This window comes from Gossypium hirsutum, chromosome A08 (assembly GCF_007990345.1).
Source record: "Gossypium hirsutum isolate 1008001.06 chromosome A08, Gossypium_hirsutum_v2.1, whole genome shotgun sequence".
NCBI lineage: Eukaryota > Viridiplantae > Streptophyta > Magnoliopsida > Malvales > Malvaceae > Gossypium > Gossypium hirsutum.
The window spans coordinates 125,317,363-125,460,283 of record NC_053431.1 but is presented as its reverse complement, the minus strand read 5'-3'; the positions used below and the strand labels follow the sequence as shown (position 1 = coordinate 125,460,283).

At 31.0% G+C, this 142,921-nt stretch overlaps 13 protein-coding genes and 1 long non-coding RNA gene across 21 annotated transcripts; 7 read left to right on the top strand and 7 right to left on the bottom strand.

Moving 5' to 3' along the window:
• Nucleotides 1–503: 503 nt before the first annotated feature.
• On the top strand, nt 504–2,417 carry LOC107908202 (protein SOMBRERO). Its single transcript, XM_016835446.2, has 4 exons — nt 504–672; nt 1,008–1,187; nt 1,268–1,539; nt 1,630–2,417. The coding sequence occupies exons 2-4, from the start codon at nt 1,019–1,021 to the stop codon at nt 2,206–2,208; spliced, it is 1,020 nt and encodes a 339-aa protein (XP_016690935.2). The 5' UTR covers nt 504–672; nt 1,008–1,018; the 3' UTR covers nt 2,209–2,417.
• Nucleotides 2,418–17,358: 14,941 nt separating this feature from the next.
• Nucleotides 17,359–21,076, top strand: LOC107909146 (NAC domain-containing protein 86). Its single transcript, XM_016836587.2, has 4 exons — nt 17,359–17,793; nt 17,903–18,162; nt 18,653–18,988; nt 20,590–21,076. The coding sequence occupies exons 1-4, from the start codon at nt 17,637–17,639 to the stop codon at nt 20,806–20,808; spliced, it is 972 nt and encodes a 323-aa protein (XP_016692076.1). The 5' UTR covers nt 17,359–17,636; the 3' UTR covers nt 20,809–21,076.
• A 1,532-nt stretch (nt 21,077–22,608) lies between these two features.
• Nucleotides 22,609–24,723, bottom strand: LOC107908201 (myb-related protein 308). The gene is made up of 3 exons (XM_016835445.2): nt 24,529–24,723; nt 24,312–24,441; nt 22,609–23,629 (listed from the first exon to the last, which is right to left on the bottom strand). Exons 1-3 carry the CDS (start codon nt 24,656–24,658, stop codon nt 22,990–22,992), a joined length of 900 nt encoding a protein of 299 aa, XP_016690934.2. The 5' UTR covers nt 24,659–24,723; the 3' UTR covers nt 22,609–22,989.
• Nucleotides 24,724–41,420: 16,697 nt separating this feature from the next.
• On the top strand, nt 41,421–47,903 carry LOC107908200 (probable beta-1,3-galactosyltransferase 8). The gene is made up of 9 exons (XM_016835444.2): nt 41,421–41,580; nt 41,727–41,955; nt 42,877–42,941; nt 43,029–43,231; nt 44,213–44,470; nt 45,343–45,430; nt 45,525–45,650; nt 46,902–47,011; nt 47,607–47,903. Exons 2-9 carry the CDS (start codon nt 41,779–41,781, stop codon nt 47,753–47,755), a joined length of 1,176 nt encoding a protein of 391 aa, XP_016690933.2. The 5' UTR covers nt 41,421–41,580; nt 41,727–41,778; the 3' UTR covers nt 47,756–47,903.
• Nucleotides 47,904–50,061: 2,158 nt separating this feature from the next.
• On the top strand, nt 50,062–54,467 carry LOC107909144 (PHD finger protein At1g33420). Its single transcript, XM_016836584.2, has 5 exons — nt 50,062–50,651; nt 51,076–51,178; nt 51,299–51,517; nt 52,781–53,389; nt 53,493–54,467. Exons 1-5 carry the CDS (start codon nt 50,291–50,293, stop codon nt 54,316–54,318), a joined length of 2,118 nt encoding a protein of 705 aa, XP_016692073.2. The 5' UTR covers nt 50,062–50,290; the 3' UTR covers nt 54,319–54,467.
• Nucleotides 51,877–52,258, top strand: LOC121204750 (uncharacterized). Its single transcript, XR_005899944.1, has 2 exons — nt 51,877–52,092; nt 52,124–52,258. It is a non-coding gene; the product is annotated as an uncharacterized lncRNA (long non-coding RNA).
• LOC107909145 (vacuolar protein sorting-associated protein 9A) lies at nt 52,492–58,299 on the bottom strand. 2 transcript variants are annotated; one of them, XR_001687176.2, is made up of 7 exons: nt 58,006–58,299; nt 57,484–57,631; nt 57,213–57,383; nt 55,893–56,072; nt 54,856–55,165; nt 54,535–54,752; nt 52,492–52,692 (listed from the first exon to the last, which is right to left on the bottom strand). XR_001687176.2 is itself a non-coding variant. In XM_016836586.2 (6 exons), exons 1-6 carry the CDS (start codon nt 58,095–58,097, stop codon nt 54,598–54,600), a joined length of 1,056 nt encoding a protein of 351 aa, XP_016692075.1. In that variant the 5' UTR covers nt 58,098–58,281; the 3' UTR covers nt 54,440–54,597. The 2 variants fall into 2 exon arrangements, 1 of the variants encoding a protein (XP_016692075.1); XM_016836586.2 differs by lacking the exon at nt 52,492–52,692 and having other exon boundaries at nt 54,440–54,752; nt 58,006–58,281.
• Nucleotides 58,300–59,775: 1,476 nt separating this feature from the next.
• LOC107909143 (receptor-like protein 38) lies at nt 59,776–61,476 on the bottom strand. The gene has a single exon (XM_016836583.2). The coding sequence runs from the start codon at nt 61,430–61,432 to the stop codon at nt 59,975–59,977; it is 1,458 nt and encodes a 485-aa protein (XP_016692072.2). The 5' UTR covers nt 61,433–61,476; the 3' UTR covers nt 59,776–59,974.
• A 6,354-nt stretch (nt 61,477–67,830) lies between these two features.
• On the top strand, nt 67,831–72,146 carry LOC107909142 (vesicle transport protein GOT1). Its single transcript, XM_016836582.2, has 7 exons — nt 67,831–68,045; nt 68,213–68,270; nt 69,301–69,392; nt 69,506–69,586; nt 69,676–69,773; nt 69,880–69,961; nt 71,759–72,146. The coding sequence occupies exons 2-7, from the start codon at nt 68,240–68,242 to the stop codon at nt 71,795–71,797; spliced, it is 423 nt and encodes a 140-aa protein (XP_016692071.1). The 5' UTR covers nt 67,831–68,045; nt 68,213–68,239; the 3' UTR covers nt 71,798–72,146.
• A 3,073-nt stretch (nt 72,147–75,219) lies between these two features.
• Nucleotides 75,220–93,121, top strand: LOC107907761 (SCY1-like protein 2). 4 transcript variants are annotated; one of them, XM_041075237.1, is made up of 15 exons: nt 75,726–75,962; nt 76,076–76,148; nt 77,791–77,895; nt 78,296–78,406; nt 79,173–79,355; nt 80,990–81,116; nt 81,531–81,592; nt 81,718–81,804; nt 82,157–82,243; nt 88,717–88,830; nt 89,874–90,002; nt 90,478–90,540; nt 90,835–90,996; nt 91,090–91,208; nt 91,355–93,121. In XM_041075237.1, exons 2-15 carry the CDS (start codon nt 76,146–76,148, stop codon nt 92,880–92,882), a joined length of 2,880 nt encoding a protein of 959 aa, XP_040931171.1. In that variant the 5' UTR covers nt 75,726–75,962; nt 76,076–76,145; the 3' UTR covers nt 92,883–93,121. The 4 variants fall into 4 exon arrangements, with proteins under 4 accessions (XP_040931169.1, XP_040931171.1, XP_040931170.1 ...); XM_041075236.1 differs by having other exon boundaries at nt 76,076–76,256; XM_041075238.1 differs by having other exon boundaries at nt 76,076–76,260.
• Nucleotides 93,122–93,505: 384 nt separating this feature from the next.
• Nucleotides 93,506–100,409, bottom strand: LOC107909141 (eukaryotic translation initiation factor 2D). 2 transcript variants are annotated; one of them, XM_016836580.2, is made up of 9 exons: nt 100,161–100,409; nt 99,961–100,072; nt 99,184–99,374; nt 98,983–99,077; nt 98,482–98,904; nt 97,953–98,061; nt 96,449–97,094; nt 95,999–96,133; nt 93,506–93,964 (listed from the first exon to the last, which is right to left on the bottom strand). In XM_016836580.2, the coding sequence occupies exons 1-8, from the start codon at nt 100,293–100,295 to the stop codon at nt 96,012–96,014; spliced, it is 1,833 nt and encodes a 610-aa protein (XP_016692069.2). In that variant the 5' UTR covers nt 100,296–100,409; the 3' UTR covers nt 93,506–93,964; nt 95,999–96,011. The 2 variants fall into 2 exon arrangements, with proteins under 2 accessions (XP_016692069.2, XP_016692070.2); XM_016836581.2 differs by having other exon boundaries at nt 93,506–93,955.
• Nucleotides 100,410–102,179: 1,770 nt separating this feature from the next.
• Nucleotides 102,180–112,896, bottom strand: LOC107909140 (dynamin-2A). The gene is made up of 22 exons (XM_041075234.1): nt 112,481–112,896; nt 111,842–111,892; nt 111,607–111,727; nt 111,086–111,178; nt 110,314–110,375; nt 110,018–110,135; nt 109,508–109,841; nt 108,282–108,429; nt 107,696–107,797; nt 107,471–107,590; nt 106,956–107,039; nt 106,661–106,788; nt 106,490–106,574; nt 106,059–106,197; nt 105,259–105,335; nt 105,015–105,071; nt 104,074–104,215; nt 103,799–103,953; nt 103,461–103,574; nt 103,306–103,373; nt 103,009–103,184; nt 102,180–102,813 (listed from the first exon to the last, which is right to left on the bottom strand). Exons 1-22 carry the CDS (start codon nt 112,619–112,621, stop codon nt 102,596–102,598), a joined length of 2,733 nt encoding a protein of 910 aa, XP_040931168.1. The 5' UTR covers nt 112,622–112,896; the 3' UTR covers nt 102,180–102,595.
• Nucleotides 112,897–121,844: 8,948 nt separating this feature from the next.
• LOC107909139 (SUN domain-containing protein 3) lies at nt 121,845–127,550 on the bottom strand. 3 transcript variants are annotated; one of them, XM_016836577.2, is made up of 5 exons: nt 127,335–127,550; nt 126,531–126,717; nt 123,892–125,165; nt 123,717–123,802; nt 121,845–122,114 (listed from the first exon to the last, which is right to left on the bottom strand). In XM_016836577.2, the coding sequence occupies exons 2-5, from the start codon at nt 126,688–126,690 to the stop codon at nt 121,865–121,867; spliced, it is 1,770 nt and encodes a 589-aa protein (XP_016692066.2). In that variant the 5' UTR covers nt 126,691–126,717; nt 127,335–127,550; the 3' UTR covers nt 121,845–121,864. The 3 variants fall into 3 exon arrangements, with proteins under 3 accessions (XP_016692066.2, XP_016692067.2, XP_016692068.2); XM_016836578.2 differs by having other exon boundaries at nt 126,531–126,684; nt 127,335–127,548; XM_016836579.2 differs by lacking the exon at nt 121,845–122,114 and adding an exon at nt 122,126–123,141.
• A 5,661-nt stretch (nt 127,551–133,211) lies between these two features.
• Nucleotides 133,212–137,812, bottom strand: LOC107909138 (protein BEARSKIN2). The gene is made up of 3 exons (XM_016836576.2): nt 137,458–137,812; nt 134,929–135,206; nt 133,212–134,048 (listed from the first exon to the last, which is right to left on the bottom strand). Exons 1-3 carry the CDS (start codon nt 137,618–137,620, stop codon nt 133,323–133,325), a joined length of 1,167 nt encoding a protein of 388 aa, XP_016692065.2. The 5' UTR covers nt 137,621–137,812; the 3' UTR covers nt 133,212–133,322.
• Nucleotides 137,813–142,921: the final 5,109 nt, after the last annotated feature.

The window sequence follows — 142,921 nt, the reverse complement described above, 5'->3', positions numbered from 1 at the left end:
ATAGCCTCACTCAGTCGTATTTACAGAATGGGAAACCAATGTGCGGATATTTGCTCGATTAGGGCACAATTTTCAATAGTGGTATTCAGGCTTTGTCCAAGGCTAATGCCTATGGACCAAATTTGTATTCTACTATTTTGATCACAAAAAATGTTGAATATGGGATTGTAAGATTTTCATTTCTGAATCTTAGATTGTAATATTTCAACATTATTTAAAAAAAAACATAGTGAAAGTCTTGCGTGACTATAAATTAGCTATGTTAATCCATGTAGAATGACTAAATTCCAAACATTGGAAAAAGGAAAACACCCAAATTTAAATTAAACCCAAAAGTCTTGGTAACACATTCTTAATTAATTGAAGTATAAAAGATGTATATATTATTTATTTCAGGACCCCCAGCCAGCCCATCCTCGGTTGTCTCATATATATCCACATTCTCCATCTCTCTCTATCTTAATAAAAACCCTAAACATCGTGCCCTTCAAGCTAAGATATCTACAATTAATTTCTCTCTCTCTCTCTCTCTCTCTCTCTCTCTCTCTCTCTCTCTCTCTCTTACAATCTCATCTCTCTTTTTGTTCATCATAACCCAGTTTTATTTGTCTTGTTTCATTTGTACTGTTCTTTATCACGTTCATTCACACCCTTCCAACAAAAAAAAAAAAGGTTTGCTTTTTAGTTCCCTTTTCCTGTACTTTTTTTTTCTTTTATCTCTTTGTGTCACTATAAACTATATAGCTTTTCATGTTGAAACTGGATTTTTATTTCATATCTGCATGCATGCATGCTGTCATGTAGGGTTTTGTTTGTTGTTGTTCTTTTTCAGCTTCTTCATATTAATTCAATCATATATGAAGTAAAAAAAAAAAGAACACAAAAGAACAGTTATTTTCATTGTCAATGGACAACAAATATGTCTATTTTTTTTTCTCTTGTCAGCAGTTTAAACCCTTACAATAGATATATTAGTTAAGAGTATGTGTAAAATATTGTTGTTGCAGATATCAATAAAATGATGGCTGGAAATGGGCAGCTTTCAGTTCCACCAGGTTTTAGATTTCACCCAACAGATGAGGAGCTTCTCTACTATTACTTAAGGAAGAAAGTTTCGTATGAAGCGATCGACCTCGATGTTATTCGAGAGGTCGATCTTAATAAACTCGAACCGTGGGATCTCAAAGGTTAGTTCATCACATGTGATAAACCTCTTAAAAACCCCAATTAATTTTATTTACTAATGCTGATGATTAATGAATCACAGATAAATGTCGAATCGGATCGGGTCCTCAAAACGAATGGTATTTTTTCAGCCACAAGGATAAAAAGTACCCGACCGGAACTCGAACTAATCGAGCAACCACGGCCGGGTTTTGGAAAGCTACCGGAAGGGACAAAGCCATCCATCTTAGTAACTCCAAGAAAATCGGCATGAGGAAAACCCTAGTTTTCTACACCGGACGTGCACCTCATGGCCAAAAAACCGATTGGATCATGCATGAATATCGTCTAGACGATGACGATTCCGATGTTCAGGTAATAAAAAAAGACTCGATTTAACGATGAAAAATTGCCTGTAAAACAATAATTTAACATAAGATTTTGTGGCTTTTTTGCTATATGCAGGAAGATGGATGGGTTGTCTGTAGGGTTTTCAAGAAGAAGAATCTTATTAGGGGTAACTTTCAAGCAGATTTTAATCAAGAAGATAATAATTATAATCACATGAAGAATATTGCTTCATCATCAGCTCATCAAATGGAACCAAGGCCTAATAATAATCATTTACATACATTGTATGATTATTCCTTCGATGGATCCATGCAGTTACCACAGTTATTCAGCCCTGAATCATCAGCTGTTGCTGCTTCTTCTTTTATATCCCCACTCTCTTTGAACTCCATGGATGTAGAATGCTCTCAAAACTTATTGAGGCTAACCTCGAGCAGCGGTGGCGGCGGAGGCGGTGGTGGCGGTGGACTGATGCAGCAAGATCAGATGAGATACAATGGTGAATGGTCGTTCTTGGATAAGCTTTTAACGAATCATCCTATGAGCTTGGACCATCATCATCATCATCATCATCAATCTCAAGCTAAATATATCCCTTCGTTGCAACTTGATCATGTGGGAAGTTCTTCACAAAAATTCCCATTTCAATACCCAGGTTGTGAGACAGCTGAGGGTCTGAAATTTTCAAAGTAGCTTAGAATTTTAGATCTATTTTCACATACAATGTTGCTTTTAAAAAAAAAAATTATCTTACGAAGTGGCAAAAGACACTCTTTTCAAATCTCTGTTTAGTAGTTGAATTTGTATTTTTTTTTGTCATCAATCTGACTTTGAATTGTACTGTGCCAAGCGCCAATTTTTTTTCCTTTTTAAGTAAGAAAAAACAAATTATATACAAGCATGTTCATGCAAACTAAAGGCAATTGTTGTGGGGTGTACTTTGTGGTTTTGTATCCTAGATGGTTGGATAGGTGAGATCATCAAAACAGAAGAGTTTGTATATGACTGGATTTGACCTCGACCTTATGACTTATGCTATATAAGTGAGGGAGATTGCTACTATTTGAATTAGTTTAGAGTCACCTCGACCTTATGACTTTTGGTATATAAGTGAGGGAGAATGCTACTATTTGAACTAATTTCTAAGTCACGTTCACTCTGTAAACCTACTAAGGTTTTTGCCAGAATTAAGAGACAAATCTCCGATCAGGAACAATATTAAACTTGTTGATGGTTTGACCAGTGATTACTTGAAAGCTTTCTCTCCTATTGTTAAACACACTACTATTGCTTACAGCAAGCTTCGAGGGCATGGTATAATGAATTTCAAGTAAGATTTCTTTTACTTGATTTTTTTCAATTCCTCATCACTTATGCTAAAATTAATTGAGTGATTATATATTTTCGTGGTGTAACGATACTATAGTCATAAAGAACAATATACAAATGAAGTCGACCCTGTTATAGTTTCGGTGCTAATTTTGCTATAGTCATATTATATTTAAATCTGAGATTTAATCTTTCTGCTTTAAATTGATTTAATTTGTCTTTTATTTTTATAATATTTTTCATAGATCCAAATTTATGACATTGTTAACAATTTGGACTTACTTATTGGATTATAAAAATAAATGAATCAAATTATGAGGAACTAAAATGAAGAGAATATTAAATCCTAAATTCAACTCTATAAAGGGACTAAAACTATAATTAGATGTTTTTATTTCAAATGGTTCCCTTACAAATCCCAATTACCACATTGGAAAAAGGTTTGCAATTTTCAATTACAATCTGGTCCATCATGTCTGCTCATCACATTCACATTTTATCTTTTAGTGTGTACAACTTCTTACTAGTCTAAACGATTACAAATGTTTTCGGTAAAGGTTGTTAGTGAATTATTTTAAGACTACATTATTAATAAATTAAGTAATAGTTTACAGAAATATAAATTCAACTTATTTGTATTTTTTTTGAATTTTATACTATTTTAGTGCTCAATTATCTCATTGGTTTAGGTTAAGAATGGAAAAACCCGAACCTTTTGATAGATTTGGAATCGATCCGTTTCGAATGAAATAGAATTTTTAAAAGAATGAATGCAGGGTGGGTGAAATTTTTTCCTTTAGAAAGTGATATGAAGCGATTATGGTAATTATTCGCCCCGCCCCGCCTCACCCCACCCCACCCCACCCCGCTCCACTAAATGAAATTATCATTTCATCCTTTTACATATATAACTATTAAAAAGGTAAAAAAAAATAATAACGGAATGAACTGGGATGAGGATGAATGCATCCAATATCCATAAAGATGGTAATAGTTTACAGAATTATAGATTCACAGTGGAGTAAAGCGTGCTCACTATGGTACAATAGTGGAGGATTTAACAATATCCACCCTTGTCCTACTTTGTTGTCATCCCTAATGTAGGTGGAAGAGTTGGAGCAAGAGCAAAAGTAGCATGAAGAATATTTTTGACAAATTTTATTATTTGGATTCCTTTAAATATCTTGATTTGACATTGTTATATTGAGTTATAGAACTTCACTTTGGACACAAAATATATCATTTAAAAATAATTAAAAGATTTTGCTGAGCTATTTTAGCACTTGAAGTCTAAAAGAATTTAGTCATCGTCCTTGTATTGTCCACACATTTAAAATTTTCTTCCACTATTTTTAATTTCAGGATTTTAGTCTCTTTATTCTTTTGATGTAAGAATTGAAGTTCAATTGATAAGACTATTAATTTTTTTTATTAAATTGAATTATGTGGTATTTTTAAAATAAAAAAAGTTGCTCACTTGGCCAATTTAAAACTTAAATGGAAGCCATGTAAATAAATAAAAAAAAATATGGACATTTAATATTCTTCTCTAAAACAAAGCTAAAAAGCCCTATAACACTAAGTCTAGAATCGAAAACTTTACAATCCCACATTCAAATAATTTTATTTTCCGCATGCGTAACATTAACCGTGTGAGTAAAATTTCTTATTTTAAAAGTATCTCATTATTTAATATAACGAAATTCTTTGATGATGCTATCAATTGGACTTCAATTATTAAATCACAAAAATAGAAGGATTAAAATTTAAATGCATGAAGAATATAGAAGCTGGGAGCATAATTGAACCTTTCTTGTAATTATTTTTGGATGTATATATATGCGCTCCACAAACTTTCTTTGAAGACTGTTTAACTTTCATCGTAATTATTCCTTCATGTGCTTGGACTTAAAATAATCTTTAAGATTGGGTTATTCTTAATTAGGCTGTTTCTGTTAATTTATTTAATTAAATTAACCAAACCCTATTTTAATTATTTACTATTATTGGGCTGAATTTCTTTGGATTTATAGCTAAGTCCCTTGGCCCAAGATAAAAAAAATTCTGTTAGGTCTCAAATAAAAATAAAACTCTTTAATTAATAGAAGTTTGCTAAGTTGTAGTGGGCCATGTGAGAATCAGCTATCTTAATGGGCAAGTGAATATAGGCACTTGAGCTAGGTGCACAAAACTAATTTTTAATTTAAGTCTATATTTTTAAAATTTTAAATTAAAAATTAAATAAAATAATTTGAGAAAGGTCATATATTAATTGATTATTATTTATTGACTAATAAATGGTTCATATATAAGTTATTGATACACTGATAAGTGTATAATGGTACATCATTAATTTATTTTTAAAAATAAATCCACTTAATTTAATGTTTAATAATGTGCCATACTTTAATTTGTATAATTTTATATATTTTTTGTGCGTCAAAATCGGGGAGGCCAAAAATAAAAGTATTAGTGGCAGCTCCATCTTAAAACAATTTATCTTACAAATTTAATCCCATAATTAATCCTAAATTTCATAATGTTTTAATTGCATTTCAAACTATATATTTTACTTAATGTATCAATTAATAAATTTTTAAAATTTATATAGATTATTAAAACTTATATACATACAAAAATATAATAATAATAATAATAATAACTAGAAGAGCTAAGAGAAGAAATAACTTTTTGTTTTTGGGATAAACTACACTAGTAGTTACAAACTATTTAGTATATTTTATTTTGATCATTTAATTATAAAAAATTAAAAAATGGTTACTTAACTATTCAATTTTGACTTTTTTGGTCACTAGTAAGCTAATGGTGGTAGTTTTTAAAATTGACATAATAGAAACTTTAACCCTCAACATTTACACATTGTGTAATTTTTTTTTTGTTTTTTAGTTTTGTTTTTCTTTGTGACATTGAGAGTTAATTTTAAAAGAATGAGAGAAGATAAAAATTATTATCTTGAATTTTTTAGTGCTTTTATTTTTTATTTTTTTGTATATTTTCAACCAAAATTAGCTAATAAGTTTGTTTTTTTGAATTTTTTAGGTGAAAGGGTCATACGTAAAAGTAAAATTATAAAAAAAGATCAAATTACACTATGCGTAAATATTGAGGGTTAGATTTTTTAGAATCAAGATAAAATTGACACAATGTATAAATATTGAGGGTTAAAGTTACTATTATATCAATTTAAAAACAGTCACCATTAGCCAACTAGTGACCAAAAAAGAAATTTACTAATAATTGGGTAATTATTTTGTAATTTTTTATAGTTGAGTGATCAAAAAAAATTTACTAATAGTAGAGTGAATGTTAGTATAGTTTACTTCTTTTTTTTTATTAATGTTCATTTTATAGTTCATAATCGAAGTTTATGTTTACCTCTCCATCAGTGTTGTATCTAACCATCGCATACAATACTTGACGAGAAGAAACAACTTTTTATATATGAAATGCAGAGGAGACATGGATGGGGGCAAAACCAGCATGAAAGCAACATATCATCCAACAAATACTAAGCAATAAGAATCTCCACATTGTCCTTTTCTTTTTCTAATAAATCTTTTGTGTGTATAATAAACAGAAATGGAAGTTAATGAAGCCGACATTTTGGAACAAAAAATGGTGCTGAGAGCCTGAGACAACTGCCAGTCTACAATATCTCCTATGATGCCTTTTTCTTTCCTCTTTGCTGGGTTTTGTCTTTGCTTTTATCATCACAACTCTTATGATCGTGTGAAAGGTTTCATGGCTTTACAACTCTCTCTATGTGTATTTAACACCAAAATAAGTTGAAATTAATGATTGCAGTCCGTCGGATATATATTTTTTTAATTATTTGAATTTGAATTCATAAATATATTTAAATATTTAATTATGTTTATAAATTATGTGAGTGTTACTGTTTAAATCCAAATTAAATACTATTATTCGTTGGATATTTAAATCTGAAAAAAGAAATTTAAAATTTTTAATCATTTTTCAGATATCCTAGTCCATAAAAATCTGAATTTGAAATTATTAAAATTCTATTTATATATATAAAATAAAATAAAAAACATTTTTGTAATCAATAAGTTTGGATATCTAAACTCGAATCTATAATCATTATAGTCATTCTAATAAGCAATGCGAATTTAATAATAGATATTCGAGATATTCGCATCTGCATTGAGTCTACAACAAGTGATAATTTTAAAATCTAAACCTTTAATGATTGAATCTTTAATTCAAATTATCATATATTTAACTATCGTCGTTATTTTTTATTGATTATTATTTAATATAAATTTACCAAACCGAGTATTTAAAATTTAAACTTGAAACTTCACTTATCCAAAATCTCATCGCTCAATTTAATTAAAAAATATATGAATGTGCGTATCCCTCCATAGTTTACTTTTTCTAAAAAAATAAATACATAATTTTGGAGCGGCTGCCATTTTGGATTCGATTGGAGAAAAAGAAGAGATAGCTAGGCTCCGAATCTCTTTATGCAAAATCGAAAGCCCCTTCTTCACTATTCAATTAAGCCTAATAATTTTATTCAATTAAGCCATGGGCCCCTTATTAAATAGGAAAATTTCTCTAGAGTCCCTCTAATTAATTATTCAGAAAATAAATTAATAATAAAATTTAATCCATTTTAATTTTGGCCCTCCAAAATTTTTAACTTTGTTCTCTAAAAGAACTTATAATTTTATCTTATGTAATCAAAAGGGGCAAGCAAGGGCCTTGCCTCCCTTAAAAAAATTACTTTATAGTCCCTTTTCAAATTTTAATTTTTTAACCTTTGATTAAATAAAAAAAATTTAATACAAAATTTTATAACCATTTTTTGGACGTCTCAGATAAAATTATTAACTTCGCCCCTGAATGTTAATATATATGGGTTGATATTTATTTTTTAAGACCCCTAGAAATTATATATGTGTGCGTGCATGCATGCAAGAGGGGTGGTGAAGAAATGTTTAAAATAGAAAGGAAAATAAAGCCTTCAAACTCACAAAAACAACAAAGTAAATGGCAAATACTGCAAAAACTCAGCCTCATGTGTCATAGTTGAGGTGTAAAAACTGCAAAAAGCCATTATTATATATGTAAAAGCAATCGATTTAATAAAAAAGAAGAAGAAACCTATTGTTGAATATACTGCTTGTCGCGGTGACATCAAATCAAAACTATATATTTTTTGAATAAATCTGCACTCACTTTTAGGCTTTACCCGTCCTATTCTTCCTCAATCCTTGTAATTTTTCATATTCTATTAAGTTGTTTTGTTGGTTATCAGTGAATTTTCTTTCTTTTTTTTAATCCCTAAATAGGGTTAAAAAATTGTTTTTTTAACAGGCAATATCCATATATTACTCTTATAATTTTACTTGTCAATAGAGAAAAAAAAATCAAAAATGTAATTTTATTATTTTAGTAATATATAATCTTAAATTTTCTAAAGAGATTATAAAGTAATTTTATCATTTTTCCCTTGGAGGGGCTAAGGCCATTAGGCTGTGGGCTTTGGCTTAGATTGGAGTGGTCTTGAATTCCTATCAGAGTTGATATTAAAAATTATATAATGAAAAATTCAAGATAAAATTAAAAAATTAGATGTCTAAAATTAAAATTTTGTTTTAAAAAATAACTTAAATTTAATTTTTAACTTTTGAAAGGGTCAAAATTACAATTTTTTATTTAAACAACTAAAAAAATTAAATTAAACCACTTACATTAGTTAAGCACTAAAAGCGAAATTATACCATCCTATAACGGGGGCCAAAGCGCTTGCCCTTCCCTACCCTTAATCGGATCAGAATAGGTAGAATTTGGGTTTTAAATCATGTTAATTTTGAGTTTAAATTTTCTTAAATTTGATTTTTTTTTTATTTTTTTAAAACTTAAAATTAATTTAAATCGAATTCGAGTTTAAATAAAATGAGTCAACTCTACCGATCCGACGTGTAAGAGAGAGAAAGGGCAGTCAAAGATTTTAGGTTTGTAATGATTTAAAGAGGTTGGAATGTCTTTTACCCAAATGAAAATGATATTTAAGAAAAAGAAATAAAGGCTCCACTAACATATACTCTACACAACACAACTAAAATAAAATTTTAAAAAATAACAATAAAGAAAAGTTTTTTTTTTTGCCACATAAACTAAAGTAGTTTAACAAATATTAATTTAATAATATAACAAGAAAATAATTAAAAGTAGAAAAATAATAATAAATACAAAAAAGAGAAAGCAAAATGTGATGGTGTGTCAGTTCCAGGTAGATTTCTTCATATAGATGGTGGGTCCATACATTGAATCCTCACCTATTGAATGATAAAAGTGTTCTTTTTTCTTTTTAGAAAAGAAAAAGCAAAGAATACAAAAAAACTTAAAGAAATATATATAAATTCATTAAAATATCTTCCTAATGTTTCTTGCTTATTTATGCATAATAAGTTTTTTAAAATAAGAAAAAAATTCTAAAAAATAAATCTGGAATTAATATTAATTAAAAATTTAAATATAATTTTTTTTAATTTTGAATTGAAGGTAAAAGATTATGTATAGTATTTAAGTTTGCATAAATTTGGGTGATCTTTTCAAATTTTGAATCTTTACAATGATGAGCTTAAAAAGTATCAAAACCCTTCTTTTAATCATATATAAGACAATTTATATCATCTTTTTTTAGCATGCTTTTATTTGTTTAGTCATAAATTTGGGAATTCTACAGTAAGTTGGCTATGAAATCCCCCCTAAAAGTAAGTTTAGAAATGTTGAAATTTACAGGGTTGAATTGTTTTTTAAAATTGGAATTAAAGAGAATTTAGATAAAAATTTTATATGAAAAAAATAAAAAAAATAGTCTCACTTAAAATATGAATTAAATTCTTTGCTGTAAAGTTTAAGTCTAATTTATTTTATGAAATATATTATTTTATTTTGTTTATTTTTATTTATTAAGTAATTTATATCGTATGTATATTAAATCTATAATTGTATATAATATTAAATTTTAAATATTAAAAACTATATTAAAATATTAAATTAAATTGAAAAATAGCATAAATTTTTGTAAAAAAAAAATAATATGAGTGGGTTTAATACTGGTTTAAGTTAGATTTGAGCAAAATTTAATGTTCATATTTTGTCTCAGACTTTGACAAATATAAAATATATCAATACTATATTAAGCATAACTCGAACCCAATCCAACTCAGTCCACTTGAAAAATTGAAATTAATAAAATTTGTTAAAAAAAAGGTTAAAACTAATTAGTAGATAAAGCTAAAAAATAAGTAAATATAATTTTAATTGTTTAATTTATCCAATAAAGAAAGCAATGGTTATTATTCGTTCAACTTGTCATAATAAAAAATTTGAACACACAATAGAAGATGCAGCTCGACGAAGTCACAGCTAAAGTGATCATATTGTTGTTCGTTGATCTTATATATCAATTTAAATTTTATATCACTCATATTCTTTATATATGTAATGATGAACATATATATAAGATTAAATTATGGACCACTAGATTATCAAACTATAAATATTTTATATATTTAAAAGAAAAGAAAAGGTTTTGGTCCCCAAGCAAAATCCAAGTGTTATAATGTACGTAGAGAAGGATAGTAGGAGAGGCACATGCTATATGCCACCGTCATGCAAAAGCAATAAAAGTATCAATCCATATTGTTTAGGTCATGAAAGATTATGATACTCATTCTAACAATTGAATAATATTTTGTTTTTTTTTTGTCTTAATTTAATTGTGTCTCCAATGCTTTATCATTCTTTACACTTCCATTGTTAATATATTTTTGCTATCCTTCAACTACAAGTTTGTTTTTTTTTATTGGTAACCACGACATAAAAAGGTTTATATTAAGACATATGTATATAATATATATTTCTAGATCTTATAGTTAGAAGAGGGATAATTTTGAGACTTTGAAAATAATATTTGGATAAAAATAATGTTTTGAGTTTTGAATTTTATTAGAATTGAAATAAGGGGTGGCTGTTTGATAGAATCGAGTTAAATTGTTTAAAATTATTTTGGATTAGTCAAGTCGATGAGTCTTATTATATTAAAAAACAATATAAGAGGCTGAAGAAACATAATGCTTACAAGGCTCGAGTTGTTTGCTTCGTTAGCTAGTAATGAAATGTTAGTGTAACTCCTACAAGTCAATCATGATTAGCTTGTAATCTCTATTTAGAATTTTGAGTTAACATTTTTTTTTGTAAAGTATAAATTTGAGACATTTATTTATCCATGAGTAAATTGTTAAAGTTAGTGATGTTTGGAACTTGTTTAGATAAAATCCTAGAACACATATGATATTAATAAGGAGTTACAATTATGAGATTTTTATGCATCAAAGTTGTGATTCTTAAAATGTTCTTGATCATCGTATTATCAAGATAAGACATCGATAATGCTCAGAGGTCGACATTTGTTAACCCTCCATACATGGGGATGTATACAACTGATCTTATAAGTTGAAATATGGGATACTTAAGCATAACATGTTGGTCTTTGTTACGAGAATAAGCACGCTAAACATGACCTGTTATAAGAGATCCATTTGATATTTCACTCTAGTGTTTATGAAAAACTCTCATGTGTTAGAAATCTTATACTTTGATTCATCACGAAACGGGCCTATAATAACAAATGCTTAAGGTAGGATGTTTTGGGTATAATATAAGGCATATAAAGGTGGCGGAGTGATCCAAAGGTATCTGTTAAGAAATGGCTTAAAATTGGTAGTGGATTGTTGTTGTTGGTAGTGGGTTGTTGGTGGTAGTGGATTAGTGGATGGTTGTTGGTGTCCATTTTCAACCACAAATCTTTGCCAAAGTTTTGGACAATTATGTCCTTGAACTCTCTTATAAATAGAGAGGTTCATTAGCCATATTCATCATCCCAAACCAAGAGAGAGCAAAGCTTGTTCTTTGAAAGCTAGGATTTTAGCTTTCGGGTTTTCTATAGGGGTTGAGAGTTGTGAGGTTCTCGGGTTGTGTCTTGAGTGTAAAACACTTGTAATCTTCATATTGTTATAGTGAAATTTCTTTTCGCCTCTGCCCGTGGACGTAGGCATTAAAGCCGAACCACGTAAATCCTTGTGTTCACTTTATTTTTCGTTCCGGTCAATTTACTTGTAGTCATATCGGAGTTCTCGAATCGATCCTTTCCGCAACAAATTGGTATCAGAGCGTAGTTGAAGGAGTGATAATATTTTCTGAATTGCCCTGTGACTGCAGCTTTGTCTGATCTTTCACATCAGGAAGAAAATATTATCATTCATTCAAAGGTTCCAAATTATGGCTACAAGTGTTTCATCGACTAAGTATGATGTCGAGAAATTTACCGGGAAAAATAGTTTCAGTTTATGGCGCATCAAGATGCGGGCAGTGCTGGTTCAACAAGGATTGCTAAAAGCATTGTCTGGTAAAGATAAATTACCAAGCACGCTTTCGGAAGAGCAAAAGGATGACATGCTAGAAAGAGCACATAGTGCTATTCTGCTATGTCTAGGAGATGAAGTGCTACGAGAAGTAGCGGATGAGAAAACCGCGTCCGGTTTGTGGCTCCGGTTAGAGAGCAAGTACATGACGAAGTCATTGACGAACCGGCTCTACCTCAAGCAAAGACTCTATGCCCTGAAGATGGAGGAAGGTACACCTGTTTCCCAGCACCTGGATAAATTCAATTCCATTATCATGGATTTGAATAATATCGATAACAAAATCGATGATGAGGACCAAGCAATAATTGTTTTGTGTTCTTTGCCTCCCTCGTATGAGAATTTTGTTGATACAATGATGTACGGTCGTGATGACCTGACTCTAGAGGAGGTGAAAAATGCCTTAAGTTCCAGTGAGTTGAGGAAGAAAATCACTGGTAAGGTGGTCGAAAACAATGAAGGCGAAGGCTTGGTTGCTCGAGGAAGATCCAAGGCAAAGGGTGGAAGTTCAAGTAAAAGCCATCCTAGATCGCAGTCCAAGAAGAGAATACAGTGCTACTACTGTAAGAAGTACGGGCACATGAAGGTAGATTGTCCGAAAAGGAAGGAGAAATCAGAATCACAGGAGCAACAAAATGATCGTGCGAATGTAGCTGATGCAGATTCTTCAAGTGATGCCGAGATCGTTCTTGCAGTATCCGACTCTTACGCTGGTGGGAGATGGATTCTTGATACGGGAGCTACATTTCATATAAGTACTTCGAAAGATGCATTCTCAACATACGAGAAGCATTCTGGTTCAGTACTAATGGGAAATGACCACGCATGTCAAGTCATGGGGATTGGCACAGTTCGTATAAAGATGTTTGACGGTATTGTTAGAACTCTAACTGATGTTCGGCACATTCCAGAAATGAAGAAAAATTTGATCTCTTTGAGTACGTTGGACAAGAAAGGCTTTCGGTACTCTGCTGAAGGTGGAGTTCTCAAGGTATTCTCGGGTGCTTTGACTGTGATACGTGGTAATTTGGAGCGGGGCCTTTACTTCCTCGATGGTTCCTCGGTTACAGGTGTTGCGGGAGTGTCATCATCAGATGATCTAGATTCTGACACCACGAAGTTATGGCATATGCGGCTCGGGCATATGAGCGAGAGAGGCTTATCGGTGCTAAGCAAACGAGGATTATTGTCTGGGCAGTGTACAGGAAAGTTGAATTTCTGTGAGCACTGCGTCTTCGGTAAGCAGACTCGGGTAAAGTTCAGCACTGGGATTCACAAGACAAAAGGCACAGTGGATTACTTCCATTCTGACCTTTGGGGGCCTTCTCCGACAATTTCTAAAGGTGGTTACAGATATCTGCTTACCTTTATCGATGATTACTCGAGAAAGGTTTGGGTGTATTTTCTGAAGAGCAAGTATGAGGTTCTCATCAACTTCAAGCAATTTAAAGCTTTGATCGAAAATCAAACAGGAAAGAAGATCAAGCGATTCCGGACGGATAATGGCTTGGAGTTTTGCTCAGGTGAATTCAATGAGTTCTGCAAAAATGAAGGAATAGTGAGACACCGCACTATTCGTCGAACACCACAACAAAATGGAGTTGCAGAACGCATGAATAGAACTCTCTTGGAGCGAGCTCGTTGCATGCGATCAAATGCTGGGCTCGGTGAAGAATTTTGGGCTGAAGCTGTTAATACTGCTTGTTATTTGGTTAACAGATCTCCGTCAACAGCTATTGAGCTGAAGACTCCTGAGGAAGTATGGTCTGGTTCTCCTGCTGATTACTCTGGTTTAAGAGTGTTTGGCTGCCCTGCGTATGCTCATGTAAATGAGGGAAAACTCAAACCGAGGGCGAAGAAATGCATATTTCTTGGATACGGCCAAGGGGTGAAAGGATACAGGTTGTGGTGTCCTGATCCGGTTTCGTCCAAGTTCATCATCAGCAGAGATGTGACTTTTGATGAGTCATCCATGCTTCGATCCACCACAAATTCCCGGGAAAAGGAGGTGTCAGATAGAATGGGAGATCACGGTGTTGAGAAGCAGGTGGAGTGTCAGGTGGACGCTCCAATTCCTACGGAAGGTACTTCAGTCCAGGATGATCAAGTTGAGGTGCAAGATTCCGATGAAGATGAGTCACCTCAAGAAAAACCATATAGCATTGCCACTGGAAGAACGAAGAGACAAATCAAACCAAATCCGCGTTACGCTAATCTGGTGTCTTTCGCGCTCAGTGTGGCGGAGTCCATTGGTATAGAACCTTCCAGTTATAATGAGGCTGTCACGTGTGATGAGTCGGCACAGTGGGCAATTGCTATGAGTGAGGAGATAGAATCTCTTCACAAGAACCATACTTGGGAGTTGGTTAAGCCGCCAAGTAACCAGAAGATAGTTGGTTGCAAATGGGTCTTCAAGAAAAAGGAAGGCATCCTAGGGGTTGAAGCAACTAGATTCAAGGCACGATTGGTTGCTAAAGGCTTCACTCAGAAAGAGGGGATTGACTACAATGAAGTTTTCTCCCCAGTCGTAAAGCATTCTTCCATTCGTGTATTACTTGCCATGGTGGCCAAGTCTGATCTAGAACTTGAGCAGCTTGACGTAAAAACGGCGTTCTTGCATGGTGAGCTCGAGGAAACAATCTACATGCGTCAACCAGAGGGTTTTACAGTTCCTGGTAAAGAAGACCATGTCTGTCTATTAAAGAAGTCTTTATATGGATTGAAACAATCCCCAAGGCAGTGGTACAAGCGGTTTGATAGCTTCATGATTCAGCATGGTTACACAAGATGTGACTATGATGCTTGTGTCTATCATCGGAAGCTCTCAGATGGTTCGCACATTTATTTGTTGCTGTATGTTGATGACATGTTAATTGCTTCCAAAAACATGTCGGAAATCAACAAGTTAAAGTCGCAGTTGAGTGGTGAGTTCGAGATGAAGGATCTGGGTGCTGCCAAGAAAATTTTGGGCATGGATATTCACAGAGATCGCAAGGCGGGCAAGCTTCGTGTGTCGCAGAAGAACTACATTGAAAAGGTTCTTCAACGCTTCGGCATGGATAAAGCGAAAACTGTGAGTACTCCGTTGGCACCACATTTCAAACTCTCTGCAGAGTTGTCACCACAATCTGATGAAGAAAAGCAGCAAATGTCTCACATTCCATACTCGAGTGCAGTTGGAAGCGTGATGTATGCAATGGTTTGCACTCGTCCAGACATTTCACATGCAGTTAGTGTGGTCAGCAGATACATGAGTTGTCCTGGCAAGGAACACTGGCAGGCCGTGAAATGGATTCTCAGGTACTTGAGAGGTTCTGCAGATTTATGCTTGGTATATGATCAGAGTGACTGCACTAGCAGTGTCACGGGCTATGTGGACTCTGATTATGCTGGAGATCTGGACAAAAGAAGATCTCTGACGGGTTATGTTTTCACTTATTCTGGAGGAGCCATTAGTTGGAAAGCTGTGTTACAGTCTACCGTAGCCTTATCTACGACTGAGGCGGAATATATGGCGTTAGCAGAAGCAGTGAAAGAAGCATTGTGGATGAAAGGTCTAGTAAGCAGTTTGGGTTTACAACAGGATTTCACTGTTGTATTTTGCGATAGCCAGAGTGCCATACATCTGACTAAAAATCAGATGTTTCATGAACGGACCAAACACATTGATGTCAGATATCATTTTGTTCGGGAACATGTTACGCAAGGTGACATTGTTATCAGCAAGGTTGCTACCGAGAAGAATCCTGCAGATATGTTAACTAAGGTGATCCCTGCATATAAGTTCAAGCATTGCTTGGACTTGATAGGTATTCGGGATTGATTAGCGCCAGAGAGGCGTTTGGAAGAGGTGATCCAGTTCGAGGAATTCACTATGATGTTCAGCTTGGTAAATTTCAAGCCAAGGTGGAGATTTGTTAAGAAATGGCTTAAAATTGGTAGTGGATTGTTGTTGTTGGTAGTGGGTTGTTGGTGGTAGTGGATTAGTGGATGGTTGTTGGTGTCCATTTTCAACCACAAATCTTTGCCAAAGTTTTGGACAATTATGTCCTTGAACTCTCTTATAAATAGAGAGGTTCATTAGCCATATTCATCATCCCAAACCAAGAGAGAGCAAAGCTTGTTCTTTGAAAGCTAGGATTTTAGCTTTCGGGTTTTCTATAGGGGTTGAGAGTTGTGAGGTTCTCGGGTTGTGTCTTGAGTGTAAAACACTTGTAATCTTCATATTGTTATAGTGAAATTTCTTTTCGCCTCTGCCCGTGGACGTAGGCATTAAAGCCGAACCACGTAAATCCTTGTGTTCACTTTATTTTTCGTTCCGGTCAATTTACTTGTAGTCATATCGGAGTTCTCGAATCGATCCTTTCCGCAACAGTATCCATCACCACAAGTGATATGAAAGGACATATCATAAATGTTCTTAACTCATATTAACCACAAGTCCTTGCTCGAGACAACTAGTCTAAGTTAATATAAGGAGATTCAAGACCAAAATGTATAAGCAAATGTAGGTACTGTGCCACACCTTTTAGCTTATTTGAGATGTTTTGATGAAAGGATCAAATTACCTATGAGTATCAAACATAAAAGGTTATCTCCAAAATTAATTAATTTAGTTTTCGAAGACAATTTAAAATACAGGATAAGGATAATAACAAATTCATTTGAATCTTTCATATCCTAAGACTATTATTATGCACATACAAAATTGATAATCGGTAGAACAATAATCTTAGATTGACGATGACAAAAAAAAAATGTGGATAAGTGATGGGGAAAAAGGGTGTAAGTTGCGACTAATAGCACTATGATGGTGGGCTCTTATTGTGAGTTACGACTGCAAAGAGTTGAATGGGGAATATTGTGAGTTTGGAGACTATGTAGATTGCTGAAGCCACACGAAGGTACAAGGATAAACACATGTCATTGGCATAACCTTAAGAATAGATCACTGTTTAACCATCTTGAAATACTGGTATAATCTTTGTATTGATATTGAAGAAAAAATAAAGTATGGACGGCTTGGCTAAGTGTCCCCACCCTACCTTTTGAGAGGGACATATGATTTCTTTTTTTTTTTGTTAGTTTGTGAGCTCTTACAGAAAGCAAAAGAAACTTCTTATCCTTTCCAAAGGTTTTCACACAAGTCGTTACACTTGGAATCTACAAAAGCCAAATTCCCCCAATTATCATTCCATTATTTTATTCTCTTTATAATTTTAACCCCCTCAAACCATATTCTCATTCACTTACATCCTAATTCTCCCCCCACCCCCCTCTCTATCTCTCTTTCTTAACAAAGCATCTTCAATGGCTCCAATGAGTCTCCCTCCCGGTTTTAGGTTCCATCCAACTGATGAAGAACTTGTTGCTTACTATCTCCACAACAAAATTACCGGTCGCCCCATCGAGCTCGAAGTTATCCCCGAAGTTGATCTCTACAAATTCGAGCCTTGGGATTTGCCAGGTAATATAAAATTCAGGATCAGTGTCAACTGGAGACTTGAACACGGGACTTTTTATTATGTATTTGATAGGATAGTTAATGGTAATGTAATGGTTTGTTGTTGTTGCAGATAAGTCATATCTACCTAGCAAAGACATGGAATGGTATTTTTACAGTCCAAGGGATAAGAAGTACCCGAACGGGTCGAGAACGAACCGGGCGACACGCGGCGGGTATTGGAAAGCCACCGGAAAAGATAGGACCGTACAGTCTCAAAAGAGAGCTGTTGGCATTAAAAAAACACTGGTTTACTATAGAGGAAGAGCTCCCCATGGCATTAGAACCAATTGGGTCATGCATGAATATCGCTTGCTCAACTCTACTTTAAAGGTAATTTTATTTTATGTTTATTTATGAATTTCTTTTAATTTTACGAGTATACCATATAATTATTTATGACTGATTATTAGGTGAAATGTAAGTACCAAAAAAGGGTTAATTTCATAAAAAATCCTTAAATTATGAGCCCAATTTTAAATTAGTCCTTAAACTTCAAAGCATTCCTATTTGTTTGAATCTAACATGTTCAAAATGATCTATTAGTTCATATGTGTTTAAAATTGAAACCATGTCAAATACAAGTTGACATTTTAAATTGACTGAAGGACTTGATTGAAACGATACTTTAGTTTGAGAATTCAATACCAACATTCTGAAATTTAAGATCAAATTAAAATTTGATCCATAGTATAATGACATATTATTATATTAACCCTTTAATTCATCTTTTTTATTCCAATTTCCCCACTTCTTTTACACACTTTGCATGATGGTCCTTCTTTTTTATGAAGAAATTGATTTCAAAATTTTGGTTAAACAGGATTGTTATGCATTATGTCGTGTGTTCAAGAAAAACATACAAATCCTTAAACCAAAAGAAGAAGAAGCTGTTGGAAATAACAACAATGTAGACAAGGAAAAACAATTACATGGTGAGGAAACAAGTGGAAATGAAATCCCTAAAGGCAGACAAGTTGAAATTGAAGATGAGAATTTAATTACCTCCTCTTCAGATTTGACTCAAGGAACATCTTATGAAACTGGTATGGCCATGGCAGATGATAATCAACCTCCATTTACCTCTGATGAAGCTAACAGTTCAGCTAATAATATATCATCATCTCTTGCCATGGATTTCTCTCCCAACTTAATCCAGGTAACTAATTTATTATTATTTTGGTTTTTTTTAATAATGGAAGAGGGATTGGGTTGTTAGGATTTCGAATTCTCAACTTAATATCAATTTCGATTTTAAATTTAGAGAAGATTTTGTCACTGAACCAATAACTTAATCGATGTTAATATTTTGAGTTAAATAATATTAAAGTCGTAGATTAAGTCTTAATTTAATTAATACCGCTATTATTATAAGTTTAAACACGTAATATCTTCAAATTTAAAAGTTTATAACGGTTGAAATATAATTTTTTTTGGTAGGTCCAAACATAATTGATTAAGACTTTAGATGACATTGTAACTATGAATATTGAAGATGATGTAAGATGAATCAATAATGATTAGCATGGCTCTTAGGTCATTGCAATGGCCCATCCCAAAATAGTACATAATTTGCTTTAGATCACTTTTTGTTAAATTTTGATTTTAGTTTCATTGTGATGAAACTTAATTTTATATTTTAATTTGATATAGCTTGATTTTTTTAGCTAATTTAAATAATTAACATTATTGATAATTTTAATTAAAATATTGACAGGTTATTTTTTAAAATTACCTATTTCAATTTTTTTATTGTTGGAAAACATTTTTTTTTTAAAAAATTTATATCACTATTTTAACCATAATAATTCACGATGTTAATTATTTGAATTAATTAATAACATTATGAAATTAAAAAAATTAAATAATGTCAAATTAAAATGCATAGACTAGTTTCTAAATGTAAGGATAATAAGGGGACCAAAATCATAATTTAGTATTTAAAATTTTTTTTGAAACTTTTGATTATCTCCTTTGCCAACCCTAGATTTCTAAGGCAAAAATATACTATTTGCTTTATCACTAAAGGCTTCAAAGTCACTCTCCAAGTCTTCCCTTCTCAACACAAACACATGGAAGTACTATGATCATTTGATAAAAATGTGGGTTGGAATTTTAACTTTTTGATGTTAAGGCAATTAGCATAAGTACATCACTCACTTTTCCTAAAGCTCTCTACCCAATACATCTCACTCAAATCATGCCCCTTTCTTTCTTTTGACTCACCTAAAACTTCTTTTCTCCCTCATTTTCCACAAAGCTAACATCTCTCATGTCTAGTGGACTGAGTAGCAAAGTTCAATATTCCTAAGTAAATCCTAGATTTAGAAGTGAAGTCAATTTTTTTTATAGGGTGGAATTTGAATTATAACTTTTTTAAAAGAGAATTAAAAATGTAATTTTGTCATTGTATTAAGATAAATTTTACAATTTTTAAGGGATTAAACTATAATTTTTTTGTTCTTAGAGAGAGCATAATTAAATTTTGAATTTTAAGAAGAGTTGAAGTACAATTTTACCATTAAATTAACTTAAAACTTTACAAACACTCAAAAAATTAAAGGGGCAATTTTTCATTTTTAGGGGATTAGGGCTTTGGCTACCCCTCTAGTTTGTCCTCTAGATTTAATCAAAGTCTAATATGATTACACACTAAAACCTTTAGAGATCAAAAGAGAAACTCCAATATCACTTAGTAAAGAAAGTCCATTTTAATGATATTGTTGTTTCTTATTTGTACGCATATGGATGGAAATGCAGGCAGAAGGGTACACAAATGTTGAATATCAAGTTCCATATCCACCATTAGAGCTTGAAGACTTCCCACAAATAAATATATCAGAGACAAAGGCAGAAATGATGGATGAATACATGGTGTATGACAAGTATAAGGACTACATGAATGGATCTTTAGAAGAGATTTTCTCTCTTTGTTCCTCTCAAGATATTTCCATGCCTCTCTACATGCACCAAGATTAATCCAAAATACTAACAATTTTCTTTCTTTCTTTTTCCTTTTCTTTTTAACCAAAGTTACGAATTATTTTGTCAAGCACAACATGATAAGGCCACAAGTATTCTTGCGTTTCCTTGTAGAAAAAATAGTTTTTTTTTTAATTTATTGATTGTGGTTCAAAAGTTCTACTTCAATTTTGAAAGGGAAATGGATAAGTTCATTTTACATCTTCTCAACTAATGTATCATGTATATTTATATTCACAATATAGTAAACTTGAATTTGATTTTAGCCACATTTTCATTAGTTTTTATATGGTTTATATATATATATTAGTCTTTATCAACGGCGGAGCATGAAATTTTTTGGGGAGTTAAAATTAAATTGTATATTTTTATGATAGTAAAAATGTAATTTCATCATTTTAATAGCCTATATCTTTATAATTTTTTAAAGATTAAATCAAATTCTTATCATTTTTTGAGAAAACCAAAATGCAATTTTATCATTATTAATTTATAATTTTATAAATTATAAAAGGATTAAATTAAAATTTTACTATTTTATGTTCAATGTCTAATAATTTGTTTATTATAAAAACTTTCAACCATTAAGTATATAAAAAATTGAAAAAAATATTTTAGTATAAGATTAATATAAATTTTAAAATTTTAACTATAATAATTTGTAAATGTAACAACCAATTTCTTCAAAAAAAGATAATGACATGAATGGCACTTGAGTTTTTACAGATTATTCAATGTGATACATATCAGTTTTTGTACCTAAAATTTCATTCCTCTACTAATGTGGTACTTACCCCTAACTCCGTTAATGGCGTTGTGTCTGACCAATATAAGCGTGACAGGTGACTTTTTTTTTCCACATCATGTGACATGTCATCATCATCCTATTCAGTCACTATAAGTGACGAAGAACAGTTATTCCTAGCTTTTATTTACCCTTTCCATGGCAAGAATCCAATCAAAACCTTTTGCCAAGAATGATGAACCACTCGCAGCCCATAAGCTCTCAAAACTATTACAGTCCCACAGCAGCCTCAAGTATCAACAGCTACTAAAGATCCAATGCTAATCTCTTGGCCGAATTTTGATTTTGCATCTTGGATGAATAAAAATCTTAATTATTGTTAAAATATTGTGTTAATAAAGCGTATTTTTTTTTTGTTGTTGTTGTTAAAGAACGGCATATTTTCAAGATTTTGTTCCTTAACTCTAAATAGGGTTTAGGGGCGCCTCTTAGTATATAAATAAGGCATCATGATGGCGCATTGACCTTCTATACGCTAGAAATCATGGATTCAAACATATAACCTTTGCTTCTTTCAAAAAAAAACATATAACCTTTGCATTATTAGCATGATTAGAAAATATTCAGATTATGCATGTTATGATCCCTTACAAACGTTACGTATATTTAAATATTTAATTTTAATCCTTTCAAGAAATTTCATATTAACACAATGAATTCAAGATGCTATTTTTTAAACACTTTCCAAAAAAAAATTTAAATTAAATTTTGGTTGATAAATGGCAATGAAAAAGAAACCATTTCCTTACCAATTTGATTAGCCCTCTGTAACCTTACTTGTTACAACATAAATCATTAAATACAATTAATTGTTTCATTATTATCATGTAAAAGAAAAAAAATTGTCTAGATGTCTTTGTACAAACAATATATTCTTACAACCTAACTTAAATGAAAAGCAAATATAGTAATCATAAATTTCATAAAACTTAAATATTGTAAAACTATCCCACTAAAAATATTTGGATCATGCATTCTAAAGATGTAAAGGTAACTTAATTTATATACGCACAAAGTAGGTACCTTAAAGTTCAATAAAAGTATCATAGAGATTTTTGTATTAAAAGTCGGATGTATTTTATTTTTTTAGTTAAAAAATGAGCAAACTAGTTTCTGTACATTAGAATAAAGAGCAAAGTGATCCTTCTACTAAAAATTGATCTCTGTACGTCAACATTAGGTATATGGGGCACGTTATGTATAACTATATGATTATTCCATCAACATTAGTTTTTAACTATAGAAATGGATGAAATTTTGAACTGAAAGAACCAGTTTGCTCTTTGATCTAATCTACATTAACTAATTTGCTCATTTTTTGAGTAAAGAGAGTAAAACACAATCTCACTTGTAGTACAAGAGCCTCCATACCCTTAAAAGTTCCATCCAAAATCATCCATTGCTGCAGACAGAAGTGTGGACTCAAGTAAGCCAAGGTCAAAGCTACCAGCACCACCCTCCATTAATGAACAATCCATATCAATTTTATCATCATTCTCTTGCTGTTGTGGTTGTGGCATTGGTGGCAAGCTATCCACTCTTGGTTCTTCAAATGTTTCAACCACAGCATTAGCATCATCCCAAATGCAAGGATCACTTTCATACAACATGTTACCAAAGCAAGATGATGAAGAAACAAATGGGGTATCCATTGATGAACCGTAAAGGTTTTGAGCATAAGTAGTGTTAGGGTTTGGGCTTTGATGAGGGAATGTAACAACAGGTGGCGGTGGGTTCATCATCATTGTGTTGTTGTTGTTGTTGTTGTTGGTATCTTTAGCATGTGAAGTGATGTTGAAAACAGTGAAGGAACCATGTTGTGATTGTGATGATGGTGATGATGATGAATATTTGCATGCAAGTTTATTAGAAGCTCTTTGACGTGAAGAAAGGAGGTTGTGCGTTTTGGGGTCAAGGCCTTGGGAGAGTAGCTTTTTCTTAATGCAAGAGTTCCAAAAGTTCTTCACTTCATTGTCGGTTCTCCCGGGAAGATGCTTGGCTATTTGAGCCCATCTGTTAAATGATAATAAAAACACATTATTCAATGATATGTACAAATGTTAACCAAGGGTCAAATTCCATAAAAAGTCCCTTTACTATGTGTTTTATATTATATATATATTTATATATATATATATATTCCCAATTCACACACTACAGTGTGATAGTGAAGCAAATCACTGCCAACACACCCCACAGCAGCCGACACACCTACTATTCGAGCCCAAGCAACTTTTAAGGAAGGTGAATACCCAGTCAATGGACCACAACTCAAGATTCATATTTTTGATAGATTTAGTTCATATGTGTATTTCAATCCTAATGGTAGTTTTTTTCGTCAATTCTATCAAATAATCTGACTTATTTTTATAAACATGTAATGATCTAACATATACACCTTGACATTTTTTTTATGATTAGACATATAGTTGTTTAACTGTACAAACATGCCTAGGTGGGCAATTCATCACATATATTAAAAATAAATCACGTAAAATTATTTGACAAAATTAATGGAAAAATATTTCCTCAAGACTCGAAAATACACATTTCAAAAAAATAAAGAAACTAGAAATGATCAAACTATAGTGGAAGGACTAAATCCGCTAAAAACACATAATACATGGACTTTCTATAGAATTTGACCTTTTTCAAAGATATAAATGGAATCCTTTAATATAATCCATATAGCTACCTGTTGCCTAAAATTCTATGAACATCAATGATTATCTGTTCTTCCTCAGCTGTGAAAGAACCCCTCTTCAAGTCTGGTCGTAAGTAGTTTATCCATCTCAACCTACAGCTCTTCCCGCACCTCTGCAAGCCTGCCACATCAAAAATAACTATCATCTAAAAACTTGCATGACAACCCATTTTCACATGTTAATTTCAATGAGATTATGATATAATACCAGCAAGTTTAGGGACAGAGCTCCAGCTTCCATGGCCATGGGTAGTGATATGTTTGACGAGCTTGTCATCTTCTTCGGGTGACCATAACCCTCTTTTAACCTTCTGTTTGCTGCAGCAACGATGGCCCATCCCTAAACACTCAGCTCATCAGCCTTTGTTTTATCACCACAGCCCTTCCATTCCCATTAAGAGGAGTTCACTCTTTCCAATTACTATTTAGAAGGAGACCTTGTCTCATATATATATATATATAGAGAGAGAGAGAGAGAGATTTGTCATTGAAATAAGACATGTCAAAGTATTGGCGGTACATGTAAATTTACAAGTACATCCCAATGGAAGTTTGTGAAACACACATTGCATGCCTTGGACTAGGGTTAAGTGATTATAAATTTTGATATGAGCCAATGTATTTTAGAGGATTAAATTAAAATTTTATAATTTTAGACTATAATTTTATCATTGTTTATAATTTTATACATTTTAAAAAAAAAATTATAAGTTTTGATTTTTGGAGAGGCCAGAACTTCTATCTATCCTTGCCACTGCTTTTGTTAAGTGGTAAAGAATTTGACAGATTTAAATTTTATAGATGCAAAAAAAAAAAATTACCATGTCTAAAGGTCTCATTTAACTCAATTTTAAATTGAGTCAAGATATTATTATCAAGATATCTTTTTTGTTGTACATTTCCAATTGACTCAAATATCTTTTGTAAGAGAAAATTATTGTCAATTCCCATGCCACAAATAAGAGATTTTGAAATGAACATTTAATGCTACTAAATCAAAAGTTGTGGTTTGCTATCGGAATATCGAAGAGTCTTGAATGAAATAATTTCTTTTTGTAAAAAAAGAAAAAAAATATTAAACATAAGGGTCCCATCCCATTGATAAAATGAAGGTGAAACAATATTTTGTCAATTGGAGTATGGAATTGGGTCACTTGTAGCTCACTTTTTCTTTTGGCGAGAGTGACACTCGTTACTTCACTTCTTTCTCACTCCTTGTATTTGTATTCTACAAAACACAATCAAGTTAAAGCCTTCGCATTCAATTAAATGTATTTATATAATTATTTTTTTAAAAGAGCAACTTAATTAGCTTTTTAGTGCTGATTAGCCTGTCTTTTCTTTTCTTTTTTTCCAATATGTTTTTTACTTATGCTGTGTGTATTGGATCATCCATCGGAATGGGTCAAACAACAAAAGGCCGACAGAGAATATTGGTCCCTTAAAACCAATTATGTCAGAAAATAAATGTGCTGGAATTTTAACTTAAGGCGCACTCATCTAGGACTAGATAGCGCCATCAAAATAGTTATAAGAATGGGATGAGTAGTCTATAAATTTAATCTTAATGTTTATCTCTTTTATCATTTTGGTACTAATTTTTGGGATGCATCGTTTTAATCCTCAACTTTCAAAGTTTAGTTAAATTAATTTTTATTAAAAGAAACAGCCGCTCAATTATTAAATTTTCTACAATTCTAACGTTGTAATTGAAGTGACAGTTTACATATACTTTATTATTGACGTAGATATTTTTTAAAAATTATTTTTTTAAAATAATTATATTTTTTATTTTTTATAAACTTAAAATTTTAATAATTCAATTATTTTTTTTATAAAAAAGATGAACTTAACTAAATTTTAAATTTTGATTAAATGATTATTTGTTTTTGATCAAAGGTCTTGTGGATTAAGTATGACTAGTTCAAACTCAATTCATCTTTTAAAAAATCAATCTATGTTAGTTGGATAGTTGGAATTAATTATGAGTTAATTTGGGATTTTAAATTTTTGAAAAATTAATTTTAATTTAAGTCGTTAATATTAGACTTGAATAATTTAGGATTCAAGATGTTTTCAACTTGGGTCATTTCAGCTTGAGTCTCTGATTTTTCTTTTTTAGTTAGTTCATTGCAAGTCCAAATTATTTCAAATTCTAACTTATCCATGTTAGAGTTATTTCGGATCATTTGAGATTAAATTGTTTAGATTTTAAATTATTCTGGGTTTAGATTATTTCGAATACAAATTTATTTAGATTTGAGTAAATTTATATTCAAATTGGACAAATTTAAGTTATAAACTTTTTTATATTCAAATTGAAATTCAATTAATTAAATCAAAACATTTTGGTTCGAGCATATCTAAAGTTCAACTCAAGTAACATCTATAATTGAATTTTTGACAAGAATGAGGAGAGTACTTAAGAAGATGAAGGAAAATTACAGAAACAAGTGCAAGAGTTGTTGGTGTTTTTGTCCTTAATTTCAGCTCTCAACTAACGACATGATGTTTTCCAATTATATGTAATATTGAATCAATTAATTTTATATTTTTTTAAAATTTTGTTTGTGGCATTTGATAGTCCATTTTTAGGATAATAGATGGGGTGGGGCAATTGCTTATGCTAATTATTTTCTTTTAAGTTTAGATAACTTAAGACAACATTATTGACAATTAGTTAAAGATAAATAAGAAGAAAGAAACTCTTAGTATTAAGAAAATCCATAAAATAAAATAAAATAAACTTGTTTCATATTTCTCAATTCTTAAATTTGTCAAATCGAAGACACTAAAAAAGTTGTCTTTATTTGTTTAATAGTAATGAAATTGACCAACCAATCATTCATTTTGCTTACTTGTCTTATTTGTTTTTAAATTGGACCTTTGAAATGTTTTAATTGTACTTTTATTAATCAAATATTTAATATATTCAGTTGTTAATTTAAGTTTTAAATGTCAGCTCGGATTTAATATAGTTCATTTTTTTTTGAAAAAACATGAACAAAAATACAACTCAAAAGATACTAAGAGACACTAAAAGCTTTATCATGCTGGATAGTCGTAACCACCATATTCGAAGAAACTTTGAATATCTAGAGGGAAGTCTGCCGAGAAAGACTGATTTTTGCCAAATGGTCAGCAATTAAATTACACTATCTAGGAAACATACATGAATCATATTTATAACGTGTGGTTTAGATTGTAAACCGTTATGTGCCGACAAGTTGAATTTTTTGTGGTAAGAACAAAGTGTAAATAAAAATCTAGAATGTTATTTTTTGTAATGCATGAAATCTAAGATGTTCATGTAATAGATATACATGCGTTTATAATTTGATTTGCATGTTTTAAACATGCTCCATGTCATATTTAAATTGGTATTTAATGCTCAATCTAATCACGTCTAAGCTGATAAAAGGGCATGATAGATTTGATAATGTTATTCAAGAACTCAATTAAAATATTTTTATGTTCAGGGACTATTTTAAAATCTAGATCATAAATTTAATGACTTCTGCTGAAATTAATCCAGAAAAACAATGCACCGGTTCAATTCGACAATATTTTATAAAGTTAAACCAACCAAATTCCAGTACAATGTGACCAGAAGTTGAATGTTCAGAGATCATAAAATTCTCTTTTTGTTGTTAAATAATTTAGGGCTAAAATTTTAGTATATGCCCAAATTTTTAAATTTTAGTACAATGGCGAATTTGGGAATTAAATTTTGAGGGAGTTAAAGAAATTTTTTTAAAAAAAATTGGGTCTAATTAAAACTTTTATTTTTTAGGAAACTAATAATTTAAAAAAATCTTAAGCAACTTAATTAAAATTTTAAAAAAAAATGTATAATGGGAAATTTTAAAATTTTGGGAACCTAATTAAAATTATTTTTAGAGAAAAATGGAATTTTCCAGCCAAAGCCATTATGATCTGCCTCTGCTTACGCCTAAATGTAAATAATACAAATATATATAAATAAATAAAATTATGTTAATAATTATATAATTATTGTAAATAATAATGGTTTTGCCACTTACTGTTTCTATCTAATATCTATTGGCTAGTGAACATAAATCAATTTGTGATTATCAACATCAATGACAGACAAAATATAGTTGTCATTAACATTCATCAGTTATAGCAACAATCATAATAACATTAATATTTCACCCCTTAAATACTTTATTATTTCGATTTAATATTAGTTTAATTGACACCTAAAATAAAAGATAAGTCCGGTTTTATTTTTTTATATGGTGCAATTCCATAATTATTTAATTTAAAATATAAAATTTTTAATTTTGACCTCTCAATTATTTATAAATAATTTTTCTCGAACCTCTTTTAAAAATTTATTGGTTGTGCCCCTATTCACACTATTATGATATAGACTTCCATAGCCTTAAGCGGGGAGAGATGTTCATGGGTAGGGTTTAAATTTATATTTTTCAATATTGAAATAGTTTTAGACGTATATTTACATTTTTATAATTAAATTAAAATAAAATTCTTTCTATTTATTTTTGAACAGTAAAACAGACCTTTTGAGTGAATTTAGGTAGCCAAGTTCGAGTTTGGACTTAAAAATAATCCGACCCGATTTATGAGTAGCCCTAAAATAGAATAATATCCTCTAAAAATGAATTTAATTTTTTAGGGGTTAAAAGATAAATTAAGAATTTAGTATATATTTATATATTAACTCAAAACCAATGAAGAAAGCATGGGATATAATATTTTATATAATATCTTACATAGAGAAATATTTTTGACCTAAATCAAATGGAAAAGCATCCTTCTAGTAACTCATCGAATATATATAATATATATAATAATGCTGTATATATCTTATTTTGTTTATAATAATTAATTCCTACACTTTACTTCCTCAAATATTTTCTTGTACTAATAATTTACCTATGTTCCAAGAAAACTTCAAAATGGAAGTTCAATAATATAAAGAAAAAAATATTTTATTCACTATTAATATATGTCAAATTTAATTTCACTTGTAAATTAAAAATAAATAAAAAAGACTTGGACCACTGATGTATAAAAAATGAAATTATAATATTATATCTTTTAAAGATAATATTATAAATCCCAATCTCTTGAGGAAACATGTATTAGAATGTGACGTATGAATTGAGATTAAATTAATTAATTAATTAATGAAAATAATGGTGAATTAATTAATTTAAGTTTATCCAGCAAGACTGAATAACAGATTTTCAACCCTCGTGGTGAAGGAAACATAATTAACACGTAATAAAAGTGGATAATCAAAGTCTGTACTTTAACCAAAACCACTTATCTTTACAAGGTTGACTTATTTGCTTATCTTGTGGTTAAATTTTGACATGTCTAATTAAAACAAATATTTTAAAGTATTTAATGATTCTTTTAAAAAAAAATTTCAAAGGATTGGATATACTTTTTAATAGTTTTCAAATTTTTGAAATTTTTAGAACAAAAAACTTTAAAAGTTGGAGGACCAGAAAAGACATTTAAACATAGTCGAGTGACCTGTAATATAGTTTACCTTAATAATTAAAGTATTTTTAACATATTGAATTTACAGTATAGTTTTATTTTATGTAATTAATGCAAAATAACGCTGTTCAAAATAATAACTAATTACCATAATGAATCCCAATATTAATTAAGTAGTAATTAAGATGCTTAGAATTTTATTATGATAATAAAATTAGCACAATTTTTGTTTACGTCAAATTTTTTTAACTAATAATTGTAAATTATAATTATAACTCTAATATTAAATTAGTACACTTTTTTAATTAATAATTGTAATTTAAATTCTAATTATTTTTAAATATGTAATATCACAACTGCTGTTAAATTATAGGGTTTTTACTCAAATAATATAAAAATAATAATTAATTACGAAAAAAGTATGAAAAACATATTAATAACAAAAATAGGCATTTGCTACAGTGTTCTAATGGTACTGCATGACATATTGGTGACACCAAACTAAAATGTGATGACCTAAAATATTTAGGGATTTGATATGAATTTTACCCTTTTTATTGGCAGCTGCAAAACAGCTATAAGGTGCCACCTGACACTGCCGGAGCACCAAACATTAGAAAGGGTAAATTGCATCATAAACCTCTTTTTTATTATTTTATTTTATTCTCCATTTAAACATCAAAATTAAAGAGGCCTCTTATCAATTAGTTCAAAAAAAAATTTCTACCAAAAAATATTTTTGTAAAAAAATTTATTCCAATTGAAAATAAATTTTATTTATTTCTCAAAAATATTTTTTATTCAAATAACGTCTAATATAACAGTTAACGGTATTCATAATAGTTTTCTTTCACTTACATTATATTATAATTGATAATAAAATTATAATTATTTTTTGAAAAATAAATAAAATTTATTTCTAGTTGAAAATTTGACTTTTTTATAAAAATAATTTTTGGTAGAAAATTGTTTTTGGACTAATTAGTAAGAGGCCTCTCTATTTTTTTATGTTAAAAGGGAATAAAATAAAATAATAAATAAGGAGGATTTACCAGAAAAATTACCATTTTGAAAGCTTGGTGCCTCCACACTGTCAAGCGCCCGCTTTTTCAGCTTCCAGTAAAAATGGTAAATTTTATATCAGGTCCCTAAAGATTTTAGGCCATCACAATTTAATCTGGTGTTGCCAATATATTAGGCAGCACCATCAAAACACTGCAGCAAATGCCTATTCTCCTAATTAATTTGTTTCTCATACTTTTTGTAATTAATTATTATTTTATATTATTTAGGTAAAAAAACCCTAAATTATAATTATTTTTAAACATAAGTAGATACTTGACATGTCCCCCCACCCGTCACAAGGAAAACGAAAATCAAAATTTGCTTTATCTGATATCAAATGCAAACTACGAGCAAATATAACACCCTTCAAGAGTATCAATATTGTCACATGAATCGTAAATGCATGAATGTGATGGACCAAAAAATATGCAGTCCCTAATGGAATAGGTAACAAAGCAACTTTGCCACCTATTGCCACTAAATCATTGCCTCCCCAGATCAATTTGGTGCTCGTTGTTGCATCAAGTGCTAAAGTATGGGTGCTTTGTATCCATTAAGCAAAGACGGGTTGTAATTGTATAGTGGTATCTAAAAACATATCTTACAGACGCCTAAAGCGCCCATGGTATCATTATAAATATACAAACCAAAACTAACTTTTTTAACTTATAATTCTAAATTAAATATTATAATTTTTTTTAAATGTGAATTTAGTAATATGATGGAAAATAAAAGGTATTCATGTCAATTCAAAAGTGTATTTGAGCTTTTATATATACTTTATAGATTTATATATTTTTAAAGATTTTTTAGTTTTTTATTTATTTTTGTCACATAACATATTAAGAGGTTGCTATGTGGTACTACCAGATTAGCTATCAGTGTCATATCAATACAAATTAAAAGTGTTAGTGTGAAGATACCAACTTAATTAACGGGTTACAAGTTTAAGTATTAAGTACTATAAAAAAATTTAAGTGTCAAATAAATACAAATAGAGAAGTTTTAAGAGCAAAAAATCTAGCCATCAACTTTCATACATGTATGTCTCCCATAAGGGAAAGTCATGTCAGGGATGAAGCCAAGACAATCTTTTAGGGGCCGAATGAAATTTTAATTTTTTATAATCTATATCTTTATAATTTTTAAAGGATTAAATAAAATTTTTATAATTTTAAGGGGGCTGAAGTACAATTTTACCTTTACTAATTTAAAATTAAAAAAAATTAATGGTTTAAATAACAATTTCATATTTTAGGGGGCTGGGGCCGATGCCAGCCCCTCTTTAGATTCGCCACTAGGTCCATTTAGCCAAATAGCTCAGGGTAAGGATTTTCTTATCATTAATTTGATTCGACTTGAATTCAATTTAAATAAATAATTTTTATTTAATTTTAATTATAAAATATATTAATAAGAATATAAAAATTATGTAAAAATGCATTTAAAATTTTTTATGTAAAAACAAAATCAGGATTTCATTGAAATAGTATTGTTAAATTTTTTGATATTATGGTGTTTTTGGTTTAAAGTTTAAATTTAATCAAGTGTTTTTTTAAATTTATTACTGATTAATTTTATTTTTATAAATTTTATATAAAATATAAAAGGATAAAAATACTTTTTTTAAATTAATATTTTTTATTTTATAAAAAAAATATTTTTAATCATTTTTAAATTGAGTGATTAACTCATTACATTAATTCAATTAAAATTTTTAAGTAATAGTATAAAAATAATAAAAATAAAAAGTTAAATGGGTTGAAAACTCAAATAGAAATCCAAAACATGGCCCAACAAACAAATCTACTTTGAACACTCAACATTCATAGAAAATGGGTGGGTCTACTTTTGGATTCCAAGTCCCGACTAATGAGAGAACGCATGTTAAAAAAAAAATTAACTTATAAATGTTAGATGTATTGATAAAATAATTTGTATTTTTAATGAGAAAATAAAAATTTAAAATTTGAAAATAATATTATTAAGAGAAGTAACTATGAATTTGAATATATTTTTAAATCTTATAATAATATTTATTATATATTGAGATATGAAAAAGTCGATTGTTTATAATTATATTTAAGGGATTAAGAATTGTGCAACAACTTCAAAAGCATAGGTGAATATGAGGAGGAGGCAAGGGACTTGGCTCAAAAAAGAAAAAAAAAAATAGTACAGACGTTTTATAAATAAACTATAAATCAATATATACAGTAAAATTATACTTTGATTTTTTTTAAAAAGAGAAAAATTCAATTTAATTCTCTTATAAATAGAAAATATAAATTAATATAATAAAATTACATTTTAACCACTAAAAAATCCATTTAATCCCTTCATGATGAAATTATAAATTAATACCTAATAAAACTTATAACTTTTTTAAAAAATAAAGAATTTTATTAAATCTAATTCACACAGTATATCACAAGAGCACTTGGGGGTAAGGCACGAAAACAAAATGTACTCTGAAAACAAACAACACAATGCACCCTTAAATCAAAAGTAAAGCCCTTACGGTTGAAAAGACAAATTAAAAGGGGTGTTGAAAAGTCAAAAAAATGGGAGGTGCAAGTGGCACCGAAAGAAAAAAATGGTAGGCAAGTTGTTTAAAGTTGAATGGGATAATTGCAATTTTGGTCCCTAATTTTTTAGGCCATTTACAAGTTAGTCCCTGAACCTCAACTATAAATAGGCCTAACCATTTCTCATTTACACTATCCCAACCAATCTTTCTCTCTTAGTTTTCTCTCTTCTCCCATTTGAGAATTCTTAAGGAATTCTATTTGTTTGTAATATTTTGGAGATAGTAAAGTTATCATCTGGTGTTAGTGCCCGAGGACGTAGGTATAATTTACCGAACCTCGTTAAAACTCTTATGTTCTTTTTGTCCTATTTTTCTTTCAATATTTGAGGGTATAATAGTAGTATTTAATTGTGCTATTAAATTACGTTAGAAGGAATATTCTGACTAAGGAAAGACTTGGTATTTAAGAGATCCTTGTGATCCACCTCTCTTCCCTGGGAATTGAACTTTGTGTGATTTTTTAGTACAATAATTTACACGCTTCCGACCCTATTGGAACAACAAGTGGTATCAAGAGCCGAAGGTTAATCGTAGTATGCTCTGTGGTTGCAGTTTAAACTGATCTTCCACATCAGAAAAGATTTCCTTAGGTATATTGAAAGATTATGGAGAAAACGGTCGGTGTAGGAGCTTCAACATCGTCCATGTGGACAAGACCGACAATTGCAAATGCAAGATTAGCCGTGGAGATCTTTGATGGCACGGGCCATTTTGGTATATGGCAAAGTGAGGTTCTAGATGCCCTTTTTCAGCAGGGTCTAGACATTGCCATTGATGAAGAGAAACCAGATGATGTACAGGAGAAAGATTGGAAGGCGATCAATCGGTTGGCATGTGGCACAATTCGATCATGCCTTTCTCGAGAGCAGAGGTATGCTTTTTCAAAGGAGACTTCTGCAAATAAGTTGTGGGTGGCACTTGAAGAAAATTTTTTGAAGAAAAACAGTCAAAATAAGCTCCACTTGAAGAAAAGACTGTTTCGCTTCACATACGTCCCAAGTACCACAATGAATGATCACATCACCAAATTTAATCAGTTAGTCACTGATTTGCTGAATATGGATGAGACATTCAAAGATGAAGATTTGGCTTTGATGCTGTTGGGGTCACTTCCTGAGGAGTTTGAGTTCCTAGAAACTACTCTACTTTTTGGCAGGAGTGATATATCTCTGAGCGAAGTCTGTGCGGCCTTATACAGTTATGAACAGAGAAAGAAGGACAAACAGAAAAACTCAATCAGAGATACAGAAGCTTTAGTAGTCCGAGGTCGTTCATACACTCGGAAGAAAACTCAAAAGGGGAGATCAAAGTCAAAGTCCAGACTCGGGAAAGATGAATGTGCTTTTTGTCATGAGAAAGGCCACTGGAAGAAAAATTGTCCAAAACTGAAGAATAAGGGAAAAACTGCTGTAGATGCTTGTGTTGCTAAGCATGATACTAGTGACTCTGAACTATCACTGGTTGCATCATTATCGTCGTTCCATTCAGATGAGTGGATATTGGATTCGGGTTGTACCTATCATATGTCCCCTAACTGGGAGTGGTTCTCTGATTTAGTAGAACTAAATGGAGGAGTTGTTTATATGGGCAATGACAATGCCTGTAAAACTGTTGGGATAGGTTCAATCCAATTAAAGAATCAAGATGGATCAACCAGAGTTCTGACTGATGTTCGGTACGTGCCCAGTTTGAAGAAAAATCTCATCTCATTGGGAGCCTTGGAATCCAATGGTTCAGTTGTTACTATGAGAGATGGGATTTTGAAAGTGACATCTGGCGCACTTGTGATATTGAAGGGCATCAGGAAAAATAACTTGTATTACTACCAAGGTAGTACAGTTATTGGAGCAGTCGCTACAGCTTCCGGTAACAAAGAATTGGACTCAATGCAGTTGTGGCATATGAAGTTGGGACATGCCAGCGAAAAATCCTTGCAAATTCTGGCAAAGCAAGGATTGTTGAAAGGTGCAAAGGCTTACAAATTAAAATTTTGCGAGCATTGTGTTCTGGGAAAGCAAAAGAGACTGAAATTCGGTACTGCTATCCATAATACAAAAGGTATTTTGGAATATGTTCACTCAGATGTGTGGGGGCCTTCCAAGACACCTTCATTGGGAGGAAAACACTACTTTGTTACTTTTGTTGATGACTTTTCCAGAAGAGTTTGGGTGTATACCATGAGAACTAAGGATGAAGTGCTTAGAGTTTTTCTTAAATGGAAAACTATGATCGAAAACCAGACTGGCAAGAAAATCAAGCGGCTTAGGACGGACAATGGAGGGGAATATAAAAGTGATCCGTTCTTCGATGTGTGCCAAGAGTATGATATTGTTCGACACTTCACAGTTAGGGATACACAACAGTAGAATGGATTGGCAGAGCGTATGAATCGAACATTGCTGGAGAAAGTTCGATGTATGTTGTCCAATGCTGGGTTGGGCAAGCAATTTTGGGCTGAGGCTGTGACATACGCTGGCCATCTTGTTAATCGTTTGCCATCATCTGCATTAGAAAGAAAAACTCCTATGGAGGTATGGTCTGGAAAACCGGCTACAGATTATGATTCCTTACATGTGTTAGGATCCACTGCATATTACCATGTGAAGGAGTCAAAGTTAGATCCGAGGGCAAAGAAAGCTCTCTTTATGGGAATCATTTCTGGAGTGAAGGGATTTCGTCTTTGGTGCTTAAGCACAAAGAAAATGATCTGTAGCAGAGATGTTACCTTTGATGAATCTGCCACATTGAAAAAGGTAGCAGATAAAGATATTCAGACGAGCAATACTCCATAGCAGGTGGAGTGTACTCCAAAACAGGTGGAGTTTGAGCAGATGCGGATTTGCCCAGTTAATAAGCCTAATTCTCCAGCCACAATGGAGGAATTAGAGGTTGAAGAGGTTCTGACCCAAGAACCACTAAGTACACCAGAACCAGTTGCAGTTGCAAGGCCACGGAGAGAAATTTGTAAACCTGCTCGATTTACTGATATGGTGGCCTACGCCCTTCCCGTTGTTGATGATATTCCTATCACTTATCAAGAAGCAATGCAAAGCTTAGAAAGTGATAAATGGAAAAGCGCCATGGATGAAGAAATGCAGTCTCTCCGGAAGAACAATACTTGAGAGTTGGCGCAATTACCGAAAGGTAAAAGGGCAATCGGATGCAAGTGGGTATTCGCAAAGAAAGATGGATCTCCTAGCAAGAAGGATATTCGCTACAAGGCAAGATTGGTAGCTAAAGGCTACGCTCAGAAGGAGGGAATTGACTACAATGATGTATTTTCCCCTGTTGTGAAGCATTCCTCCATTAGAATTTTGTTGGCCTTGGTAGCACAGTTGAATTTGGAGCTAGCTCAACTTGATGTTAAGACGGCTTTCTTGCATGGTGAGTTAGAAGAGGAGATCTATATGACTCAGCCCGAAGGATACACAGATGCTGGTGGTAGAAATTGGGTTTGTAAGCTGAACAAATCGCTATATGGATTGAAGCAATCCCCGAGGCAGTGGTACAAGCGATTTGATAGCTTTATGAGAAGGCAGAAGTACACAAGAAGCAAATATGACAATTGTGTGTATTTGCAGAAGCTGCATGACGGATCTTTCATTTATCTACTCTTGTATGTTGATGATATGTTAATCGCTTCGAAGAGCCAAAAAGAGATAGATAAGCTGAAGGCTCAGTTGAATCAAGAGTTCGAGATGAAAGATCTAGGTGAGGCCAAGAAGATTCTCGGCATGGAGATAAGTAGAGATAGACAGAGAGGCAAGCTTTGTTTGAATTAGAAGCAATATCTGAAAAAGGTATTACAATATTTTGGTGTAAATGAAAACACAAAACATGTAAGTACCCCACTTGCTTCTCATTTGAAACTTAATGCTCAATTATCTCCGAAAACTGAAGAAGAAAGAGAATATATGGAAAAAGTCCCATATGCTAATGCAGTTGGGAGTTTGATGTATGCGATGGTGTGTACGAGGCCTGACATTTCACAAGCTGTTGGAGTTGTGAGCAGGTATATGCATGATTCTGGAAAAGGACATTGGCAAGCTGTGAAATGGATTCTACGATATCTTCGAAAAACCGTAGATGTTGGTTTAATTTTTGAACAGGATGAAGCACTTGGTCAGTTTGTAGTTGGATATGTTGATTTTTCCGACTTTGCTGGTGATTTAGATAAACGTCGTTCAACTACGGGGTATCTGTTTACTCTTGCGAAAGCCCCAGTGAGTTGGAAGTCTACTTTACAGTCTACAATAGCTGTGTCTACTACAGAGGCAGAATATATGGCAGTTACAGAAGCTGTTAAGGAGGCTATTTGGCTTAATGGATTGTTGAAAGACTTAGGAGTTGTTCAAAGTCACATAAGTTTATATTGTGACAGTCAGGGTGCTATTCATTTAGCGAAAAATCAAGTCTATCATTCAAGAACCAAGCATATCGACGTAAGATATCACTTTGTGCGGGAAGTCTTTGAAAAAGGAAAAATTCTACTTCAGAAGATTCCGACAGTAGATAATCCCGCAGATATGATGACCAAGGTGGTAACAACAATCAAGTTTAATCATTGTTTGAACTTGATTAACATCCTGAGAATTTGAGCACCTTTAGGTGTATGGCGCTCGAGAGCGCATTTGGAGGCACTACAAAAGATAGCTTTATCGAATTTGGGGAGTTGAAGGAAGTATGTGAAGATGTGATTATCCTAATCAAATCTTCAAGGTGGAGATTGTTGAAAAGACAAATTAAAAGGGGTGTTGAAATGTCAAAAAAATGGGAGGTGCAAGTGGCACCGAAAGAAAAAAATGGTAGGCAAGTTGTTTAAAGTTGAATGGGATAATTGCAATTTTGGTCCCTAATTTTTAGGCCATTTGCAAGTTAGTCCCTGAACCTCAACTATAAATAGGCCTAACCATTTCTCATTTACACTATCCCAACCAATCTTTCTCTCTTAGTTTTCTCTCTTCTCCCATTTGAGAATTCTTAAGGAATTCTATTTGTTTGTAATATTTTGGAGATAGTAAAGTTATCATCTGGTGTTAGTGCCCGAGGACGTAGGTATAATTTACCGAACCTCGTTAAAACTCTTATGTTCTTTTTGTCCTATTTTTCTTTCAATATTTGAGGGTATAATAGTAGTATTTAATTGTGCTATTAAATTACGTTAGAAGGAATATTCTGACTAAGGAAAGACTTGGTATTTAAGAGATCCTTGTGATCCACCTCTCTTCCCTGGGAATTGAACTTTGTGTGATTTTTTAGTACAATAATTTACACGCTTCCGACCCTATTGGAACAACACTTACTTCCCTCAACAAGAATCTCAATGTCTTTCTTTAGAGTTTGTGTAATTTTTTGAAATACATAAAACTTTCAATACTCTCTTGGGATTGATCGGATCGTCTACTTTCAGTTCTTGATTTTTTTATATTAATTTTTTGTTTTGAATTTTTAGACTTATTTTTATAAAAATAAATTTTGTTTTATGGTTTTTAAATATTATTTGACAAAATTTCATATCTTTTCCATAAATACTTTTAAAAAATAATAATCTTTCAAGAACTTTTAAATTTTTTTCATTATTTAAAATATAAAATATTTATTTTTATATAAAAATTTAAATTTAATTATATATTAAATAAAAATAGAATTCGAACTGTAATTTTCAAAAACCATTCAATTCAAATAGTTGTAGCCTTTTTTTCCAGCCCTATCATTCTGTACAAATTCCCCTGTTTTTCGCTCCTATTAATCTTTTCATTAGTTCATACTGTTACCTACACAGAGAAACTTTGAGGAGACTGTTTTGTGTCCTATTTAATTGTACTTTAGGTATGAATTAATGTTATCCACGTTTCAATTTTTAATTATATTAACAATACTTCAATTAAACTTGGGATTGCTTTTTCATTTGTGAACTACAATATACTTGCTCATTTCGCAAGATTAGATTAATTTTTTAATAATTATATTCATATATATATAATGATTTAATGTTTCAATAAATGAATTTAGAGTTAAATTGGATTATTATGATAAAATTGTGGAATAAAATAAAACACGAAAAAAATTATAAAATTTATAATATTGTACCCATAAAAATTAATTGACACAAACACTCAAGTTTTAACATGACAAACATGTCAAAGTAAGTCTACATAAAATAAATTATATAATTGTGCCATAAAATAGAATTATAAACATATAAAATACTATATAAATTTATAATACACATTATACATATATAGAAAAAAAGAGCTTGTCAAGTGAAATTCCCTCGTCCCTTTCGTTTTTTTCTTTATTTTTAGGGTTTATTGCATATAAAAGATTTAATAGGGATAAAAAAAGAATCATTATAACAAATTAGCCCCTCAAATTAAAACTTTTGCCAATGCCAAATGTGCCTAAAATAACCCATTCAAAATCTAAAATAAAAAATATGAATGAGTGGGATAACTTTTAATGATAGTTATGGATTAGAGCAAAAATTATATATAAAGACACATTTTGGTGGTTTAGATACAAATAAGTATAGGTTCAATTAATCTCGGAAATTAAGAAACTTGTGGATGTTGAAGCAAGCTTGGTGTGGGATAGCTACTAGCTCGCTTAACAGCAATGGTGTGATATACGTATATATATATTATTATATTATTTAATTATAAACATATATAACTAAAAATATAAAGAAATCTTCGACATTAGGTCCCCAATTAAGCCTTCAAACCCCCCTAAATTTAGATCCAATTTTAAATGAAATAGTTGAAAAAGGGTTAATACACTATTTGGGATTTGAGTTTAGTATTAATATTCAATTTGGTACTTGAGTTTTTTTTCCTCTCAATTTGGTATCTAAATTTGGTTTCAATTTTCAATTTGGTTCTTCAAATTTTTAAATTTGATAGTTGAGTTTTTTTGTCCCAATTAGATATTTGAGTTTAGCTTCAATGTTCAATTTAATTCTTGAGTGTGTTTGTGTTTTTTTGTTCCAATTAAGTATATGTTTTTTACTGTAGTACATGTGTCAGATATTCATAAGGTCACACAAGATTGTCTGATTAGGTATCCAATTGAATATTAAAGTTAAATTCAAGTACTAAATTAGGATAATAAAAAGAACTTAAGTACGAAATTGAATATTAGAACCAAACTCAAGTATTAAGTGATATATTAACCCGTAGAAGAAAATCAAAACTAGCTTATATAGGGATAGTGTGTTTTACATCTAACTAGTTTTTTAAGCTATATTTTAATAATTTAACTATTAAATTTATCAATATTATAGTAGTTGTCGAACACAAAGTTTTCAATCAATACAATATCTATATCATATCGACTGAGAATACCATCTCTATTTATATGTATTTCACTGTCTAAAGACTTTCACATCAAACAAATAGTTGGAAATTTTTTAATTTACTCAATACCCGACTTCAAGTTCAGCATTAAGGGGGTCGGCAGTTGACAAAGCGCCCTAAAATAAGAAAATAACATTTTTTTATAAGCTAATAAAATGATAAAATTGTATTTTAATTCTCATAAAAATACAATATAACTTAATTTTAGTCCCAAAAAATAATTTTTAACTTCACCGTACGTGCTTGACTTGCATAATCTTTGTGAGCTAAACATGAAATATGATGATTAGATCGTAGAATAATAAATAAGGTAAATAAATATATGAATATATCTATATACACATACATAAGTGCTCAGAATTTTGTTTTAACTATGTTAGATCCACAATATCATAAAACAGAAGAAAGAAATATGCTGTAAATGTTAACGTAAACGTTACCCCAAACAAAAATGTTGTTTTAGTTTATTTGATATATAGCTTTGCAAATAGTTTGTTGAACCATGAAAACAACATGACTCAACCGCCATACCCTTCTTTCCATGGTAATTTAATTTAAACACACACAGTTTATACATTTTATATATATACATACATACATATATATGTACATATATATATACATACATATATATGGTGTTTTCTGCAACATATTAATGGCTGTTGTTAGCTAAGCTAGCCAACAGCAACCATTCACATTCATCATTCTTTTTTATTTTGCTTTATATTCCATGTTGCCCAATTCTTGAAAGGTACCCTCTTAGTCTCTTATAAACTGATACAATGGTAAAATTGCAGTTTAGTCCTCTAAATTTGAATAGAATTTGGTTTCATGATTAATTAATTGCAGCAACTGTTTCGTGTATTGTGTGTGTATATGTATATATGTGTTATGCAGTAACCGTTGCGGCTCGGATTGATTGGCGGCTTGATAATCGGAGTCGGAGAAAATGCGGGGAAAGGCGGTTTCCGGGAAAGCAATTCTGGTATTGTGCCTGGCTAGCTTTCTTGCAGGTTCCCTAATAACTAGCCGAACTTGGACTTCTCAATCTCATAACAACAACCATCCTATTGTGAACCATGTTACTGCTAGCAATAAATTGGGAGAATTTGATCACAAATTACGTGTATGTTACATTCAACTCGATTTTATATGTAAAGTTACTAATTATACGATATTCAAATTTAGGGATGAAGTCAGAAGTTTATTTTTGGAGGATCAAAATTAAATTATAAAAATTTAAAGAGTTCAAAGTATAATTTTATCTTTGTATATGTTTTTTATTTAGAATTTTGAAGGGATTAAATTGAAAAATTTTCATTTTTTGGGAGGTCAAACTAAATTTTTACCATTAAACTAACTTATAATTTCAAAAACTTCAAGGGACTAAAATAATAATTTGCCATTTTGAGGGGTCCAAGGCTCCCGCTACCCCTTGGCGCAGTCCCTGCTCAGATTTGTTGAGAGATTGGTACTTCAACAAGTTCGGTCTTATCTACAGTCCAGGCTGCCTCTTGACTCTATCGAAAGTTCTAGCTGCTTCATAGAGTGGAAACGCCTTGTAATCCTCAAGGACGAAGCTTAGGGGACAGGACCCTGGCCCCCTCTTGATTAAATGGGATAATTCCACTTTTAGTCTCTCTTACAAATTTAGATTTCAACTTCAATCCTTTTTAGCTTTGGCCAAATGAAAAACAATTCTTTTTTACCCCTCCGGGGAATTATTTATTCAATTTAGATCATTTTAATATAAAATTTTTTTAGCTTAATACCTGAAATTTTTTAAAATTTTAGCTCACCCCTCGATACAAATTTTTGTCTTTATCTTAGTAGTGCCTAAATAGGCAAAACATCCGGTTTACTGTGGTGTGACTCGATTCCATGACTTACAACTATCATTGATGTGGTCGAGTCAGACCATTCGCAAACTCTTCAATTTGCCATAATTCCACATATTCAGGCACTCCAATCTTGTGAAACTACCCCTCAACAAGATTCATGACATACATGTTTGTTTATTTGTTTTTTTTTCCCTGTTTGTAATCAGAAATTAGGTGAAGGAAAGGCAGAAGATATAATGGGAGAAGTCTCCAAAACTCACAAGGCTATACAGTGAGCTTTTAAACTCTCTTTCCATGTATATATGTATGCATGCATGCATGTATGCTTATGTGGTAATTACATGTTATGTACGTATAGGTCTCTGGAGAAAACAATATCCAACTTGGAAATGGAACTGGCAGTGTCTCGAATGAGCAGTGTAGGGAATGGGGTTACACTACAAAAACCAAAATCATATTCAAACCACAAATTGCAGAAGGCTTTTGTGGTTATAGGGATTAACACTGCATTTAGCAGCAGGAAACGAAGAGACTCCCTTCGCCAAACTTGGATGCCTACAGGTCTCTATTTTAACTCTTTTAACATGTTTATATATATATGGATGATGGATGGTTAGCTGCATCTAATTAGCCTCTAAACTTCGAAACATTATAATTCATCGGATATTCAAAGTATTAATATTATATTTATCAAGTCTTTCGTTAAATTTTAGATGTTAAATGTTAATTTAAATTTAATATGAAACATATTTAATACACGTAAATCAAATTATAAATATATTTATATTTACTACATCTCGAATTTGAAATGCTAAAAATACTTTTTACCTGGATAGATCAAAGTTGTCCAATGCGGTGAGTACTAGAGACGAAGCTAAGGAGTAGGGAGAGGCTTTGGCTTTAGTTAAATAATATATAAATCCTCTTTTAGTCCCTCTTGTAAATTCAGACTTCAATTTTAATCCTTTTTATTTTTGTCCAAATGAAAATTTTGCATTTTTTATCTTTCTAAAGAATTATTTATTCTATTTAAATCATTTTAGCACAAAATATTTTAGCTCCGCTCGTAAGTATATATATATTTACAATTTGATTCTCATTTATTTTAAATATGCTCTATGTCATATTGAGTTGACATGTAATGCTTAAGTTCAAAGTTGTTATCAGATTGAATTGGCCAGTTGAACTGAGATTTCATATGTCAGTCGTTGGTATATAACCCGAAATAGAGAAAACTGTTATGAATCGATAAAACCCCAAAACCAGAACCAAAAAGTTGTAGTTCATTTTTTTATATATAATTTTATTAATTTTATGGTCTCATATTTAATTATTATTGGACAGACAGTTCAACCGACTAAACCTTGAACTGATAGCCTAACCAATTCGATCACAAGTCCTATTTTTACAACATCGCCTCAGCTAATCCCTAGACTAACAAAAAAACTAATTATCGATACCGTACTAAAACTTTTAGGATTCAATTATAACATTGAAATTAACCCTAATTTCTAAATAGCAAGTTATAACATTGTTTTGCAGGGGAAAAACTAAAGAAATTAGAGAAAGAGAAAGGGATAGTAATAAGATTTGTGATAGGGCACAGTGCAACAACTGGTGGTGTACTTGACAAAGCATTGGACAAAGAAGAGGCTGAGCATAAGGATTTTCTAAGGCTTAACCATGTGGAAGGGTACCATCAACTCTCTACCAAGACCAGACTCTATTTCTCCACTGCGGTTTCCATGTGGGACGCTGAGTTCTATGTCAAGGTTGACGATGATGTCCATCTCAACTTGGGTAAGTAAAACAATGAAATATTCTCTAATTTTTCTTTGGTTTAATTCTAGTTTTAGTCCCTTAAAATTTGATATTTAATCTTTCTACTTTGGTTTGGCATTGCTTGGTCCTTTGCTTTTGGGATAAGATTGAACTTGGCAGCTTTTCGCAACTTTGATCTTGAACTTTTTTTTGTCTACATTAATCTTGAAACTTAATAATTTTTCATAATTTTGGTTAATCTGATAATATGGTACTTTGGGATTGTGTCGCTTCATCACTACAATTTTTTAGGTAAAAGCATGGAATTATATCAACATGCCACATTATCACATAGACCAAAACTAGAAATAGTTGTCAAGTTCCAATACTAACGTGGACTAAAAAAAGTTATCCAAGTCTAAGCGCAAAATACTGATTTATCGCTTCACTTCTACGATATTAGTTTACTCAAATGATAAGTATTTTTTGTTGATAATTCTTTTGTGTTAATATTTGATACACTAGCAATGTATAGTTCTATACATTGTTAGTTATCAAATGATGACACGCCATCATAAAATTTTAAAATTAATTTAATTTACCTTCATCTTTAATGTTGTGTCATTATTTAGTTCACGGATAATGTATAGAATTATAAATTGTTAGCGTATTCAATATTAATCCTAATTTTATTGTAGTGAAGATAACTTCAACAACTCTCTTACAGTAAAAAGTCGCACCATTACTTCCATGGTAACAATTAAAGTGTATTAAAAGCATTATAAAGTAGAAATCAGCCAAAATAAAATAAAGTGATTAAATCTCAAAATTCAACATAGCAGAGAGACTAAAACCATAATTACACCTTCCTTGCATTCAAACATTTTTTTGTTTTTGTGGTTGCTATTCAGGTATGCTGGCGACAACACTAGCACGATACAGATCCAAGCCAAGAGTGTACATAGGGTGCATGAAATCTGGACCAGTTCTTTCTGAGAAGTAAGTTTTTTTTTGTATTAATTAATTGATACTTAATTGATTGAAGAGTTATTTATTTGTTAAATATATGAATGGCAATGGCAATGGCATGCAGAGGGGTGAAATATCATGAACCAGAGTACTGGAAATTTGGAGAAGATGGAAACAAGTATTTCAGGCATGCCACTGGTCAAATTTATGGCATTTCCAAGGATCTTGCTGCCTATATTTCCATCAACTCGTGAGTGCTTGCAACCTTCATCTCATTAAGTTTTGGTGGGGTTATTTTACATTTTCAAAAAATGTAGGGATCAAATTGAAATTTTTAAATAATTAGTGGCTTTATAAGAATTTTAGAGGGTCTAATTAAAATTTTTAAAACATTTGGAAGGCTTAATTATAGCTACTACAAATTTTAAAAAAATTTCAAGGGTATAATGAAATATTTTCAAAACTTTGAGAGACAAATCTCCTCTAGCTCCAACCACACGTTCCGCTCATATACATATATATAGAGAGAGAGACTTATATTTGATATCTTGCCATAAATAAATTGAAGTGACTTCATTTTTAATGACCTGTGATCGGGGACAAAACAAAAAGGTAGATAACGACGTTGATCTCTTAGTTAAATGGACAAATTTTATTTTTAGTCATTTGTAAATACTTATAATTTAATTTAAGCTTTTTAATCCTTCGAAAAAATTGGTAAATTGTACTATTGCCCCCTCTTAGAAGTTGATTATTCAATTTAAACGCTTTTAAAATAAAACTTTTAGCTTCAAACACTTACAATTTTATCTCAGTCATTCTAAAAAAAAAATTATTGACTTCATCCCGACACGTTATAATTTATTTCACCAATAGTGTATAGAAGTATACACATTATCAATACATCAAATATAAATCCATATAGCCAATAAGGCTGTTGTATTGTTAGTAAAGGCTAAAGTCATAGGTCATTGAGTAATTAGAGTCGAGTCCCAATATGCAAAGTTGCCATGGATGAGTTTAGTCGTGTTATATTTCGCTTCTTTGTCTATTCATGCCTTATATTAGTTTTATTCTAGTTTTAATTACTCATAGGTGAATGTATCTGAGATATCCTTTTATTATAAGAATTTGATTAAATTAGTCCCTTTACTATTAAATATATCAATTTAGTCCATCTGCTATTAAAAATAATTAAATAAGACCAAATTGAAATGAAGTTAATATTTAGTGTTTAACAGAGTTAATATTTTTAAAGTTTTTATGATTCTATAAATAAAATAATTTGTTTGAAATTGATAATTGAAAAATAATAAATTTTAAGACATTTTTATAAAATAAATATTAATTTTATTACAAATTTAATTTATTTAATTCTTTTTAATAATATAGAGACAAATTTAATTCAACATTGTGGATCTGCCAAGTAATTTAACCATTATTCATACATATAGTAAATTTATTGAGAATTGAAATGAGACATTTGGGTTGGGTGTGGCAGGCCCATTTTGCACAGATACGCCAATGAAGACGTGTCATTAGGATCATGGTTGATTGGCTTGGAAGTTGAACACGTGGACGACCGTTCCATGTGTTGTGGGACCCCTCCAGGTACGCTCTTTCCCAGTGGGTCAACTTTCATTATCAACTTTAATTCTTCTTTTTTTTTTCTTTTTGACTTTAATCATAATTTGGCATCCCAAACTAAGATTTTTCTTTTGTCTTTACTTTAGTATTTAAAAACATATTTCATATCGACAACTTTATTTTTTGATAAATTAAGATGAAAACAATAGTTCAAAAATTAAAAAAATTAAGTACTAAAATAATAATTTAAATATTAAATTACAATATTAAATTTATATCACGAATTAATCAAACATCAATTTAAATAGAAAATTATTAAAATACTACTTGATTTTATTATTGTGAGGATAATTATATTCTTTTATATTTTATATCTATATTTATACTTAAACTCTTGATTAAATATATATCAGGAATCCATCATGTACTAATAAATTACTTAAATACTCTTCTATATATATAAAAATAGTTTATATTATTATAAGGCTGATTTTATATTTTTTATACTTTATATAAAATTAATGAAAACTTAATTATGATTGACATAATAAAATTTTAAAGATTTAATTTTAGTGTTTTAATAAAATATTATTTTAATAAAATGTGGGAATGTGTGAAGATTGTGAATGGAAGGCACAAGCGGGGAACATATGCGTGGCATCATTTGATTGGTCGTGCAGCGGAGTGTGTAAGTCGGTGGAGAAGATGAAATACGTGCACAACTCTTGTGGAGAAGGCGATTCTAGTATTTGGAAATCAGATTTTTAAGTTGCCTTCCTACCTCCTTACCGGCTTTTTATTATCCATTTTCAAATTTATTATTAAGTAGTAAAATTACTTCAAGAACTTTCAACACTTTGCATACTCCTTTTATTATTATTATTATTATTATTATTATTATCATGTATTTAAATTATTTTAATGTTTTTTTGTTGACCATTTATATTTATTAAAATCAGTGGCATGCAGATGATGAATTGAAAGCACAATTAAACGGTTGAGTTTAGTTTGTATTTAATAATTTAATTTCTGATATTATTATTTCTTTTAAAAAATACAGCCTTCATGGGGAATTTATAGAAATGTTTTTGGAAAAAATTAGAATTTAATTATAAATTTTTGAGAGATTATTTTTAGAAAAGATTAAATGATTTTTTTTCGTTTTTGAATATTAAAATACAATTTTATTATACATATAAATTTATAATATAATAATTATAATTTTTAAGGTAATGGAATTACAAATTTTCATTTTAGGGCCAAACTTTTACCTGCCCCTTGCATTCGCACTTGAGTGCCTTTCTTTGTTTTGTTTTTAATCAAGATTCAATAACAAGTACAATAGATTAAAAATTGAATAAATATTTGGAGAAAATTTGCAAATTTGAGAAAATTGATGAAGTCACTTAATATGGTTTACTATGGTGTATGGGATAATATTTTTGAATTAGATCCATCAGTTAAATCGTGAATTAATCGAAATATTAATTTATGATTTATGATGTAAGAAGTAAAAAAATTAATTAAATCATTTTTATATATTTTTTAATAATTTGTATTTTTAATAAATTTTGTACTTTAAATTATCTGTGCCGACTAAATTGAGAATCAATAATTTAATTAATTGGACTAAAAATCTATATAAAAATATATTTACATAGGACTTATGCACCCGTATATCAAATAGTAATCTTTTATATGGAAATATTAGTATAGATGTTAGCGAATTGCGACATTGTTTTTGATGAACAAAAATATTTTTTTAGAATAAAGAAATATATAATTAATTTAAGCTCGAGTTGTATAAATTTAAATTATTAATTATTTTTTTATGAATAAATTAACTGAACTGAGTTTAGATTAGGTTAATAAATTAATGGATTAATGAAGTCCAGTTGATTTTTTTTTTAAAATTCGTGTCAGATAATTAATTAATCAATTATTTAAATAAGTAGATAAGGCTTTATAATTTATTACGAATAAAGACTAAAGGAAAAAGAACCGCCTATTACCCAAAAAAAAAAAAGAACCGCCAAAGTCTCCCTCCAAAACAGAAATACTGTAAAGGCCAAAAAAGGGGTTAAAATCTAATTCAAGTCCCTGTACTACTTAAACATTTGGAATTTAATCCAATTACTTTTATTTTTAAAAATTTAATCCCTCCATTTTTAAAATTTTAAAATTTAGGTCCAAGGATTAACAATCAGCTTAGTCGGTCTGTTCGGTCGTTTTTTTTTACAACCGACTTGAACACATCAAAACCAAATTGATCAACTTTCATTGATAAAATTGTTCAAACCGAACCAACATGGATTTAGTTAAATAATTAAAATAATATAATAAGTCAATTTTTTCAGTTGATCCAATTTTGAAATTCAAAAATTGAGAAACGATTGGCAAACTCAACTAAACCGAGGACGAAACCAACAAAACCACCTCATCTGATTAAACCAAAATTGAAAAACTAATTATATTATTTTTCAGTTAAAATTGAGTTTTGCTCCGCTTCCAATTGTTAACTTCAATTAAAATTTTATTTCATTGGTGTAACATTTGAAAATAAAAAAATACTCACTTCATAGCAGGGCCGAAGTAAAAAATGATGATAGGGGACGTGATTTATATAAAATAGACATGTTCAAAGTAGAATTGGGTTTTAACAAAATATTTTTAAATTTAGGATAATATTGATCAACAAAATTTAGGAAAAGAAAAGTAAGTTGAATGGTAAATTTGTTTTAGATTTACTTTTCACCATATTAATATTTAGATACTATTTATATTTAGATATTGCATTTATTTAACTTTATTTTTATCAAATATTTTTATCAAATTTAGATATCACTTTGTATAACTTACCAAAATAAACTAAAAATATTACTAAATTTATCATAAAAAATTATAAACTCGAGGGAGTGAAGCAAAGAAACACAAATTTATTCCTTTTTTAGACACTAATTCTAAGATTAAAATAAAATTTTTAAAAATCCGACAGGGTTTAAATAATTTTTTTGCAAAATTTAAACAATATATTATTTTAGTCGAAATTTACAGGTGGACTTAGATTTTAAAACTTGAAAAGTATAAAGATTAAATTTTAAATATTTAAAAAGTATGGGAACTTAGAGTGATATTTTAACAATAAAAACCCTAGTTCTAATTCCAGTAGGACTCGAGTCGACTCACTATTATTTTTGTTTGTAGAAAAAGCTTAAAAGAGGCCTTTAAACTCGCTACTCTATCACTGTCCCAAATCACCCAAAAAAAAAAGAAACCCAACAAAATTGAAAGAAACATTACCTAATGGTTGAGAATCACGGCATAACCAGGCCACTCAAGAGGGGTCGTAGGTCTAACAGGATCACCGCGGGTGCCGACCTCTCCGATTTCCTCGCTTTTCCTTCACCTTCTATCGCCGCCTCCGCTTCCGGGAAGCCTTTCCGTGACGCTGTTCGGAGCTTCCTCTCTGCTAACGCTCGACTCACGACGGCCTTTGCTCCGCCTGTCCTTCCTTGCCTTATGACGTGGCAGATCCTGTTTAGATTTGGCGATTTTGATCCGGACGCCAACGATCCTTCGCCGATCGTCGTGTCGCTTTATGTCATCGAGGAAGATGTCACTAGATCGTCTAGATCTGTGTATTGTGACCAGTGCCGTGTCGTTGGTGAGTTGACTCGCTTTCTCAACCCGGTTCGGGTGAAGTCTACTGTAGCTTCACATGTTTGGTTTTTGTCCATTATTTTGAAAAAAAAATCAAAACTAACCAAAAAAATCCTTTAGAATAACTAAGCTCTAGTTAAAAAGAGCACACATAGAACGAACTTAAAAATTATAACTAAAATAGTGAAATTTTTAGGTGAACTGTTTTTGTTAGAAAAATTAATGGATATTTTTTTTACATGTATATTAATTTTTAAAAAAATTATCCAGATTGAATTATCTATGGAGTATCAAATGATTTTTGTCTTCAGTTCTAGTATTTAAATATGATTTAAGCTCAAGTTATTTCATAATTATAGAAATGACAAAGCTAATGTGTAATTAATATGTGATTTTTTTGATGGATTGAACAATGAAAAAAACAAAAGGTTGGAGCGGCCATCCAGTTTGCAAAAAGAGATATCATTTTATAATAAAGTCTTCTTGTGATCATGGGATCTGCGCCAATCCTCACCATATCTCAGATTCAAGGTCAAGATTTTTTAAACTTTTTTTGTTTCAATTTTGGGGTTTTTTTCCTTTTTTTTTTCTGTTTAACAGTGCCATCTGAAGTATAAATTGGGGAATTGATTGATATGTTTAATGACGCAGGAGATGCAAATGTTGTAATAGAGTAGATGATGTTGATGTTGAAGAATGGGGGTATTCACAGTTGGAAGATAATAATACTCATTTGCTGCATGGTGTTGTTCATTCTAATGGTTATGGCCATCTTCTCACTGTTAATGGTAGAGAAGGAGGCTCTGAGTTTCTCTCTGGTTTTCATATCATGAACTTCTGGGATAGATTAAGTACTGTTTTATCCGTCAGGTTTGGACCTCTACCTCTTTTCATTTTGATTAGAGTTAATATAAATATTATACCCTGAACTGGGCATGGCAATTAGGTTCATTTGGTCTTTGAACTTGGATGAAGATAACTGACACCTAAAGGTGATGACATGGTACAATCTTATAGTGCCATGTCATTTAACTTATACATTTGTCAAATTTGAGGATCAAAATGGATTTAGTTGTCAAGTTTATGGTAATTATGTTCATTTTGGTGTTTGAACTTGAATTTCATCAAAATTTGATAATGTGACTCCTAAAGGTGATGAACTGGTACAATCTTATAGTGTCACATCATTAAATTTATGCATTTGTCAATTTCAAGTGTCAAAATGGATTTAGTTGTCACATTTATGGCAAGTAGGTTCACTTTGGTATCTGAACTTGACAATTAGGCTCATTTTGGTCTTTGAACTTGTATTTCATCAAAGTTTGATAATGTGACACCTAAAGGTGATGACAGGGTACAATCTTATAGTGTTACGTCATTGAACGTATACATTTGTTAATTGCAAGGATCAAAATGGATTTAGTTGTCAATTTTATGGTAATTAGGTTCACTTTGGTACTTGAATGTGACAAGTAGGTTCATTTTGGCCTTTGAACATCTGAAGGTGATGGCATGGTATCTTATAATGTTACATTATTAAATGTATACATTTGTCAATTTCTAGGATCAAAATGGATTTAGTTGTCAAGTTTATGGCAATTAGGTTCTTTTTGTTCTTTGAACTTGTATTTCATCAAAATTTCATACTGTGACACCTAAAGGTGATGACATGGTATAGTTTTATAGTTTCATGTCATCAAACTTTTACATTTGTCTATTTCAGTGTACCTAATTGCCAGTTTAGTTATATTGACCCTTTTGATTAATTATTTCCCTCATATTTTCTCTATCACATAATTTCCTATTTTGGATTTACTAAGCAATAGTGAAAGATGTTCAAAATGTTAAGTAAAAATAGGACCATTAGATATTATTACTGTTAGGTAATTCCATCTGGTAAAATTCTACTTACATTATGTCAAAGATGGCAAAAGAAAAAAAAGGAAAAGACCCATCCCTATATTTTACTTTGTCCTTTCAGCTTCAGACTATCATTGTGCATGCCTTGGGTGTCATCATCGTGTCCATATATTTGTTTTCATGACCTGTTAACACACACACAAAAAGGTTACTACAACATTATTGTGATTATTTATAATACTCAAAACATTGGTTTTTTTTTTTTTTGAACAGGAAGGTTACTGTGATGGATGTATCAAAGAAATATGGTATGGAATACAGGCTACTACATGCAATTGCCAGAGGTCATTCCTGGTATGGTAATTGGGGTTATGAGTTTGGGTCAGGAAGCTATGCCCTCACACAAGATGCTTACAAGAGAGCAGTGGATGACCTTTCGAATATGCCTTTGTCAGCACTTTTGTTTCAAGGGAATAAATCCCGAACTCGCCTTCAGAACATTGTTGCTTTTTATCAATCCTTATCATGTTCGGAACTTTCAACGTTTAGAGATTTGTTCTCATTCCTCCTAAGACTAATTACTGACAGCCACAAGGCCTCACTGCCTAAAGCATCTAAAATGTCAAAATCTTCCACTAATGTATTGTGTGCGTGGACAAGAAATGATGTAGAGAAGTTGCAGCAAGGTATGATAAAAGTGCTCTTGGCTGCAGCACCAGGTCCGAACTGGGTGACTAGGCGTGCTCTTAAGGGTGTCATGTGCAAGGCAGGATCCCCTGAACTACTCGATTACTGCCTTAAACACTTGAGAGGGAAATTGGCACCCAATGGAAAGGTAGTTGAGGCACGTTCCAATCTGAATTCCAGTGATATCGAGTTCAGGTAAGGCAAAGGCAAAGGCAAATTCAATTTTGGTTTGGTTACTATCTTGTGTTTTTGCCACATCTTTTAAGCTAACATGTCTCGTTGCTATCATGGCAAACAGGCTTCAGACTCCTTGTTCTTTGCTCTACGACTCGAATTGCCCATCAGAAGAACACATTAAGAGTGATCTAAGATATATGTTAGATTCTTTGCTCGACCCTGAAACCATGTTGACATACAGGCCTCATTCAACAAGGGAACGCGTGATGGATTTGGCTACTAAACTTCTTGATTGCAAGCAATTTTTGAAAGACTACAAACCAAATGCTCACAATCCCTTCGCTATTTGTGTTTGGTGTCATTTAGAGCTTTCTAACCCTACTAAAGATGATCCAGTTCCACCCCCCGAGCTTATCATTCTACCTCTCAGTGCTACTGTCGGTGACCTTAAAACTGAAGCTACAAAAGTTTTTGAAGATGTATATGCCATGTTTAAGAGGCTTCAAATTGAGGACCTACTTGACTATGGTTCCGTAGAAGACAGCATAACCTTGAAATTGTTGATTGGCACAAGTGGTGCAGTTCGAGTACGAGGCAAATGTACATCAAGACATGGCCTTAATCGGTTTCGAATGGAGAGGGGAACAGAAAATTGGACAGTTGACTGCGTTTGTGGGGCCAGGGATGATGATGGTGAAAGAATGTTGGCTTGTGATAAATGCAGTGTTTGGCAACACACAAGGTGTGCTGGGATCGACAATGCCGATGCGATACCTTCAATGTTTATATGCATGAGATGTACAAATTCCCTTCACAAGAAATCTTTAACCATTACTAATTCTGGAAAGGAAGCTAGAAATTTTTCTCAACAGCTCAACAGTTCTTGTAGGGGAAACTTGGGAAGTAATGAAGGTTCACAAGTTACTACTACCTTGACAGTACGATGAATGTATGTAGTGCAATGTGTGTAAACAACCTAAATAGCTTTAAAAAGGGGAGACTGTTAATATAGGGTTTTTTTTTCTCCCACCTTTTTTGTACAATATTGTTGTACGTTTAACATATATATTAATGGAACTCGGAAAAATTCTATTTATTTGGGTAAAGGATCTTTTCTTAGACAAACTGGTAAATATTGCAAAAAAAATAACTTTTTTCTTTACCTTTTTTCCGTCTCCTTGCTACAAGTGTCTTTGTGTGTTCCATTGGGCTCTCTCAACGATTCATCATGTCTGTGTTCTGGAAACAGAAAGGTGTCTAACAGTGTTGCACAAACTGGTATATTTTGTTACTACATCCTTGTACAAACTAAGTAATCTCTCCACATCGCCAACTGTTAGTTCACCAGCTTCGGCTTCCATGTAAGGATAGTTTGATCCACCTGAAACAAGAATAGGCATATCAATGATAAAAAATTAGACAAATTTATGAGTAAACATACAAGGATAAAGAACTCAATATAGAACCATGGATATCGAATTCACCATTAATGTTAGTTTGTGTTTTCACGTGCAACAGTGTTGATGGACCAGGATCCATCAGTTTTCCGAATTTTGATCTATTATCGATGGTGGTTACGGTTTCTTGTGGCACTCTATTAACCAACCTTGCTGCTTCCATACTCTCCATGAATTCACTTTCTTCAATAGAAAGTGATTTGGCGTTTAAGTCTAGAATGAAAGACTTGGCTGAAACAAGATTTGTGAGATAGTAAGCTGCTTCTGAGACGAGTTTCGACTGCCTCCTGTACAACTGTATGGATTTGAGGTTGGAATGTAACTGTGGAGGATTGGCCTGTCCATGAGATTTAACTAGCTAACATCAGGGAGAAAGTGATCATTAAGTCTTCAAATCAACATAATAGTCTACAACCAGCACCTTATGGTAGACCGGATTGAGTATGTAGCCAAAAAGAGAAGCAAGTAAAGAATAATCCTAGGCCAAAGAAAGTAAAGCTTAATCCTAAAGCACATGCCAATGAAGTCCTAAATCCCGAATTGATCGATTTTCTTGTTCATCACAATGAAAAATCTGTGATTAAGTGATACCACCAAAACCCACTAATGTGCACACAAAAAGATAAAAAAAAAAGAGGATCGACTGCTAGAGAAATAATCGCAACCATCCACAAAAGGGATAAAAGATTTGTTTCCATAAAAAACTTGGGGGTATAGACATTGATGACACCAAGAAAAATAGAAGGTTGAGGAAATATGCAAATATGACAGACAAGGCATGATACTTCAATCATCTACCAACCTTGGAATAAGGAACTAAAAAGATCAATAATTTTCAGGATGTAAAAAGCTTGGTGCATTTTCAAAAATGTAATCGAAGTCAAGACTAGAGAAAATTGACCATAAATTCTCAGAGATTTTATGATGAAATTGAAAATGAAATTGAATCCAGCATACATCAAACTTTGCAATAACGGGGCTGGGATTGAAATGTGAGATAAGAATCCACAAATTGAGATGAGAATGATGATTCGCAGAATGGCTTATTACCAAGGAGAGCTTGCCTTGATCGTAACATATATAAGAACGGGAAGAAAATCATCTGCTCCTCCTGGAACATGATCTTCTGAAATTGAAGCATTGAGCAATAAATTGTTGATGACCCTAGAACAATTTATGATACAAAGAAGCTTGTCGCGAGGGGCTTTGAAAGCATTGATCTTTTTTAATTCTTTCTCTGCAAGCTGAAAGACGGAAGGAAAAGTATTACCACTTATTAGGAGGAAGAATCATCACATAACTAATACCTGGCCAAACAGAATGAAAACAAAGACCAGAAACGAATTTTCCAATGCATTGACATGTTCAGCAAAAACATAAACAGAACAATACAATCATAATCAAACTGTGTCAAAAAGCAAACTAATCCTCCACTGATTGCCAAGATATGAAATTTTGTTTAGATGGTTCTTCATGAGAGAAAGGACTGTGATGCAGATTTTAGAAAACCTGATGATGCAGAATGTAAGAAGATGATGTGTATTCCCTAACTCACATTTGATATCGTCCACAATCTATATTAACCCTTTCCCCAAATACTAGTAAGTTTCATAACTAGTTTAAATACATGTAAGCTTCAAAAACCACAGGTTAAGAGATTGGAATGAACCAATCTGAAAATAAAATCACGATATTTTGAGGATGTAAAAATTTGCAAACGCAAGTGAATCTTTTTGAACCATTTTGTCCCCCCCCCAAAAAAAAAAATAGAAAAGGATTTTGAGTAGATTAACTACAGTCTGTCACAATATCTAGACTTATTTCCTTTTTCAAAGGTTTTCTCTTTTAGAAAGTAAAAAGTAAGTTTTCTATGATTTATTGCCTTTTGAGGAGAAAAGTATTAAACACTAGTCCATTCATGCAGTACATCTAGATGATTTCAAAGTTATGAACCACTGATCATTTACTTGAAGCAATGAAGCATAAAATTGTGAACTTTTGAGGATGTAAAATTTTGCAAAAGCAAGTGAATCTTTTTTAACCAATTTGTCCCCCCCATAGAAAAAGATTGAATAGATTAACTACATTCTGTCACGGTATCTAGAATCATTTCTTCTTTCAAAGATTTTCTCTTTTAGAATGTAACAAAGAAAGCTTCATATAACAAAGTGAAAAATATTCCTAGAGTCATTCCTATATTGACAATTAACCAGATAACAGGTGAGTTGGGCTGAAAATAACTAGTCCCGTCAAAATCCACATACAATGCTTTAACATTGCACTAAATAACCACATGTATGACTGTAAGCTAAGCATCAAATCAATAGAACTTATCACTAAACAAAATTCCCACAATTATTTAATAATGAGAAAAACAGACATACCAGCCACGCAGCTTCATTTTGAAGTGCAGATGGTATGTCCAAATGTTGAGGCCTCAAGAAGGTTTGCAATAAAGATATCTTCTCTGAGATCTCTGCATCAATCTTGACATCCTCAGGAGTGGAAGCAAAGGTCCGTGAATGTAATTTGGTCATCACATATTTCTCTAGACCCTGCAGTAATTAACACATATTTCTCAAAAAAAGATTGCCATTATTAAGTACGAAATAGTTAGAATAAATAAAAGAAAAGTAATAGCAAGTGGAAGAATACCTCCAAGGCATTATCAGTTTCATCATCGGACGAGGATGCCCATAAAGGATGATCCCTTATAGCATCTTCCATTGTCTGGAAGAACTCTTGTATTCTTTTCCCATTAGTTTCAGGGTTTGACGCAGTATATGAAAACGATACAATGAAGCTGAAATCAAAGGAAATCAGTAACTCAAAACCTATATATATATAAACCTAAAGTAGCATTAGAGAAGTTAGATTTTAAAATTTGGACTTAAAAATAGCGTAAATTGAATGATAACTTACAAAGCATCCGTGATTATTTCTCAAATCTATAGATTTGATGCCTATTTAGCAATGAATTTTAAATTACTAAGGAATTTATGAATACTTTCCATCGAAACCTACTTAATTAATTCATACTTCATGGATTTCATTCTTACGATATATACATATCAAATCAAATCCAAATTCATAGTTTCAAACATAACAGAAATTCATTACAAAACCTTAAAAGCGAACTAAACTACTAAATTAAACAAAAAATGGAGAGATAAAAACCTCTTGATGGAGCGAACGAGATCGAGAGAAGCAGGGTTTCGCATTCGGTCGAGAAAAGAATCGAACGGCGAGGAGTGTGTGACGGTCTCCATTTCTTTTATTGAATGATATAAACAAAAATCTCAAATACTTGATTGAGTTTGAATCACAAACGAATCAAAGTCGCCTTTAGAATCTGATAGATTCTGATGAAGAAATAGAAACTGAAATAAGAACGAAGCCATAGATAAACAGAGCCGAGAAATTAGAAAAATCTTAAGTCAAAGTAGCGACCAATCAGTTTCTCACCGAGTTAGTTTTTTATGTAATGTTGGACTGTTAGGTTTTTATCACGTGATGCGGTGATGCGGAGCACGCAGTCATAGTGCATAAAAAATTGCGGTCATTTCGCAAAACAATTTGTTTAGTTAAATTGTGCTATTGGTCCTTCTCCTATGGGTAAGTTGTGAATTTAATCTATGTACTTTAATTTAGTTTACTGTAGGCCTTGTACTTTTCGAATTGGTGAAAGTTAGTCCTTGTACTTTTTTAATTATAAAGTTTTAGTCCTTTTCTAACGGTAGCAATTAAATCCATTTGGTTAAACTTTGCAATTAGTCTCGTACTTTGTGCATGTTCTTAGAATTTCACCATTTTGGGGGCCAAGGCCACCATCTGCCCCTATGTTCCTTGAATGTAATGTCAACTTACCATTTTTAAATATTACCCCCCAAAAAAAGTTTGTTATTGGATTTAACGTGGATGATTGAATCAAAATTGAAATTTCAAAATTTGGCAAATACATGGACTAAGAATGATCTTGTAGCCCTTTCAAAATTAAAAAATTATAAGTTAGTCTAATTGTAAGTTTACACTTTGGCTCTAAAAAAATTATGATTCATATCTAGCCTCAATTTAATTTTATACTTCGTGCTTAATTACATTACAAATGTGATAATAAATTTGTCATATTAAAGTTTGGAAATAGTGGCTAGATTTAATGAATTTAATAGCTATATTTTAGTTAGAATATAAATCTCAAAATTCGAAAACTACATTTTGCTATTGATTTTGTAAGCTGTGGTTCAATCCCGGTTTTAAATTTAGTCATTTTTAGTCATTGTACTTTTCGAGTTTTGAAATTTCAATCCTGACCCAATTAGTGGTCGTTAAATGTATTAACTAAAACAATGTAACTTCTCCATGTGTATTATGTGCAACTAATAAGCTTATAAATAACATTTAACATGTGATAGTATGTTTGTTGCGTAATTTTTTAAAATATCACGATTTAGCTAAATCAATTCAACTATTGCTATTTTGTTTAGGACTAAAATTTTAAAATTCAAAAATAACAAGATTAAAATGATCAAATTAAATTATAGAGGCTAACAACAAAGTATCATATTTTAACCATAAACCTATTATATGCCTTAAAATCTAAAGATTTCAGAATAAATTGGTGATCAAATTAGTCAAATCATCAATTTTCGATTCAATCGATCTAATTAATTTGATCAAATAAATTATTAAATAATGCATAAAAATAAAAAAATAGGGAAAAATCCATTCATTTAATATTTTAATCGATTTTAAGTTCAATTTAATGGTTTCATAGATTAACTAATCTAACCTCTCTAATTGAATCGAACCTATACACAAATGAATTTCCTGTCCAACCAGTCTCATCCGCAGATATGGTTGGAAGAATATTGCTTAAATCCATAAAGCCCATTTTAACCCGTGGCTAGCATTGTTAAGATTACAACAACTCAAAAGTCAATACAAAAATCACGAAACACTAATTAATATTCAATATTTCTGTTTTTGCCAAAGGCAAAAAGGAGTACACATCAAATACAGAAAATTTAGCTTAAAAAAGCAGTAGCAAACATTTTATTGATCTTTATAACTCACGGTGACATTTTCACAAACACTTTTATTGATTATATTAACCTCAGTGACATTTCCACAAACACTTGTTAACCAGCTACAGTTTACAAGGCGATAATGGAGGTCCACACAAACAATCGTTTCCCACAAATGAAGAAACAGGAAATTTGTTCTTGGGAAGCTGCCCGCACAGATGGTTATAACTCACATTCAATTTATTGAACCCAGTAATGGCCGCAGGAACCTTGCCGTACACCAAATTCCGTGATATATCCAACTCTTTCAGTGTTTTAACGATTCTCAATTTCCCCAAATCGAACTTCAACTTATTCCCGGCGGCCTTAAATTCCACCAAGAAATCCGTTCGATTCAATAAATCAACTGGGCTACCTGTTATCTCATTCTCCGATAAATCAATGTAGTCATAAAAGTAAGTTTCCGCTGGCTTCCAAGTGTCTAAGTTCATTTTAATCCCACACTTTGCTAGCTTGAGTGAATATATGATCGGAGATGAAGTGACCCATTTTGGGATTTCTTTGAGATGGAAATTGTTATACGATAAATCCAGTGATTCAATGCCTTTCACATTCATTTGGGGAAATGGGTCGTTTAGAGAATTGTGAGAAAGGTCCAAGTTGAAAATTTTGGTTAAGTTTGAAAATGTTTTAGGTACTACCCCTGTGAATGAATTCCATGAAAGATCTAAAGTGTCCAATGCTTTGAACTTTCCGAGATAACTCGGTATTTGCCCTGACAGACGATTATGGCCCAACTCAAGGTACGCCAATTTCGGTGCCAAAGACAATATTGATTCTGGGATTTTCCCCGAAAATTCATTGTGGGAAAGTCTAAGAATTCTAAGGTCGGTGAACGATTTGAAAATATCCGGAATGGTACCCATCAGCTTGTTTTGTTCTAAACTCAGGTAACTAAGGTTCCTAATCTGTTTAATCCCCGCCGGGAAATGACCAGAGAATTCATTTTTCCCAAGAACCAACTCAGTTAACTGAGTCAACTCGGAGATAGAACTCGGTATGGATCCAGTGAACCGATTCCCTTCAAGACTCAAGGCCCCAAGTTGTTTTAACTTACCAATATTCACAGGTAAGGGTCCCGAAAGCTTACTGTTCTCAATGTAAACATATAAGAGTTTGGGTAACCCGAAAAGAAGATCCGGAAAAGGACCCGAAATATTCCTTAGGTTAACAAAGTAAATACCGTCTAGATTTTGGACTTTTACAAGGGAAGAAGAGATTGTACCCGTCAAGTAGCTGTCGGGTTTATCAACTTGCCCGTAAAGAGAAATAGTGGTGACCCGATTGTTTTCACGGCAATTTATACCCGCCCAATTACAACAATCCGTACCCGATTTCCATGAACTGAGCATGCCTGACGGGTCCTGGGTGATACCCGATTTGAAGGCTAAGAGGCCTTTTCCATCATCCACGTGGCAAGCGGCTGAAGTGATCTTGATGGAATGGACGGTCAGGATTGAAAGAATAATGAAAGGGGTCGTCCATGGTAGTGAAGGAGAAAGGTGGTTGTTCTTCTTCATGGTTTTGTGAGAGGGGATTTTGTGTTGTGTGTCGATTAAAAGAGGGCTTTATTATAAGTGTGGGTGTGTGGGTAAGGTGGCTAAGGACAGTAAATGAGGTGGGTCAATTCAAGGGTGTCGGCTAGTGTTGAAGGTCAAACCATGGGGCTGAAAGCTGGCTAAAGGTGTTGTATGGATTACATGTATTTGGATAATAGCCGAAAGAGGAGAACGACACCTATGCATATGATATATGTGCAAATTCAACTATACGTACTTAACACGTAAATTTGGATATGATTTTGTATACAAATATCAAGCAATGCTGGAGGTAATTGTTAGACACATTATATCTTTAAAAGAAAGTAAATGTCTAAAATTTAAAGAACATATTATTAAGACGTAATTATGAATATTTGATATTGCTGCAATATAAACATGAAGAATATCAAAAAATAATAATGAGTATGATTCCTGACACTAAATCAAGAATATGATGTTAGGCTTAAAATAAAGTTTTAAAAATTTTGAGGTTAAAAATTATGTAGTCAATTCCACACTGGTTCCAACGGTTTTAGTCCGTGTGTACTATTTCAATAATAAATTGGTGTAATCAACTCTCCTTTTTGCACCAATTAAAATTTAGGCCCGTATTAATCACACCAATTCGTTCCGTACAATTCTAATAGCACCAATTCGTTCCGTACGATTTTCTCATATTAATTTTTAGTTTGAGTTTTACTTCGATAAAATGAATTTTTTATGTATTTCTAATCATTATTTGATAAAATTTTAAACTATTTTCACAATTTTTAAAACTATATTTTTAAAGAAAAACAATAATCTATAACTATTCTAGTGTTTTTTAAAATTAATTCTCATATGATATTTTAAAACTATTTTCACTATTTTAAATATAAAATATTTATTTACAATACAAAAAATTAATTATAAATTACATAAAAAAAATCAATACAAGTAATCAATTTTTAAGCCAAAATATCATAAATACCACTCATATATATTGATTCTGGAATTTTCAATTTTTGTCTCACCCTTAAATTAAGCTGTCACATCAATAACATTAAAAGTTGAGTAGATAATAATTCCACGTTACTTTGAATAATTAAAGAATGTTAAAATTTGCTATTACTCCCTGCACCTTTTGAAAATTGTGAATTTAATCTCTACACATTAATTTGGTCATTTTAATATTTCTATTTTTTTTAAAAATTAACATTTCAGTCCTCACCAAATAGACCTGATCATGGGCAAGGCCACCCAACCCGGCCCGAATGTCTGCCCGAACTGTGGGAGGGTTTGGATAAAAATATAGGTTCAAAAAATGAGCTTGGACAAAAAAATAAGATCCATTTAAAAAATGGGTTGGGCTTCAAGTAAGACATTTTTGGCCCGAGCTTGGCCCAAATCCACTAAAGGACAAAAAAATCTATTTTTTTAATATTTTTTTCTTATTTTTTTCTCTCTATTTTGCTACTATGTTACTATTATGTTATTACTATTTTATTGTTTGGATATTGTATAAAACTTGTTTTATTGTTAATTTTGTTATTATTTTAAATACATTTACTTGTTAAGTTGCATCTATCTTAATTTTATTTAGAGTTGAATGCCCGCCCAAAATGTGGGAGGATTTGGGCAAAAATATAGGCTCGAAAAATGAGTTTGGACAAAAAAATAAGGCCCATTTAAAAACAAACGGGCCTCGGGTAAGACATTTTTGGGCTGGATTTTTTTAATATTTTTTTCTTATTTTTTCTCTCTATTTTGCTACTATGTTACTATTATGTTATTACTATTTTATTGTTTGGATATTGTATAAAACTTGTTTTATTGTTAATTTTGTTATTATTTTAAAGACATTTACTTGTTAAGTTGCATCTATCTTAATTTTATTTAGAGGTGAATGCCTGCCCAAAATGTGGGAGGATTTGGGCAAAAATATAGGCTCGAAAAATGAGTTTGGACAAAAAAATAAGGCCCATTTAAAAACAAACGGGCCTCGAGTAAGACATTTTTGGCCCAGCCCCGGCCTGGCATGAATTCACTAAAGGACAAAAAAATTTGAGTTTTTTAATATTATTTTCTTGTTATTTTCTCCCTATTTTGATACTATTTTAACATTATGTTACTATTATTTTGTCGTTATTATCTGGATATTGTATAAAACTTATTTTATTGTTAATTTTATTATTATTTTAAAGACATTTGTTAATTTTGTTATTGTTTTAGAGACATTTACTTGTTAAGTTGCATCTATCTTAGTGTCATTTAAGTATACATATTTTTTTAAAATTTATTTTCAATTTGTTGAGAAATATTTATTTTGATGTTTTTAGTATTTTTGATGTATTATATATTTTCTAAAATTATATAAAAAATAATATAAAAATCAATATGGGCGGGTCGGGTCGGGCTTGGGAAAAATTTTAGGCTCATTTTTCGGGTCGGGCCCAAGCCTAGCAAACGGGGCTAAATTTTTAGTCGAGTTCGGCCTGGCCCGGCCTAGCCCATGCTCACCTCTAGTCTTATTTAAGTATACATATTTTTTAAAATTTATTTTTAATTTGTTGGGAAATATTTATTTTAATGTTTTTAGTATTTTTGATGTATTATATATTTTTTAAAATTATATAAAAAATATAAAAATTAATATAGGCGAGCCAGGTTGGGCCCGAGTTATAGCATTTTATTTGGGTTGGGTTTGGGCAAAATTTTAGGCCCATTTTTCAGGCCAAGCCCGAGCTTAGCAAGCGGGCCTAAATTTTTAGTTGAACCCGGCCCAGCCCATGCTCACCTCTATCACCAAACAATAACGGTTAAATTCATTAAAGGTTTGATAAGCCAAACTTATTATCATATTTGTAATGCCATGTTAGTTTATTGTTTTCACATATTACTCACTAAAAATATAGTTAATGGATTAATGACTATCATTTGTATCAATATTGAAATTTCAAAATTTGAGAAGTGTAAGAACTCAGAATAATCCAATTACTATAGACTAAATCTACAATTGTACGTATAGTACGAAACTAATCATTGAATTTAACCAATCGAACTTAACAATTATTGTTTTGGTCAAAACTAGCATTTTAAAATTTAAAAAGTACAAAATTATAATTGATCAAATTAAAGTATAGAGATTAACTTCATATTTTTATTTTTTATTTGTAAATACATGGACTATTTGTAGAATTTAACTTAAAAATAAAAGGTGAATTCTATCAAAAGGAAAAAAATAAAAAGAAAATGTGAAGAATATATATAAACATGAAGAAAAAAAGGTGAAATCCTATCGAATGCTAATGCACGTGGAAACTTTAAATTTAGAACATAAATATCTTTTTAAAAATCACATACTTTAAATTTAGAACATAAATATCTTTTTAAAAATCACATACAAATAAATAATGAAATATATAGTTTGAAACTAATTAACAATAACATATGATATGTACCTTATTAAAATGAAAAAAATAGATTGAATTATTTATCATAATATTGTCATAAATCTTGAGTCAATGCTAAGTTAATTTGCGACACCAACTCAATTCAATATATTATTAATATATACAACTAATGAATGTAATAAAGTATGCATAATAAAATTAAAATGTATTAAAATATATATATAAAAATTAGTTGAATGAGAAGTTAAAAGTTTAATTCATGCAATTACTGTGGTTCAAATCCCAACAGATGCTTTTTTTTGTTTTTTTAAGTGAAAAGACTAAGATACATTCAAATAAATTACTTGTTCCAATTACATAAAGACATTATTGTAACTTCCTAATTTAGCAGGTGACTTGGTTGATCGTGAAATTGACTCAATCAGGAGCTTAAATAATAATATCAGTGGTGAAGCCAATGGTATTGGCAGGGGCCCCGACCCCTTAAAATTAAAAATTTTCCATTTAGGTCCATTTACAATTTATAAAATTTTAAATTAATAATGATAAAATTTCACTTTGGCCCCCAAAATGATAAAAAATTGGTTTAATCATTTAAAAATTATAAATATATAGACTATTAAATTGACAAAATCGCATTTTTACTATCGTAAAAATATACAATTTAATTCCGCCCCTAAAAAATTTTGTTACCTTCGCCCCTGAATAGTATAGATATACAACTAATGAAGTTAATAAAGTGTGCATAGTAAATTTAAAATGTATAAAAAAATAAAAAATAAAAACTTTAGTTGAATGGTCAATTAAAGTTATTATTAATGCAATTGGCATGAGTTTAAATCCTACCATATGCATATATTTATTATTATTTTAAAGAGAAAATACTGAAATATTCTCGAATAATATTACTTATTTTAATCATGAAAAAAATATTCTGATAACTTCCTAACCAATTTGGTGATTCAATTAAGAATGACATCGACTTAATAGTAACTTAAATAATAGTATAGATAACAACTTGTTTTATTTATTTATTTATTTATTAGATAAATGAATTGAAAGTTAAATTTAATGGAATGGCCTATCTTCGAAGGTAACCATTTTGGCATTTAAAATTTAATTTTGATGATGATCCAAATAGGAACTCGCTAAAAAATTTGAATGATAATTTTTTTTAATTTCGTAATTCTCGTTAGGGATATTTTCAATTCTAGTGACTCCACTATTAAAATGAATTTGACAACTAAACAAAATATTTTTTATTGGTATAATAACAAAATTAGTCACTAATATTTTATGCATTCTATCAAGATGATTCTATTTCTAAAAAAATTAATACATTTCACCCTTAACATTTACAAATTATCAACTTGATCATTATTCTAAATATTAAAAAGTTTATAATTATAAAAAATTGAAAATTTAATATTATAGAAATAAAACACTCAACCATTTTTTATGAAATAAAAATTAAATTACAAAAACTATAAAATATTAAATTATAAAACTAAAATATATAAAAATTAAAAACAAGGAAAAAGTGGGGATGAAAAAGAGGTCACATTTTGCCATCATTATTTTTTAATTAAAATATTATTATTTTATTTTATTAAGATATTTTTTTATATGTGATGCTGCCTAATACATTTACAACACCATCTTTTACTATTTAAAACAATTCATCTTTGCAAATAATCTGTTTTCTATTCCATTTTCGTATTTTTTTGGATATTATTAATGTAAACACAGTCCCCCATTGTCATATGCTATTTAAACCGTCTTATTTTTTTCTTTTATAGAAAAACCGTTTTATTCTCTCTTTTTTTTTTTGACTGAAAAAGACATTACAATAACACTACTTAAAGCTATCATTCCAATTAGAAGTAGTTCTAGTACTCTGGTGCTTGCTATCTGGAATCGCTACAACTTTATTAGGCTTGGTATCAATCTGAGAATTTATTAAAGTCACTATAGAGTTCATTGAATATAAGAGAGAGACCTTGTTGTTTTTAATAGTGTTAAAATGTTCGCCACAATCCTTAATGGTTTTATTAATAACCCAACCTTTCCTAATTACACTGCTTTCCTAACTATCTCACATAGTTTTGAGATTGAAATACCAAATTAAGAATTTGCCAGATCACCAACCTCCAAAGAATCATTATCATTAATCCCAATATGATCCTTAAAATCCACCGCCGAATGCTTCATAGGATCAAGCACATTTGAATTTAGAGTTAACTCTATTTCGATCGAACCTTCAAAAATTGGATTATAATGAGAAGTGGCATTTAGATGAGGACCTCCAGACCCTTTTATTCTTTTTTTTTTGGTGAAAAGAAACAAAAGGACTAACTAATTAGTTACATCTATACGAGCAAAAAAAGAACATCTAGCCTGATCCTCCTCTAAAAAATTTCGAACCATAAAAGGGGAAAATAAAAAAATTGCAAATCCACTCTAGAATTTAAAGTCCATTTGCCAAACAATCAGCAACTGCATTCTTCTCCCTAGGAATATAACGCAATTGCCAAAAGTTCTCCTGAGAAAGAATATTCTGGATACGCCGAATCAAAGCAGAATTCGACGTACCTAAGAATCTCCCTTGGATAGCCTGAACAACGTCCAAATTGTCCGAAAGGATTATTACACAATCATCATCTCTTCTTTGGATGAGCTTGAAACCTTCAAGAATGCCCCAAAGTTCAGTATAAAAAATCGAGTACTTTCCAAGATATCGATTAAAACCAAAGAGTCACTATCCATTTCTATCTCTCGCAACCCCTCTAGTAGATGCATTTCCAGTATCCACTCTCACAGCCCCATCAGTATTGAGGAAGATCTCACACCCTTTTATTCTTAATGTCACTAATATTGCTATTTTCCGATTAACCGTTTTAGTCTTTAGCAAAGACAGCGAATAACAAACATAAATGACAACCTAAGCCAATAAATAACCAAATTAACAACCCCAAACGCCAATTTATCAACTCAGGCTCAGCTTATTATAAACGCAACGCACCACACCCCTCTTACATTTTTTTCTTTCATTCAGTCCTTTTTTTCATTTTCATTTCAAGAGATACAAAGAAACCTCTCTCTCTCGCTCTCAGTTCTCGTTTCTCCAATTTCCATCTCTTCTTTCTGTGTTTGGTTACCGAGAAAACGTACGGACCGCGGTTCCGTTTTCTTTTCTTTCGGTAAAAAGATCGTGATTTAATTTATTTTCCTTCTTTTTTTTTGAATTTTTGATGTACACGCACTGTTCTCGTAGATCTGTTTTTTTTTGGGTATATTCTCACACGTATTCAGTATTTTGGTTTTGAGCTTTGATTCGAATTATTTTTCTTTGTTTTGCTATTTGAAGGCAACAGGCATTTGAATAATCAGCACGATGGTTTCCTTTGAAATGAGCGATCGAAAGAGTAAAGCTCTTACGTTGAACTTTTTTGTGCTTTAATGCTTCTTCCATTCAAATTAACGCTTTCTATGAATTTGTGATGATTTCTGCGAGAGTCCTGGTGATTTGGGACAAAATTCAATGTGTGATCTCTAGAAATTCTGTTCATATACATATAGCTAGACTTTGGTATTATATTCACTCTACCGGGTCTTATAGGTGTTTGTTAATACATGTTTATAATTGCTTCTTAGTTAGAACTTTCTTTCAATTCATTTTATTTTACATTGAGGCAATTTAGGAATGATTTAAGCTTTGTGAGAAGCTTGTTAAAAGCAATCAAATATTATTTATTTTCCAAATCAATATTAATAGTAGATAGAAGTTGAAAAAAACGTAGCAGATATTATTGTAACTTATGTAGAGTTATTCAGACTCGAGAGGTGTTAAGAAATTTATGTTAGTGAAATATGAATATAATTTTGCTAGTTGACAACTTCCACTTACATTCGATTTGCTTATATAGTAGAAGGTTTTCAATTGATATGCATCCATCTTCCTTGGCTAAGTTTTAGTACTCTCATCCTTCTAATAAATGAGGCATTTCAATAGAGTGCGGTTCCAATTTTTCACTTTAATTTTGTATGTATCTTATTGGCGGTGAAGTTTGTCCACCATGCTTACTTGGCAATGCTTACAGTGATATTGTTTAAGAAATGGAAAGTGATAAACCCTCTAGCATTTGGAAATGCTAATTAAATACTCTTCAGATTATGAAACTTTCCTAGGGATAATGGACAATTTAGTTTACTCTGTTCTTTGAAATCTAATATTTTAGTTTAGAACTAAACCTGTTTGCTGAACAAATTATATGTTTGATTGCATGGGTTATTGAGATTGAAAATGCTTGGAAGCAGGTAGAAGTGCTTTGGTGCTCTTAAATGTGATTTAGTTTGTCATTAATATTTTGAGAAAAAAAGTTGAATGAACAAACTTTGTGTTCATTTTATTCTATTAACGTTCATTGTATTAATATATGAAATTATGAAAAACAGAAATTGGGCTAGGATTAACGGGATTTGGTGTATTTTTCTCATTTATGGGAATTGTCTTCTTTTTCGACAAGGGACTGCTTGCCATGGGAAATGTAAGCTCACTGTTATTATGTTTTTAACCTCTATTCCAAACTGTTTCATTTTCCCCTTCAATCATGTTTGAATAACACCTTTTTAATTTTTAATTTTTATTTTTTTAAAATAGATCCTTTTCATATCAGGAGTGACCTTAACCATTGGCCTGAAATCCACTATGCAATTTTTCCTGAAGCGACAAAATTTTAAGGTCTCTCTCTCTCTTATACACACGTGTGCGTACGTGTGCATCATAATTCATTGCTCATTTTCTTTACTATCTGTTGCTATTCAATGCAGGGAACAGTTTCGTTCTTTGTTGGCTTCTTATTTGTTGTCATTGGGTGGCCTATCCTTGGCATGATATTGGAGGCATATGGATTTATTGTACTGTTCAGGTCTAAATGAAAATTTCCTTATCTTGATTTAATACAAATCCTTGGCTTCTGTTAACTTTTGAGCTTCATGTTTACCATTCCTTCTTTTGTTTTTCCCCTTCTGCAGTGGCTTTTGGCCAACACTGGCAGTGTTTATACAGAGGATACCTATTCTTGGTTGGCTTTTCCAGCAACCATTTATCCGAACGGTATGTTTAGTTTGAAAGTCAAGTAATTTTCTTCATAACTTATAAACTGTCTGCTGGAACTGCATGCTTTTATTCTATCATTTTGTTTGCTCTTGGTTGGTTGTTTGCCTGATTTAAAATCTCCGCAAAATATTAAATACATCCTAAACCAGTTTTAAATTTTGAAACGCCAGACAGTGTGATCATCTGAGAGTATGAAAGAAAACCTATACACAATCTTACCCTGAGTTCACATTGATATCTATGACTAGCTCAAAGAAGTAAATTCCAGAAACCTTTTATTATGTATTCAATGTATAAGCTACTGAATCAACATTTCTTTAATTTGCTGAAAGGAGGATGTTAAATATACCTTGTTTCAACATGACTGAGACTGGAATAGAAATCGGAATCATGAAATTGTATAACAGGAGCAGATTATTGGATTGGTTAATTCTCTAAAGCATAATTGAATAATTTGAATACTGAGATGTTTGATTGTTTTAATCCTGCTTTTCATGGTAGTTCAGTTGCCATTTGCAAATATTAATATAATACGAACCATTGATTCCTCCTCTCTCTTTGGTGTTGGAGAGTGATGGCATAAGAAAATGAGAGAACTTGTGAATATCTTCACAATATTGCCAGGTTCACATTTAGGTGCTAAGGCAAGGCACCTTAAGGCAATGATGACTTAAACAAGTGATTGCTTTTGGAACCTGCCTAAGCAGTTCACTAACTAATAGATTCATTTCTTTTTCTGCTTTGGGTGAACTTAATACGTGACCTTATTTAAGAAGCCTTTCATCGAGGTATGGAGGGTATTATTGTCTAGTGTTATTATTTGCCCCCAAAAAACCAGTGACAATCTATCAATTATTAATGTTGTCAAAAGTATCCATTCCCCTTGGTACTTATGCGGTTGTTCATTTCCCAGTTTACCTTTGCATTTCAAAAGTCCTTAGTATCTACAAGGTTTCTTTTAATCATAACATTAACCATTTTTATATTTGATTGTAGAATTTTTGTTATTATTATTTTATGTTTTTGAGTGCATCTTTGATATCAAAATATTAATAAACTCATTTTTAGAATTTTGCACCTCCCTTTACTTAGTTTGCCCAAGGCATCATTGTATACACATGGTGCCTCCACCTTTTTTATTCCTTTGGCATCCTTGGAGATGATCAAAAAGCCTATATGGACGGATAAAGATGGTTTAGATTGTCGCTAAAACCCAAACTTACCCTTTTTATTTTCCAACTTTTGCCTTTTGTCTTCTTACAGAGAGCATTTCATACATGCATGTAAGAACTTTTCATGGAAAAAAAAAACAGTGAAAGGAGAAAAGAAGAGTTGATGTTCATTATTATTGCAGTTCCTACGATTTAGAAGCCTGCAACATACTTTAATTGAACCTTCCATCACAGCATCTAGTTTCAGTTACACGTATATAGATCTTAAGTATTTACTGAAGACTTTGCTGGCACCACCAAATGGTGCCAGCGGAATGGATATAGACTAACAAGTGAAAGCTTTGTACACAATATGTAGTTTAATCAGCAATGATCTGAAAATACAAGTCATCACTCATCAGTCTATGGATAAAAACAATGATCAGTCTCTCTTTCCATAGATGCCTTTTTCCTTCCCATTGAGTGAGCTTAAAGTTTGTTGTGTTAGTTGCTCTAGTAACCAATGGATCATTATATCTTTATACTTTCGTGTGAAAATCATGCGAGGTGATACAGATTTAGTTATCCTTTGTATGTATATCTGGTCATATGGAAATGTTTGAACCAACTTTTTTCTGTGCAGTGGTTAGACCGAAACCAGGGCAAGCGTGTACCTGTGTAATCCCCACATACAAGAGGAATTGGAACAAATGGTAGGGTAGTTCACTTGTAAGTCTTTGTAGAAAACTGCTTTGAAGAAGACTGATCTGTGTTTTTTTTCATGTCTTGTTGATACGGTGATGTCAAAATTCTTGTTATACGAGTTAGGGAATTTTTTTGATCAAAGAATAGAAAGAAAAAGAAAAGAAAAACAGAAGTAAATGCACTAATTCTTAGCAGTTTTGTGGGTTGTGACTTGTCTAACCAGGCTTTTATTTGCTGAACTAGAGATATGGAGAGGAGAGTTGGGTTGAGTTGGGTTGAGTTGGGTTGAGTTGGGTTGACCATTTAAGGTGACATATTTCAATTGATGACGGGTTCGGATTCTTTCGTTTTTTTTAGTTTTCAATACTTCTTTAATCATTATTTTCATATAATTAAAGAGTCGGATTTTACAAAATGTGAATGCTAATGAACAATGTAAAGAAAAAGTAATGGAGTATATCTCAAAAGGAATACGAGTGTAGTAAAGAAAATAGTGTAGGAGTTAATATATTTGTATTTAGTTTAAAAGTAATATGGAGTTCATTAAGTTTTATTTTGCTCGTCTTTAATATTACTTATTATTTTATTATATTATATTATTTATATTGTTTAATTCGAATTATTGTAAAATCAAATGTATTTTTTTAGAGTTTACAAACTAAAAATATAGTACAATCACCCATATATGTTTGAGCAATTATAAGAAGTACAAATAGAATGAAATAAAATTGATTGATTGGATTAAAATTCACATATTCATGAATTACAATTGTGCATGACAAAATATAAAGTATTTAAAAATTAAGATCTCGACCTTTGCTAACTTTAATTGGCATGACTTGATTTTTAAATTATATAATAATTGTTTGATTATCAATCTTTTTACGAATTTGCATCATGCTTAAAAATAACTAATACGCCCTTTTAATTTTTTTTTAATAACAACACACTATCACCTCGTGTAATTAATTAGTGTGTAATTTAAAAAAAATTTAATTGATTTAATAATTTTAGAAATGATATTATTAGAAAGTTAGGAATTTTGAAAACATACTACTATCTCATGTAATTAATGAGTATGCAATTTAAAAATAATAATTAGTGTAATAATCTAAAAGATATATTATTTGACACGAATTTTGAAAAAAATAATTTTCATAAATGATACGAAAATATTAAAATAAATTTTTAACATACCAGAAAAAAATATTTAATAGATAATTATTAAAATAAAGGTCACAATATCTATAATATAATAATTAATTATTTGATAGATAAACGGCATTATTTTGTGAAATGTCTTCTTTTTTTTTTAATGAAAGAGCGACAACTCCTATAACTACAATAGTTTTCTTTCCATGAATGAATATTCATTTTTCTAAAATGATAAATTTATCAAACGTATTGTTTTTATAAAATTACATACTAAAAATTTACAACATTATTTGGTGTTTTAAAATTTACAACATTATTTGATGTTTTACTTTATAAATTAAAATTAACTAAATTTTTTTAAATGATAATATTCTATGAAATATAAGTAAAATAAAAACAAATATGACATGAAATATTATGAAGATAAGATGTTTGGAAAAGTTTAAAGTTATAGTTATATAAGGACCGAGGTTCGAATCTTGGTGACGACATTGTTAAGAGGGGCAACCGCGAACCTTGAATATAGACCGTAACATAGACATGAATTATATCAAAAGTTATAAATAAAATATAATATAATAATTGAAAATAATAGTAGAAGAAATGAAGAGGAAGAAATAAGTTATCCGAATATGTGTTATAAATAATTTAAAGGTTAAAATATGCCTTAAGTGGTTGTACTATTTGTATATTTGAATTTTAGTCCTTCTACTTTTAATTCAAGGATTTTGTCATTTTATTTTTTAGATTTTAAAATTTAAGTCCAAAACGTTAAACTTCTTTTGTTAAATTCTAATTCATTACAATATCATTTTTTTTACATGGCTATTAAGTAAGAAATTTTTTTGTTCCAAGATATCACACCATTAAATTTAACATAAGAATTTAACAGTATTCACAATTGGACTAGAATTTTGAATCTAAAAAATAAAGAGACTAAATTCCTTGAAATAAAAGTAAAAGGACTATATTTCAATATATAAAGAGTACATAGACTTGGAGCATATTTTATCCTAATCTAAATTGTGATTGTATTTATAATATGTTTATAACTTACAAAAATGGTAAAAACAATTATTCCAATTCCTTTCAATTTTGATATTGAGCAAATTGGTCCATCTAAAAAAATAGAACAGCTTAATCCCTGTCAATTCTGAAAGAGAGCAACTAAGCATAATTAATCACAACATTAATATTTTCTATCAATTATGCATAAATTTGATTGGTATAATAAATTTAGTCGTCGATGTTTATATATTATGCATAAATATTGACAAAATATGTAAATGTTGTTGGTTAAATTTATTAAATCATGATCAAATTGGCAAAATGTGTAAATGTAGCAAGCTAAAATTGTTACTATGCCAAAAAAAAAAGAGCACAATTGACGGAAAAATATTAACATTGTGATTAATTGTTCTTAGTTGCTCATTTTCAAAATTAATATAGATTAAATTGCTCTGATTTTTCTAGAGAGATTAATTTACTCAATATCAAAATTGAGAGGAATCAAAGATGTATTTTTAGCAAAAATATCTATAACAATATAAAAAGTATAATTCAACAAACTCTAAAAAAGGGGATACTATAAATTTTTGCCCCTAAACTTGGCAACTAGATCCACTTTGGTCCTTTAACTTAGCAACTAGATCCATATTGATCTTTGAACAAGATTGAACTGAACGGATCTAGAACTGATCAATATAATGGTCCAAATAAAGGGCTGAACTGGTTGACTCTAAAACTGCTTGAAATTGGTAAAATAAAAAAACTGAGACAAAAAAAATTGATAGTTGAACATGTTGAATCAGTGTAAATTTTTTAGATTTTTATAAATTTTTAATTAATTAATTAATTATTATTGATCCGACGATCGAACCAGTCGAATCGATTAAATCGGGAACCAATGACTTAACTTGTTCAACCATCAATCAAATTATTAAATCACTGAATATGTCACTTTAAAATTGTATCACATCATATCTATTACCTTGAGAATTAATATAAATTTTTGAACTTTTTAAGTTATGATATTGAAATTTTATATCTTTCAAGTTTAGGGACAAAAAAAGACCTAATTGTCAAGTTTAAGTGCTAAAATGGACAAAAAAAATACAGACACCAAATGAACTTAATTGCTAAGTTAAGGGACCAAAAATTATATTATCCCGGGAAAAAACCGCGCCAATGTGAAGAAAGCAGCGAAATTATGTATGAAGAGGAAAAATAAGAACACAGAGCAGACTCGGTGTGAAAGGAAATAAAAAAGAAAAAAAGGAAAACAGAAAACAGAAAACAGAAAACAGAGAGAGAGAGAGAGAGGGAGGGTGGGATTGCTTTCATCCAAACAATAAACAGAGCAATATTCCCTTTCCTGTCTTTCTTTCCTTCGTTCTTTCATATCCCATTATTTCTTTCATTTTTTCCCCTTCATTTTTTCCTTTTTTTTTGTAAAACAAAATATAACACCCAAAGGAACAAAAATGTCGATCAATATGAAAACTCTGACCCAAGCCTTCGCCAAAACAGCTGCCGTCATCGAGAAAACCGTACACACAACCGTGCAATCAGCCGTACAAGAGGTTACAGGACCCAAGGCTCTTCAAGATTACGAGCTTCTCCACCAGATAGGTTCCGCCGGTCCTGGCCTTGCATGGAAGTTGTATTCTGCCAAGGCGCGTGAGGGGACGCATCGCCATCAGTATCCCACAGTTTGTGTGTGGGTTTTGGACAAGAAGGCGATGTCTAAGGCGCGAGCGTGCGCGGGGTTGTCTAAGGCGGTGGAGGATTCGTTTTTTAATTTGATACGGGCGGATGCGGTGAGGTTGGTGAGGCTGAGGCATCCCGGAGTGGTCCATGTTGTACAGGCTTTGGATGAGAATAAGAATGCCATGGCTATGGTTACGGAACCTTTGTTTGCATCGGTGGATAATGCGCTTGGGAATGTTGATAATGTTGCCAAGGTTCCTAAGGAACTCAAAGAGATCGTACGTGCTTTACTGCCTCTTTTTTCATTATTGAATTTGATTATTGCTTAGTTTCGATTTTCGAATTACTCCAATGCTGGGTATCATTGATTGAATCTTAAATGGTTATATAGTTGTTGAGAGGGCCAACTCATTGGGAAAAGTCTTTCAGTGTCGTCTGTTGGCTGCCGGCCAAACCCAAGAATGGTAGGTATTGTTGTGTTCCATGTAATAGCCTTGAAGGGTTCACGGAGGAAGACTGTCCCGGTTGGTGGAGATACGAACTGTACCTCTCACGGTAGAGGTGTCGGTATAGTGTGTAATATCAATTTTCAAATTACTCCCATACTTATATAGTTTATCCAAATCTGTGAATCTATCTAGAAACCAATTTGTGTGCTTCTAAGTAGTACTGTGAATGTCTTTTTTAAGCATTGTAGTTCTCCAGGATCAATTTCATGCATGATGGAATGGGAGTCACCTTATGCAATTTAGTATAGGGAGCATGGACAAGGGAACACATGAATTTCTACAATTTAGGACACGGTAGGGTAGGACATGCAATGAAAGATATTATATAATAACAATGTAAAACTGATACTTCCAATGAATAATAACATGCAAAGCAGTTAAGGGTACAAGGTGCTAGAACCCTTATATTGTCTCAGGTGCAAGGTGCAAAAATATGTTCGACTGAGTGAAGTATAGTGCAATGCATGTGTGTTTTTGTATGTCTCTCTCTCTCTCTCTATATATAAACTTAAAATATTATAACTTTATCTACAAAACATGCAAAACTTTTTTAGTCTATATGCTTGATTTTCTTAAGATCCACTTGTTGTTGAATACTCTCAAATCTCTAGAAGTGGAGAATTTGGCATTATCGCTTTCTTACTAGTAAATGTACATCTAATGAAAATTGAAAGATAAAAGAAATTAAAGAGAACCTTAAAAACTTGATAGAATCCATGTTTTAAGATTCATTTTGAATTTAAAAACTAGAACCTTAGAAAACACATCTCTTGTCCCTGTGTGGACCATGTTAGTTCTTCCTAAGATGGAAAATGTTCACTTGCAAAGTTGTTTCAATTTCAATTATGATTCAGCATTGAGGAAAGGTATATATGGCACTAAAATTTGGCGCTTAACCTAAGGCTTAAATGGCAAGTTATTATAACTAAAATATCTTTTAGGCCACGCTCAATGCCTTGTTGCCTCAGCTTCAATGCATCTAACAGTATGTTGAAAACTTAAAATGTGGAAGTGAGTAGATAGATTGGGTGGAGTGATTACTAGAGTGGAGCTGAGTAGTAAAAATAATATTTACCATTTCTAAGAGTGGAGAGAAGAGAAGGTTAAACTTGTATGTTTATGGGCTCTAACTTCATTCTGAGAATTATTAAAATACATTTTGAATGGCCTAAAGGGAAAACACAATCTTAAATCATTGAAGTGTAATGCTTTTGAATCCTTTTAATTTTGGTGAATTTAAAGTGAGGTTTTGCAGTGGTTAGCTTCACTGTCGAACAATATCCTCTCCCCTTTAAGAAAAATTTCCCAAATGCCAATTATGATAAAGTCAAACTTTTACTACTTTTACTATACTCTCCTCAACTTCCTTTTACATGAAGATATTGCAAGAGTTATTGCTACTTTGGAAAATTGACTCATACCTTTCTTTTCAACATTGGATATGAATGTCTCTTATATTTGACATGTCATTATATCAGAAGAAGTTGTTGAAGATTCACTTGGAATGCTTAGTGCTTAAATCATACACCACTAGGTTATGTCTTTATCATATAATTTATAATTATAGCAAATTTAAATGGTCTTTTCTGCTTCTCAGGAAATGGGTTTGGTGGAGGTCAAGCATGGTTTGCGTCAGGTTGCAGAATGCTTGAATTTTCTTCATAACAATGCATGTATTGTTCATCGGGCTATATCACCTGAGGTTACATTTTTACCTTTTTCTTAAGATTGTTTTCCTAATTGTTTTCCTAATTTCTACGACTACGATCACCAAATACTGATAATGTTTCGAAATCTTTGTTTCTCGTTTCTGCTTAATTGTTTTGATGTGCTGTTATTATGAACTAATGATTCTGTAGAATCTGTGCAGTGTTGTTATCCTACTTATTCCTTTTGATTTTTACGAAAGTTTTAACTGTTTTGTTTTAGTAGAGGCTTAGGCCTACAATTCCTTGGTACATTTTCTATTTGCTTCTTTTCACAATTTTCTTGATTGTTGAGAAAAGATTAATTATGTGCCTTTGGAGCTGCAATATAGATCATTGAGGGTAGGGAACATAACCACTGTATAGGTGTCTGACGACTGAGTTTGTTCTTTGCAGAATGTCCTGATTACGTCAAGTGGAGCCTGGAAGTTTGGTGGGTTTGGTTTTGCTACCTCAACAGATAAAGCCTCTGGTGATTGTGCTAATGTGCAGGCCTTCCATTATGGCGTAAGTGAAACTTTGGTATTTTAAAGGTTTAGCTCAAGTGGTAAGGGTGGCTGGATTTTGGGAAAAGGAAGGCAAGCCAAAGAATAAGCCAGTGTGTTTTACATATCAATTCAATTCCTTAACCCAACTGAAATCAAACATGAAACAAGGGAAACAAATATATGAAGAGAAACCCATTTTCTTTGGCTATTTTGCTTTGTCTTTTTAGTTTTTCTTGAAATATCCATGCTCAAGACATATTTGGTAGGCATGGGCATGGAGGTTTGACTGTTAAAATATAGGGATAAACATGGAAAATTTTGATGTATCCATGTCAGGCAAATGTGCATATCTGACACGTCCTCAAGTAGAAGTTACATAGTCCGGTTTACTATTGATAATTTATTTAATGTTATGACATCAGCATGTTATGTGTGTTTTTATGTTCTAATATGACATGTCATAGATGCAGTATAAGGTCGTACATGGTTGTCTTATTTATTGCAGTTTGTGCTTTTAGAATGCCATTTTAACTCCATTCTTTAACCACCTTATTGGCTTTGGTGTCAATGCTTCAATTCTAAGTCAATTTCTTTCTACTTTTTTAGGCTTTGATTTCTTTTGGATTTTTTTTTTCATTTTTGACTTGTTGGCTACTAGTGTTTTCTTTGCAAATATTCATTTTTATCAAGTACTTGATTATGATTGATGGATTTACCATGTTTGCAATAATGATACATTTGTAGCTATCACATCCTGATAATATGATTTTATATGGTCTGCTCAGGAATATGATACTGAAGATTCTGTGATGCCTCTTCAGCCATCATTGAATTACACTGCACCTGAACTGGTTCGTAGTAAAGCATCTTCAGCTGGATGTTCTTCTGACATTTTCAGTTTTGGATGCCTTGCCTACCATTTAATTGCTCGAAAGCCTTTGTTTGCCTGCCACAACAATGTCAAAACGGTACTTACTAATTTAAAGTTTTATTCTTTGACATAGCCTAATATTAGTATCTGGAAAGGGGTTCTCTCTCATTTTGAGTTCCTGTTACCCTTTTTGTTTATGATAGAAAAAGAATTTCATTAGATCAACTCAAATCAGGGTTACAAAATGAAGTTAGGAGAGATTTTACTAGTGTAAAATCGAGGGAGAGAGAAAAAGAGGAAGAAAGAAGAGAAAGAAGACAGCCTTGCTGTCACTGCTTTGGCTGTAATCAGCCGTGAAAAAGAAGAAAAAAAGAGAGTAGAGAGAAAAAGGGTTTTTTGAAAGAATTTATTGTGTATATACATTATGCTACATAACATATTTATACTAGTATCTAGATATACAAAGAAGGAAAGATATTTCAATTAATGCTAATTAATCCCTAGAGTTATGCGCAATAAAGCTAAAGATACTAATATTACCATAACAACAAATTGTCCTACATCACATGTAAGTTTAGCTAAATTGAGCAAAGATGTTAGTACTTCCCTAACAAGAGAGAACCGACAACTACACTCAAAAGATAAATCCAAGATGTGTGAAATGAATAACCTCATTACCAAATGAGTCAAAAATTTTAACTTTGACTTCTTATTATTTTAATTATATTTTTTTATAAAAATTTGAGAAGAAATTTAAAACTTTGAAAGTAGTTTTTAAATATATTTTTTAGAAACTTTAACTAATCAAAATGTTTAAAACAATAGTGGTCAAAGTCTAAAAAAATGACCAAAAAAATGTCAACCATTACAGTTTAATGGGAGGGGATAGTGGGAGTACAAAATGTTTCTCAAATCTTAAGTTATTTTTTTAACTCATTGAGACGACTCTTTTAAAAGTGCAATCTTTTGTGTGAAGTCCATATGAACATCTACTTGAGGTAAAGTTGATTGGTGACTGGTCAAATTTTTTAGATGACCTTTTGCCATAACCAATCAAGAGTTGTGTCATCCATTGCCTCTTGAAGTATCTGATAAAACAGAACCGTTGTACTTCATGATCTGGGTTTAGAATGATAAAGCTTTCCGAAAATGCACTTACAATCCATCTTTTATCTCGGCCTCTGGTTACTCCCATATTATATTTTTGTGTTTCCTGGTTTCTTGATGATGGCTAAAGAAGCAAATCACAAAATAACCATTTTGTACCAACTTTAGGCAAACTGTAAAGCTAGTCTCGGGCCTTAAAAGGTGATACTGAGGAGGCTTAAGGGTCAAGACATAAGACTAGACAGTTTTGACACCCATCATGGTACACTTCGCCACATGTATGGCTTTGCAGTGATTTTGGCAATGTTTCAAACATGCATGTGGCAAAATGAAAAAGCTTTTTTCCACTGCATTTGTTCCTTAATGCAAATTAGAGAAGTATGTGTCTCAAAGAGGCAAAGACTGTCTTAGAAACTCTGGAATTCAACAAATTCAAATAAACATGTTGAAGGTATTCTTTGCAGCATACTTGACTTTCATTATGTTTTCTTTTTCTCTATTTTTAAGTTTTGTGTATAAAAAACAATAAAGTTTACATATGCATATTTCAGCTTCACCTCTTAAAACTTCTTTTGGATCTATTTTAAAGTAGTAGTTATTGAGTATTGCCTTTCTTTCCTGCAGTATATGAATACGTTGACATACTTACCCAATGAAGCCTTCTCCTCTATTCCACAAGAAGTAATCCATGACTTACAGAGGATGCTTTCTGCAAATGAATCTGTCAGGCCATCAGCACTGGATTTTACTGGTAATAAGGGGAACCTTATAGACCCTGCAATTTTTGTTTGGTCCTCCAAAACAAAGAAAAAGGGGGAAAGCATTTTCGAATAGATGAGTTTGTTTCCCGTATGCAAGTATATTTTAAGGGAATGTTTTGGGTTTTGATAATCTCTCTATTTTGAGTTTTGCTGCATTAAAATTGCTGTGAAAAGTAAAATATGAACTTCCTCTTAAATGGCAATGGGACTGTTTTTAAGTGGTATTCATAGTGTTCGTGCTTTTAATGAAAGACTTGGTCCACCATTATCAAAACTCAATTTTTAATTTTGATTATGTGTATGAATTATCCTATGAGTCCCCCGTGGTTATTACTAAACTGGCATTTGAACACTACTATTTGGATTACTTTGATTATTATAAATTTTATTCATTGCATTCGCAGGTTCTCCTTTTTTCCGGGATGACACTAGGTTGCGTGCTCTTCGCTTCCTTGACCACTTGCTTGTATGTGTTTGAATTTTTGCTCGTCTAACACATGATCATTAAACTCAGTCATCTAGAAGTAACTTGCTTGAAATATTTGCAAGGAAAAAGTCTAAATTCGTGGGTTAAATTTTGTTTCCTTGCAGGAAAAGGATAGCATGCAGAAATCTGAGTTTTTAAAAGCTTTATCTGACATGTGGAAAGATTTTGACTCCCGTGTGTTGCGATATAAGGTTTGAGATTTTAATTTGCCTCTCTAAGTGCAGTTTTCCTAATTTTTCTTAGCTTGTAATACAAATTTGAATTTTAAGAACCATTTTAGTTATTAGGCAGGGTCTGTCTTTAAAAATATTTGGGAAACTAAATAAAGAGATATTGGAAACCAGACTTGTTCTTGATTTTGTGAAGTGATATTCATATGTGCATTTGATATTCTTCAAGATCTTCAAGTGTCATCTTTCTCCCTTATTTGTTACTTTTTCTGGTTCACCACACTGAATGAGTAGATGTTAATGGTTCAGTTGCTTTACCTATTGCATTTTGCAGACAAAATCAAGTCAAGTGAATAAGATTTTCTAAATGCAGGTACTTCCACCTCTTTGTGCAGAACTAAGGAATTTGGTTATGCAGCCATTGATTTTGCCGATTGTTCTCATGGTTGCAGAGTCACAGGTACTTGTTTTGCTCATTGTCAGGTTTTTGAGTATCAAGAGTGTAACGACCCAAATTTTACCGTTACCGAAAAAGTGTATTTTCGGGTCTCCGTTTCTGAAAAATGGATTCATAAATATTTATTAAAAATATTGACGAAGTCAATTGAGTGGTTAATTAGAGTTTAATTAAGTAAATTTAGTTTAATTAAGAGTAATTAGGAAAAATGACTAAATTGAATAAATGATGAAAGTTGAATTGTAGAATAAGAGAAAATGAAGAGGACCAAAATGGCAATTATGCCATTTGTCCTAAGTGAGGCGACATAAAAATAAAAATCTGAGATTTTTATGTGTTAAAATATATATATTAAATTATTATTATATTATAGTATATTATATTATATATTATATTATATAAATAAGTAAAGAAACATAAGAAACAGAATGAAAGCAAACGAAACAGAGAAGAAACAGGGGAGAAAGAAAGAAAGAAAAAGAAAAAGGAAAATTTGGGTTTCAAGACTCAAAGTTTAATTTGGTAAGTCAATTAAGTCATTTCTTCTTAAATTTTGATGTTTTAGAAGCTTTGGAACAAGACTTTGATGAAATTAAGTTGATATTTTGAGAGTTTATAGATTTTCAAGTATAGTTCATGTTGAATAAAATAGTGAATTAAGGGTTTAATTGAGTAAATTTCAAGCTAGAATTGATAATAGGATCAAATTGTAAAGTAAGTTATAAGTTTTATGTTGTAGGGACTAAATTGATGAAATTTTGAAATTAGGAAAGTATGCTGGAAATTTAATATTTAAATGAGAGTATTGATGAAATTTGAATAGAAATAAAGTATGAATTAAGATAGAAAAGTAAGTGAATTTAGTTAGAATTAAATTGAAATTAAAGTAAATCAACATTTTGTACTAAGACTATTTTGGACAGCAGCAGTAGTTTAAGTTTGAAAAATCACCAAAAATTGTAGAAATTGAATTAGAGGATGAATAAAATATGAAATTAAATATTATTAAGTCTAGTTTCTTATAGAAGAAACAATATAAGCAATTGAATTGTAAATTATGAGATATAATGAATTTTGTGAGACAAGGTCAGAATGAATTCGGGTTTCCCTGTTCCGACTTTGGAAAATCACCAAAAATTTAATAAAAATAATTAGAGGCTTAAAGTTATATGTTTAGAATCCCTAATGAGTCTATTTTCATTAGAAATCAACGAGAATGTTATCCGAGTTCTGTACTGTGAGATAATTAATTTTTAGTGAAGAAGGGACGAAACTGTCAGACAGCAGAATAGGGGTGAATTTAAAGAATAAACTGTACTTAATGGCTAAACCAAAAATTCTGAAAATTTTATTGTAAGAAGATTTGTGAGTCTAGTTTCAGGAAAAATTAGCGGATCTTAATTTAGAATTCTATAACTCAAGATATGAATTAGTAATGTATTAATGATTATGAATTGTATTAATTTCGTAATCAATGTGGTATCAGAAATCTCGGCTAAGAAAGGACAAGACAAAGTCAACGGGAGTTAGCTCGAAAATTACGGTTTGTATTTCTATAATCCGAACCTAATACTTAATTGTTGAATTTATTTCTTAATATGTATGTTAAGTGTTTTGAAGTAAGAATTATTGTGTTTTGCAAATGAAATGGATTGATATAGTATGTGATGAAATTATTGAATTTATATTGATTGAATTGGCGTATATATATAGATATATATATTGAATATTGAATATATATTGATTATTTGAATTGAATTGAAATATAAATTGTTTGAAAATTTTAAATATGAGATTTGTGATATTTGGATATTTGTTATTGAAAAGTGAATTGAATTGTATTGAATTATGAATTTATGTGATTAATTAAAATGTGTATTGATTGAAAAAAAATTGAAAGTGAATTGAATACCCTATTAACAGTATCAGGCTGAGTCGGATATAGTTGGCATGCCATAGGATTGGAAGTGTTCAGGGATTCTTCGACCTCGAGTCGATGAGACACTGGGTGTCACTATATTTCTTCGGATAGATTCGATGAGGTACTGGGTACCAACTTTACTTCGGCTAGGCCGATGAGACACTAGGTGTCAAATATTGCTTCGAACTATCCGATGAGGCACTGGGTGCCATATTGGTGTGTTTGGTTGGATCCGTGTATCCGCCAAGGTCCGAGTCTTGTTAATAGGGGTAAATAAGTGAAAAGATAAGTCGAGTGAATTTGATTGATTGAGCTATTGGAATGAAATGAGAAATTGAATTGAGAATTGAAATTGAGATATGAGATTGAAAACGTGAACCAAAAGGTTCATGAAATGAGTGAAGTTCAAATGGATGATGATTGATGTTAGAATGAATTAAAATGGTATATTGTTAAGAAATAAAGTGTGAAAACAAGTGAATTGTGAATATATTGTATAGAATTTATACGGTAAGTAAATGAAAAGAATTGAACAAATATGTTATTGTGTTTGTTATATGACTTGTATAGAATTTATATGGTAAGTAATTGAAAATTTATCTATAAAACAAATAAATGAATACTTATAATTGTTATTGTGATTTTAAGTTTAATTGTTATATTATTAAGTGTTCGGATTATGGAAATACCACTGAGTATACCATACTCAGCGTACGGTTTGTTTCCGTGCGCAGGTTTAGTAAAGATAGAACGTTGAATCAGCATCCCAGTTCGATCCCGAATTCATTAAGGTAAAGTGTGTTAATTATTGGTAATGGCATGTACCTAGGATGTTTTATGAGAGTCATTTAGGTTGTAGATGTACTCATGAAATGAGTAAATTATGGTTGGCAACGGTATGTAGTATGAATTTTGAAATTTACTAAAAATTCGCAGTGATTCTAAATTAGTCCCGATTTGAATTTACTGTTCATATTGGACCGCGAGGGCCCATTAAAGGGACGACATCTTAAAACTAGGATGTGTGTAAATATTTATTTTAATTAATGACCGAAATTGGACTGTACTGACTGGTAATGTCTCGTAACCCTGTTCCGATGACAGTATAGGGTTAGGGGGCGTTACAAAGAGCATGCAATTTTGTTTATTTACAATTGCAATTCTAAAATAAACTGCTTGAGGATTGTTTTGGCATGTTGATAAAGTTATTGTCTCAATTCATCTCTTGTTCTCTTTTAACAAATTGTGAATAGTGTGATAAATCCCCGTTAATATTGTAGAAATCAGAGTATTTTTTATACTAAATAGAACATAAATCAGAGTTTTTATATACAACCTATGACACTACTTTAGGAAACTCTAAGTTAGGAAAGATACTAAATAGGAGATATGATCCCTTAAAATAAGGGATTTTAATAAAGAAAATATCTACAAAATATTCCTAAAATATTTACAGAATATTCCTACACTCCCCCTCAAGCTGGAGAATATACATTATATAATCCCAGCTTGAATAGGAATTTATTGAACACAGGTTTTGGCAAAGCCTTGGTAAGAATGTCTGCAATCTGTCCTTCTGAAGGAATGTAAGAAAGAGTGGCTGTCTTTTTGTTGACTTGATCAGCAATAAAATGCCTATCAATTTCAACATGCTTTGTTCGGTCATGTTGAACTGGGTTCTTGGCAATCTGAATGGCAGATTGATTATCATACAAAACTTCAAAGTGATCCTTTGATTTGTGCCAAGTTCTTTTAGTAATTTAAGTAGCCAAATTCCTTCGCATATCCCCAAAGCTAGTGCTCTAAATTCAGCTTCAGCACTACTTCTTGAAACAACAGATTGTTTCTTACTTCTCCAAGTTGTAAGGTTACCCCAAACAAAAGTGCAGTACCCACTAGTGGATCTTCTTTCAGTGAGATCTCCAGCCCAACTAGAGTCTGTAAAAATCTTAACAGTTCTGTCTTGTGTCTTCTTAAACATTAAACCGTGTCCTGGAGTTTTCTTCAAGTACTTGAGGATTCTATTTGCTGCTGCCATATGCTCTTCAGTAGGATTAGTCATGTGTTGACTTATCACATTTACGGGAAAAGCTATATCTGGCCTTATCAAGGATAAGTAGATTAGTTTCCCAACTAACCTTTGAAATTTCTCTCTGTCTACTAAGGACTCATCTTCTTTATTGAATCTCAAGTTTGCCTCCATTGGTGTATCAGCCGGCTTACAGCCAAGAAAACCAGTTTCTTTGAGTAAATCAAGTACATACTTTCTCTGGTTGATCACAAGTCCTTCTTTTGATCTTGCCACCTCCATTCCTAGGAAATACCTTAGCTTTCCCAAGTCCTTGGTTTCGAATTCCCTGTTTAACAACTTCTTCAAATTGCTAATCTCTTCCTCATCATCTCCAGTAAGAATGATGTCATCCACATACACAATTAGGATAGCTTTCTTATTTGTAGAAGTTACCTTGATGAAAAGCGTATGATCGGCAAGGGACTGCTTGTAGCCATTTTGAAGAATGACTTTAGTGAACCTCTCGAACCAAGCTCTGGGTGATTGTTTTAACCCGTATAGAGACTTGTTGAGCTTGCAAACCTTGTTGCTACCTTCAATAGACTTTGAGCCAGGTGGCAATTGCATATAGACTTCTTCCTCAAGCTTGCCATTAAGAAATGCGTTTTTTACATCAAGTTGGTGTAATTTCCAATTGCAATTTACAGCCAAACTTAGGAGTACTCGAATAGTGTTAAGCTTTGCCACAGGTGCAAAAGTTTCTGTGAAGTCTATCCCATATGTTTGCGTGAAACCTCTGGCCACTAGTCTAGCTTTGTATCGTTGGATACTGCCATTGGAGTTATACTTTACAGCAAAGATCCATTTACAGCCGACAACCTTTTTTCCTTGAGGAAGGTCTGTAATGGTCCAAGTAGCATTTTTCTCTAGTGCACAAATTTCCTCTTCAACAGCCCTTCTCCATTTTGGATCCTTTAGAGCTTCAGCTATGCTTGTGGGAACCTGTTCTTTATCCAAAGTTGCTGTAAATGCTTGAAAAGACGGCATCAATGAATTATAACCAGTAAATTTTTCAATAGGATGCTTGGTGCACTGTCTAACCCCTTTTCTAATAGCAATAGGAAAGTCATCTAGAGTAGTGGACTTACTGATTTCTTCTTCCATTTTGGCAGCTGGACCCAAATCCAATTCTCGGCAAGAATCAGATTGCAAAACAGTCTCAGGGATATGTCTTCTTTTTCTTGTGTAGACATGAAGCTGTTTGGGTGATGGTGTTTTTTGAAGACTGTCAATTGGAGTAGGTGTATTTTCAGGAAGAGTGTTTAAAGTGGGTGTAGGTGAATTAGTCATAGGTACTACAGGAGAATCAATGGGAGCATTCACAGGTGACAGATCTGCAGGTAATGGCGAACAAGATGGCAATTCTGAAGGTTGAGAATGAAGATTAGAAGGAGATACCTGTTGTGGCTGAAAATCACTCCATGTTTCCCCCTGAATTTCAGCCTGAGTGAAATAGGAATCCTGCTCATAAAATGTTATATCCATAGTGGTGAAAAATCGTTTAGAAGGAGGATGATAGCATTTATAACCCTTCTTAAGTGAAGAATACCCAACCAATACACATTTTAAAGACTTAGGATCTAACTTGGACTTATTAGGAGCAATATTTTGAATAAAAACAGTGCAGCCAAAAATTTTAAGTGGCAGAATGGAAGAGATAGGCTTAAAATGAGGAAAGTGCTGCAAAAATATAGATTGAGGCGTTTGAAATTTTAAAACCTTACTAGGCATCCGGTTGATTAAATATGTGGCAATTAATAAGGCTTCCCCCCACAAATATTTAGGAACATTAGTGGTAAATAGAAGAGAACGAGTAACTTCAAGAAGGTGCCTATTTTTTCTTTCGGCAACGCCGTTTTGCTGTGGGGTTCCAACACAAGAACTAATCTGAACTATGCCCTTTTCCTTAAAAAAATCACCTAAAGACCTAGCAAAAAATTCACTGCCATTATCAGATTTAAAGAGCTGGATTTTAGACCCAAATTGAGTGAGAACCATGTTATAAAATTGCACAAAAACACTAGCAGTTTCAGATTTATCTTTTAGCAAATAAGTCCAAGTTATCCTACTGTGATCATCAATAAAAGTGATAAACCACTTACAATTATCAGCATTCTTCACCCGAGAAGGGCCCCAAATATCACTATGGATCAAAGCAAAAGGGTAAGAAGGCTTGTATGTAGAAGGAAAATAAGATGATTTAGTATGTTTGGCAAGAGAGCAAACTTTGCAAGAAAAAGAATTAGGCCTTTTATTAATGAATAGAGCAGGAAACAATTTTGCAAGGTATTGGAAACTAGGATGGCCTAAACTCTAAGTTAGGAAAGATACTAAATAGGAGATATGATCCCTTAAAATAAGGGATTTTAATAAAGAAAATATCTACAAAATATTCCTAAAATATTTACAGAATATTCCTACAAATATGTTCAAACTTTTCTATCTTGTTTGAGCAATGAGCTGATGGCTTCAAACGTATTGCAGGATAAAAATGATTTCAAGTTAGTTACTTCACCAGTTCTTATGCCTGTTCTGAGCAATGCTGCAGGAGAGGCCATGTTGTTGCTGTTGAAGAATGCAGAGCTTATTATCAACAAGGTAACTAAAGGTAACCAAAGTAGGTGCTCGCTGAGAGAATGCTCTCACTGAAATATTCATAAGAAAACAAAGAAAATTGAACCCAAAAAGAAAAAAGATTGCTGAGTCACACATAAGGTTCATTGTAGCAGACTCTTAAATGGTGTTATCCTATCTTTTTTAGGTTTCGTGTGGTCTTATATTAAAGTTGAGCCCCTCCGCATATGTCAAATGGTTCTAGGTTTTATGCTTAACATGCTTAATATTGCTTGAAGTTTTCTTATAATATAATTTTGTATCACAATTCAAAGAGTACATTGATTTATATAGACTTCAAGCATCCTTAACCTAGAAGAAAGAGAAGCTTAACTTTAATTGGAACTACTAGATATAAAACTAAAAAACTTAATACAAAACATAATAGGATAAGGAAAACTGAAACCAAGATCCAATACCCTAAAATAAATTCCAAATACAACTATTGTACTTCAAAATTACAACTAAGCTTATATATTCAAATTAATAAAATAAAATATAGTAGTTCAATAGATCAAATATCTTTCCATCCTTCCTCATCCAGCCCCCTCAAAAAGGAAAAAGATTTCTTCTTGTTTTGTGTACTTTGTTTAAGCTTTACTAGCATTACGAAGTCTTCTTGTCTCTATTGGTTTAATTACTAATAAATACTTAACAGTATGATACACTACTCCTGATAATATCATCGTACAAAATTTCTTGAAACATTACAGAATAATTTCCAAATCTATCATAATCTTTAGCTAAAGGGCATACCAGCTCATGTAATATGCGTAGAGTTCTATGGTTTGCCATCTTTTTACTTTTATTAGCTAGTGGGTCAATAAAATCTGTTCAAATGTTGAGAAAATCATGTAAAAGAAGCTTGCTGTTGTAAGTTATTTCAGATATGCTTTTCAATCTCATTGGGCTGATGTGTTACATATGAATGCTGAAAAAGACAACTATATGAAATGGCAATGTTTTGTTACCTATTTTTTTAGAGGCTTGTTTACATCATTTGATTATAGTTGTTCCGATAACTGTAGACAAGTTCGGAGCACCTAGAATCCCATTTACTTCCCATGTTTGTTCGAGCTTATGATGACAGTGATTCTCGTATACAAGAGGAAGTTTTGAGAAAATCTGCATTCCTTGCCAAGCAACTTGATCTGCAGGTGATTCTCGTATACAAGAGGAAGTTTTTTTCGCCATTTTTCTCTGTATTTTGTTGTGTGTAATAATACTTATCTTAAATAGATTCTACCTGTTAGAAAAAAATCAGAGATGTTGCTGAATTCTTTCTGTATCAGATGTTATTGCTTGATATTATTGGTTATTGGGTTAAAAAAGGGGTAAAAGTCATTTGTATCTTTGATTTCCAGACGATTTTACATTTTCTAATAGGATGTATGGATTTGAAAATGAATCAAATGTGAAGTATGGATTTGATCCTTGGTTGGCAGTTTCCTTGAATAATAATGTTAATTATAGATTCGACACTATGGTATCAAACAGCTTGCATTTTTCATCTGTATCTTCTAGTTTTTATTTTATCTTCTTTTCTTTTTTTTTGCATTTTAAATTCCTGATGATATTGCTTATGTTAAGCTTCTAACTTTATTTTTCAAATTGTACTTTTATTCCCTTCAGCTTGTGAAACAAGCCATTCTGCCTCGTATTCATGGCTTAGCTCTTAAAACAACAGTTGCCGTGGTATGCATGCTTCTTTTCTTTGTTATTAACTTAATATTTAATATATACTCATGATTTATTATATGTAATGATATGACCAAACACTGCTATTTCATACAATCCATCAAAGACTTGCTATTTGTGTAAATGAGTGAAGTAACAGACCCATCTGTTTCTCAAAGTTTGTGGAACTGGGGGCCTTTTTAAAAAAAAGAAATTAATACTATATTAAGTTGCCTTTTAATGAACATAGCTACTCCATTTTTATTAAGTTCAGTTACTTATTCTAGCCTCTTAACTGCTTTATTTGAGCAGGTTAGAGTCAATGCTTTGCTATGCTTGGGAGATTTAGTTCACACACTTGATAAAGGTTCTGTCCAGGATGTCTTGCAAACTATTCAACAATGTACAGCTGTTGATCGTTCTGCCCCTACTCTTTTGTGCACCCTAGGGGTTTCAAACTCAGTTCTCAAGAAGGTAATGATGGATTCTTTTTTTTTTCTCTAATTTGTTTGGAAATTCCTAGCGACTTGCAGCTCATTTTTTGTCTTTGCCGTTCATCTTCGTCAGTATGGAGTTGAGTTCACCGCAGAGCATGTCCTCCCTTTACTCACACCTCTTCTCACTGCCCAACAGTTGAATGTTCAGCAGTTTACCAAATATATGCTCTTTGTCAAAGATGTTCTCAGGTGGTTGGTTATTGTTGTGCTTGTTGAATTCCCTAGGAACCTATTTATCCTCAAAAAGTGGTTTTCGTTTTAGTTCTTCTCGCTCCCCTGTTATTGGTTTACCCGTCTCTTATGAAGATGTGATTTATAATTTTGTTTTAACTCAGAAAGATAGAAGAAAAGCGGGGTGTTATTTCAACTGATTCTGGAACTCCAGATGTAAAACATGCTGTCACTGCCAATGGGCTTCAGTCTCAAGTGTTGAGCAATGCAAGTGGAACTGTGGCTCCGGCAAAAAGCAGCCCAGCGTGGGATGAAGCCTGGGGCTCTGCCCACAGAGGAGCTGCCAATGCCACTGCCACTACCACTGCAGATGGGATTCAGTCTCAAGCCTTGAGCAACACAAGTGGAGCCGTGGCTCTGGCAAAAAGCAGCCCAGCATGGGACGAAGAGTGGGGCTCTGCCAACAGTGGAGCTGCCACTACCACTGCAAATGGGATTCAGTCTCAAGCCTTGAGCAACGCAAGTGGAGCTGTGGCTCCTGCAAAAAGCAACCCAGAATGGGATGAAGAGTGGGGCTCTACCTCCAGCAGAACTTCCAATGCCACTACCACTACCGCCGCAGATGGGCTTCAATCTCAAGCCTTGAGCTATACAAGTGGAACTGTGGCTCTAGCAAAAAGCGGCCCAGCATGGGATGAAAACTGGGGCTCTACCACCTGCAGAGCTGCTAATGCCAATGCCAATGTCACTACCACTGGAGATGGGCTTCGGTCTCAAGCCTTCAGCAATGTAAGTGGAACTGTGGCACCAGCGGAAAGCAGCTCATCATGGGATGAAGACAGAGGCTCTACCAACAGAGGAGCTGCCAATGCCACTGCAGGTGGGGTTCAGTCTCAAGCCTTGAGCAATGCAAGTGGAACTGCGGCTCCATCAAAAAGCTGCTCCCCATGGGGTGAAGACGGAGACTCTACCAACCAAGGAGCTGCCACTGCCACTGCCACTGCCCACCAGCCTTCAAAAGCCAACTTATCTATTCACTCTACTTTGGGGTATAAATCAAGTGAACCAACACCTTGGCAATCTCATTCTCCCATTATGTCCACTATATCTAGCCAGCAAATGCATGCTTCTTGCCCTGCGGTTGGCACCGAGTGGCCTCCTGCTTCATCAAGCAATGGAACATCATCCCCATCAAATTTCGATGATTTAGATCCTTTTGCAAACTGGCCTCCACGACCCAGTGCCTTGAACAGTTCTGGGACCTTGAACAATGGCACAACCATGGGACAGGCCACTAACAAGTCTGGATCCAGTTCCATCACAAGTATCCCAAACGACATGAACTATCACATTGACAACAGCAATTGGTCCTTCACCAACAACCAAAACTCAGGGCAGATATCACATCCTAATCACAGAAATCCCACGATAAATGCAACAATCCCAGACAATGGGAATCTCCAGAGCTCTATGGGATTCTTGAAACAGAACCAGGGGATTTCAGTTCCGGTCCGTTTGTACAATAATCAGAAACCAGCAGATCTTGGTTCTACATTTGGTTCTAGCAAGTCAGCTCCAAGACTTGCACCGCCACCCTCAACCGCGGTCGGTAGAGGAGCAAATTCAGCCTCAAGGGCTACTCATGCCACACCTACATCCCAACAGCCTTCTCTTTTGGATTTATTTCGATAGGTGGGGGATTTGGTGTTGTTAAAGCAAACACAAAAAAGTCATTCTTTTGAATGTGGTTTACATATGGCTAAAATCCCACGTTGTACAGCAGACCTTTGGCCCTGAAACTAAATTTATCCATCATTGTTCATGCCATTGTTTTGTAGCTGTTATGGGCTTGTTTGAATAGGGGGCACCCATTTTGTTATAATTTGTTTGCGTGTTAACTCTATTATTTCTTGATATATGTTTTTTTCAAATATACTGTTCAAACATCTACCTGATTTAATTGGTAATCATGTACTAAATCGTTGACAGCTAATTTTGTATACCGTAAAAACGAGTAGGTCCCAATTCCTATCATCTAACAGAATGTATACTTAATTGGGTAAAATTGACTTTGTATTACTATTTTCGGCTTGGGGGCTTTTAGAAATGTTTTAAAACTCGGTCAATTGAATTAACCATCGATCCAATAATTATTACTGGTTTCAGGCAGTTGGTTAAAATTTTGTCTAGATTAGTATACTAGCTGATTTTTTATCAAACCAGTTCGACTGATTGATCAAATCCAGTTCCAACAACATTGGATTGTAGACCATAAGAAAACAAAAAACTTGTTATTCAAAATGAGAGCTAAACAATTAAATCGGGGCAAAATCAACTCCGCTTATATACGCACAAAAGAACTGTTCAGATTACAGAACAAAATAGTACTTGGAACAAATGCCATCCATTGCTGTTGAAGTTGTAAAACAGAAAGTGCCAAAGTGAAGAGTGCAAATAGCAAACGAGGCATGCAAACCAATGGAACTGGAAGTATATTAGGAGCAGAGACCTAACAGACTGTCTTTAAGCTAAAGCAGAATGCTAGATTTAGTGATATAACAAAGATGATAGTAGTTTTGATATTTCAAGCCGTTCTTCCATTACTGTTGTATCACAAAATATGATGAAACAAAATCAAAGCTCCTTTTGCAGTTGCAACAAGCGCCACAATGATCATCTTCCGAGAGATTTCGACATAAAAAATGCCGCTAACTTATACCGTACTATCTTATCTCAACACCATCGATGTATTTAACTCGCAAAACCTGGAAGAACTATAAAGTTTCTATCAATTCAAGTTCTTCATTTCACATAAATAAATAATAAACGATAATGCAACATATGGATACTAAAGGAGGAAACATATGACTATCAACATGCATTTACAAACAAGGAATTGCTTAAAATGGCTTTCTGACACTCCGACAAGCATCAATGTTGACATGCACGGACCTTATAACCCAAAAGCGTTCAACACGATTGACAATATGCTATCACTCTGGGGCTTAGAACAAAGTAAAACACACCATATCAATGAGAAAACCTTCTAAACGTGATGGATGATATGGAAATGCAACAATTGAATACTCCCAAAACACCAAATTCTATGAACATATACACGGACCTTCTAAGCCAATAACACTCAAACATGTTTGACAATATGTTATCAATCTGGGGTTTTGAACAAAGTAAAACACACCATATCAACAAAACCTTCTAAACGTGATGGATGGATGATATGATGATACGTCCATTAAATACAGTAGACTCTCAATACACCGAATTCTATGAACATATGCACAGACCTTATAAGCCAAGAGCACTCAACGTGTTTGACAATATGTTATCACTCTGGGGTTCAGAACGGTAAAACACACCATATCAATGATATGATAATACGACCGCTGACTAAGTAGACTCTCAATACACTGAATTCTATCAACATAGGGTTACTGTATAACCTGGCAGCCGAAATTTATAAACAGCTTTAAATGAAATATTTAACTGCAATGCTCGTTCATTCCCCTTCCACTTTATGCTATAACTTCTGGAAAGAGTTATATTACATTACAATATAACTCACTTATTTTGCAGACTTTATTTCCAAAATTCCCACAAACTCCAGGTATGTGGAGGGATATGAGCACCTTTTTCTTTTCCCTAAACTTGCCTTTCATCAAGAGGTGGCAAATGCAGAGGGCAGAATTGGGTAGGGATTGTTAGCTTTTGAAGTAAACACTGTTGGTCCAGATTAGATTTCATGCAGGCTTCACAAATTCGGATAACGTTCTGCCGCATTATTTTAGAAGAATACATAAAAATATTGATAGATCTCTGGAATTATATGCTCTGTTAAAAACATAGATTCACAATATTACTAATAGATCTTACATCAAGAGGCGCCAAATGAGACATAGAAGTTTGTTCTATTAAAATGACAGTACAAAATAATCATGTAGCTACAAGCATATATTGATTGGATTCCTGTATCCTATCTAGTGTTGTATTAAACTGAAAAACATGAACTTCTCTTTCTGATTATTATATTATAATACTATTTAATAGAATTAATATCATAATATAAATTAAAAGATAAGAGATTATCAAAATTCAATAAACCTCACTCTTGTGGCAATGGCAGCACGGGAGGAGCAACTTTGTTGTTAAGTGCTGCAAAATCTCACTTCTATTATTATTATAATAGTAATACTTAATAATTATTATTATTTGCAGTTTTGCACTGAGTAATTTATGTTAACCAAAAGCTCCTGTCTTTAAAATTAATAATGATTACTTCGTTCTAGATGTTAGTTTTCATTTTTAACAAATAAGCCCTTAACTTCCCCGTGTGCGATGGCCTGTCCCCTGGGGTCTAGCGAAAGGAACTAAAAAGCCAGCAAAAAGCCTTCTGTCGGCCGCTCAAACCAACTGACGATACGGAGGAGCGTACTGTATGGATTGACGAAAATAGTTTAAGCACAATAGGTAGAATGAGAATCGAACTCACTTGTGTACCATTTGGGGAGAAAGACCGATGCCGTTCCTACCTTTTAGCTAGTCGCATGATCAATTGATTTAATACAATATATCGCAGTTAGTTTTCATTTTTAACAAATAAGCCCTTAACTTCCCATTATCATCAACATCATCATCATCAGTAGGAGTAGTCTAAGAGAAAAAGAAAAAACAACAACAAAAGATACGCGTACACATTGACAAAATAGATAAACAAAACACATGCACCAACCTTAGCAACTTTGTCCTAACAAGTTATGGATGACATAATACTTAACAGAAGAGAAACTAACCATTTATCACTTCTTATTTCCTGGTTTTATCAAGAACTTCAATGTATCTCTTTGGGATTCCATATTGCTCAAGCAGATGTCTCGCAACATCATCAATGACCCCACCTTGGATAAGAACCTCAAGCCCTTTCTTACCTATAAACAGTGCAAATGGCTTGCATTCATGTGTTGTTTAAAATACAAGTAAATGCATGCAACAAGGATAATATACAAAAAGAAACATGATTTTGGATTTATCAGGTGCCGCAAGTTTGAGTCATTTCAAGTTGAAGTAGCCTTTTTTTTCTTTTTTTTTTTTTTGGGGGGGGGGGGGAGGGAGGGAGGGGTGTTCATGTCAGATTTGATAAAATATCAAGTTATATGTTTATGTATATTGCCTTTGTGTGTGGGAAGATAGCCAAGCTCATGGACAGCTCTACTATTTCTAAACTGACCAAGCAATAAACCAACCTGGCAATTCTGCCACTGTTGTACTGCAAGCAAACTTCTTCTGCAACTCTGATGCCAATGCTTCTGGATCAATGAGGAAAGTTTCCAAACCTGAAACTTTTGTCACCTTCTTGTTGCCTTGCCTCCGTTCAGTCATTATCTGAACTGTTTTCAAAACACCTTTCCGAACAACAGATTCACCTCCTCTAGTCACCATGTGGTGGGCCTGCATACGGTTTATAAATGTTGCTCCTAAATCTTTCTTGTGGATCTCAGTTGGATATGTTGATCCTTTCTTGATGGCTCCCTTAAATAACGCATCACACAAAGTTGCATCTAATACCACAGTGGCTTTGTTTGTTTGCTTCACCAGATTTTCTTTCTCAATGTACTTGAAGACAATATCAGTAGCTTCAGAAGCTGAGTACAGTTTCCCAGTGTCAGCTCCAACAGAAGCAAAAATGGGATTAACATGCACACTTGACTTATAGACCTCTACCACTTCAAGCGCCTTCTGTGAACGGCTTTCACTAGCAGCAGAATCACCAGCCTGAACAACTTTCTCTACCAGTCGCTTTTCTGGCTTAAATTGCAAGTATTCTGGGTGACCTCGATTAACAGAAATCAACATAGCTTCTTTTTTGTACTTGTCTTCTTTTACTGTTATCTGTTCAAACATTGACAATGTTCATGAAATACAAAATAAAATAATTAATAGAAAAACACAACAACCCTTTCTAGGGAGAAGCCTATGGATGATTTAGGCCATTTGACAGCTTGATCATGATATAACCATCTATGAACTAGGGGATGCACTTTTTGTATCAATTTCAGGCCACCATGACAACACTTTTAGATGGATTAAATATGAACAGAGATTTCACCAGTTTGAAACTAGATTAAAATTTCCAATGCCTCATTGTTGTTTGGTTTCATCATTTTATGGGAGTTGGAGAACTTTCAATACCATACGGAAAGGCACAGTGCAGTTAATTTCTGTGGCAACAATAAATTTTAAAGTAGAGCAAATTATTCTTAGAAATAGTTGTTTCTCCAACCAGCCAGAAAGTCAGAACCATCTTCTTAGTTTCTTTACCTCATAAAAGCTCCAAGCTTTTTAACTCTTTCTAGTGCCTAAACTCATAGAACCTCAAACCCTTTAACCTTACCTTACCTTTCAATTGCAATAATAGATCAGAAGGAAAAAAACAATGATGCAGCCCATGTAAAGATCAGAATAAATACACTTGTTTACCAATAAATTTATCTTATACAAAGATGCAGCCAAAATGTCAGGTTTCAATCATGTCAGGGCTAATGCAACATCAAACAATAAAGTCTAGCTCATTCAACCCTCAAATGGCATACTCTGCATGCTATTTTACCTTCAAAGCATTGATCCAAATAACTGAGTAAAACCCACATGGAACAACAATACAAACCATTAAAAAATAAAATGAGCACAAATCCACCCAGTTTATAAAATCATGTCACTACTTTCAATAAAAAAATTTAGGAAACAAACCAGTCCTGTAGATGATTTGGCTTGAAGCCACTTTGATAACTTCTTATGAGATGATTTCTTGATATCTAATGTGATTCCTGAAGGTCTACAAGGTAACACGTGATTTGACCTACAACAATCACAAAACCCAAAAACTAAGAAATTGGAGAAAATAGTGATACCTGCCCAAAATTTGAGCAAAAATTTTGGTGATTTGTATCAATCCCATTTAAAAATGTGAGAAAATTTGGCGAGGAAGAATGAAAACGATTGTAATGAGAGTTTGCACCCCGGTTCACTTTTATGTCCCAATAAATTTTATTGTATCATCCCCATATTTACTAACTTTCAATTTCTTTTCATTGTTCATAGAATTGATTCTCATTGTCCACCTATACTACCATGCAGAATTTCTTGTATGTGGCCACGCAAAGCATATTCATGCACTTATTTTTACTTCTCTCTTTCATTAAAAACTTCCAAAGAGATAGAGAGGAAGGTGAGGAGAGGAGAAAGATAAGCGCACAAATATCAATTTAAGTAATTTTACCATAACGTGCTTCCAGGCATCGGAAGGTCTTTATCCTTCACTGTTGTATGCAAAGCCTGCAAAAGGCATCTATCCAAATGGGAATCTACATCCTCAATGGAGAGAGACAAGAGCTCAATATCAAGTTTGGCAGCATCAACATTAGCTGTTGACTTCAAATCAGAGGCATCCGTGGTAATTTCTTTTGCAGCATTCTCAGAGTCATTTTGCATTGAGGCAGCACATGCATCAGAAATAGCACCATTTACATCAACGGACCCCTCGGTATTTTCATTGTTAACGCAACTTTGTTGCACATCGGACTCGCAAGTAGCACCTTCAGACGAATCAGAAGGTTGATTTGATGCCAAAAAAGAAGGATCCTCCAAGACAACATCCTCCAAGAAACCTGAGTTAGGAACATAATGACCCTCAACCGACTCCCTGCAAAGATCTTACATGCATGTTAATAACAAAATAACTCATTAATTGATTTCTCATTTAGCTTACAGTTATACTTGCCAAAGTAAGTCACGGTAATAATGCATTATCCTTAAAGCCTTCCCACGCAAACCAGCTTTTAAGGCTTCAGCACTGCTCATTGTGGTGGACCCAACCTGCAGAAAAGAAATCAAATGTTACCAAAACTGACTGCATAGAAATAAGATGTGAAGTATAGGGAACTAGAAAAGGGAAAAGCAGACAAATTTTCAAGATGCTTACTGCAATAGGTGCTGGATTGCCAGGAACTTTAACCGCCCATGGCTCACTAGCTGAAAACGAAGGTAGACCATCAGCAGCCACACTAATACCAGGGAACATCAAATCTGCCCCTCCAATGACAAATCGAGAAACTTCACCCCCCTTAAGCATAAAATAAGGTAACATTTCAGGGAGCTTCCAGAGAGCAAAAACTGCAAGAAAGTAAATTAAGATAACAAAACATCAAAACCCAGAAATTATATATATAAATATGAACATAACGAATGAAAGAAGTTCACCATTAGAGGTTTCTGAATAGAATTTATGAGAGGTTAATATCATTAGCATTCCAAATTTCCAATGGCCTTCACTTCCAAGGAAAAAAATCACGGTCTTCACTAACAAATTGTTCAACCTTTACCTATAAAACTTAAATTGTAGCTTGCTTTTCTACTATGATTATTGTTTTAAAACATCAAAACAGGCTCCAAATTTCTTTATTCCAGTTAGGATATAGTGAATCTAAATTCAGTTTGATGATTTCCACCATTCTTTTGAATATTCAAATTGAGTTTCATTGAAGCAAAGATATCTAACCACGTTTTCTCCATCAAATTCCATTTTAGGACTACCCTTTAGGTTAATTTAACCAAAGCTCATGGAACAACATTCATACTTAACATACCATGGAAACCAACAAAATTCCATACAAACACACTTGAGAACAAAAACCAGTGACGGTATATTTCACCATAACTAGCAAAAGAAGCAATGAAAGGATGAGTAAAAGAAACAAACCGGTAGGGTATATTTCAGAGCCACGGCCATCAACATCGAAAAACAAAGGAAAACCCCCTTCTACACCATACACATGGACTCGATTTTGAAACTTGGAAACAGTAATCTCAGCCTAATAATGAAAAAACACATTGAATAAAAAGGATTCAAAATTATAAGAACAAATAATAATAATAATAATAAAGATGAAATGGGGGTACCTTGGGAGGAAGCAAAGCATCGATATCGGCATCGGAAGCTCTGGGAAATCGGTCTCTGATGGTGCGTTTTAGCTTCTTCCTGTCGGCACCTGATAGCCTCTGCTGAGCCTTAGCTTCTACTGCCTTCTTGAACATTCTTTTTGTTGTTGTTGTTGTTGATTAAGAACAAATGTTACAATATAACCTGGAAGTATAGCTGATAGCTAAAGGATTAAGGTTTCAGAGTTAATATGATCATATATCAAGCATCTTTTTGGAAGGGAATGAATTTTACCTTTAGGGGTAGTTTCGTGATTTCACAAGTTATTATCCCCATATATACTTTAGGTATATTATTAAAATCTTTGAGAAGTTACATTAATATTTTTTGGTTAAGTTTTGTTATTAGTCACTGTATTTTGTGTAAATTTATAAATTTAATTATTGTACTTTTATTTAGTATTTTTTGTCTCTATACTTTTCAAAATTAAATTCATTAAGTTCTGTATTTTTTTTTAAATTAAATGTGGTAAACATATTATTATATATGTAATATTATGCCAACTTATTTTTTTCATATATTACTCATTAGAATTTCAATTATAGACGATTGTTATTTATGTTAAGACTAAAATTTTTAAATTTCAAAAAGTATAAAGACTCAAAATGTTCCGATTGAAGAATATAGATTAAATTTACAACTATACTTATAGTACAATAATAATAATTGACTTTAATCAGATAGACTTAAATGCTATTGTTTGAGTCAAAATTAAAATTTTAATATTTAAAATACAAGTATTAAAAATAACCAAATTGAAGTGGATGGATTAAATTTTGTAAAGTACAGGAATTAATAGCAGAACTTAACCTTTTAATGTTTCCTTTACGGGCAGTTCGGTGATTTTGCATGTTATTATTCAAAGGGATTGGCTCCTGTATTTTGAGGTTTGTTCAAATATGACCCCTATACTTTCAAAATGTCAAATTAAACCCTTGTACCGTATTTCCGTTTACTAAAGTAGCCCCTGACCCTACGGTGTTATTTTTTTCTGATGTGGCACTTCATCCAATCAAGGGGCACCACGTGTCACCTTTGATTGCCTTACTCTAGTCCTTATTAGCAATTTTTCCTTTTTTTTTGTTTTATTTTCATAAAGATTTTTTACCAAATTGAATTTTTAAAATGTAAAAAATATATAAATTTTTTTTTCACTTTTTCTTCCCAAAAAGTAAACGGAAAGAGAAAAAAAAACTTTAATTTAAATTATTAAATAATTTAGGGTAAGTTGGGATAATTGCTCACAAGAGCCCAGTCAATAAGCCTTCAAATCAACACCTGGTGATTGCAATCCATCAATCGATTGTGGTGGAACGCTTTCACTTAAATAAGAGAATATTAATACATTACTTTCCTGATATTGTTAACAAATATTTGAATTAAATATTTAATAACTATTTTAATAGATACTTTAGAGTCGTCATTTTAAATTAATTGATGACAAATACATTTCAAATTTTTAGAATAGAATGAAATTTTTTCAACATTTTTTTATCATTTTTCATTTTTATTACATGTAATATGCAAATATATATATGTATATTTTCTAAATATAATCATGCATATATATTTCTTAAAAAATATATATTTAAGTTTCGTTGATTAAAAGAGAAAAAATTGCGGTGATTAGAACGTGATTAGAATATGTAAATTATGTAATATATTATTCATCATAGATTATGCAAAATGCACAAAAAAAAAAACCTTATTCTCAAAGAAATTGCGCATTAGTAATAGTTCTTAGGACATTCATTAAGATAATTTCTTTTAATAACATCAACAAATACTTTAAAATATGAATAATCACTCATTAGCAAAACCTTTCAGGAAATTGAAGTAAATTATTTTTAAAGATAAATTTATATTAAAAAGTTAAGAAAATTAAAATGCTACTATATTTTTTATTTGATATAATGATTTAGTTTATTTTTAAAAAATTAAAATAGAATATCAACTAAACTTAAAAGTACTTTGAGAGGGGAAAAAAATTAAACATCTTATTGAGAAATACAATAGAATATCCTCCACCCAATGAGCAGTCCTTAAATCCGAATACAATTTTTTAGCATCAATAATAGTCAATACAATCAAATAAATCCGTGGGAGGATGGATTTTAAAATAGGAAAATTATAACCAAGAATAAAAATGACAATAAAAAAAAACATAACAATATTAATAAAAATAAGACAAAACTTGAGTAGAAAAATTAGATCCACGGTTAGGACACAGCCGTTGAACCTGAAAAATATAGCAACTATGGTCCTATTTACACACACACGTCTGTCCCGTCTCGGTCAAGTCTCCTGTTTTAATGGGCTATTTGTAGAGAATTTTGAAAAAAGATAAAATGCTTAAATCATGAAGTAGGCTTTTCATAATTAAGAATTATGACCATTAATATTTGTAACCGGAGCCAGATTGTGGTGGTGCGGGTGGCATACGGTTAGGGGTACGACGACTGTTGGACCCTGATCGAGAATTCACGTCACCGTTTTGTGTTGGACCATTAGAGCCAGACCTCCTGTAATCCACAGGGCCGTTAGCAGCAGCTGCATCGAATGCAGTCCTCCAGTCGTCACCAACTGAACCACCACTTGTTCTCGGGCTACTTTCTGCGAGCAAGAAAATCCAAAAATTTATAATGTCAACACGATGTAAAGATTATCAGAGTAAGGAGTGTAAAAGAAGTTAACCCTACGGCTGTTCGACAAGAAAAACCATAAAGATTACATAGGAAGGTAGGATTGACAGATACGGTTCAATGGAAAGTAAAAATTCAAGCCTTTTTACAAAGAGCATTTACATACCTGCCCCAGCGCCACTGTCAGACCAATCAGAAGCAGAAGCAGCTCGATTGTCGTGTATACTAAGTTGGCGCGTTAATTTTGAAAGAAGTGATGACTGCTTCTGGAAACGCTCCCTTCTACGCTTTACATTTTGATCCTCTTGAAGTAGCTCCTCAATCCTATTCGTGCTTTGAGCACTACACAGTCGAAAACAATACGTATTCGGCAAAGACATCTATGTAAGAAAATCCACGAAATGACGCTACCATGGCCTAAAAGGATTTCATGGTCACAAACAGATATAGAAGGGTACCCAACCTGACGGAGCTATATAACTGATTTAGCATGTCTTCTTTAGCTTTCTCTACTTGGCAAAGAACAACAGCCTGCTCACCATCAGAGAAAAAGATATAAGCTTTCTTATATCCACTAAAAGAAAGAGACAAGGGGCTGGGTCAAAGAACTAAGCTTACCTTGGGGACATTGGCAGCTAAACTGTTCAATACAGCTTCGACATAACCACGAACTTCTTGAGACATCCATCGAAGTTCTTCTTCAGGATCAACAGGTCTTCGAGGCATTGTATCCTGTATGTGACAAGGAAGAAGAAATTAAGGTACAACTCTAAAATTAAAAAATGGACAACCAACACTGATATGACACTTTTAATGTTCACCTCTATAGGGACAAGAATACAGTCAAAATAGTTAATAAATAAACAATCACATAAGCCATTGAAAAAGCAAACATTTGATATACTGATAAAAAGCAGAAAAGAAGGCAGAGATGGAAATAAGATTAAATAACTTACGAGAGAACCATCTGAACGACTCTGTCGCATTCCGGGAGTGCCATCAGCTCCACCTTTCACTGGCCCTGTAGAAGGTTGAATAACTTTTGACAATTTGTTTAACCATTCAGTCTTATCAGCCATACTTTCAGCCTTCAACACAACAGCACTGTGAGCTGCAACAGAAACATGAGTTGCAATCAATCTTCTAATAAATGGTTTTATTAATAATAAGAAAGCACGATAGACAACAAGGAGAGGGTCAAGACAGGGGAGGAAAGGGGAGGAAAACATACCTTTCAAGACAGTTTTATAAGGAACCTTGCTAGTTATCTTGAACACAAGACTCGGTTGCTTATCTGAGCCATTAGCCTTTTTATCCTTCGAATTTTTTGGGGCAGGTTCTTCCTCATCTGGTATCTCTTCAATGCTGCATTCCTGCACAGGAACAAATGAGATAGAAAACTAGTGCCTCGTTTGGCTATCTAGTGTATTAACAGAAGAAAAAGCTTAATTACTACAAAAAGTATTAAAATGGTTAGTCATAACATAAAAAGAATAATTAGTATGAATTTAAACTTGAAATTAGAAAGATGAGTACAACTCTAGTAAAAAACAAGACCTCGTCAAAATAAATAAATAAAAATTTCCTTCCCTTTGCTCAAAACAAAGTCAGGTGAATGGCTAAAAGTTACAAAGAAAGCAGATTCCAAACTCCTATTTTAATATATTCAGATTTCTGGCCAAGTTGAGGCTTTTGGTAAATGAAAACGATCAAATGCCTCAAACCCCTTACCCAAATTTAACAATAGCCAGCAACCTCATAAGGTAATTATAGAAAGATCATCCGCTAGAACATTTGATACATCCTATATAAAAACAAGATGCCTAATATATTGAGAACCACAATGTACCAAGGTAGTAATACATGTAAGACATTTTTTAGATGGAATAAGCCATAAGGATACCAAATTTTATTATCCTTAACTGTCCCTTCATATTATTTTGCATATAAATCTAATTAATATCTAATCAGTGACTGATAAAACAGAATTCTACCACTTATGCTACTTTTAGTTCAACATTATTTCCACCTCCAATTTTGTTATTATAGACCCATAAAATAAGTAAAGTACCAAAATACTTGCACTCATTACTTGAAATGTTCAAAACATTTAACAGATACAAAACAACAACAATGGCCTCAAAATTAAAAGGTAAAGAAATGTATTCTTACCTCTAACACGATGACACCTCGAAAATGCTTTTCCTCTTGCTTTTTGGTGTAGCCAAGCTGAGAAATAAAGAACAGTTCAGAATCAATTCAACCATTTACAAACTTTTATCGAAGTAATGTATATCTGAATCACAATCACACAATACTTATTAGTATATATGGCTTATAGCACAAAGGACAGTATACCGCCATCCCAATTTGCAAAATAGATTTGTGTCTTAACAAATTAAGAAAAATATCAAACCTTTCCAGTCTTCTCATTCAAAACAAACCATCGCCGACTCCATCCATTAGTTTTAGCACTTTTCTTCAGCAAAAACCCTGCAGATAAAAAAATGTCAAAGGCAGCATTGCCATAGAAATTAAATAAGACTGTAGAGACATCCACATTTTAACAATTACAAAAATGCAGCAGGTTGGGGAAAATTAAGAAGGCAATTATCCATGATAAAGTGTAAGAAAAACATTTTGTACCAAAAAGTGTAATGTCTAACAACTTTTTGAAATCTAAATCAAGGCATCCGATAACATAAAGAAATAAACTGCTTCAACCATAAGTAATGAAGGTAACTGAGAGCTATAATTGATAAAGGGAAAAGTTTATTGCATACAAGAGCACATTTCAGATAGTTAAAACTTCTCTAAGATTCCACATATAACCAAAAAGAAGAGGAGGGAGAGAATGGCATAGGTGGAGGCAGATTATTCTGCATAAATAGAAATTAGAACACCATTCCAAGTAGTGCATTCAACCGTCTAAGCAAAACCAAAATGTTAAATCTAGAATGTGATATGAACAGATTCAATTCCATACTACCTCAGGAACACAATTTACCCATCGTAAGCATACTAAAACAATAAAGTAGTTCCAATCCTCAGAAGTTAATAATTTACATTTCTACTGGCAATGCCTATAAATTTTCTATTAATGACCACAGTATTTAAGAGCACAGCAAAAAAATAATGCTCAAAAATAGTATAACCAAGAACTTGAGTTTTCAGTTATAATCAAGTAACATAATGTGAGTGAGTTAATGAACAGACCTGCGGTTATTTCTTTATCAGCACCAGCAACTTTCAAAGCAGACCCCTCCTGTACTTCCTTCTCACCCTGCCCAAATTTCTCTTTCAATGACTTCAAGGTTCCACCAGTTTGCTGACCACCTGGTTGAGGACTTGGTGCCTAAGAAAGGGAAATATTAAAGCATTATTAAGAACATAAATCCAGTATAACAACTTCAGACATGAAAGTAAAGTAAAATAAAAATTATGCTGCTAAGACTTGGGAGTAAGTGTCAGCTAAGGTGCATTGAATTGTTTCTATGTTTGTAGTGGGTACAAAGCACGTGCATGTCCATCAAATATTTGTTCGACACTAGTTCTTGAAAAAAAAAAAAGAGAAATTGGAGCAACATAGCTAGAGATATTCATCTGCTTCAATCCCTGAATGAATAGCATTTAAGAAAAGAACCTACCCTATTCAGCATTCCCTGCTCAGCTTCATGTCCTTTCTTTGAGGACCGATTCTTCAGCTCCTCCTCCCGGCGCTGTCTTTCCATCCTAAAGTAAATAAAAAGAATTGAGACAAAAAAAAGTTAGTGGCAAATACAGGAAACCATGTAAGTTGGAAAGCTGGTGGCAAATACCTCCTTTGCACCAATCTAATAAAGTGCTGAGGGGGTACAAAAGCTCGCTCCATGTCAACAAGTGCCACAACCATTTTTTTGGCTTCATTTTTAAACCCATCCAAGGCAGCACTAGCAATGGCCACAACCTACCAAAAAAAAAAGCTAAGCCTTACAGAGGGGGAAGGGGCAAAACGATTACAAACAAAGGAACAACAACAACAGCAGAAAGCAAACAAGGGGCAAAACGATTACAAACAAAGGAACAACAACAACAGCAGAAAGCAAACAAGTTTAACTTTTTAAGATATAATACCTCTCTCTTAAATGGAGGGTACCTTCCCAAACCAGGTGTAGCATTTGCAGCAGCAGAAACTATGTCTATTAGGACACGGTGTACCTGTTTAGTACACAGAAATCAACATAGACAACACATGGTAAGCTGAAGTCGGTTAATAAGGAATTAAAGGAGAACTATTAAATTCATTCAAATCAAAAAAATTAATAGTACTTCTCATTCAGCGGGGAATAGAGAAAAACTACATCATGGGAAGAGAACTCAATGAATAGAAAAAGTAGAGCAATTCTATTATAACTGAAGAGCACACAGTACAACTGCACAGTAGGGTAGCAACATTAAAGAAGGGTACAGAACAAAGTTGCACAATATCAAAAGATTCTAACACAAGAAGTACAAATTAACATGCTACCTTCATGAGAAGGGAAAAGGTGGAAGCCTTTTATATAGTACATAAAGCATCAGAAATGGCCAAAATTTCCAAGCTCTAGGCAAAATCAATTTGAAAGGAAGCACACAAACATTAGACTAACCTCATCAACACAAAGACGTGCTGGTTCTTTGGCCAGCTCCAACACCCCTTTTATTAGAGATCTCAAACCCTTTTCAGGGGATATCAAATATGGCTGGTAACCATCAGCTTCTAATACAATCTGAAAAAATAAACATAGAAAGTCGGAGAACATGAAAAATCCTGAAAAGCAACAGAAGATACTGAATATATAAAAGATTGACAGTAAAACTGGGAGAAAACATACCCGTTTGACATTATTGATATCAAAATGTCTGTCTATTGGAAGCTGCTTGATCCTATTCGGAAAATTCCCCTCAAAACTGGCAACAATTTTCCATCCAGAACCCTGAAAGAGAAGATCCTTATTTCAATTGATATTTTTTTAAAAAGAAACTTCATAATTTTTTTTTTGGATGTGATGACTGAAAAAAGACAAGAAAACAAGGGGCCAACCAGCTCAAAAAGTGCTGCTTTATACTGTCATATTTAGCCAGTTAAATATTGGCATCCACTAGCAAAATTTACTTGCCAGAAAATCAATGGTATAAAGTAGCTTCCAAATCACTAGTTCATGACAATTTTCCATGGGTATAACGGAAACTGCTACTACAGATCCTTATTTCTGGAAGGTCGTCATCCATATTATGGACAGGTTCTACCATAGACACAGATCATACTATTCAATATTGGAACCCTAATATTTCTCCAGGAAGAGTTTCAAAGAAGCTCTCCATACTCACAATCACAATAACGATAGAACCCGTACCATGTCATCTTCCTATAGCAGTTACTTTTCTTTAACATCTAGTTTCAGTAAACTTATCACTCACCTCACCAGTTGTAATGTGTTGCAGAAATCTATCCTCAAATTCACGACAGAGTTCCAATGCAATAGCCCTTGTACCTTCAGCACTCTGGACCATCTGCTCACCAAGCCTTACCAACTCATCCTGAACAATTTGGGACTTCCCTTGTAACCTGTATTGACACAAAGGAGTAAGGGGTAAGAAAGTGGAGTAAATTGAGATGAAAAACACTGCCATGCTTCAAAGAGTAAATACTGATTTATCCTCTTTTACGACTAACCAATTTCATTTATAGCATTCTGAAAATCATGGCACATTAGATTCAGTTATGTTACTTGATAAGAGAAGGGTCATGCCGTGTATCCATAGACAGCCATATATAATCCAGCTTTCATCTGTCTTGCACTTTATGGAATACAAGTATTGAAGATTTTACAGACATACCAAGTAAACCTAAAATATCCATTTTATCATCGCAACTCTGAAAATTAATTGTTGAAATACACCGTACATTAATGATGTATCCCAGAAATATCAAGAAACAGTAAAATATCATAAATACAAGAATGTCATAATTATTATATTACGTGACTAGCAAACATTGCTAACCATAATAAAATATTTAAAATACAAATACAGTGAGGGTTCAAATAACTGTTACTTTGTAAGAAAAGCATGCTTTCTTGTGTAATCTCATATAGTATGGCGTATGTACCATAATAAAATATTTAAAATACAAATACAGTGAGGGTACAAATAACTGTTACTTTGTAAGGAAAAGCATGCTTTCTTGTGTAATCTCATACAGTATGGCATATGTACCAAATAGCTTTAGTATTGTAACTTTGTACGTTCTAATAATATTTTGATGGAGATTGTGATGAAAGACTTACAATTTTTTATATTCCATTTTTTATACTTGAATTTAATTTTAGCAGTAATATACACATCAATATATCTACAAACTTAGGGTCTAATCTAGATACGTTTGCTAACCTCACACTACTATTTAAAACTTCAGTTATCAGTGATTGCTAAACATACAATACATAAAATGTAGATATAGTTTGCAACACTAATCAACAAAGAAATTTAGATTTGTTCAACAAATTTCATAAATAATTATTGAATAAGCCTTTAACAGGTGCCTGTTTTAAAGAAGTGAAAACCGACGGACGAAAATACATTTACAGCATTTCAGTTGTACAAAAGACCATACAGATGCATGAAAGAAAGTAGAAAATATTTACCCAGAGAGGAGGTTTGGAAGCCTGACTTTCATGCGCTTACGAATCTGCTGTGCAAGAGCATCGACCAAAGCTATTCTTCCCAGCTTGTTCTGAGGAGCTCCAGTTAGTATGGATTTGAGGGTTTCAAACTCTGCTCTCCATGCTGTTTCCAAAGAATTTTCTGATCCAGACTGTGCAGAAGCTATTGAAACCGATTGACCAATTAAAGCAACCCACGGGATATCAGCAGTCTTTGGTGGTCCCTGATTTAACAGGAGAGCCTGAACAGCCGCAAGTGCTTTTTGCTCAGAGGCAGCTTGATCTATTTTGCTAATTACGCCAATGGTTCTAGTACCTATCATCAACACAAAAAGCTGGCTGAATTGATCACTAAAGAAGATTTCAGGAAGAATAAAGGTAGTGGTAACACAAACGAAGGAGAAGAGAGAAAAATTGCTCACTCAATGAATTAATTCAGCCTTTATCCAAGAAAAAATAAGTAAATAAAAACTACAAACAATGTTCCTTTACCTTCTCCATCATACTCTTTCGCAAGGCGGAGTGCTCGTGATGAAGCAATTTCAGGTGCTTGGGCCGCAGGAACAATAACTAATAAAATGGCATCATTACGCTCAGCATAATCACTAATCTACACAAAAGTCATCAACAAAGTTGTTATTAAATACCATTTTCATTTGCCATACTACAGCAACTCATACCAAATAGCTATCACAAGAACAAAGAGAGCGTCCACCAAAACTAAAAAGTAACACTAAGCTACCTACACTTGCAAATTAAATGGTCTTAAACCATTAACCAACACTTACCATTGATTCATCCATAATTCGCTGGTCCAGTCCAGGCAAGTCAATTAATTTCAGGGGAGGTGCTGAGGAATTAAAACTCATGTCAGATTAAAGGCAATGTAGTAAACAATAAAAGTAATCTGGTATATGCACAGGTAGCAAGGAATCAAATGAACCAAATGGAAATTCTCAGAAGCAGCAGAAATTTGGTCTTGAAGTAGTAACCATCAAAAGCCTTCTAATGGAATAAAATTAAAGCTTCACAGAGTTAACCCCCATTTGAGCTCACAAATCAGCATTTCTATCATTAATTGAGGGCTCCTCTTTTTCTTTTCTTTTTTTTTTTTCTTTTGCAAATATTTTTCCACTTACAAAAAGGTAAACTCAAACAGCCTTTCATCTTAGATACCTAGACATTTTGCAGGCTTGAATTGAAACTCAAAATAATTCACAGGATACTTCTTCATATAAACAGATCTAGCTCAATTTGTGAAGAATGTTCACATTTCTAAAGTATCTCTCATGTATGGAAAGCATTGTTATACACAGACATTATAAATAATTCCACCCAATCAGTTTATCATATATAGATGTCCTGTCATCATCCTGAAATTCCTGTAAAAGTTTCCATGCAATTAAAAGATAATTTTATTACACCAGCATAATACTTGTGAGCAATCTTTAAAATCAAACCATTAAATGTTTCTACCCACAAACAAGACTAACTTTTGAAACTTATCTTACAACATGTGAACAGAAAAAATTAAAAAACATATCTAATATAAGACCCAACCTGTACTTGTCCGCAGCTTAAGGTAAATCTCATCTCGGTTCTTTCCTGAGGAACTCTTACTTAACCTATCTTGTAAAGAATGCCGCAATGCACCTATAGAACAACAAAAAAAATTCAAGCAATACATGAGTAGATGTTTCAAACAAGATAGTTATGTACATTCCATCCTGGTGAGATCTGAAATTGTCTCATGGCGTGATTATTGGCCCAGTTCAAGTTTTCTTATGGCTTTGAATCCTCTAGATTCATGTTCTAGCCTATTTTCCACTAGCCAATTGGTTTCAGATACATCTACCTGAGGCATCTCAAACATCAATAAACACTTCCAAGATCTATTTCTTCAAAACTCAACTTCTTCAGCAGCTTTTATTAAGCATCAGGGTAGGTTAGTGATATCATGAGGGTCCTAGGAAGATGTTTCTAATATGAGCCACAATATTTACCAGAATTCAAATAGAATACTTATGGGTCTGTGCATGTATGTAATTGTAAAATTATGAGCCTTGAACATAGATACTAACTGGCAGAAACTTGTTGAGATTTGTTGTCGATTTGCAGAATTATTGATTTGCTGCTTATAGAACCATCCTTCTGTAAATCAATGCTAATAGGAGCCCTGGTAGCACCATTTTCACCGGTTGGCTGGGTAAGAAATAAAGCAAAAATTTAGGAACAGTATAAGCGCTTTAGTTCACTTCAGTTCAACCAGCAACAAAATGGATATCCCAGAAAAGAAACTTGAGCAAGCCAACTTACCAGAATAGGGTGTCCAATTAAACTGTTTAAAACTGCAGATTTCCCAGCCCCCTAGGCAATTTTTCAACAAAAAAAAAAGAGATGAAAGAAAAATAGTCAGGGCAACGTTTCTATATGCAAACAAATTGAAAGAAAAGTGATACCGCAGTGTTACATTAAAATTCCTAATATTATATTTAATACTAGCAAACATGTTTAGAATAAGAAAATAGTAAATCAAATTCCAAATGAAGTTCAAATAAGACCGAATATTACATTCAAGCTTCTTTAACGAAGCAACGGTGATTTTTTCATTCCACAGCTCAAAACCCTTTCTAACCTATGACAAAAGTACAAATCAGCCAAGGATTTCGTCTTTATCGCTTAGATTCCCAATCAACTTAGTAATTAGAAATCAGTAAAGAAAATCCAATCTCAAGGAAACAAAAAACCACAAAACCCCCAAAATTCAAGGATCTACTCCTGCCAGCATGCCAGATACAGAAAAAGCTCAAAACCGAAACCGATGAACAAAAACAAAACTAAAACTCAATCCAATCTACAAATAGAGCAATTAACGACAAACAGTTTACTGTAAAGCAGATTAAAAGCTTCAAAAATTCAAGAATAAAAAATTTACTTAAGATATGAACAACTTACAACATTGCCGAGAGCAACAACGTTGAGGAAAGTAGAAGACCTCTTTGAACTTGAGTTTTCATCAACATCTTCGTCGGCAAGCAACGCCGCCGCTTGCCTCATGGAATCTGAAAGCTGTGACAACTCTTCGATCGCTTCCATTTCTTTTTGAATCTAAAGATCTGTTTCCTCTTTTGGATCAGTGAAAATCAAACAGAGTAATGAAGAAGACTAATCGATTAAAAGGTGGCGCAGATCGGAGCAAAATCAAAGGTGGCGTAGATCTCTGGAGCAACAATTCAGAGATTTGAAAAAACAAAGAGAGAGGAAAGAAGGTACAGCGTCTCTAAAAGTCTTTTCTCTCTCTGTTTTTTTTTTCTTTTTCGCGTTTTGAAATGTGATTTTTCCATTTCAACTCCTTTTCTATCTGCCGTTTTTTTAACATTGTTTTAACTGTTGGGTAAAACATAAAAAGGAAATTCAAAAATCAAAATTTACCTCCCTACATTTTTATTTTTAATAATTTCTAATGCATAAATAAATAAACATTTACACCATATTTGAATTAACAATTGTAAAGGAAAATAAAGTAAAATAAAAATAAAAATTTATATCAAGGGAATAAAATAATTATATATTATTTTGTTTGGATTGTTAAAATTAATAAGAGAAAGGAAGTAAATTTGATATTATTTTTACAATTGATATTGCGAAAAAGTATGATAAAAAATTAAAATATTTATTTTAGACATAATATTTATATGTTAAAATTTTAAATATAATAATAAATAAATTTTAAATAAAATAAAATAATGATATATGAAATATAGAATAATATTAAATATAATACTAAATAATATTTAAATTATTTAATATAATAATAGGTAAATTAGAAATTAATCTAAATTTTTAAATATTTAATATAAATAAGAGCATTTAGATAATTTGCACCTCCAAGGGTAAAAACCAAAAACATCTAAGCCTCACTTTTACAGTTGGGTGGAAAAATATTTTTTCAATGTATTTTTTACCCCAAAAACCAAGTGTTTGGCATTGTTTTGGGATAGAAAAGTGTTTTTATACAGCCAAACGTAATGCCAAACAAGGCCTTAACCATTTTTGTTTGGTTAAGTGGTAAAAAGGAAATGAAAAAACTAAATATAGATAACTTTTGGTGCTTTTTTATATTATAGCTTCAATGGAATGTGATTTTTTGAAATATAATTGTCAAGAAAGTTAATTTATAAGGTTAGTAACCTTTTTCAATTGAATTCTGTGGAATTATGTGGACACGATAGTTTTAAAATTGTGTCATGATATCACTTTAAAAAAATTTAAAAATTAAAATTATTTCCATTTTTTAAAATCATTGTTTTTTTTTTCTGGAATATATATTATTTAAAAAATTCAAGTGATAATATAACATTATGAGATGTCATCATAAATCTAAATATAATGATCAATTTTAGAAATTTTTTCGAGTTCAAAGATTAGCGTGGAAGAAAAAAATTTGGGACTTGGAGAATTTTGTCAAATTTGAGGAGTAATGTTGTTTTATCCATTTGATGTAACTTTATTTTTAGTAAAAATACATCTTTAGTCTCTCACACTTTCAATGTTAAATAAATTGGTCTCTTTCAAAAATTTTGGAGTAATTAAGGACAATTAATCACAATAGTTTATGTTTTCTTTCAATTGTACATCATTTTGATTGATATAATAACACATTAAGTCCTCAATATTAACATGTTCTATGATTCTAGTATTGATTCTAAAAAAAATTGAAAAATGTATAAACTTTTAAAAATATAAAAAATTCAAAAAGAACACGTAAAAAAACTTTACTTTAAATATGTATAAATAGACAACACATATAAAAATTGAGAGCTAAATTTGTTATTAAACCAAACAAAATTATGTGAATTTGAAATAATAATAATAATAATGTAATTAATTGTCCTTATATGTTTATTTTCTAAATTGACAATGACTAAATTATTTCGATTTTTGTTGAAGGACTAATTTGTTCAATATCAAAATTTAAATAGGTTGAAGAGGTATTTTTATATTTTTACCTTTCATGTTTGAATTTGTTTCGACAATACCACCTCTAAGGTTCAAACTAGCGTTCTCTCCTTAAAGGTGCAACGTACTTTATCGCTATACTAACACTTTAATGTAACTTAATTTAGTAGAATATGTTTTCATTTTATAAAATATATTTTTAATATTAAAACTTATTTTTTTAATAAAAATTAAGGAGAGGATGTAATCATGAAGACTCAAATCTTAAGTATTGAATTACCAACACAAAATTTTAACCAGTTGTTGCTTCATTTTGTTAACAATATAATTAAGCTAATTGATTTAAATAAATTTATTTAATAATAATTTTTTCCATTAATAATAATTTTAAATAGTTCTCTTAATATTTTATATTAATATTTTAATGATAAATACATAGATTATAATTTATAAATTATTAGAAATAACATTTTTATAATGTAAAATTTGAAAATTTTAATAATATAAATACGAGTACTTATTTAAGTCATGTTCAATTTTATTTATTCTTTCCAACTTCTACATGTCACTATTCAATCTCGTACATAACTTTAAATTTAAATTATAACATAATATAGTTATTATATGATAATCTTCAATATCAAAATATATTATTTCGGTAATATTTAATTTAAGTTTTAATTAAGCATCGGTTATTATTAGTCTATAAAAAGTAATACAGACATTATAAGATAAAATTAGTTGTAAAGTAAAATGCTTCAATAATATTTCGTAGCAAATATAATTAATATTATGTTTATTTTCATAAAAAAGAGCTTTTAAGAATATTTTAAAAAATTATCAAACAATGGAAATTATTTCCCACACCATAAATTATTAGATTGTTCATCAAAATTAATATGTTTTTCAAAAATCATTTTTACGGATTTTTTAATAAAATAAAAACAACTTAAGATTAAGATTATAATATGATGCATTAGTGGTGGAGTTTTTAATTGTACGAAAAGATTAAAACACGTGTGTTTGTTTAAAATATTAAATAAAAACATGTAATGATTTATTAACTATTGTTTATAAAATTTAAAAATAATATCATCAATGTATTAAATAATTATTCATTAATTTAATATTTAGTTTGAACTTATAATTAGATCAAAATTACCTATGAAAACTTGGTTTAATGGTAAAAAAAGTTCAAAATTCATCATATTTAGTACCTATAATGATTGTTTCTTATCATAATTGTCGATACCATTATTGTCACAAGATAAAATTCACATGCCAATGAGAGCATATCATTGTTGTAAAAACATAAAACTAGGGATATTAAAGCTTAAGTTGAGTCTTATCGTATACAAATTAATTAGAACTTTTTTCATATTTATTATAGTAAAAATCCCATCGTATCTAGACTTTTCTTGAATTTATTTTGATTTAGCTCCAAATATATTTCGATATTTAATTTAATTGTTCTTTATAATGTGAATTCTTTTTAAACAGTGACGGTTAGTCAAAGGAGGCAAGTAGGAGCCTTAGCTCCTCTTGGCTCAATGAAAAGATTGTTTTATAACCCCTCCTCAAAGTTAAATATTAAATTGGATCCCTTTTTAACATTTGATTAAATAGAAAATTATAATTTCAACACTTTTGAAAATTTAATAAATTAATTTAAAGATTTTTTAACACCAAATTTTTACCTTTAGTCCCCAATTTTTATAATATTATCTCGACTCTCTTAAACAAAATTTTTTACTTTTTATGGTTTCCGAATTTATTTTAATTTAGCTACAAATATATATTTCAATGTTTAGTTAAATTATATTTTGTAATGCTTGATTGAAAAATTAATTGTACCAGTACATATACTTAAATCAACGTAATCAATTTTGAATTAATGCTTATTCATAAAAAAAAGTTTTTTTAATTTTATTTTTAATTTGTTCATAAAATAAAATGCGTGTATTTTATAAATATATTGTTCGCATGATAAATTATTAGTAAAAATAATATACTTAATAGGTAAGGAAATAAAATTCTAGAAAAAAAGGAATTTGGTCATGGCTCTACGTAAGTAGGAACCTATTGACAAGTCAAAAATTTGCACTCGTCCAAATTCTAATAGTAATTTGATTTCATACTTTCCATTTTAGTGGCGTACTTGGCCTTTGGTATCACTCGCAAAAGCACCATGATGATCTAATTACAACGGTAATAATCAAAGCTTTTAAAATTGGATTGATGAAGTTATTGATTTATCAGTTCAAATAATTTAATTAATTCAATCGGTATGTTCGGTTTAATTAAATAATTTATTAAAAAAATTAAAATATATATATTTAAAATTTTGATTCAACCAATCTATTGCCATTCTCCATATCAATATTGTGATCAGTTCTCAATCCAATTAGTCTATCGATCGTTTCGATTTAACTCAAACAACCATGGTAATGGTACAAGTTCAAAAGAGATTTCTAGGTAGCGATTCTGCATGGCGATTTGCAATGGGAGAGTTATGACGGAGAATGAGAGAAAAGGAGAGTGAATAATTAGTTTTTTATAAATATTTTGGTTATTTATTTTTAATTCATTTTGATTTTGATAAATAAAAAGGGGAATTTTTTTAAAAAGTCCCTCTTATTAGTCGTTCAAAGTTTTGGGTGTGGCTCACTACGCCACATCTCATTATAATATTGGGTCATCTGTCAATTTGTGTCAGAAATTAACACCGTTAAGTTGAAATACCAAAGTGATGGAAGAAAAAATATATATGGGTGCCAAATTGAACAAATTGAAAGTACATGTACTACATTGACAAATTCATTAAAATGCAGGAGTAAAACTTGCCATTATCCCAAATATTTACTTTGAACTCTATGTTAATCCATAAATTAGTAGAAATATAATACTTAAATAATTCGTGTATTTTACATTTCATTTAATGTGTTGCTTTAAAAAGCTTAGCTCACATTTTGGCAGTTAAAGTGTTATTATTTTTCCACTTTTGTACCTAAATTTTTTTTCTCAAATTAATATTTAAAGTACCAATTTTTTTATTTATTTTGTAACGACAATTAAAAAAAATTCATTAGCCAACATTGGCTAATGAAAAAGCACCATGTAACATATTTTGATTAAGTTTATTTAAAATAAAAATTATAATTATAATATTAAATATTTAAATATTAACAAACTCTTTTGACTTTAATCGACCATTGACCAATATTAATTGATCACATGACATGTTCCAATAGCGTTACATGATCTGTCAAGATTGTTTAATGGTTGATCAACGCCAATCAACAGTAAGTCAACATTGGTCAACATTCAATCAAAGTCAAAAGTGTTTTTAATATTTAAATATTTAATATTATAATTTTTATTTTTAAATTTAATATTTTATTTTAAACAAACTTAATTGTCACGTGATATTTTTATTGTTTAAAACATGTCATGTGACACTTTTTCATTGGTCAAAATTATTTAATGTATTTTTTAACAGCAGTTATAGAATGGAACAAAAATAAAATAAATTCATACTTTTAAATATCAAATTAAGAAAAATATTTAGATAAAAAAATGAAAAAAAAAACCGCCAAATCGTGAATTAAACACATTTTAAACTATCCTATAGTCAAAACATGCCATGCTATTTTGATTTAACACCATTAACTAGAGTTAATGACGTGGCAATGAATAATTAGGTGATGGCCAGAAACATTAATATTTTGAATATAAATAGTTCTTAAAAATTTAAAATTAATATATAAAAAATTTTCACGATAATTTTTGAAATGATATAAGGAATCAAAATTATATTAAAATATAAAACAATAAAAAGTCTATTTAAAGTACAAAATTATTTTTAAATCTATTTTGTTATTTAAAAAATGTTTTTAAATATAGCTTGTTCTCAATTGGAACATATTTCATAATTATTTACATAACCTCAATCTTTTTCTACCTTCATTTGTGGTTAAAGATTCAATCTTCGTCCTAAATATAGAGTAGTTTTAAAACTTGTAGCTTGCATCTACTCTCTTAATGGATTTACAGAATACGTAGTATTAGTTATTGGGTTTGCTTCCGTAGATATATTGAGAAATAAAAATAATTAAAAATGTCAAGTAACAATCCCTAAAAAATATTTATGTATACAGTTGATTTCACGAGTTAATTAAATATTGACTCAGTTGAAAAATTATTAAAATATCTTTAATGTATAAACTATAAAGTAAATTATATTACTATAAAAATTTTTATCCTTTTTTATATTTTTAAAAATCAATAAAAAATTAATCATAATAAAATTTAAACCCATGACAATAAATGTTTATGATAGACTACAAATGGTAGAAAGACTACTTAAAATTACTAAATTTATAACAATATTATAAGAGCAGAGATTTACTTATATTAGTGTGAAATTAAAGTGATTTTACATTCTTCTACATATTTTTATTTAATTAATATTTTAACAAATTAACTGTTAAATTTAACAATATATTTATACTTATCATATACGTAAAATTTTAAATCGATTAGATATATCTATCATATTGATCTAAAATATTAGTTATATTAAAATATAATTAAGGATTGATTTTTTTTACATAAAACGAATAATTAAAATTATTAATTTATGCCAAACTTGACATACATAAATTGGAGGATAATATACTTTAGCGCATTCGAACCCACATCTTCCTACATCAACAACAATGTCCATATCAATCAAACTAAAACTCAATCGACTATATTAAATTCTTTACAAATTTATTAAAATCTATCAAATTTTTATTCGGCTCATGAAAATTAAAAACCCATTTCAAAAAGTTTAATTTTTCTAGAACTTTCCTCTCAACCGCCATTTTCACGCAGTATCCGGCGATGGCCGGTTGGACTTTGACGCTTGCGGGCATGATTGGCTTTAACCCAGATTTGGAACCACTTGAAAACAAAGAGAATCTTTTTTAAAATTGTTTCCTAAATATAAATAAAACAAAACAATATATTTGAAATAATTTCTCTATCTCCACCTTTATAAAAAAATATTATTTTAGTTATTAATTTAACTTTTTCATATTTTTAACTTTTAAATTTATATTATTTATTAAATTATCTTAAAATAGATAGAAAATAAATTTATTAACGTAGCATGCACGTGACGATTAATTAATCTTTTAAACATAAAAATTTAAAAATATTTAAAACGTACAAAAATTATTAAAATATTTTTTAATAAATAAATTAATTATCGACGTGATATATATGTAGATTTTCATGTAGACATTGCCATGTTAACAAAGTTAATAACATTAATTTTTCTATTTATTTTTAGGTGATTTGACAAATAAAAAAGTTTAAAATAAAAATAAACGAATATTTAAATAAAGAGCTAAAATGACATTTTTTATAAAGTTTGAGGGTCATCTCAATCATTATGCCAGGTAATCTTTACTTCAACCTCAATCTTGTTGCCGCAAGAGAAATGGAATTTTTCTTAATGGTGGGGTAACGGATCATGTAAATTTGGGTGAATTACATTTAAAGTCACTAAACTATTATTAAATTTTTTAGTCATTTTATTTAAAAAGGTTACAATACGATTATTGGGTTATTTGAAATTTTTCAGTTAAACAATTGAATTATCCTAAAGTTTTTATTTAAGTAACTGAGTTGTTAAGTTTATTTTTAAAGTCCGGCTAGTGAGATTCAAGTAACAACTTAATGATCGGTATGGTGGATCAATAGCCATCGCCAGGAAAAAGAACATATCTTAGATCCAAATCGCTCCGATGGTTAGTGTCGAAAATCAATGAAGAAAGTTGCTTGGATTTTAGTTCATAGAATTACAACATTCAAAATTGTTTCATAGAAAAGCTGATCTGTAGAAAAAAATAAAATGAGAGTTTTCGGTTGGTGTAAAGATACAAATAGAGGAGACCATACAATAACGGTTTTCACAATCCAATGACTTAAATTAAAGGTTCGAATAATTTAATGATCATTTTATACTTTTTTTAAATTGAGTGATTAAAACATAAACTTACTAATAGCTTAAGGCGTAGTTTACGCTATAATTTTTTGATATTGAAAAAATTGATATTTTTAAAGTATAATTATCACATTAAAGAATTGGGTTAATTTTTAAATTGGTCATTAAATTATAAAATATTTCAATTGGATTCCAAAAGTATCACTATTATATTGATAATATATTTCCATCAAATTTGTTATTATTTTGCACATCACATGTCAGCCCAAAATTGGTGTGAAACATATTTAAATATATAAATTAAATTGTAAACATATGCATATCTATTATATAAATTGCTTGAATTTTACATGTTAAAGGAAAACAAGAAATAACATATTTTTTTCCAAATATTAATAACAATTTTTTTTTGTTAATATATCATATCCAAACTATTCACGTAATAAATACACACATATTTACAATATGACATTTAATATTTAAATTAATGATTGATTGATGAAAAGATCTGGATAATACAATATTGAAATTAAGGATTCAATTAAAATATTATAAAATATAACAAAAAAATCTAATATCTAGATTAAATTAAAATATTTTAAAATGTAATAAAAAATTAATATCTAAACAATAGCTTGGCACCCATGTAAAAAAATATGTTAGAATATTACTTAATTAATAACTTTTTTAATTGATAAATTATAAAGATATAAATAATTATTAATGAAACATTATCAAAAAAAGAGTTTTATTTTATAGAAAATATTACATTACAATATGTTAAAAAAAATTTCCTTATAATTTTGCACGTCAACTTACGACAGCAAACATAGATAAATTAGTACAAATATAGATAAATAGATAATTAAATTAATACAAAGAAGTAAATTAAGGCTTTGGGACTCTGAAAGGAATGAATTTGATTTAGTATATGTAATATCATATATGAAGTTTGATTTTATGTGATGTTATACATAAAATTTTAATTTAATTTAATTTTCACAAATCATTAACAATATTGTCGAATTAATACCATTTTACGTTGATATATTATATACACAAATAATTACATTGATCCAATATAAAAATAAATGTTTTACTTTTTAAATATGTACAATTAAATTAAAATTAAAATTTCATACATACATATGAACCACAATTTAAATTTCATATATATGATTGCACCAAATCAAAATTTATGTAAATAAATTCACATTTTACCAAAGATAATCTACATGTATCCCTAAAGTTAAAAATGAAATAAAAACTAACATATACAATTCTCAAAAAAGTTTAAATTATAAATCAATTGCAAAGCACATGCATGCACTTAGTAAAAAAAAAATCCAAATTGGAAATGTAAAATGCCACCACAAAATTCTATATTAAATTGATAATATAAAAAGAATTATGCTACAACTGCATAGCAAAAGCAGCCAGGAATAACTAGAGGAACAAAATTTCCATGGCTTCTCCAACGTTTCAACACTAATAAAAGACTTGAAAATGCTCAACAACATATCTACCAATAGCCTCACAAATGCAAATAATCCGAATAGTAACGTTACAACAAATACTGCCATGAACTTGTTCTCCATTGATGTTTGCCTCTCCCAAACTTTTTCGATTTCCCATCTGAAATTTAATGGCCATTATTTTCAGTCTAGACATAAATAAAAACCCCCACCAAAATCCCACAAAAAAGATTTTATAGACCAACAATTTTTCAAAACTATGCAACTTTTAGTTAGCAATAAAACTATATACATGGAGGCCCCTGTATTAGTAGTTGGATTGCATTTTGCCCCCTCAACTAAAAAAATGAGCAAATTCGTCATTTCTGCTAAAAATTTTCATCCATTAGTAATATTAAAAATTGACATGACTCATGGAATAACCAAACAGTAACACGTGGCGTGTTATGTGTACTTCATGTTGATGTAAATGACCAATTTTAACAGCAAAAATAAATAGAATTTTTAACAAAAGGTGCTATTTGATCTAACATATAGGGACAAATTTGTCCCTTTTCTTATAGGGGGCAAAACGCAATCCGACTTCTAATACAGGGGCCTCCATGGTACTTTTACCAGCATGGAACAGATTTTAGGCAAATAGCCCTATGAACATGGTTTATATGGATGCACAAGAATGGATATGAAAATCATGAGCATAAATGCAATTTTAAGGTGAAAGTACCTGCTTAATTTTACTATTATAGAGATTGGATCAAATTATCTTCATTTAATTTAATCATTGTACTACTAAAAATAATCAAAATAAAGCCAAATTGTAACTGCGTTAACAATTACGGTTTAAAAAATGACATGAAATATTACTACAAACAAAAGATTTCATTTACAGAATCATAATTTTTTTTCAAAACATTAACTGAGTTAAACAGTAAATGCTAACTTTGTTGAAATTTAACCTTCTTTGATTCTTTTTTATAGTATAGGGATTAAAATGATCCATTTAATAGTAGAGGGATTAATTTCATTTGATCCCTATAATAGAGGGGCCTGCTAGGCATATTCACCACAATTTTAATCACAACTTTACCCCAAATCTCCTCCTTTTGCTTCTATTTTATTTCCAAATACAATGAAGGAAAAATAACTTCCCTTCCTCCCTCCCCCTCATTTCTTTCACTCCATTTTTCCTTTCAAGCAAACATAGTATAAATGTTTCATTCCCAAAAGAATGAAGAGACAACAAGAAAACCATCATACTTGGTTATCATACATGATATTACAAATTTGGTTTGACTTTGGTTTTTCTATATCATAACTACTTAAAAGTATAAACCGAAACTGTTTTGTATGAATTCAAGAAAAAGGTTTTACTATTTCAAATATATTTTTATAATAGATGTAAAATTTTGAATGCACTCACTGTTAAAAAAACTTCAAATGCTACAAAAGGAGATCGAACATAACCAAATTGATGAAATTGCCTATTAAAGGTTTTGTCGGTTTTAAGTTTCCTTTCATTTTAATTCAGCTATAATTGTCTGTTATTCAAAGAAAAAAATATCATGTTTTAACTATATGTTGTCCCAAAACTAGTAGAGAAGCAACCAAGGTGCAGCACCTTATTGGTGAATAACTACACGTTATCACTGGTACACATCATTTTTGGAAAAAATTAAAATAGTAAAATCATACCACAGAGTCATTAAACAAACTAAAATGCAATGAATTTTGAGCAAATTTATCATTAAGAGATAGAACTGACCTGAGATCAGCATTGTCTCTGACTAAAGTATCCAGCTGCACAGAAACCAGAGATTTCCAGGAAGCAATATCAGCAACATGTTTAGCCTGAAAACGAAAACCAAAATGATTAGAGTCAAATGCACCTGATTCAAATAAATAAAACTACTATTGAATCAACTAAGAGTTTCACATACAATGATATTCTGGCTTTCAGTGAGATCTTTTATGTTTGATTTAATTTTCTCTAGAACTTTATCTTTTTCTCCGATACCTTTGTCGAATTCTTTAAAGATATTGCCATACTTGTAATTCAAATCTTCTAAATACCGCTCCAAAACAGATAAATTTAAGTCTAAAGCTCGAACTTTCTGCATCAAAATTTTTAGAACACTGTCTCCAGGCACTCTACCAACTTGTTGATGCCGAATTTCTTCAATTGGATTGGGAACAACATTACTAGTAACATCAAATTGCATATTTAATTGATCCACTGGTGGCTCAGATCCCATTTCCTTGTTTGAATTTTGATTAATATCATCGCGTTGAGTGGACTCCATTTGTGAAGCCGGTTGTTTCTGATCACGTACTCCATCCTCAGGTCCAAACGGATTATCCTGAACAGAGATCAAATCCTCCAGCATCTTCTCCACTGCATCCACTCCATACACTTCAATAACACTTAGTGTACAATAAAACTCGGAACCATAATGGCTCAGAAGGTTTAACTTCAAATACCTAACCCATTTCGGTTCCTGAAGAACAAATCTCTGATCAAGCTTCACATTGGTGGCAGTAAAGTTCCCCAGATTAATCCAAGCATCTGTTGGAAAAACCAAACTCCCAAGCAACTCAAATGCTTTCAAATTAGAGGAGTAATGTTCAAAATTTGCTATTACAATGGTGTCTACTAAAGTTTCTTCTGAAAGTTCTATAACAACAAATTTCTCTTCTGCAGAACAAGGATTCCGGAGGTACTTGTCCTCGTCTCTGCCTAAGATATTAGAGGCACCCTTTGCTTCCTTGTTATATGCCAGGACCTTTGCTCCTTTTGAAGCTGAGGCATAGTTGTATTCTTTACCCCCAGGCTCCAACCTATGTGTTATTCCTGCCTGACCAGTACCAGATTTACTTTTAGAAATGAATGCTCGGCTCTTGAATTCGTCAAGACCAACAGGCACAGAATGGGACAGTCTATCAGACTTTGGAGAGCCGTTTTCAGATTTTATATCAACAACCGAGTTATCAGCATCAAGTTGCTCATGAGTAGAGACATCATTTTTGCAAGCTTCTTCACTTGCAGGTGAATCAACATGAAGAGCCGTGATCTCAGCACCATTTGTACAAAAACCATCATGAGAAGAAAAAGAACCAGATTCATCCGCCAAACATTGGCCAGGAGAATCAGAATGTTCATTGTCTCCCACCCTAGCTTCATCCCCTGTTGATAAGCCAAATGCTACAGATCCACCTATATAAAATAACAGGATTACTACTAGTAAGAGGACATGCAAATGCTCTCCAGCAATTAAAGATTATCAAACAGTACATAGGGAAGAAGACCTAAATTTTTCTAATTGGTTAAAATATGCTCCAAGTAAACACATGTACTACTAAGAGGAAAACACCAGTAACAAATGCACTCCAGGAGACAAATACTAGAAATATGAAAGATACCTAAATTCTCAGCACTACAATCAAACAAAATGATAGGACATTTAACGAATCAGAGTGCTGAAACCTTGAAAAATTAGCAAAGTTTCAAGACAAGGACAATTGGAATAAGTATTTAAGCTCCAACGCAAAGAAAAAGTATAAAACTGAATTGAGATACAGATTAAGAAAACTCGGGGAAAGGGTAATAGCTTAAAACTTCCTTCCGATTCTAGATAAGTCATTTGAAATAAGAATTACATTACCTTCAACATTTGCCCATAATTTTTTTCTAAAATGAGCCACCAACTAACCACAGACAGATTAAAAAAGGAAAGATGAAGAGACACTTGAATAAAAACAGAAGAACTAGCATAGATATATTAACTTGATGTTCTGAAGTTCAACTAAATTTATAAACAAAGTCAAGTCTAAAGGCAAAGAGAACCAGCAATGACAACAACATTCAGCATAAACAGGAAGAGCAGCACTGGAGCTAAAATGCTCTGCAGTGGCAAGCATGGGGTAACTGAAAAACAGAAAGGAACCGTGCCAACACTTCTTATTTTTCCCCTTCTAAGTATTATGTTACTTCACGTATTTGATGCAACTTAATTGAATTATTACTAGTGAAACTGTATCATGATATTATCCTCAGTTTCTTGCACTTCTTCAATTTATCTGTTTAATTGCAATTCAGCAAAGATGTAAAGCCATTCTAATTTAAAACTTTTTCAAATCCACTCCTTCATTCTCCTAATGTAATCATTTGCTTTCCAGGATCCAGATGACTTGCACCCAACTACTCAAGGCAGATTATTGCGATAATCACACACACAAAAAAAAAAAGGAAGCAAAAGTATAGCATAAGAAATGCCCCTTCTGATTCAAAGAACGATTACAATCTTAAAATAGTGTAAAGAGAGGAGAGTAGCGAGGACAGACTCCACTTTCAAATCAAGCAAAGATTAATCTAAGAGTAATATCTGCACATCTATTTAATCCACCATGATGAACCAAAAACATTAAAGAGTAACTCGATGCATGCACAATAATCATGTATGAACAAGAGATCTAATCGAGACTGACACCCACACAAGCACACAAGCAAACAGAACAATAACAATTCTGGTTCGGAGAAGATGACATTTAAGTTGAAGAGGACAATGACCGAAAAGATTACCTGTGTAACCATCACCATGACAAAGCCACAAGCTAAAGAGAAAGAGAAGCCCCCACAAAACAAAAACCAAAGACAGAGAAACCTTGTAGAAGCGACTCCTTACAGACATAACTCCATCCAAAGCTCTTCTTCTCAGAAGAGCTGTACGTGATATCTGCATAGCACATCAATCCAGTATGCCCGCAGACTTCAATATAAAAAACAAAAAGTGTCGATGAGAACCAATAGGCAATCATATACTACAACTTGTAGATTGAGCAAAAGGACTTAAACAAGTCAACAGAAACCAAATAAGGGGGAAGAAAATGATTGCTTCAAATTCAAATTTCAATCACCGACCCGATATTTAAAAAAAAAACCGAATCTAAAAATGGACATCCATTTTTCACATCAGCAACCACGAAATTTATCAATAATCGCAAACGACATCAATGATTCTTCCGTAAGGCAATCATATTCACATCCCAAAATAAAATTATACTATTGTAAAAGAAAAAAAAAAGGACAAATAGAGCAACACCGACTTGATTTGAATTTGAATTTCCATATACAAATCAAAACATTATTTATTCTTCTTATTTTTTTTTTCATTTCAGCAATTTTCTCAGCCATAACCAAACACCATAAATCATTCAATAACCAGAGAAAATCCAAATGAATTTAGTTGAAAAATAAATTCTTAGAAACTCGAATTGCACGGTTTAGATCCAATCTTACAATCATCAAAGATCTAACAAATAACAGAGCATAAATATTAATTAATAAAAAATAAAATCATAAGCCAAAAAATGCAAATCAAATCACCTGAAAATGTATACAGGGTGAAGAGAACAATAAGATTAATAATAATCGGTTATTGGGAAATTAAAAAATGAAAATAAAATAAAAAATAAAGAAATCATTTGTCGAAATTGAAAATTGAAATAAAAGAGAATGTATAGAGACTATAAAAGCACGAAGGAAAGTGTCGTGGGGAAGTAAACAAAAGAGAGCAACGAAACGGCGTAGTTATGGCAATGGTCCGCGTTTTCTCTTGTCCCATCGCCGTTTTAATTTATTTTTTATTATTATGTCCACTTTGGTAACGGCATTACAGCTTAGACTTTTTTTTTTTTTAAAATCAAACGATTTCTATTCCTTTAGATATATTATAAGGTTAAAATATGCTTCAAGTCTATGTATTATTCATATATTTGGATTTAGTCCTTTTTATTTTAAGAAATTTAGTTTTTTATATTTCAGATTTTAAAATTCAGGTCTAATTGTGAAAAATATTTAAATTCTTCTACTAAATTCAATTTTAATTACAATGTCAAATTTTTGTTACATATCTATTAAGTGAGTTTTTTTTTAATTTCAAAGTGTTACATTACTTAATTTAATAGAATAATTTTAATAATATTGACAATTGAACTTAAATTTTAAATTTTAAAAAGATAAATAACTAAATTTAAAACATATGAAGAGTATAAGGGTCTTGTTGCATTTTTTAAGCATATTATAATCTAGGTTTAAATGTGAAAGTAGCCTAAATCATATTAATTCCGTTTCATTTTACCCAAAAAGTGTACGGCATCTAAGAAAATCATGCCACCTGTTATTTTTTATTAGTTGATATTATATTTTATGGCAAAATGAGACGAATTTGATAATTTAAGTAATATATTTTATTTAAAAAATTCTTTAATTACTTAAATAAGAAAAACTATATAATTTGAGGGTTAATTTTATAGTTAAGTCTATAATCTATTAAAAACATATATTATAATATCTAGAATTATTTTATTTATATTTAAAAAGATAAATTAAAATACAAACTTTTATATGGATGATTATATTAGGGTTAGTTATTTGCTAAAATTTAGAACTCCGAAATTTTAATAATTAGGTTAATAATTATAATTTTGATTGAACTTTCTTTTATAATATTTATATTTTCTTTTTTTAACTCGTGGTGTTAAACTAAGTAAAAATTTATATTAATATATGTATAAATAATTTTAAAAATATTTTATAAATTTATATAAACTTTGATATTTTAATAATTTAAGTTATACAATTTAAATTTTTGGTAAAATTTTATTATAGAAATTTGTGCGGAATTTGAAAACGTGTGATAATAATTTTGAAAACAAATATTAATAACTGGTAACTCTTTTTTTAAATGAAAAGTGTTTCTCTGTAGTTTTGAAGATTCTAGAATTAAAACATATATGAATATTATTCAATAAAAAATTGTTACTTGAAATTTGAATAATAACGGGCAATTTATTTAACGTTGGCTTGTTTTTCTTAAAAAAAAAAATCCTGCTTTTTAGACTTATATGGTAGATTTAATAATTGCATTTTTAAATTTTTTAAATTTAATCTTAATCAAATGGTAACTGGTAAATTTCTTAAATTAAGTTTTGTTATTTCGAAAGTCATATGCGGTAAACATATTAGCACCCATTGAATGTTATATTAGTTTACTATTTTCACATATTATTAAAAAAATATAAATTATTGGGTTTAATTTCTATCATTTGCATCAATATCAAAATTCAAAATTCAAAACATAGGGACTAAGAACGATCAAATTAGAAAATATAAACTAAATATACAACTTTACATATAATGCAGGACTAATAGCAAAATTTAACCAAAATGGGTTTAACTGCTATAATTTGGGTCAAGATTGAAATTTTAAAATTATGAAAAAATATATGGACTAAAAATCACCATTTCGAAAAATACAATGATTAAATTTGACCAAATTAAAATATAAAGACTAAATCTGTAACTTATGTATAAATACAATGACTGATGGTAAAATTGACTTTAAAGAAAAGGTAATTTGTTTTAGAGGTGAATGTACCTAGTAGATTTTTTATTATTGGGATCAGATCAAACGAGTCCCTCTACTATTAAATGGATCAATTTAACCATTATACTATTACAAAAAAATCAAATAAATCCAAATTTCAATGCTATTTAATGTTCAACAAAGTTATATTTTAAAATATTTTTAAGATTTTATAGATGAAATTTAATGCTTTAAAAATTATAAAAATATAATTTAATTTTAATATCCGATTTTCGGGATTCCCCATTGAATTTCGCCTCGACATATTATATAAAAATTTATTTGTAATTTCAATAAAATAAAATTGTATTGAGTTGGTGAGTTGTGTTGGGTTTAGTTGAAAAAGTAGAAGAGCAATCAATCATATCGTGGGTTTACGAATATTTGTGATATGGAATTGAAGATGACAAATATACACGTATTTCAACTCATCCTTTCCTTAAAAGAATTACCAAAATGGATGTGGTGTAAGCTATCATCATCACCACCTACACTATTAAAAAGAATTGTTTGTTTGTTTGTTAAAAGAAAAAAAACAACGTAAAGTTTGAAATATTTAATTTTAAAAAAATTATAAAATTATTTGAAATTTTTTATTTAAGTAATTAAAATATTTAAAAGTTTTTTTTAATTTACTAGATTGTTTAGGTTTTTTTTCAAAGTTTAACTAGCGATCTTCAAGTGACAATCGATACGTGAATCAATACCCATCAACGAGTACAAAAAATATATATTATATTCAAGTCGGTTTGACAGTTAGTGTCAAAAATTGCAGAAGAAATTTGTTTGGATTTTGATTCAAAAATTCATGACATTTAAAATTGTTTCATGGAAAAAGCCTTAATTGTAGAAAAGAAAAGAAAGGCTTTGAATTGATGTAAGTAGTGTGAACAGAGAAGCTCATACAACAAGTTTAACAGTCTAGTGATCTAAATGAAATTCTTTGAATAGTTTAGTAACTATTTTGTAACTTTTTTAAAATTGTGTGACTAAAATATAAATTTATTAATAGTTTAGTGACTTTAAGTATAGTTTGTCTAAAAAAATTACCCTTCACCTTAATTCTTACTCCACCTTGATTGATTGTTAATAAAATTGAAGTTCAAGACTCAATATTTAAATTCGAGTTTTATCACATGTAATTTATATATGGGTTTTTTAAAAAAAAATTGTTATGATTAGTAAGTTAGTTCAAGTTGAGTTATTATTCGAGTTGAGTTACTAATTTGTAGGGTGAAGTAAAAAAATTGCATCAGGACAAAGATAATCATAAATTTGAGAGATGAAGTGTAATTTTATAATTATACTAACTTATATTTTCATATATTTCAAATGGACTAAAAGGCACTATCTCCTCTACTCATGTAATCCGGTGCATTAAAATTATTAATTGAGTTGATATCACGAATTAATTGAACATGAACTCAAAATAACACAAAAATAAATTTACAAATATATATATATTAAGAGAGTTATATGAGTAATTTAATATTTGCAAAAACATTTTACATTTTCACACTCATCTTTTTAATTTACATTTTTTTTATTTTTATCAACAATCATTAATTTTTTTATTAATAATTAACATCATTATATATTAAATTTTGATTTGGTTTAATTTTCACAAATTACTAAAAATATTATCGAAGTAGCATAATGTGACATTGATGTATTGCATATGCAAATAAATATATTAATTTGGTATGAAAATAAATGTATGCATTAATTCTTTTTTTAAATGTACATAATTGAATCGAAACCAAAGTTTCATATATACGTATGAATCATAATTTAAGTTTCATATATATAATTACACCAAATTAAAGTTTATATATCAAATTTCATATTTAATCAAAGTTTATATATAAATTTAATATTTATCTAATTTTAAAAAATATTTGTGAATTAAAAGTCAAACATTAAGCTTTAGCAAAGATTTAACTTACATCAAACCTTTCTTCAATGGTACACAACTTGCACATTCCTTAAAGTATTAATTATATTGAATCATAAGAAATTCTGGAAGTCGGTCGAAAATGTTAATGATTAATAATAAATAATTATATAGTTTTTAATGCGTTCAAACTTTAGCATAATTATTGACAAAGCAACGGACATACGATGAATAAATTAATTAATAAATAGCTGGCCATATTTAAAAAAAAAGTCAAATAATGTAAGTCCCTGTAATATGTTATAATTGCAATTTTAAATTTTTTATTTTAATTTAATCGAATGTAGTTCTATTTTTTTTTTAAATTTCGGTTATGATACTGACTGTTAATCATCTCGGCATCACGTGATTATAAATTTTAATATTTTATTAATTTTCAGTTGTTTATTTAATTATTTTTGTATCAATTATTAATCTAATTGAATCGAGAATAAATAGTGATTGCATATAAAAAAAATGTCATGTCATGATGTAATTAATGGTACTAGCATATTTTTTTATATCTTTAAGAATGAAAATTTAAAAAGTTAAAAAGTAGAGAGATTAAATCACATAAAATAGAGTGCATACATTAAGTCCATAACTATTGTAAATATAATTATGTTTTTCTTATTAGAAAAATAAGACAAATAGAAATAAAAGGAGAAAAGAAGGGTGTCCTTTCGTCCGTCTGTCCGTCCATCTGTCTGTTTTGATTAAATAAATCATAAGAAAATTAAATTCAACATGTTCAATCAATTTTTGCTCAATTTAACTACTTCGTATTGGTTCCTAAATCAACTACTTTAATGAATTTTTACGAATTGATATTCTTGTCTATTCCTAGTTCGATCATTGATTTTAATAAATTGGAGATTTATTAGCCTCATGGAAATGATAATTTTTGTTTTAATTGAATTAATTGCTCAAAATTTAATAGTTTTATGTTGTTGAAAATTTTGAGTTATGATAGATTACATTTTATTGCATAGATAAATTCAATCGGAATTGATATGTTAGTTGTATAACATCATTGATATAATCGATATCTTAGAATCGGGATTAAATAGAAATTAAAAGGAAAAATTTATGGTTGTTGGAAGTAGATAAAATCAGCCGATATGATAGTTCAGACAAAAAAATAAATTGATTATGAATTGATTTTTAAATAAACCACTTAGAATTAATTAAATTGATTTTTTTATTTTTAAATATATATTTTAAAATTTTATGATTTTTTAATAATTTTTTTAATTAAAACCGAATCAATTAATCACCGATCTAATTTTAAAAACCCGACTTACTAAAAGATAGAATTTTTTTGTTCTCATCGTTTTGCTAAATTCTCATGCAAAGCTTTGGGTCAAAAAAGAAAATTTGTCGCGTAAAATCAAAGATTTTTGGGCCAGTACCCATCCTTTATCGTATTTGAGTTTTTTGGGGGGATTTTAAATTTTAATATCCACTTGATTTTATTCCATATATATCGGTTTGAAAATTGAGCAAAATATCCTTATATGATTAAAATAAAAAAAGAAGCCATTCCATAAAATTTTCGTTAAATACAAATGCGAAATTTTAATTTGCTTTCTTTTGGATTAAATGACTTATTGGTATAATTACTCTACAAGTCCTTATACTGTAAAAGATAAATATAGAGGTATTACATTTAGAGAATCCCGTCATTTGATCATTAAGCCTTCATACAAAATACAAATTGTATGAAATGTTTGAATTCGGGAAACAATGTTAGCACATATCACATTCATTTAGATCATATCACGTAATAAATTAACTATATTATATAATAATAAATTAAGCTAATTATTAATGATTCTTATAGTAAACAGTTAATTTTTCTTAAAATAAAGTATGAAGTAATTGTTTGATACAATTTTTTTTTTCACATCAAGGTAACAAAAGTGAAAACTCCCAATAAAAAATCATATATATAATTACCAACAATAGAGTAGTTTTTTTTTTTAATCCAATCCAATTGAAATTTAAAAAAGTATTATTTCCCATAGCCCCAAAAATCCATCTCTCCTCTAAGTGAAAGTTGATTAATTGGGTGGACCGATGTGGCATTTGTACCATTATTATTACTATCTTCAAACCTTACCCCTTTAGATGATGAATCTTGACCTATTCCCATATGAGATGTGACCAACCGGTCCAACATGCCCCATTCATTCATCCCTTCATTTTCATCATCTCTTCCACTACCACCACCACCCGCGGCAACACCTTCTAGACCGGTTTCACATTGGTACCTCACACTTTCACTCCCACTATCACAATCCCTAGGGTTGGATGACATAAGTTGTTTGATCATTATAGGGTGGGAAGATTCCGATGGGAGACCGACCGGCGGTGGCGGGGCGTACTCGTAGGCGGTCATGCTTTTGTGGGTTGGAAGTAGGGTTTGGGGATGGAAAAGGGAGTATTGATGGGTTGGTGTTGGAATGTGGGGAGGGTAGTGAAGGGCTAATTCAGCTTTGTTTAGCTCTAAGGTGGTGGTGGTGGTGGTGTTGAGGTTGTACTGGTCATTTGATCTATGCATGAAAGATAGTGGTGGTGGTGGTTGAGTTTGGCTACTGCTTGAAGTGGTGTTGGTGTGGTTCATATTGAGATGGTGGTGTTGATCTAAGGAGTTAAGGCTTGAACCTCCATTGATGGTGTTGCTAACTTTGAAGAGGTTTTTCTTCTTGAACACCCTGCATACCACCCATCCATCTTCCTGCACACACATGGAAGCAAATTCTTATATATATATATATAAAACCGTTGATATACGCTAATGTCTACTGTTGCATGAGATCATTGATTAAGTATACTATCAACAAGGTTTCCTTAGGGATCTTTAGGGGTAAATCTAGAAATTATATTGTGACTGGAATTGAATTGTAAACTTTTTGAGAGTTGCAACACAAAATTTTCTAGTCTTTAACTATAAATTTACAAATTTTAAGGGATTGAAAAGTTATTTTTCCAAAAAAGGGGCTAAGGCCATTCCTGCTTCCATGCCACACTTGGGGTTTTTCCTACACATACATGATATGATAAAAACCGTTGATATTTATACATATGAATTCAAGAGGTAGGCAGGAACCTTAATTTGTCTCAAAAAAATGGTAAAATTTGTTAAAAATCCCTCCGGAAATTAATATCTAAAAGGCGCAAGCAAGGGCATTGACTCCTAAAACGGTAAAATTATTTTTTAAGTGGTTTCGAGAATTATAAAATAGTATAATGGTAAAATTATCTTTTGGACTTTCATGAATTTATGATTCAATTATAGCCTCTAATTTTATTTATTTTTACCTCCACCCAAATATATATTAACTTTTAATGTTACATGAGATCAGTAAGTAAATAAGTGCCAACAAGAGGGTTTCCTTGTCAATCTTCTTACACATGCATGCAAATTCTTATATATATATATATTAAGTGTTCATGCATACTAAATTCTAATGTTGCGCGAGATCTAAGTACTAAGGCTTTCTTATCAATCTTCTTACACATGCATGCATATTTTTATACCTTATACGTTAAAATCATCGATATATATACTAGTTAGGACCTAATGTTGCATGAGAATATAACGAGCGAGTACTCACAGTGGGGTTTCCTTGAGGATCATCCCCGTCCTCGAGCCGGTATTCATGCATGATCCAGTCAGTTTTTTGGCCATGGGGAGCTCTTCCACGGTAGAAAACAAGGGTTTTCCTCATACCAATCTTCTTGTAGCTGTTCCTAATGCATTTGTCCCTCCCCGTAGCTTTCCAAAACCCAGCATTGGTAGCCCTATTAGTCCTTGACCCTGTTGGGTATTTCCTGTCCTTGTGACTGAAAAAATACCACTCGTTTTGTGGACTTGATCCAATTCTGCATCTTTCTATATATAGAGAGAGACAATATTGCAAATTATTATCAAGCTTAATCACCCATCAATTCATCATAATTATATATATAGCTGTTAAAATATGACATAAGTCCTTATACTTTTCAAAAACTTAAAATTTAGTCATTATACTTTTATTTTTAGGAATTTAGTTCTACTTTTTACATTTCAAAATTCAGATTCATCTATTAACATTAATAAAATTATTTTATTAAATTCAAATTCATACAATGCCCTTTTTTAGTTATATGGCTATCAAGCGAGTTTTTTTTTTATTTCAAAATATAACATCAACAAATTTAACAAAAAAATTAACAGCGTTAACAATTTAACTTAAATTTTGACATACGAAACGTAAAGGAAATTTATGTTTAGAAAACCCATCTTTTAAAAACTAGAAAGGTATCGTTTTCTTAAAATAAATAATTTAAAAATTACCAAAAACTCACTATTTTTATAATGCAACAAAAAATAGTTTTGAAAAAAATTTGAGAATATATTTTTTTATATAAACTCTAAAAAAATAGATACACAGAATTTAAGCCTAAAAATTTATATTCTTTATTACTTAAATTGTAAATTTAGTATAGTTTTTAAAGATTTATCACATAACTATTTTTTCACATGTTCGCAATATTTTATTAAATCTGAAATTATTTAATTACTTTAATTATTGTACCAACTCTACAGCTTTATTTAGAATCATTTCATTAATTGTTGAGAATATTCGGTGACTCAGTTTCAACACCGTGCACAAAACGGTGCAATAATGGGTTCAATTAATATATTTCTATTTTTTCAGGGGTGGATTTCTAAGAATTTTATTTTTCTATTTATCCACAAAATTAAAAAATAAAAATGTGTGTGTGATATAGTTTTTAGAAATGAATCTGATTAGTCTTTTGTTTAGGCCATTGATCTGATATTAATTGACATGATCAGAAACTATCTGGTCAAAGTCAAACAGCATTAGTCTGCAATTTATCAGTATTTATGACTTAAGTCCACATTAGCATGCAAATTGGAACAAAATGGAAAATTATATAATAATAAAAAAAGATTTCAAATCAAATTTTATGAAAGATATATGAAATTTATAATTATTAAATATTATTCGATTTTCTTAAAAAAAATTCTTCCATTCAAATATCAAAATAATTTTTTTAAAAAATTGTAGGGCAACTTTCTGTGTATGTATATATATACAGGGGCGAATCTAGGGGGCTTGCAGGACCCGGGTCCTCCTAAAATGAAAAATTTTTTATTTTAATTCTTTAAAATTTTTAAAAATTTAAATTAATAATAGTAAAATTACACTTTGACCCCTCTTAAAAATGATAAAACTTTGATTTAATCTTTTAAAATTATATTTTTTTATCATAAAAATTATAAGTTAATTTCGACCCCTAAAAGTATTTTCTGGCTTCATCCCTATATATATATCATTTTACTATGAGATTATGAAAAATTATAGATGAGAACAAATAATTGTTTGGTTGTTTAACTAATAGAGAAGAAAACTAGAATGTTAACTCAAGCTTCTCTCACAAACCATACATTTTCTTAACTGTTTTTTATGTAAACAGGACATTGTCATTAATAATTTATTAAGATTAGATTTAAATTTCTATCGAAAATATACTTTTAATAACATATAAATTTCGATGAAAAATAAGAATTAAAATTATTAAATAATGAAAATAATAATATCTAATTATGATTAATATTTCAATCTGTTTAGGGGAGATTGACTCTTTTCAAAGAAATTCGTAAAGCATCGTTAATTTAAAGTTAATAAACTTCTCAATGGGTTAATATTGTCCTTGGGTTAAGTTAAAATTTTATCTTTTAACCTTGCGAAGAGCTTCACTGCCTGAAGAAACAACTTGAAGTATGGATTCATAGAACAAGAGCTCTATGTCGAGTCAGCTGTGCATGGTAGACGGTCACCAATCAAATAAATGGTGACCATTTGCCAAACCCCCATACCTCTTCAGGCAGCTTTTCATAAAACTGGGGCTCTCAACAAATGGAAAGACAAAATCCTAACTCCATCTAGAAACAATACTATCTATTGAAGTATCTATCAACTTTATATAAACGACAATTGGAAAACTTTTTTGAAACCCTACTCTCAATCAAAACCCTCACCACCATAATTGAGTAAACCATTCTTCACAAAAAGAAACTCAAGCAAATATATATATATACATATATATATAAAATGAAGAAGAAGCTATATTACCTTGCAACTCCCAAGGTTCCATCTTGTTCAAGTCCACTTCTCTAATGACCTCCATATCAAACTTTTGAAACGACACCTTTTTGGTCAAGTAGTAATGGAGTAGCTCCTCGTCCGTCGGATGGAACCTAAACCCCGGTGGGACTCCGCCGTTCGTTGAACCCATTCACCTCCCAATATCTCAATGCTAACTAGCTTTCCACTATTTGTTTTCTCTAAAACTCTCTATAGGATTAAACTGTACGTGCATATATATGTATATATGGAGAAAGATTGAAGCAATCATATTTTATAGGAAGAAAGAGGAATAAATATGGAAATAAGTATGTCAAAGGGTGTGGGTGGGGTGGGGATGTGAGGGGAATTGTGTGAGGAAGTTGACGGCCGGTCACTACGCCGTCGGAGAGGGTTAAAGCTGGCGTAAAAATGAAGTTTAAGGAAAATGAATGAGAGACCATGATTAGTATTTTTTTATTCAATGGTTTAACCTCATGGACCTTCTTTGCTCTACATGCCTTAGAGGAGCGTGTGGCTTAACTTTGCTCCTAATACTTGTTTTTTGTTTTTTTTATATAAATACAAAATGATTTGCATTTACTAACGAGAGTTGGGTATAGTGATAATACATATTATACTTTTGAAGAGAGAATTTGAGTTTAAACCCTAAAAATGATATTTATAAATCATAAAATGGATACAAAAGATCTTGATCAAAAAAAAATGTTAAGACATATTATGCTCTCATATAGAAAATGAGTCTTAATTATAAAAAATACTTAATCTTTTTGTGTAAATGTTTAATATGGTTAAAATATATTGTTATTTCATGTAGTTCAATAAAATTTGAGATTTAATTTTTCTATTAAAAATTATATTAATTTTACTTTTGTTTAAATATTTTATAGTCTAATAGTTAATGCCAATAGTATTTTCTGTGAATTTATTTTTTTATGTCTGCTTAGTAAGTTAATAATGTTTTGCTTGCAATCATACTTTATACTAAGCAAACTTTTAAAGTAATAAAAAAAAGTAAAATGGTTTAATTTGGAGATAAATATCAAAATTGCCTATGAACTCTATTTGATGTAAACATAAAACTTTGATTATGGATTAAGTATATACACAATTTTTTTAATTTTAATTTAATTATACAATTTAAGTTTTGATTATATATGCTTTTTTTTTTACATAATGTCTAGAATTATTCATAGTCCCTTCCCAGCCTATAAGTAGAAGGATAATACGTTTCAATGCACTCGAATTCACGTCCTCCTACAATAACAATAATACTTATAACAATCGAGATAATACTCGATCGGTAAGAGATGGTTTATTTTAGCTTGTTATGTTGAATATTAAAAGTTTGCACGCGCTGCAGAGAAACTTGGGACAAGGGCTACGTTCAAAGAAGCAAATTAATTCATTCAAAAATCATAAATAAAAATGACAGCAAACAATCCCGAGAAAATAAAGAGAGTTCCATTTTGATTGTTCCTAAAGCAAGGCTTGGAGAAAAACAGCTGCTATTACTTCTTGGGATTTTCGCATCTTATTCGACTTGGACGGCCATAATATATACATATATGTATAGATATACATACTGTTTACAATTACAATTATAAGGGTTTAAAAATCGAAATATATTTAAATTCAAATTAGAATAAATTTAGATGGGGATTATGTGTTACGGATTTTACATTAAGCACGTTATATTTTCACATGATGAGACTGAAATATGAGAGTTCAAAGTCTCGATACCTAAATCATTGCCAATGCTACAAGATCTGGTTCATATGTGTACATATAAAGAATTTGCAAGTACAATCACGGGAGTGAAAAACAATATATATCCGCATATGATAGGGCTCACCTATGGTGAGACTTAAACATTTTTTACATGATAATTTTACAGGGTAAAACTCAAATTTGGGAGCTCAAGGTCTTAAAGACCTAAACTTTTGCTAACACTTTCAATGCCTCGTTTTGGTATGTGTGTATAAAGAGTTTGCAAGTGCAATCACCCATGATTGAAAACTGTAATATATTAAGACTTAGACTAGAATGAATCTAGATAGGGTTTATGCGTGTTGAGATTTAAGCCTAGAATAATCCGAGAGAGGATCCACGCATAATATTTTCATATATTGGGACTCAAACCCAAGAGTTCAAGATCCCAAGACCTACGCATTAAATCTAAAATAATCTGTGAGAGATCCACACATGACATTTGTACACAATAAGATTCAAATTTGGAACCTCAAAGTCTCAAAATTTCCTAAGCCTATGCTCTATACACATGTGTATATATTCTAGGTTTTTGGGACTTTGAGTTCTCGGGTTTGAATCTCACTATATACAAAGGTTATGTGCAAATCTCTCTTTAAGATTATTTTAGGTTTAAATCTTGTCAAATGTAAATTTTATCTAAATTTATTCTAGTTTAAGCCTAAATATATATTATCTATGAAAGCCATAATATCATCTATATATATGTGAACTTTGATAATGTATGTATGTATGTATGATCCAAAATAACAACATTTGGAGACGCAGTCGCCACAGCACAAGAGGGCACATGCTGGTACGACTTGATGAGAGATTTCTGAGTATTTTTACTTGGCTTGATTGAATTACACGTTAATTCCCTTTCTATATATATAATATGATTAATTTAACTTATTTTATTTTTTAAAGATATTTTATTAAATTTAATCCTTTATAGATGATGTAATATGTTTCAATAGGGTTGAATATTATGGTTAGCGGATATATATTTTTATTGCAAAAAATAAAAGTTCATATTTTAGAATCAACACTTGCATGCATATAGTCTTAGTTGTTTCCATGCATGTATATAGCATTTTCCCTTCAGTTTACAACTGTGTTTTTTAAACATAGGCTACCATTTGAATATTAATTTCGGTGGGTCTGTCAATGGACCGGTCAGGTTATCAAATTCCAGATCAGTTGATTTTGATTAATTGAATTATCGGTTTAACAATAATAATTAATTAATTATAAATTACAAATTAGTTTAATCGCTGATAAATTATTTGGATTATTTTGATAATAAGTGTATGGATAAATTTTCTATATCTTAACCAGCAAGATTAAGAAGTTGATAAATATTCTTAAAATAAGTTAAAAATAATAATTAATTAAAAAGTATATTATAGTTTTTGTTTTTAATTTGCTAGTGAATTTTTTTAGTTTTTATAATACACCTTACAATAACAATATTGTTGGAACTGGATTAAATCGGCAAGTATACTAATCCAAACAAAGATATTGAATTTGTCTTTGAGCGAGCCACTCAACACCAAAAGCTAGGACAAGAAATCAAAATTAAACTTGTTTATAGAATTTTTAAATTTTTATTTGATTTTATTATTTTTTAATTATTGTTGGACCAATAATCAAATTGAGAATTAATGATCTAATTGGTTCAACTATTAATCCGATTTTTTAAATATTGGTAATAATTCTAAGATTATATTTTATATAGTTTTGACTTTAACATAAATATATATCCAAAATTTTAAAATAATAACAGAAAACAATAGTTTTCATTTTAGACTATTTCTAAAAATGTAAAAGGTAAAGTAACATTAACGTCTATGGACTTCTTAATCCGTCTGGGGATTGACATAGAAAAAAGAAGCTAGAATTTAATGATTTTTAAATGATGATATTATGTTAATACGAGTTGGTTAAATTGGTTGAATATTTAATAATATTTTGATAAATATTAAAATTCGAGTTTCATCAACAGTCTCGTTGATCTATAAATATAAATTTCAGTCCTTTGTAAATTAGGTGGCATACATTAAACCGAGGTAACATCCTTTCACAAGCTATTTGAATAGGGGTGTATATGATAAATTTGTATTATGAAGCTATTTGAGTTTAACTTAGAAAAACACTAATTCAACTCGATAACATCGTTCAAGTATTGTAATACTTGACTTGAACAATTTACGAGGCTTATCGAGATTTTCGTTTACATATATTTTTCTATTTTAAAACTACATTTTACCCTCGTTTATAGAAAGAGTTTAAATATGAATAAGTTTAATTAAGCTTGAGTTTAAGTATGAAAATTAAAAAATAAGTTTAATCGAATTTGAATAACTCAATTATGTTCTAAGTAAAATTCAAACTTAAAAATTATTATTCGATTAAACTTGAACCAATTATTGAGTTACCAATATTTTATTTCAGCTTAGTTTGATAATGAAAATTCTAAAAAAATGAATCAACATAAGATTACAACTAAAAACAAAATTACCAATATTACAAACTAAACATCAAAACTTGGGTTGGTTCTCAATAAACCTGATTTATAGTCATGGGCTTTAACCATCTTATCAATATTTCAGTACTTTTAGTAAAGAGTAACATTAAAGATTCACTTTTAGCTCAATTGATATAATTACTATTATATTAATAAGGACATAAGTTCGAATGAGTTTTAAGCGCATTTTTCCTTTGATCAATAAATTAGAGACAGATAATAGGTAACAATAAGCATTGTATAAAAATATTAACCATTTAATCTTACTTGTAAATGACACTTGGTAAAACTAAACGAGGAATTGAAAATTGATTTGAACTATTGGATTTCAACAATTTTTGAATATAAGAGAAAAAAAATCACAATTATTCAAATCAAATTCTATTTTTAATTTATTTATAATTAATATTAATTTCAATGATGTAAAATAATAATTATATGATTAAATCAGCCAGAAAAAAAGTAATGTTTACGAATAAACTTTAAAATTTTTTCAAATAATTTCTAAAAACTATAAAGCAAAGCCTGTTTTGTTAAATAAGTATAAAATCTAAAGTTTAAAATCAATATAAAAAACCGAAATTTCAACTGAATGCCATGAAAGTGACAGAATGTGCTTAAGATGAAAAGCAAGTATTTAGGTCCATTATAGTGTATCCAATAATCTCATATTTCCATTGTTATCCTAATAACTCTCTTTTTTTTTTCTTTTTTTTTAACCGGGATAAATATAAAATTTATATGTAAATTTTATTTTAATATATAAATTTTAATTTTGGTGTAATTATACACATGAAACTTAAAACTTGATTCTTGATTCATATGTATACATAAAATTTTAATTTTGATTGAATCGTACACATTTAAAGAAATTAATACTACTTTTATTTTTATATTAGATTAATTTAATTATTTGTGTATACAACATATCAATGCAAAATGATGCTTATTCAATAATGTTATTAATAATTTATAAAAATTGAATCAAATCAAAATTTTATATATAAGATCGTACAAAATCAGAATTTATATATAATATTACACATTAAATTAATGTTCGTATGTAATTTTCATATTTATTCCTTTTATATACATCCCGATCTTTTATAGAACCTCTATCAACCATCCTATATTGAAATTCATTTCTAAGAAATTGATTCATTTATTACTTTA

What these genes read in the sequence shown, in the direction of transcription:
- LOC107909145 (XM_016836586.2), bottom strand. Translation starts at nt 58,097, where the DNA reads ATGGAGACCGTCACACACTCCTCGCCGTTCGATTCTTTTCTCGACCGA. An exon ending in AAACTGATAATGCCTTGGAG is followed by an intron (nt 57,384 to 57,483) that starts GTATTCTTCCAC and finishes TAATTACTGCAG; the next exon opens with GGTCTAGAGAAATATGTGAT. An exon ending in TTATATATGTTACGATCAAG is followed by an intron (nt 55,166 to 55,892) that starts GCAAGCTCTCCT and finishes TCTCATGGACAG; the next exon opens with GCCAATCCTCCACAGTTACA.
- LOC107908200 (XM_016835444.2), top strand. Translation starts at nt 41,779, where the DNA reads ATGCGGGGAAAGGCGGTTTCCGGGAAAGCAATTCTGGTATTGTGCCTG. An exon ending in TGATGTCCATCTCAACTTGG is followed by an intron (nt 44,471 to 45,342) that starts GTAAGTAAAACA and finishes GTTGCTATTCAG; the next exon opens with GTATGCTGGCGACAACACTA. An exon ending in GTGTTGTGGGACCCCTCCAG is followed by an intron (nt 47,012 to 47,606) that starts GTACGCTCTTTC and finishes GAATGTGTGAAG; the next exon opens with ATTGTGAATGGAAGGCACAA.
- LOC107909143 (XM_016836583.2), bottom strand. Translation starts at nt 61,432, where the DNA reads ATGAAGAAGAACAACCACCTTTCTCCTTCACTACCATGGACGACCCCT.
- LOC107909138 (XM_016836576.2), bottom strand. Translation starts at nt 137,620, where the DNA reads ATGGGTTCAACGAACGGCGGAGTCCCACCGGGGTTTAGGTTCCATCCG. An exon ending in GGAACCTTGGGAGTTGCAAG is followed by an intron (nt 135,207 to 137,457) that starts GTAATATAGCTT and finishes CTCTATATATAG; the next exon opens with AAAGATGCAGAATTGGATCA. An exon ending in ATCCTCAAGGAAACCCCACT is followed by an intron (nt 134,049 to 134,928) that starts GTGAGTACTCGC and finishes ATGTGTGTGCAG; the next exon opens with GAAGATGGATGGGTGGTATG.
- LOC107909140 (XM_041075234.1), bottom strand. Translation starts at nt 112,621, where the DNA reads ATGGAAGCGATCGAAGAGTTGTCACAGCTTTCAGATTCCATGAGGCAA. An exon ending in TAATTGGACACCCTATTCTG is followed by an intron (nt 111,728 to 111,841) that starts GTAAGTTGGCTT and finishes TTTCTTACCCAG; the next exon opens with CCAACCGGTGAAAATGGTGC. An exon ending in CTTCCAAACCTCCTCTCTGG is followed by an intron (nt 108,430 to 109,507) that starts GTAAATATTTTC and finishes GTGTCAATACAG; the next exon opens with GTTACAAGGGAAGTCCCAAA.
- LOC107909144 (XM_016836584.2), top strand. Translation starts at nt 50,291, where the DNA reads ATGGTTGAGAATCACGGCATAACCAGGCCACTCAAGAGGGGTCGTAGG. An exon ending in CACCATATCTCAGATTCAAG is followed by an intron (nt 51,179 to 51,298) that starts GTCAAGATTTTT and finishes TTAATGACGCAG; the next exon opens with GAGATGCAAATGTTGTAATA. An exon ending in TCCAGTGATATCGAGTTCAG is followed by an intron (nt 53,390 to 53,492) that starts GTAAGGCAAAGG and finishes CATGGCAAACAG; the next exon opens with GCTTCAGACTCCTTGTTCTT.
- LOC107908201 (XM_016835445.2), bottom strand. Translation starts at nt 24,658, where the DNA reads ATGGGCCATCGTTGCTGCAGCAAACAGAAGGTTAAAAGAGGGTTATGG. An exon ending in CTCTGTCCCTAAACTTGCTG is followed by an intron (nt 24,442 to 24,528) that starts GTATTATATCAT and finishes TTGATGTGGCAG; the next exon opens with GCTTGCAGAGGTGCGGGAAG. An exon ending in CATAGAATTTTAGGCAACAG is followed by an intron (nt 23,630 to 24,311) that starts GTAGCTATATGG and finishes ATCATTTAACAG; the next exon opens with ATGGGCTCAAATAGCCAAGC.
- LOC107909139 (XM_016836577.2), bottom strand. Translation starts at nt 126,690, where the DNA reads ATGCAGATATCACGTACAGCTCTTCTGAGAAGAAGAGCTTTGGATGGA. An exon ending in TCATGGTGATGGTTACACAG is followed by an intron (nt 125,166 to 126,530) that starts GTAATCTTTTCG and finishes TATTTTATATAG; the next exon opens with GTGGATCTGTAGCATTTGGC. An exon ending in CTGAAAGCCAGAATATCATT is followed by an intron (nt 123,803 to 123,891) that starts GTATGTGAAACT and finishes TTTCGTTTTCAG; the next exon opens with GCTAAACATGTTGCTGATAT.
- LOC107909146 (XM_016836587.2), top strand. Translation starts at nt 17,637, where the DNA reads ATGGCTCCAATGAGTCTCCCTCCCGGTTTTAGGTTCCATCCAACTGAT. An exon ending in TGCTCAACTCTACTTTAAAG is followed by an intron (nt 18,163 to 18,652) that starts GTAATTTTATTT and finishes TTGGTTAAACAG; the next exon opens with GATTGTTATGCATTATGTCG. An exon ending in TCTCTCCCAACTTAATCCAG is followed by an intron (nt 18,989 to 20,589) that starts GTAACTAATTTA and finishes ATGGAAATGCAG; the next exon opens with GCAGAAGGGTACACAAATGT.
- LOC107909141 (XM_016836580.2), bottom strand. Translation starts at nt 100,295, where the DNA reads ATGTTCAAGAAGGCAGTAGAAGCTAAGGCTCAGCAGAGGCTATCAGGT. An exon ending in GCAATCCAGCACCTATTGCA is followed by an intron (nt 99,078 to 99,183) that starts GTAAGCATCTTG and finishes TCTTTTCTGCAG; the next exon opens with GTTGGGTCCACCACAATGAG. An exon ending in CCAAATCATCTACAGGACTG is followed by an intron (nt 97,095 to 97,952) that starts GTTTGTTTCCTA and finishes ATGTTTGAACAG; the next exon opens with ATAACAGTAAAAGAAGACAA.
- LOC107907761 (XM_041075235.1), top strand. Translation starts at nt 75,459, where the DNA reads ATGTCGATCAATATGAAAACTCTGACCCAAGCCTTCGCCAAAACAGCT. An exon ending in ATCAGCACTGGATTTTACTG is followed by an intron (nt 81,117 to 81,530) that starts GTAATAAGGGGA and finishes TTGCATTCGCAG; the next exon opens with GTTCTCCTTTTTTCCGGGAT. An exon ending in CAGAGCTTATTATCAACAAG is followed by an intron (nt 88,831 to 89,873) that starts GTAACTAAAGGT and finishes CGATAACTGTAG; the next exon opens with ACAAGTTCGGAGCACCTAGA.
- LOC107908202 (XM_016835446.2), top strand. Translation starts at nt 1,019, where the DNA reads ATGATGGCTGGAAATGGGCAGCTTTCAGTTCCACCAGGTTTTAGATTT. An exon ending in CGAACCGTGGGATCTCAAAG is followed by an intron (nt 1,188 to 1,267) that starts GTTAGTTCATCA and finishes AATGAATCACAG; the next exon opens with ATAAATGTCGAATCGGATCG. An exon ending in ATGACGATTCCGATGTTCAG is followed by an intron (nt 1,540 to 1,629) that starts GTAATAAAAAAA and finishes TGCTATATGCAG; the next exon opens with GAAGATGGATGGGTTGTCTG.
- LOC107909142 (XM_016836582.2), top strand. Translation starts at nt 68,240, where the DNA reads ATGGTTTCCTTTGAAATGAGCGATCGAAAGA. An exon ending in GACTGCTTGCCATGGGAAAT is followed by an intron (nt 69,393 to 69,505) that starts GTAAGCTCACTG and finishes TTTTTAAAATAG; the next exon opens with ATCCTTTTCATATCAGGAGT. An exon ending in GGATTTATTGTACTGTTCAG is followed by an intron (nt 69,774 to 69,879) that starts GTCTAAATGAAA and finishes CCCCTTCTGCAG; the next exon opens with TGGCTTTTGGCCAACACTGG.